This window comes from Stegodyphus dumicola, chromosome 6 (assembly GCF_044657685.1).
Source record: "Stegodyphus dumicola isolate Sdum_Otavi_A_Nest chromosome 6, ASM4465768v1".
Lineage (NCBI taxonomy): Eukaryota > Metazoa > Arthropoda > Arachnida > Araneae > Eresidae > Stegodyphus > Stegodyphus dumicola.
Genome location: NC_140773.1, coordinates 27,938,151 through 28,054,088, shown reverse-complemented (window position 1 = coordinate 28,054,088; position 115,938 = coordinate 27,938,151). Strand labels below are relative to the sequence as shown.

The 115,938-nt window shown below is 31.5% G+C and overlaps 4 protein-coding genes and 1 long non-coding RNA gene across 13 annotated transcripts; 3 read left to right on the top strand and 2 right to left on the bottom strand.

Annotated features, from left to right (window-relative positions):
- Positions 1-2,798: 2,798 nt before the first annotated feature.
- LOC146996687 (uncharacterized) lies at positions 2,799-3,659 on the bottom strand. The gene is made up of 2 exons (XR_015041454.1): positions 3,367-3,659; positions 2,799-3,135 (listed from the first exon to the last, which is right to left on the bottom strand). It is a non-coding gene; the product is annotated as an uncharacterized LOC146996687 (long non-coding RNA).
- Positions 3,660-13,468: 9,809 nt separating this feature from the next.
- On the top strand, positions 13,469-26,173 carry LOC118188097 (leucine repeat adapter protein 25-like). 3 transcript variants are annotated; one of them, XM_035358446.2, is made up of 4 exons: positions 13,475-13,628; positions 18,035-18,100; positions 23,253-23,540; positions 25,616-26,173. In XM_035358446.2, exons 2-4 carry the CDS (start codon positions 18,086-18,088, stop codon positions 25,934-25,936), a joined length of 624 nt encoding a protein of 207 aa, XP_035214337.1. In that variant the 5' UTR covers positions 13,475-13,628; positions 18,035-18,085; the 3' UTR covers positions 25,937-26,173. The 3 variants fall into 3 exon arrangements, with proteins under 3 accessions (XP_035214338.1, XP_035214337.1, XP_085674324.1); XM_085818198.1 differs by lacking the exon at positions 18,035-18,100 and adding an exon at positions 19,835-19,986 and having other exon boundaries at positions 13,480-13,628; XM_035358447.2 differs by lacking the exon at positions 18,035-18,100 and having other exon boundaries at positions 13,469-13,628.
- A 5,504-nt stretch (positions 26,174-31,677) lies between these two features.
- On the bottom strand, positions 31,678-45,058 carry LOC118188099 (uncharacterized). 7 transcript variants are annotated; one of them, XM_035358451.2, is made up of 4 exons: positions 45,040-45,058; positions 44,273-44,324; positions 39,675-39,803; positions 31,678-33,195 (listed from the first exon to the last, which is right to left on the bottom strand). In XM_035358451.2, exons 2-4 carry the CDS (start codon positions 44,312-44,314, stop codon positions 33,079-33,081), a joined length of 288 nt encoding a protein of 95 aa, XP_035214342.2. In that variant the 5' UTR covers positions 44,315-44,324; positions 45,040-45,058; the 3' UTR covers positions 31,678-33,078. The 7 variants fall into 7 exon arrangements, 6 of the variants coding, with proteins under 6 accessions (XP_035214342.2, XP_035214345.1, XP_035214346.1 ...); XM_035358454.2 differs by lacking the exon at positions 45,040-45,058 and adding an exon at positions 44,654-44,939; XM_035358455.2 differs by lacking the exon at positions 45,040-45,058 and adding an exon at positions 44,698-44,939.
- Positions 45,059-45,128: 70 nt separating this feature from the next.
- Positions 45,129-65,285, top strand: LOC118188098 (small ribosomal subunit protein uS11). Its single transcript, XM_035358449.2, has 5 exons — positions 45,129-45,280; positions 55,542-55,698; positions 58,562-58,723; positions 61,223-61,299; positions 65,179-65,285. Exons 2-5 carry the CDS (start codon positions 55,550-55,552, stop codon positions 65,244-65,246), a joined length of 456 nt encoding a protein of 151 aa, XP_035214340.1. The 5' UTR covers positions 45,129-45,280; positions 55,542-55,549; the 3' UTR covers positions 65,247-65,285.
- Positions 65,286-72,100: 6,815 nt separating this feature from the next.
- On the top strand, positions 72,101-114,235 carry LOC118188096 (pleckstrin homology domain-containing family J member 1-like). Its single transcript, XM_035358445.2, has 8 exons — positions 72,101-72,434; positions 87,605-87,690; positions 92,949-93,027; positions 97,084-97,174; positions 101,239-101,302; positions 105,418-105,523; positions 109,290-109,333; positions 113,905-114,235. The coding sequence occupies exons 1-7, from the start codon at positions 72,341-72,343 to the stop codon at positions 109,307-109,309; spliced, it is 540 nt and encodes a 179-aa protein (XP_035214336.1). The 5' UTR covers positions 72,101-72,340; the 3' UTR covers positions 109,310-109,333; positions 113,905-114,235.
- Positions 114,236-115,938: the final 1,703 nt, after the last annotated feature.

Here is a 115,938-nt window from a genome sequence, read left to right as displayed (position 1 = left end):
GCGTTTGTTTGTGGCTTTGAGGTCCGAATTATAGATCATTCCGGATAATGGACGTCCGGATTACAGTGTATATCTATTAGAAAAGTTTAAATGATTTGTTGAGGCATGTCAGCGAGCAACTCACAGAGACCAACACTCAATCAGAGCTGATCAAGTCCAAGAGTCAGTGGATCAAATGACTGCTCGTCTAGACGATTTATCTACGAAAGTCGATGCTTTGAGATGGAATAGGAGCTACAAGAAACCTAAACTGCTGAACACTTCAGAACACAGAAAATAATACCACTACTTGGCAAGGATGCAAGAAACAAATTAGTGACTATCTCAAGGAGATTGAAAGATAATGAGAAGCCCCATTTTAAAGCACTTCAGATTCCTGCATTGAATGGTGGCAGTAATGGACTCTTCATCTTGGGGTATATTAATAGAGATCCTTGCAATATGACCATCAACACAGGAGCCAATGTTACCATCATTCGAAGAGATTTGGATCAACAATTGAAATGTAAACTCATCTGGACACCTCCCTGCATTACCCTCCAGATAGTTTCCAGGGATAAGACCAACATCAATAAAAAGTGTAAACATCACATTTGGGATTGCTGCCTACCATCACATGGCATATGTAACAGATATTACCAAGCCTTGCATACTTAAATTAGACTATATAAGGAAATATAATTTTTCTGTGGACATTCGCATAAGCAACAACAAAATATGATATACTAATTAATACATAACTAATCAAACTTCAGATCAGACCCTAGATCAATTATGTCAAATTAAAGATGGTGAAAACAAATATGTGCTTAAATGGGACTAAGTAGACTACATAGCTCTGGCACTGAGAAAGACAGTAATTAACAATACTGGATGTATTATCACTTAATATGTAATTATCTGCAAATGTAACACAGTATGACCATAGAATTAGTAAGACTTTTTAATTACAACAAAACATTCAACAGTTAATTCCTAGTAATAGTTGTAATAATTATTACGCATTTTATATGTTCAGTGAGTCGGAAAAAATGGCACAATTATATGTCTCTTCTGATCTGTGTGGGCGATCGATAAAATTTAGCTTGTGTTTTTCATATTTCAAAAACGCTGCTTAGGATATGTATAAGATTTATATATAGTACTGATCCAATATACGCATTCTGATATAAAATTGTTTCTAATATTTTTCTGATGTGATATGGCAAAATTTTTAAGCCTCAAATTATGACCAAGTACCAGATCTTGTAAGCAGTTTAAGATTAGGATTCGCGATTTTAGCTCCAGAATATTGATCAAATCTTTTATGAATTTTTTGACAAAAATTTTCAATTTTAATCTATAAAAATTTGCACATTATCCTAAGCTAAAATATTTTTAGACATATTTTTTAAATAATTAGAATTTTTTATTTAAAACTGCTGGAGATGTGGAAGTTTAAATACCTAATAAGTTGAAATCAGTTTGAATGTAATATTTTAATTAAAAAGTGTGGTGGTGTTTTCTCATTATTCTCATCATTACAACAGAAAAATCGTGAACTTATTGGCGACTTTAAAGAGCATTCATGAACCCGTTAGTTCAAAAGACCACAGGTGGTTGTTTAGCAGCACACAGAAAAAGGCTACTACCTGTCCCAAAGTTTTATCTATGAGTAACAAATAGGTTGAATAGTAAAAACATAACGTAGTTTAAAGATCGAATCGAGAAACATCTGTAAATCATCTTTGGGGGGTACTAGAGAAGAAGCAAAGAGTCTTGGCACTCTCAGGCAGTGAACTTGCAGGATTTAGCAGCAAATGAACCATGCAGGAGAGATACGAGGATTTTTTCAAAGCTATATTTTTAGAAAGAAATAACCGAAATAGAAGGCAGTTCAAAGCGATGTAGCAGAGTAAAGCGCAAGTTAAAGATGTATCTAGTGGAACTGGAAACTATTGCAGGCCTCCTTAAATCTATTGAGAAAGCCCAGCTTTCCATCTTATTTCAATTTTGGAAATTGTAGCTCAATATTTTTTGTATAGCTGAATAAATTTTGAAATCGTGTGTACCAGAGTAAGTTAAAAATATCTTTATCAGGCTTTATAATGGTCCAGCCGAGAATCAAATTTTCTGATTTTGTTAAAATTTTAAAAACGGAAACTAAATTTGATTTTACAAGTCAGTGGTGAATTTCTTGAAGTGTTTTATAAAATTGACTGACAATTTCGCGTTATTTGAATGAATGTGTAATAGATTATTATGTCATTACATCTAAAGTAGAACAACCTATTAAAGTCGTATGTAAAGGGCTTCCTGACAATAATCCGTAGATGAAATTGAAGATTAATTCAAAGCATTGGGATTTAAGGTAAGGAAAGTGGCAAATATGGTTCGGCTAAAAACAAAGGCTCCCAATGCCCATACATCAAATTATGAATGAACTGGGTGTACAGAGGATATACAACATAGTAAATATGTGTTTTGACGTAGAAATTGTACCCTATAAAGTTAAAGGGGGAGTAGTACAGTGTCACAATTGTCAGCACTTTAACCATTCTTCCGAAGTCAGTAAGTTCAAACCTAGATGCGTTAAATTGACCGCATAAAACGGAAAATTGTACTACCAAGCGTCTGCATACGGTAAAGTGCTGCAATTGTGTCCAGATAGGACAAACAGCCAACTATCACGGGTGCCCAAAATTTCCTTCGGGAAATGTTCCTAGTAATGTTCAGATAACAAAACAAAGTAAATGTTAATGTAAATACTTCTAAAATTATCCCTGGAATATCTTATGATTAATGCTGTGAAAAATAAAGTTTCTACTAATGTTTCAAATAGAAATGTTCTGAATGAAAATAATCATATTGTAAAGCATAGTATTAGTGCTTAAAATAGTTCTAAGCACAATGAGTTTATGTTTGGCCATTATTAGAAATATTTAAATTATCAACACGAGTGAATTTCTTGAAACACATACTACATTGGAAAGGTGTTTTTTTAGTATGGACTCTCATATGTCTGTTCAAGACACTTTGTCTATAGAAAGACATTCCACATTCCACGCATTGAAAGGGACGTTCTCCTGTATGGATCTTTAGATGTTGTTTTAAATTTTGTTTTAAAGTGAACTTTTTGCCACAAGTAGGACACACCTAAGATAAAACACGAGAAAATCATAAGTATTAGAATAATATATGCATTTCTTAAGCTGTAATTATATCATTCATCATAGCCGTCATATATCTTAAACATTAACAACATACTATTTTCATATTAGATTATTCTACATTAAGAATGCATTCCTCTAATAACATAAACATTTAAGTATGTAATAAACTTTAAGCATGTTAAACATATATTCCATAAAACAAAGTGAAACCTACCTCCTTAGATACAAATTCATTCTCAATAGTATCGTTGGAGATTAAAGAAGAATTATCCATTCTTAATTCAAAAAGGACAGCAAGTATACACACAATGCACAAGCATAAAGCTAGGTTACAAGGCAATGTCGATTTGGAAGATATGAATTTATATATGATGTTCCACAGATTAAGAAATCAACTCAGTTCACCAATCAAATAAAAATGGATCAAGAAGCAACATCCCTCAACCACTTAGAAAACGAATACATTTCATTAGTGTACTGAGATATGATTATTTCCTAATATGTCAATCATCTGATATCATCTTAACTTTTCTAGCCAGAATGATGCGAATGACATAAAAAGTGATATGCAACTTTATCAGAATTAGATAAGTCAACAAGATTAAATACATGGGATAGTTACATTATCTTAAGATGCTACTCACGTGATTATGAAAGTAAAAGCCTGCAGCGGCAGCGCCAAACAGGCGATACGGACTTAAAAACTGTACAGAAAAGCGCCAATTGGCGAAACAGTAAACCCGTTTGGCAAACCTACAGGCTGACGGAGAGAGAAGATTTTTCCCCGGCAGTCAAGTGGAACTACTTCAACAAATGTGTGCGTCTCTGTTTTCGCCGAGATATGTAAACTGGTGTACTCGCATCTGTACTGTGCTCTGAATTTCTTAAGCCGTTATAATGTACCCGGCAACTGTTACTTTTTCTTATTAAATTTGATTATTAATTGTAACATGTCTATCTTAACTAAGATTTCGGCTTTCCTATTTAATGTTAGGGATATTTTCGTATGCACGTGTTACTCACACGTACATCATTGGTGACCCTGTCCCTCGCTCCTTCTGTTTCGATCCCTAATGACTATCTGTCTCAATCTTTGTTTAAAAACTAAAAATATGCCTTATTTTGATGCCAATGCTCTTCCTTATGACTGATAAAGGCTCAACCCTATTTATTTCCTCCTCATTTTATCGTACGGATTACACGTGGTTTATCACATTTAAGGAGGATTTACAGGTATGTGGTCAAATTTTTTTAATTATCTGTGATTGGTCTTAATTATGTTTTTGTGATATGTTTTGCTCTAAAATTATAGTTTTAATTTAATTATTGATTGTTTAAAATTGATCTTTGGGTAATATTTGTGCTCAAACTTTTATTGAGATATTGAATGTCTTCATTATTTTATTCTAAATTGATACTGTTTTGATAAGGTATAGTGCAAAACATTAAGTTTACGATTTACGATATATTTATAATTGGCAACCATGCCAGGATCGGAAGGCCAAACCAACGAGGAATCGAATATGGCGGTTCAGGAGCCACAAATCTCACACGTGGCAGTTAAAATTCCCCCTTTATGGAAAAAAAATGTTAAACTTTGGTTTATTCAAGTTGACAGTAACTTTGCTTTAGCGAAGATTAGTAGCGATAGTACAAAATACAACCACGTGGTTTCTTCGATAGACCCTGAAACTCTTTCCGCAGTATCAGATATTATATTTAATCCCCCAGCGACGGCTAAATATGATGCCCTTAAAGCTAGGTTAATAGTAGAATTCTCAGATTCGGAAAGCGAGCAAATACGCAGACCTATTTCTGAATTGCATTTAGGGGACGACAAATCATCTCACTTATTGAGAAAAATGAGAGAATTAGGTGGAAACTGTATAACTGACGAATTTTTAAAATCATTATGGCTGCAAAGGTTACCTTCCGAGGTGCATGCCATTTTATCAATAAGTTCGGAATCATTAGACAATTTAGCAAAAATGGCTGATAAGATAGCTGAAGTGCGCACGCCAACGAACAACAGCGTGTTCGCGGTCCAGGCAGCTTCGGCGAGTTCCCCCAGAAACCCTAACGATTCTGGTGCCCCCCTCGAGGAGCTTAAGGCTTTAAGGAGTGAAATCTCTGCCCTAAGTAAACAAGTCGAGCGACTCTCCCGCGGAAAAACGAGGAATAATTTCCCCCGGGATCAACATAACACAGCACGTAGTTTTTCGCGTGGGCATTCCCGAGAGCGTGTGAACAATTATTGTTATTTTCATTCGCGATTCGGTAATAATGCACGAAAATGTCGAGCACCTTGTTCCTTTTCTCAGAACACTACGGCCCAGGAAAACTAGTAGCAGCGGCTGTCGATCGAAATTCATCGGCAGTCGCGCTTTCATGTCGTTTACATGTTTACGATAACAGATTAAATTTAAACTTTTTGATTGATTCGGGCTCGGATGTTTCATGTGTGACACCGACTTCTAAGTTTAAGAAAATGCATCCTGATTCGCTTCAATTATTTGCCGCGAATAATTCCAGAATTTCTACGTATGGAACAAAATTGTTAACTGTGAATTTAGGACTTAGACGAAACTTTTCTTGGAAGTTTTTAATCGCCGATGTACCAGTGCCTATAATAGGAGCCGACTTTTTAAGGCATTTTGATCTTTTAATCGATTTAAAACGAGGTAGGCTTATCGATAATACTACGAAATTAACTCGTATTGGTTCTCTTTCCGATTCTAAAAATTATTTTTCGGTAAAGTTAATATCTGGTGATTCACCATATCACAGAATCTTGAAAGACTTTCCGGAAGTACTGAAATTAAAATCCGATTCGGGTAGAGTAAAGCATAGTACGGTTCATTACATCGAAACAAACGGTCCTCCTGTACACAGTAAACCGCGTAGGTTAAGCCCTAAGTTATACGAAGCAGTAAAAAAGAATTTCAATTTATGATAGATCAAGGTATTTGTAGCCCATCAAAATCAGCATGGTCATCACCTCTTCATGTAGTTTCTAAAAGTTCGGGCGACATACGGCCAGTAGGAGACTACCGAAAACTAAACGCGTGCACCGAACCCGACAGATACCCTATCCCGCATTTACAAGACTTTAATAATACGCTTAGCGGAAAGACAATTTTTTCAAAAATTGATATCGTTCGGGCATATCATCATATACCAGTCCATCCAGATCATATACCGAAAACTGCAGTTTGCACCCCATTTGGTCTTTTCGAATTTCCGTTTTTAAATTTCGGACTGTGCGGAGCAGCTCAAACCTTTCAAAGGTTTATGAACGAAATTCTTGGAGATCTAAAATTCGCCTACGTCTACTTAGATGATATTTTGATATTTAGTGATACGGAAGATGAGCATAAATCTCACCTACGTACTGTTTTTGAAAGATTAACTTCATATGGATTGACAATTAACGCTTCGAAATGTGTTTTCGGCGTTCCGGAAATATCTTTTTTAGGCCATATAATCAATAAAGATGGTACCAAGCCTCTGACGAACAAAGTGGAACCGATACTTAACTACCCACTTCCTAAAACGGTAAAAGATTTGCAGAGATTTTTGGGATTTTTAAATTTTTACCGTCGATTTTTACCCAACGTAGCCCAGAATCAAATACATTTAACTTCGTATTTAAAAGGGGCTAAGAAAAATGATAAGACAATACTGAATTTGTCTGAGGAAGCGCGGAGTGAATTTCAAAAGTGCAAACAGCTAATCGCTAATGCTGTTCTTTTGGCACACCCGAAGAAAGATGCCCAGTTGGTTTTACAGGTTGATGCGTCAGACTTCGCGATCGGTGGAACGCTATCACAAATAGTTGATAGAAATTTACAGCCTCTCGCATTTTTCTCACGAAAGCTTTCGCAGGCGGAAAGGAACTATAGTGCGTATGATCGAGAGCTATTGGCAGCTTATGCTGCTATTAGGCATTTTAAGCATATGTTGGAAGCACGGAACTTTTCTTTAATCACCGATCACAAACCGCTCACGTATGCATTCCGACAGCGTTTGGATAAGTGTTCACCTCGTCAGGCTAGGCAGTTAGACTTTATCTCACAATTCACCACTGAAATTCGCCATATAAAAGGTTCGGAGAATATCGCTGCCGACGTACTTTCGCGTATAGAAGCAATAACCATGCCTAACCCTATCGACTATGAGGAAATCGCTAAAATGCAAGAAATCGACCCAGAATTACAAACATTGCTTAAAGAGTCAAAAGTTCTACATCTCAAAAAACTTACCTTACCGAATTGTAGCTTACCGATATATTGCGATGTGTCAACAGGTAACGCCCGTCCTTACATTCCTCCGGCATTCCGTGAGAAAGTTTTTGCCACCTTGCACAATTTGTCTCACCCCGGCATTCGCGCATCAACAAAGTTAGTATGTTCACGGTTTGTTTGGTCTTCCATCCGCAAAGATTGCGCGAAATGGGCACGGCAGTGCATTCTGTGCCAGAAAGCAAAAGTAAGCAGGCATACTAGAACCCCGTTAATGAAGTTTCCAGACCAATCACAGAGGTTTGATCACGTCCACCTTGACCTTGTTGGTCCCCTACCTCCTTCTCAAAATAATTATTACTGTCTAACTATGATAGATAGATTTACTAGATGGCCCGAAGCAGTACCCTTACCAGACATAACAGCACGCACAGTAGTACAGGCTTTCTATGACCACTGGATTACTCGATTTGGTTGTCCGACTGTTATTACTACGGACCAAGGGCGACAGTTTGAAAGCGGCTTATTTCGAGCCCTTTCCCAATTATTGGGAATCAAGAGGATCAGGACGTCTCCGTACCACCCACAGGCGAATGGACTGATTCCACCGTCCTTTGAAAGCGGCCTTAAAAGCGCACGATACCAGTGACTGGGTGGCTGCCCTTCCAACGCTGCTGATGGGTTTCCGCGCCGCTCTCAAAGAGGACATAGGAGCAACCACTTCTGAACTGGTGTATGGAAAGACTATCCGTCTCCCAGGAGAATTTTTCAATCCGACACCTCCGGATGCGTCCCCCAAACTGTTTGTGGAGGATTTAAAATCTCACTTTGCCAGTGTCCGCCCGACCACGACTTCTAGCCACGGCCAGCGAACATGTTTCATTCATCCACGCCTTCACAAGTCCACATATGTGTTTGTTCGACACGACGGAGTTAGAAAACCACTTCAAACTCCTTATGATGGACCATTTAAGGTGCTAGAAAGACGAGATAAAACGTTTGATCTCGAAATAAAAGGGACTAAGCAAACAATCTCCATAGATAGACTGAAACCCGCTTTTGTAACCATGGACTCTTCTCAAGTTGCTTCCAAGAGTGTGAAAAAAACTTCGGACAATTGTATCACCCGTTCTGGACGATTAATCCGACCCCCGCATCGGTATGTCACATTTCGTTGACACTGCGGAGGGAGTATGCAGCGGCAGCGCCAAACAGGCGATACGGACTTAAAAACTGTACAGAAAAGCGCCAATTGGCGAAACAGTAAACCCGTTTGGCAAACCTACAGGCTGACGGAGAGAGAAGATTTTTCCCCGGCAGTCAAGTGGAACTACTTCAACAAATGTGTGCGTCTCTGTTTTCGCCGAGATATGTAAACTGGTGTACTCGCATCTGTACTGTGCTCTGAATTTCTTAAGCCGTTATAATGTACCCGGCAACTGTTACTTTTTCTTATTAAATTTGATTATTAATTGTAACATGTCTATCTTAACTAAGATTTCGGCTTTCCTATTTAATGTTAGGGATATTTTCGTATGCACGTGTTACTCACACGTACATCAAGCCCATAGATCACACACTATTATACACTAAATATTCAGAAAATAATAAAACATTATTAATAATACTATCAGACAGCACTATGTACGAATAATTATGATAGTTTATTTTGATTTAGTTGATTCTCCCAAATTTTGTCAATTAAATAGTTGATACTAATTTTAAATATTTTAATTTTCACATTATTGGGAAAACTATTGACTGATTTCAAAAACTTTCCTCTTAGATCCATACATTTATCTCTCTGAAGCATTTAATTGTAACACTTTATGTGATACTAACAACTAAATATTGCATTTCTTATTGAAACATGGAAGGGAATCTCAGTTCTCCTCCTACGAAAACCAACTTCTAATATAATTCTAATAGTAACATCTTTTTATCACATAAAAGTAGAAAGTGTAGCAAAGGCGAGAGACGGTTGCCAGGAAACACATCTGGTTTATTGGTTTATGGCCTTTTTACTAAGAATGGAGGCAGTAGGGTGTTGTATTGTCGCCTTTTACTAATGGCGTTTGTAACGAAAATCGTCTTCCTTTCGCTTTGGTATAGTTTCAATTTTGTTTATTTCAAGACAGTGGGAGTTGTTGTAAGCTTAGGTAATTGGATTCTCGTAAAGCTTAGTTTCCGCTTGTTAGTTGGGAGGTCCACTTTAGTTCTCACATTTTTCCTGAGTACAGATGTTGGCTCATTGTGAAATTTTTCGTGTTCTTGATTCGTCATGAGGGTGTCATTTCTCAGTTTAGATAAAGTAAAATTCTGGCATTGGTAAGATTTAATTTGATGCCTTTTTGTAGGCCTATGAACTTACAGAGTCGGAGAAACCGAGATTTTCTGGGAGATTTGCATTTTGTTAGATTCATTCGAATTCTAATTTTTGAAGAAGGTAAAAAAAGAAAAGAGTGGGGGCTTGACCCCTTGCGGGTCTTGCTCTCGCGAGCGGCGTGTACCGGCAGGTTCCGGTTATGGTTTTTCCTTTAGAGTCTGCTATGGAGTGATTTTGAGCAGCAGCGATGTGAAGTTAGATAAAGAGTTCGAGCGGCATTTGCCCTGCGGCCGGCTTGCCGTGCTGCGGGCTGCCTGATCAAGAGGGTTTGAGCTCCGCTTTCTTTTCTCCAGAAGAGGCATTTTTTCTGCGAGATGATTAAAAATTTTGTGCGCGATGTAAAGAACAATTTCCTGCGATATGTCTGAAGAAATGCGTACGAGCTGAAAAGAACATTTTATTGCGAGCTGATTACTAATTTAGTGCGAGATGTAAAGAGCAATTTACTACAGATTTTTCCTCTTCACCCGAATCTCCAGATATCCTTCCGAGACCGAAAATTTGACATTCCCGAAATGAATATGTCTGACACTTGGAAGTTTCAAACAGAAGCATGTGTCCTTAGTATCGGCACCTGAGATTCCAAACACATAAATATTCCCAGGTAGAGGAATTTGTTATTACTATCCGGCACCCGTGGTTCCTGACACATAGACGGTCCACACAGAAATATGTTCCTGAAGAACGAACTTTTCCCTGATTTGGCGGTTAGTTTTACAAAAAGGACTTCATCCCATTTCCAGATATTCTTGTACAGAATGGACTTCAGTGCGAGAGTGTTAGTTAAATTGTAATCAAAGTGTTGGCTCAAGGAAATAGACTTCCTCCGTAACTAGGAAAACTGGACACTCCCCACAAGGTTGTGTATTCCGAAAAATATGTGAGTGAAATTTTTAAGATTATTTTCTCTCTCTCTTAGTATTCCCAAATGCCATAGTGGAACAGTTAATAATGATTTATCTACATGTTTATATTGTTATTACTTATACAAATTGAGTATTACAGTTAATAAAATTGAAGAGTGATTATTATTTCAAGTGATGTTTGGAATGTTTTAAATTTGTTTCACCTACTGAGTGTGTGAGTCAGAAAATGTTTCTAATTAATGAGAACCATTTATTTGGAGAATTAAAATGTGTTACACCTTCTTAATTTGTAAAGAAATGTTGATTATTAATTAAATGTTTTAATTATTGTAAGCTAAAATTTTGTGTGACAGATCACAGATGCTATATTTTCATAGTAAAAAATATGTGGTAGGGGATACTGATCAGTTACCCAAGTATTTACTAATAATATTATTATATTCAAGAATTTAATAAATGTGTTTGATTTAGAATTTTAATTGCACTTATTTATTTTGTGTGTTAATTTACTGTGGTTTATCATGTCTCTCCATTTGTTTGAGCCGGGAGGCTTTTTAAGAAACATGGAGCTTTAATTGAATTTTGGGTTATTGTTTTTCACTTTCTTGGGTTTACTCACAACGCGAACGTAAAATTTAACTTGTATTACCACTATACGATTGTTCGATATGAGATATGAATGTTATGATGATATTATTAGTCCAAAGGGATTTCAGTCCCGAAGGACTATTGCTTTCGTTTTGGCATTTTGCGTCGGACTCATAAACGTCGGTTCACTTTTCAAACTGTTGCCACAAAATGTTAGAGTCCTGCATTATATTTGAAGAAATTAAATAATGAAAAATCTGCATAAATGATTGTCTATTTCTCGCATTGTGATAAAACAATGGTACATAGAGCCATCGAATTTTGAATGACGAAATCCTATTGCGAATATGGGCATCTGAAATCCCAAATTTGGAATTTCTTTTATTATAGATTTTATATTTTTTAAAACTTTAACGAATTTTTGATTTACAAACTCAATGCTTTAAAAGCGAGAAATGGCAACGTTATATAGAAAAAAAAAAATACTTTTATCTCCAGCTCGCGAGACTGTGTATATCGGAAATTCTAAAGATATGCTTAATTTAACATTATTTTGCGATATTGCTCTTGAACTGAATTTTATGGTTTAAGTGCAAAGAACATGATATTTAATAAATAAAGATAACACTCAAAACGTTAAAAAAAACGCCCCTTTGGACGTAATTTAAAATCTGAAAAATTTCAGATTTTTTTTAATTTTATTTTATTTTATTTATTTATTTAATTTTTTGAGCTTTTTGTCCAGTACCATGAGTGAGTCAAAGTTAAAAGTCAGTTTAAGAGTAAAAGTTATAAAAGCAATAAATAACCCCTAATTTTCAGATATTCAACAATTACACACTTATTATCATATAAGATCACATATGCAGACCATACAGGATATGAAATAAAGAAAATTCTTTTCGAATGTTTTTCATCTCAAGATAAAGTTGTTATTCATGTGAACATGTAAATATTCTTCAAGTTTGGAAAACTTCTCAAATGACAGAGCGTATAAATTAACAACTTCGAAAAATAATAAACGACAACTGAGGAGAAAATATTTGAAAGGAACTTTTCAAAAGTGATTACTTGGTTCTTCTCTACAAAATATATGCAATTTCCTGAAATTTTAAACGAGCTCATGTTATCATGAAAGGCTAAGTACTGCATCGGAAAAGTGAATGATTGCGTTATCATGATATGATAGGGGTAATGGAAAATTCATTCTGAAATCCAGATAATCACTCAAAACGTATTTGGAAGTATTGCTATTTTCAAGTTTGTCGTTACAAAAACCTAAGTGAAGGGTAAGCTTTGTCAAAGCTTACCCCTTAGGTTAGCCTCTTAATCTGGATTTCAGAATGAATTTTCCATTACCCCTATCATGTGATTCCGGAGATAATTACATTAGTGAAGGAGAAAAAAGTAGAAATAATGAAACGTGGGGACTTGAGTGAGTAGGAAGAGCAGGCAATGACAAGAGAAGGCTAAGTAATAAAATTATTTTAAAACAAAGAGCTAGTAAAGCTACGCTAAGGTGCTTACCTTTTCGAAGTTTTGCCTGACCTGAATGCAAGGGGTGAATGGTTTCTACGAGAGGGATGATTCCCAGTGCTAAGGCATTTGTCAAGCAGTTCTGTTTCTTCCTAACTATAAAAGTGGGCGTCTTTGTAAGGAAGAAAAAAGAGCAAGAGGAAAGTGAAAGGAAAGAAAGGAACGGTAGGTAAATTTTAAATGCTAGAAGAAGGACAAAGTGAGTTAGGCTGCATAAAGGAAGATAGAGAGGAAGAGAGACAGCAAATGGCGCTAATGTAGTTTATAGCGTGCTTATGAAATTGTAATCATAGTCTCCTAGACATCCCGTTCGTTACATTAAGTCCATTACAGTAACAGCAAATCGGATTTCGAGTGGGTTTAAAATCGCACTCACTTGAGGGGTGATAAATTGAACATTTTGGCATCTATTTTTTATGCCTGTTATTATCGGATGAATAGTCTAGGTATCACTGTACATTTGTTATCCTTGGGTTAGAATTTTTCAATTCGGACTGCAAAAGGTAGGAGAAGAATAATTTTTAGGATTTCTTCAAGGCAAATTATGAGCATTTAGAAATATTTAATTTCATCAGGAGCGTATTTAATAAGTAGAGTTCTTTTGGCATTTGGCAAGATTCTTACAGATAAAAACGTACATAAAAGAAACATCAGCCACTCATTACCTTTCATTTCGTTTATGAATTTCAATAAAGTATTGGCAACAATACCATTTTAGCTCCTGGAATGTTTGTTTACTGTAATGTACTTGGGCAATTTGGGAAATGTGTAGAAAAAGTGATGATACAGAAAGTTAAATGTTGTGCAAATAATTTGATTTCCTGCACATTATTTGTTTTTGTATATATGATCTGAAAAAGTATGTTTTGTTGAACTACGTGTTATCAAAAATTTATTATATGATTTGCTAGATTCTTTATTGTTGAATTTTAAAAATAAATGGTGAAAAAAGGCAGTGGCTTTTATACATATATATTTTTAAAGTATATTGCTTAATGTAAATATGAACTATTCCATTTGGATAGGTATTTCGTAAGTCATTATAGTAAACCAGCTGATTAAGACAGAGATAACTCAAATCCCAGGGAATAGGTTGTTTGTAAGGGCGATTTTATGGTTTCCCCATGTGTACTTCAAATACAAACCAGTTTATATTAAACAGACTTTGGTACAGCTTGTTCCGAGTCTTTTATTCACCCATTCCCTTAAGCAGATAATTCTGGTATTTACCTAAAACGAATATGGCAAAACAGTCCTGTAACCAATTAACGACACTGTAGTATGGCGTGTTATTTTAATAACAATGAAATCACTTTTTTGCATTTGATATTTCCATAAGAAACAGGTTTTGATTTTTTTAAATGTGTAGGGAAAGTGATGGATAGTAAAATTTAATATTAGTTAATAATACAAGTGTATATGAAAGTTAAACTGTAATAGATCATCAGAAGAAAAAATATTTTTATCTTCGTCAGAAGGAAAAATATTTGCGGTAAGGTGCAGAATCGCCCACTTACTTGTTTGGCGCTTTTTACAAGAGTAAGAAGAATTGGATTTTTGTCAATTTTCTTTGAGTTTTTAAGTGAAAATAGGTCGATGTGTACATAAATAAAGTCAAGGGAGTGCACAATGCCATTTGTGTGCAATTCTGGGATGTTTTTATAAGTAGGTCGATGTGTACATGGATAGCGAGTATATGCAATTCTTAAAAATGCGCCACGCAGTGGGCGATTCTGCACTTTCCCCAATATTTGAATACTGGGACAAATTGTGAGATTATACTTTCATAATGTCTTTTTCATTAATTCATATTGTTTTCTTAAAAATTGTTAAAGTTTTTAATGTACATTTCTGATACAAGCTTTAAAAAATTTCTCTTTTGGGTTTTCTTAAGATCCAGCCAGAGGGGGGAAAATCAGTTAAGATATTATTGAAAGTGTAAAGAGATTAACCAGTCAAATTGTTCTTATTCAAAAAATGTTAGTGTGCAGTATTACAAAATCATTAAGCTTGTGTCAGTAGTCAACTAATAAGTTAGAATTCAGATGGCTTCACATCAATAACAAAAGCAAATATAAAATACTGTTTATATTGAAATAAAATTGCTATCTCTTGGATGAAGAGTAATTAAAATTTTAAATTTTGTTTTTCTCACCCTGAATGTAATGTTACTTTTTTAATTGTAATGATTCTAATAAACTGTGTTGCTTTAGTAGCTACATAGTTAGTTTTCTAATCAAGTCATCAGTCTTTTTTTTTTTTTTTTTTTTTTTTTTTTTTTTATAAAGCATTTATGTATAGTTTTATGTCAGGGCTAGGACAAATTAACGGTAATGTAAGAAAATATTGTTTATGTTCTCTCTTTATTTAAATTGGTATCAGACAACAGTGAACATTTCATAAATATTTCTAAATGTAATATTTTGGTTTCTTTTTTCTTTTACACCCGTATCTCAGAAATTGGTAGTTTAAGGGTTGCATGATTTGCAACATATAATAATCTCGAAGCTGCATAACAGCTGTTCTAAAAGTTCAAAAATTGGCAACATGGTTGCATGATTTCTAATACAGTCAAAAGTCGTTAATTCGGACATTCATAATCCGGACCTCAAAGCTAAAAACTTTCTGTGCATGCGCTACGTTGACATAGGCGTTTACGCGTGCGCGTAAGACCTCTTACGACTGCGCATATGCGTGTGCATAAGCGCAGAATACGTTTTCGCGTGCGCATTTTATGTATAACGGACGGTATAAGCTAAAATTATCTAATTATCCAAGTTAATGTTGTTAAGTTTCAGTTAATGTTGATGATTGCGTTGTTCCTTAATTTTCGAATTGGATCAGGCTTATTATTTTTTGCAGACTGTAAGAGCAATACTATAAAAGTAAACTTGAACTTTCGATTATGTCAAATAGAATTTCTGATTCTGGAGCTCCCAAAGGATCGTACAAAACGGAAGTATGTTTCAATGTCCATCAAACAAAAAGTAGAATTGCTGCAAAAAATGGATAAAGACATGAAGAATGTGACAGAGAGGTTAGTGAAAACGAAAAAATTTCAATTGACAAGTTAGTCGGTATTCTCGGCACAGCAATTAACGGGACTTGAACAGCAGAAATTTGTAACTGAACAAGAAATTATGTCTGTTTGTAGAATTATAGAGAATGTATTATCACATAAAAAACGAAGCAACTTAAACAACTTACATTGAAAGAAATGTTTAATGAAGTAAGCAAATAAATATTAAGCTTTTTTTTTTTTTGTAAATTTTGATACCCTTTAGATCATAATTGTTCTTTATTTCTTAAATTACGGTTTCATATTTTTAATTTTAGAATTTCTGCATGCCATCGTACGAGATTTAAACTTGTGATCTATAATCCGGAATCGCCGAAGTCCCAACGAATCCGGATTAACGACTTTTGACTGTAATTAATTTAGACTCTTTCTACAAAGCTATCATGGATTTCTTTCTATTTAAAATCTCCTTCACTACTTCTATAATGATATGTAAATATGAACTTGTGGCTTTTAGAAAATCTAGATGTGGCTCTCGAAGATTCTTGAATTCAAATATGCGGCTCTTACTGACATGAAGTTTGGCCAACCCTGCTCTATGTGATGACTTTATTCTTCACTATCATTCTACACTGTAATTTCCAATTTTTCTGTAGAATCAGAAGCGGTATTTTTATCCCATTTCATTGAACACCTTTCCAAAGTCCAACGAGGGTTGCAAGTCGATGTTTGGACAGTCTGCTTTTTAACAGTTCAAAAGTGCAAAAATCCATCAGGAGATTTAGTGGGGATGTGAGTCTTGATACTCATTTCTTGTTCCATTTTATCCAGGAAATTAACAGTTGATTTTGATGTGTGAGTTCTTTCTCTATGTTGATGCAGTTGTACTGATTGATGGCTCTGTGGGTAAAGAGAAGATAATTCATATTTGAAAAATGAGTAAAATATATATTCTGATATATGGAATTGATCTTAACATTTTTTTCTACTCTCTTTATTTTTAATTTGCAGTTGCTCATTTTTCATATAAAAACTAGCAACAATCATAAATCTGTATAAAAAACTTTATTTTCTTTGACCCATGTTTTAAGAATTTTTTCTCCCCTTTAACGGCATTAAATGATCTCTTTTTCTTGCATTCATTCAAATACACCAAGATTCATCAATTGTGTCAACATTTTCCCATTTTTATCCGGATTAATGGGTCTTATAACGACTTCTGCATTCAGCGATATGTCATGCAAAAAGACGATACACATTATGTTTTTCCATCTTTTTAAGATTCAAATCAGCATTAATTATTAATATTAGAATTTCTGCATGCCATTTTACGAGATTTAAACTGATGATCTATAATCCGGAATCGCCGAAGCCCCGACGAGTCCGGATTAATGACTTTTGACTGTATATAATAATCTCGAAGCTACATAGCTGCTGTTCTGAAAGTTTGAAAAATGGCAACATTGCCAGTTGTGTGGGAGCAGTTTAATGATTGTCATCTATGAAGCTGTGTCATGCTTTGTTGATGTAAGTAAAGCTAGTTTGCAGTTATTATTTTTTGGCTTGCTATTAATATCATTCTGCAGTTTGTATTATAATAACAGATAAGATACATTGTTGGTAACCAAACAAAAGATAGCTTTTGCATTTTACATCAGATTTTGTAAATGAGTGCAGAAAATATTTAAGCTAAGCAAATTTGTATAAAGTGATCAAAGAATTGGCTGTGTCTCTGGGGCAGCAGAGAAAGACATTGTTGAAAGAAGATAGACATTTATCAATTCATGAATCTTCAGCTAAAATTAATGATGAAACAACAAAGTATCATGGTATTGTTAAGATCTGAAAATGTTTTGTGTTTGTTCAAGATGAAAGCCATTTTCAGTGAGTAAAGAATAGAAGCTGCATATTATTCAGACCTAGCTTGGCATTTCTTAAACAGAAAATCACCACTGAGGGTTTATAGGTCAGACAATATGATCCCAAATCAAAGGAAAATTTCAGCACATAGAAATACAGTTACTCACTGTCCCTCCCCCCCTAAAGTTTTCAAGTATCTGGCTTTTCAAAAGAGTTAATGATGACATTGGGTTTTGGTTTTTAATATACATCTATAGTACTGCAGTATTGTGTTCCAAAGAAACAAACTTTAATTTGGAATTATTATTTTTGAAATAAGTAAAAAAAAATCACTTTTCATTTGAATCTGTTGCCATTTGATAAAATGTGAAATATTTTTCTTTCAGATTTTATCTGTCTGTTACTGATTAACAAACTAAACTATTTAAAAGAAGTAGATGCACTTTTTAACAGTATGATTTTTTTTTTTTTTTTTGCTCTTTTAATCAAACTGATTTAAATAAATATATATTTAATGATATATCTAATTAAAATCATTACATATTTTTTATAATTGTGTTATATATATATATATTTCATTTTATGGTAACATTCCTAGTTTAAATGCATATTCATCAAGTATGCGTAGAAATGTTTTATTTTTCCACCTGGGCGTTCTCTATTATACTTTACTGATAAACCATATTAAACTTTAAAAAAAAGCCCTTTTGTATGACCATTAAAGTCTAAACTGTTTCATTTCCCCCCTTTTTTTCTTCTTTTTATATTGAATCATTGTTCATGAATTCCCTCTGTATGTATTATTAACTGATTCATAGGAATTAAATTTTCTTATTAGAATCAATGAAAGGATTAAGAGTAATCATTGAAGGACAAATTTGATAAGATGAAGTTTCTTGTTTTTTATTTAATATTTCCTTCCTTGGCATGTAACCTGTTTAATTATTTTTCACTTTCATAATTGGGGACTTTAATTTCATGTTCACGTTATTGATTCCATGCAAAATTCAGATGCTTTAAAACTCTGGGATGGTGCTAATATCTCAGAAGAAATATTCAGCAGATAATTTCAAAAGGCTATGAAAACAATTTTCATGAACAAATATGGTGTTAAGATTGTAAGAAAATAAATCTTGAATGTAAAATTCATTTTAAGAAATAAAGCTAGATGTAAAGTCCAGTTAGCTAAAAAATGCATTATTTAAATGATGTAAAGTAAGTCACAATTTTAGCGTAATTGCTGGCTGTGAGTTACAAAGAAAAAAAGCAGTAATTTTAACTCAGAATTAATGAAAAGAAATTTTATGTCAAAAGAATGGATTAAGAAATTTATAAAAAGCAAAATATCTCTCTTCATATTACAGTCAACAGTCTTTAATCCGGACGTCCATAATCAGGAATGATGTATAATCCGGACCTAAAAGCTGCATAATACGTTAACACATGCTGTTTAATGTATAACGGATGGTATAAGCTAAGCTAAATTTATCTATTTCAGTTAATGTTGCAGATTGTGTTGTTCCTTAATCTTCGAATTGGATCTGGCTTATTATTTTTTGCAGACTGTTAGAGCAATTTTGTAAAAGTAAGCTTGAACTTTCGATTATGTCAAAAAGAATTTCCAATTCTGGAGCTGCCAAAGGATCTACAAAGCGAAAGCATGTTTCGATGTCCATCAAACAAAAAGTGGAATTGCTGCAAAAAATGGATAAAGGCATATCCTTTGTTTCTCTGACCATTCCGAAATCTGTTTATCAATTTCACGCTGCTCTGCGGGGGGAGGGGGGAACGTCGCGGCACGCAATGATGTGGAAGTTGATCTGTCAGCACTATCCTTATCTTCAGGGCAGATGTTTTTATTTTATTCGGCTTATAATTCTTTACTAAATGTAGTATTTCATCTCAATGTACTCCGTCTTTGATATGATTTAAATCAAATTCCTTGTCATTATAAATATTACGAATACACATCAAATAGTTTTTTGGCTGCAATTTTCTAATTTCGACTATGCGTAATATATGCTTTACACATGCATGCGTTGAAAGAAATGTTTAATAAAGTAAACAAATAAATATTAAACTTTTTTTTGTAAATTTTGATACCTTTTAGATCATAATTGCTCTTTATTTCATGAATTATGGTTTCATATTTTTAATTTTATAATTTCTGCATGCCATCTTACCAGATTTAAATTGATGATCTATAATCCGGAAAAACCAATTATCCGGAATTACCGAAGTCCCGACGAGTCCGGATTAAAGACTTTTGACTATTTAAGAGGTGACAGAGTGAGATTTAACTAAGATGGTATGGTGCTGAACAGTTAACTGACTTGTTGTAAGTATAGAAAGATTACTACAGTTAAACTTGTAGAGTCATTAGGTTTTTTTGAAGCAGGAGACATGAAAAATGCAAGGCTGTGGAGTCGGTAGGGTAAATGACCGACTCCGACACTGACTCCTGGAATTTTAAAGATTCTGACTCCAACTCAACTCCCTCATATGTATATGTGTAAACATATACACATGGGTTACAGCTTATTTTTTTAATATAAAAGAAATTATAGATGCTACAGGAAAAAAATTGATGGCATAGCAAATTATTTATATTAATTAGCATTTATAATGAAATGGAAGAACTGGCATTAGTTATTTCTAAGAAACAGTGTAACTTCGGCAAGATCTTCTTTGTTGGAGGGCCATAGATCCAATTTCATAAACTTCAGAGCTGAGAAAAGTCTTTCCAGACTGACTTGAGTAGGAGGAAGAGCTGTTACTGTTAGGGCTACTTCTTTGAACTTTTCAGGATAGATTTTTATAAGTTCTAAAAGAGGTATCTTGAAAGCACAATCATATTTCTTTATTTCTTCAAAGGCCGTGTAGAAATTTTGTTTGTATTTTTTCATTTTTATATTGAAAGGCTTTTGGTTCTTTATTTTCATTCGCTTTGCCTTAGCCTTTTCAATATTATCCAAAAGTATTTCTCAAAATCTAATTCATTACTGGAAGAGGATGATAGAGACTTAATTGCAATGTCTGCAGTTTGACTGTCCTGATTTGAACTCTCCAATTGTTCTGAGAACAATTTCATTCTTAATGAAAGTTCATAGATTGCTTTCTTTGCCTTTTTAATTTGTTGTTTGATGGCTTTCTTTGCCAAGAAAATTCGGTGTTTCAGATCTACATATATTGAACACGGCAAGATCTCATTGTCTAGAAAACCAGTTTCTCTTTTCTTCGTTGAAGAAATGATTCCTTTTGAAATAAACTCTTCATTTCAGAAAGAACAAATTTCACATTCTTCCATTTTTGCCTCCTGTCAATTCTTCAGATTGCAGCTTTTTTTTGTGGCTAAATCCGATATAGAAAGAAGAGTTTCCAATTCTGCAAGATCATTCCATGGTCTTTCTGTTAGTGAAACATTAGGGTTATCTGCATCTTCTAAAAAAGTTCTTAATTCTAACAACCTTTTATCATCAAATATTTACTTCCTTATTGCATTGCTTGATCAATAATTGCTCCTTTTTCTGCTCACTTCCTAAGAATGGCATCATTTGTGGGAGTTCTTGCTGCTTACCTAAATTTACCAGTGAGATCTGTAACTAAATGAATCAGTTTAATCACTAATGGCAAATATCATATTCATCCTCCTCCCTTATATTTATTTATAAATATGTCAATAAAATAGAAAATAACTATTTATTAATGTATAATAATTCAGGTTAATAATAATAATAATAATAATAATAACAATTCAGGTTGTCATTATTTTTTTTTCAATTCATTTTAATTTCATTTCAAATTCAAACTGTCCAACAAAAACTGGAGTCGGAGTCGACCTGTTTTTAGTGACTCCAGCTTCGACTCCTTTAACCCCAAAATCTGCCCGATTCCGACTCTGACTCCACAGCCCTGGAAAAATGAGCAATGCTCTCAATGGAGCTCGAACCTGGATCTCTCGAATATGCTGACTGTTACACTATGAAGGCATACTGGAAGGAGGAAGAAAATACCTTTCATACTCTCTCTTTTAAAGGGCAACTGGGGATTAGGGAACCTGATCACCAAATCCTGGTAGTGAAGAATAATCATCTACCACCCTTTTAGTTCAAGTGCCACTGTGGAGCCATTAGTTTTTTTTTTTTTTTTTTTTTAAAGCAGGAGACATGAAAAATGAGCAATACCCTCTTCGGGACTTGCACCTGAACCTCTTGAGTATGCGGCCAAGTGTGCTAACCGTTACACCATAAAAGGCATGCTGGAAGGATGGAGATGGCCAGGTTTATTATTTTTATTTCAGAGTGATGCCTGAAAAAGAAGACATTATTTTAGGTGAAGAGGGATATTAAACATGTATTGGAAGGAAAAAATGAATAGACTTATTAGTAATATTTTGCTGCAGTGTGAGTGGCTGTAAAAAATATGACCATCAAACATTGATGAATTAGAAAGGTGTCATTATATTAAGATGTGAAATTTGGTAGGTGAATATGATGACAGCAAAGAAGCATGGGGAATTTCAAACATTTATAAATTCTATTCTATAACATTTTATTAATTCTGTTGGTAGTTAAAAGTTACTATAGGCAGCTAAAAAGAGAGAAACAGAAAGTGGTTTTATTCATATGTCTGTGCTCTATTCATTCTCTTGAACTTGCTGTACTCAACAGATAGAAAGGTGCTTTTTCTTGCTAATTGTATGATTAAGCTTCAGCTATTGGTTTTAGACATTATTTGTTGAATTCATTGCAGTGATTTCTCTTCTCTCTTTACTGATGAAACAATACTTATTTTTAAATGTCAGTATTTAATGAGAGAATATTTTACATTTTGCTCATCATAGAAAAATGTCATCAAAACTTATATTAAGAAATGGTTTAGAAAGGAAACCTTTTCTTGAAGCTTTTCGCTTTAAGAAGTAAAATTTAATCATATGGTAAAAATAATCAACATATTAAATGATAAAAATGAAGTGTCATTTTATATGAATTTCATTAGTTTTGAAAAATTTATAAGCTTTCTCTAGCATTAAGTATTTTATTTCGATGTTAAACTATGATTTTTTGCAAAATGAATGAAAAAATCTTTCATTGTTACTTTTGCACCTTATAAGCTATAACTAATGCACAGGCTGTTTCATCATTTTATTATTGATTTATGATTGTTAACAACTTTTCTTTAATTGAAAACACAATTTTTTTCCATTTAGATGTCATTAAGGATAATCAGCAGAAAGGCAGTTTAAGAGATTTTTATTTATTCTTTTTTTCTTGTCTAGACTGAAATTGAAGCAGACCATATGAAAGAAACATGTCTGGAATAAAAAGTGGAAGCAGGGTAGGCTATGTGAATGCCAGAGTAGCGATTGGGAAATAAATTAAAGATTAAGAGAAGAGTGACGGGAAAACTCTGCATAATTTCACTTAGTATTCCTATTAGCTGATTTCCAGGCTTTAACTGTAATATTTTTCTCATTGTTCCAGATGAGTTTTAGAATGTTGTTTCAAAATATTATGTATAATTCAGTTAACTTATGTGATAAGCATTAGTGTTTTAATTCTTAGGTTCATTGAGAATAATTTTCTTTTACATTCATAACTGTAGATGGCCTCACTTCAAGGATTGCCACCTTTACCTAAAAGCCTTAGTGGTCTTCTGAATTTTAGTAGTGCACAATGGAAAGAGTTAGAACGTCTTCACACTATGAGGACAATGATTCAACAAGACCTGAGTCGTGGGATGGCTGAAAGGACTAATTTGCAGAGAGTTCCTTCACAAAGTGGCAGCTCTGAAAATGTTCAAAGTGATCATGGTAGTCCTGCTTCCGATGTGCCAGGACAAAATCGGGCTGGCAGACTAGATGTGCAGCTAGCATTACTGAGAAAAGAAATGGTCTGTAGTAATTTTTGTAATTCTTTTTTAATTTTTATTTTTGTAACATGTACTATGAAGATATTTTTCTAGCATGCATCTGCCACACATTTTGGTAGTACTATTGTATTAATATGTAGGTTTGTGTTTAACTGTTCTTATTTATACATACATAAATATTCCCCAGATAGTGCTATCATTGAATTTCAGCACATATTTGTCTTGTCTTACACACGGGCCTAAAAACATGCCAAGTGCATAATGGAAAATTATCATACATAATTACTTATTTATTGTTACTAATAATATTAATTATATTACTATGTCATTAGAAGTAAATATATTTAAATTTGTATTTGTACAAAATTTTCAGAAAGCGGTGGTATACGAAATGCACTAACAAAAATCATAAACATGTTAACTAACTAAAATGCTGCTGCTTTTCATAAAAACAAACAGAATTATGCATTAATATGAGTGGTACTTTTTAATTATCTGCACTACCTCTGAAAAATTGTGAACACATTGTTGACATTGGAGAGAAACGATTGTTTTGGTATCTTGGGAACAGTGTATTGCCCACAAGGAGGACTTCTTTGAGAGGGACAGTGCTTAAAATGTTGTACAATAAGCAATAAAGATATTGCAACAAAAGTTTTGTTTCACTTTAAACACATGTCATATATATATCCAACCTCGTGCTGGGAGATAGAAACAGATCCTTCCATGCTCCTATATTCTTTCTCTCTCTACTGTTTAACTCTGCATTATCTAGTAGCATCTTTAAAGCAGTATTGGCAGATCACAAAGGTATTTAAGAAATCAAAAAGATAATTTGCAGAACCATGTCAAATAATGCATACAAATTTTAATAGAAGTCTTGACAAAGTATCTATTGCTGTGATTACTGTAGGCTCCATACTGCATGTGTATGCGACTGCTATGGTGTGTTGGATGCTGGACATGGACAAATGAAAGGTAGGATATAGTCTTTTTAGATGAATCTCAATTATAATAACATCATGGTCATATATAAGTCAGATGGTTACTAGAGTAACAGAATAATATTATCCTTATATTACACATTGCCACATCGGTCCTTCATCTGGAATTATGAATTATGATGCCATTGATTTTTCGCCTGGTTAGTACACACTCCTGATACAATCAAAATTTATCACTATATCTATGAAGTTTTGTAGCCTGTTATCCTGCCTTACTTTCAAGGCTTCCTGCGGCCAATTTTCAACAGAATAATGCATGACCACATGAGGTACCTAATTTTCAACAGTTCTTCAGTGCTTTCAGCAGTGCTGCCTTGGCTTGTGTTTTCCTGATATGTTGCCCATTGAAAATACATCTGGTTGATGATTGGCAAATAGCAAATTTTGACAACATGTGGTAACAGCATGGACTAACACACTCTAAGCATACATGTAAAATCTTTTCAGTGTCAAAGCATATTACTAGCTACACAAAATTTTGATTTCTTTGTGTTTTGTAAGTTAAATGAGGCATAATTTTAATCAATTAAACCCTTGCACTTTACATTATTTTCCCAGAAAATATGGCTTTGATATGTTTTGTTCTTAATGTAAGGTAAACGTAATGAACGTAAGAAATATTTTCATAAGAAAAGGTCATCAATTATCTTGTATTTCATTGTACTATTCACCAGTACACTTTATGTAGTAATTGAATGAAGCCAATCAAAAATTTCAAAAAGATAGTCAAAGTTAACAATAGGATAAAGGGCAGTAACATCAGTTTTTAGAGAAAGCTGGATAGAATTTTGAAACCTCTTTGCAATCAAGTTAGGTGACTAGGTTTAGGAAGCTCTCGTATAAGGTTTTGTAAACTGAGGAAAGATATTCTTAGTTTTCTCTGTCAGGGCTGAATCATTAATTTAATGAAATATATATAATAAATTACAGACATGTTATTTATCACCATATGGAATGAACAAATAAAGAAAGAGGTAAATGTTTTGTATATAGTTGCGATATTAACTTGACCAATTTTTAATATACATGTAGATATCTTACATTTGTGGTCTTTGCTTTCGAATTATTACTGAATATGTTAAAATATTTCAGGTTGGTTTGCGTCAATTGGATATGTCACTCTTGTGTCAGTTATGGTCTCTAAACGAATCTATTCATGAATACAAGCAATTATTACAAGATCGCATGTCTCTTAGCTTATCTCCATCTCATGCATCCTCACCAGGCTGGGACAATGGAATTGATTCTCCTAGTAGCGAAGAACATGGAGAAATAAATGGCAAGCTTTTTGACTCTGACAGCAAAAATTCTCAACAAAGAGAAAAAACTGAACAGGATCAAAATTCAACTCCAAAAAAACTATCATCTGTGGACAGTACATCTCACTCAAGTCTTGAATTTGGAGACATTTGAATAAGTGAAAATATTTTTAACATTTTTAATAAAAATACTCATCCACCACTACATTATATAAAATCTAAATATGTGTATATTAAAGTAGATATTTTTTAATATTATATACTAATATTGTGGCATTTTTAAGGGATCTGGATTCTTAGTAGTGGTCTATGTTTATATAATGTTTTGTTTAATTTAAAGATCTGATATGTTACTATTTTTCTTAAAATAAAATTTAAAAAAGATGTGTTATTTTTTATTGTATTAAATATGTGATAAAAGTCAGACATCATAAATCCCATGTATCAGTCATGCTAATTAAATGTATATCAAATACATGAAAAATACAGTTATGTCTTGATGTCTCAAAATTTATAGACTGAAAAAATATTAATCATAAATGTATACTACGTATTCAAAAATCAGAGACTTGTGTTTCCAGAGGCTATAGCAGAATAAGAGGTCAAATCTTCTCTAGGTATTATTATTGCTAGTATCCTTAGGAAACTTTCCATCGAATTTGATTCCTGCAACTGAGTTTGAGTAACTGATATTACATATAATATATAAAAGCATATACGAAAGATAAGTTGAGATCAAGCCTGGATCAACCTACTGGGTTCAATCATTTGCACATTTTAAACTCACTGAACTAATGATCTTGCTGTGTGAAACATGTATGTTAATGCTGAATGGGCAGTTTCAAATTATTGCTGTCGTATGGAAAATGCATTTTTGTTCATATTTTTTGACAAACATCTAAGATGTATGAATCGAAATCAGAGAACTAAATCCAAACCAGGAACTACAATATCAGATTATATAATTTAATTTTATAAAGCCAGCAAAACACATTTATTCAAATGTTGTTTTCTACTCCAAGTTCAGACTTAGAATGCCACATTACAGAAGTACTATGACTACATATTTTTTGCATTTATGAAGAAGATGTGAATAAATGCAAAATTTACTAGTATTAGTGAATAAATCTGAAATATGTATTTAAGAAAATTCATTTAATTCACGTGACATTTACCATCTAGTGACTTGCCACATATTGTTCAGAATCAGAATCTCTCTCTTATGTGCACCTACCTATTCACTGGCTTGCATGAGTTCTCACTCAGCCAGTTCAGTCGTGTTATAAACTGTGGAATAAGTATGCATTTCTTTTGTTTTCTAAATATATAGTTGAATTTAATATTTGTAGACTTTTATGGTTAAAATACAAACGACCCCCATTTTTTGCACATAACTAGTTCCTGAAAATGTGTACGAATGTTGAATGTTCGAAAGTAGAAGAAATGTTAAAAAAAATTAGTAATTAAAAATTGTATTTTAAAACATTATTTATCAATGTATATAATTAAATGGCAGTAAGCACTCCCAGGTGACTTTATAAACTTATCAACAGTTAGTTGAGTACCACCAATCAGCTTCTGCTTCCTCACTTTTGTTGCTCAATTAAGTATTCATTTGACAGATGTACTGAATGAGATTCAATCAACTATTCATTGCTGACGCCCAAGTTAAGTTCATTTATTATGCTAACTACTTTATCTGTGATAGTTTCCAGTTTCTTTAGAATTTATAAAATCAGTAACCATTTATGGGCATATTTGCTTCCAGAAAGCTTTCATTGTCAATTCTTTTATTTCAGCCTCCAAGTTTCCAATATTGTTAACTGTGTTACATATATTATAGTTTTTACAAAAAGTCTTAATGTAGGCCAACCTTTCCTGACAATTTGTTTTAAGGCCTAATTTATTATTGTCTTCATATAATGGCCATTTAAACATAGCAATCACTGTTTGATCCGTGGGCTGTATGAGGCAGGTACTGCTGGGAGGAAGAAAAACATTACTGATTTCCAGCTATAACTTCTGCACAGATTTCAGATGTTCTTGGTCATATCTAAGATTACTAATGTTTTATATTGTAAATTTTTATCTTTAAAATATTGCTTAACTGCTGGTACAAAATGAAAAGTGAACTAAACTTTAAATATTAAAGCAATAACCAACTCAACAGCTTGTTTTTCTACTTACTGGAGACTTAAAGAAAATGCTTATTCCACTGCATTTTAAATTTGATGCAATGTGCATCTTTGATATATTCATTAACATTGTATTGCTGATATACTCGCACGGATCTTTTCTCGATGGAGGTCGAGTCTTGAACCCAAGAACTCCGATGTTGCACCGCTCTTACCAGCGTAAGTGGAAATGAAAAATTGTAGTAGTATTGACAAACGCAAAATATTTACTTAAAAAACTTAAAACTTAATTAAAAAAAAATTGCTAAAGTCGGGGGCCGCATGTAATCAGTAAAATAAAGAGAGTTCACGCAAGAAGTTTTGTAAGTTACAAAAGAGTATGTGTTTTCTTATATGATTTTCATTCAGAAGGCTATAAAAGTTAATGCTAGTCAATTAAAGAAGAAATATGTACCACCCCAGGTCCAAATGGAATTAAAGCAGACTAAAATTATTGGTAGGTTTCAAGTGCCAAAACAGAAAGAGAAGAATTATTCAGAATGCAGTGAAGATGTGTTTGAAAGCTTCAGTATTCTACTGCGTAAAGTAGATTATGCAATTATGATCAATTATTTAATAAAATATCATCCTGGTTCAGATTATCTTCTTTCTGAAAATTTATCTGCCCTTTTTGAGAAAGAACAACTAAAGATAAGTCAGTAGATGCAGCGGCCAACGAACATCTAACAGACAGGTAGCATGTGTTTGCAGTCTTATCGAAAACTACTGATTTAGGGAACAAAGCAGTCATGTTTTTAGGGAAGTGAAAATTTTTTAGATGCAATTAATTCTTCTATTTGCTATTAAGCACTGACTGACATGTTCAAGAAATATGAAATAAAACAATCCCAAGTAAAACATCTAGTATCGGACTGTTTGCAACATGACTGCGATACTTCAACATACTGAAAACACTTCTCGGAGATCGTATTTTGCACTACCAACAGGGGCGTAGCTAGAGTTTCCAGCGCCCGTGGACAATTGAAGAATTTGCGCCCCTTTCTGTGTTCCAAGAATGGAAAACGCTTCATTAAAAAATTTTGTAGCATGAATTTGGCGCCCCTTGGATGCTGCGCCCAGGGACAGATGTCCCCCCTTGCTCCACCCTAGCTATATATATACCACTGACTACCAATGCTGGCATATAAAGTGCAATTCATTTGTGATGTATTTACAAAATGATGCAAAGAAATAAATACCACAGAAATCAAAACATTTTTTTTTTTCCACTTGGAAAAAAAATAAGTGCTTACTTGAGGAATTTAAAAGAAAAGCCACATAATTGACAAATAAAACTTCACTTTGCACATGTTATAATCTGATGGAATTCCTGGTTCAAAGCTTTCATTTATTTCAGTGAATATATAGAGCATACTATTGCTTTTCTTCTAACCAGTTTTATAATCCTGTTAAAAATTTATAAAACTGGTTAGAAGGATCAAACTATGCATTTGTTGACATTTAGAGAGCCAGTTGTATGATTTAATGTTTTGAGTGCCAAAGTAATAGTTGTTTTGGTATAAGGCACAATAAATTTTGATGAATTGTAAAAAGAAGCTGAATAGAAGCATTAAATGGTATTGTTGATAGAAGTGTTTAAATAATTCTACATATGCTAGCTAGCCCAACAAATGAATCTTGTAAGTATATTTGCAGATGTTTTTGCCTATCTATATTTGGGGCATTGCTACTTGAAGTCAGACTTGTTATTGGAAAGCTTCTCTAAAATACCACTTTTCAAAGACCTTCTTAAAGGTAGCTCAATAACTACAATAATCCTCATAAACAACTCCTTACGGTGATCAAACACCATATAGATATTTAAATAGCATTCGGTCATAGAAACTTTGCAGAGGTAGCTGTGTATAATCTTCATAGTCCCATTAATAGCAAGGATGGTATATTTTAATATCTATAATATCATAGTTATGAACAGAAGACAGAGTTTCAAAGAAAAGGGTACCGAGACAGCTAAAATGTTAAGTTTCAATTTTTTCCATATGCTTATAGCAATTTATGTGGTTACAATAGAAGAGAATAACTTGTATTTTTAGGAGGATGTTGAATAAGTATGAAATTTTCATTTTTATGAGATTGCCATTTTTTGTAGTGAAAAAATTGTGTATCCCTGACTAAGACTTATTATGCCAAAAGACCCAATTTATTTCAAATGATTTAACACATTTCCAGAGATTTGATCGGTCACTTCTGAGTAGTGGCATGATTATGAAATGAAAGTGCAGTTACCTCCAGTAGTTAAGTCTTTTCACTTGATTTTTTACTAGAAGTTATTTGAAATAGTTACTAAGGCAGTCTGATGATTTTCTTCAATAACATACTTCAGGTTTATATTTCTCCTATCTCAATTTATTGATTTTGGGGGCTGCTAGAACAATGACTAGTTTCTATGATGTTTCCATTTACTTATAACATTGCTTATAGTAGATCCAGTCTATTAACTCTTTCCATTTCTGTTGCACAACAGACAAATATCTGGACAACAATTAAAAAAATTACATTTCCTTTCTCCAAAATCCAAGAATAGGACCTCTCAAAGCATTAAAATGTAAAACTTTTATAAAGTGAACTGGTAAAGTAGATACTCTGTTATTGATTAAAAATTATGATATATTTAAATACTTTTAGACCAAGGGGTGAAGTCCCCCCCCCCAGTCTAAAAACATAAAAGTTCTAAAAAGGGGAGGAGGAAAAATGCAGTCATCCTTATATTTAGCTGTTCAGTATTTAAAAAAAAAAAAATGTTTTTATTCAAGTTTTGGTATTTATCAACATTTTCTATATTTTTATTGTTCAATTAAGTATACACACAAAAAATAATCTAAATCTAAATAAATGGATAGTATTTTTCAAGTTTTTGAATGAAAGGGATACATGGTGCAAAAATGGTTGAGAACCCTCTGCTTTTATATATTTTCCTTCCTATAATTCAGAACTTTTATTTTCCTAATTCCAATAGAAGGAAATTTTATTTTGAAATATTTGACTAAAGTCACAGAAGGTACTTGAACAATATAAAATCTTACTCTGCCAGTCTTAATAATATTTCTAGTTTAAATGGGATTATGAATAGTTAATTTGTTGATAATTTTATAAATTGCATCTTGGAAATGTAATTACTGAAAAGTAACATCATATAAAAAAATTAATTCTTATGTTGTAACAAATTTAGTTTGCATGAAAAACCTAACCACTGTACTAAAATTTATTAAAAAAAATAAACTCCTGAGATTTAAATGAAATAAATCATCAATAAATTTTGATTACTTCTAAATATTTCAAAACACTGAATTTCTGCTAAGGAATGAACACTGAATTTTTGCTAAGGAATTTCTGTCTCATACTAAAATTTCTTTCAAGATATTTGACTTAAGAGCGTTTAATACCCCTTTCTCATGTCGATTTAAGAACATGCATTAAATTTAATAATAAATTTTACACATGAAGTAGTCCTTTGATATTCGAAATTAATTTTTAGTTTATATTATTAAAGATTTCTTCAATTCTCATTTATTTAAAGTATGATACATTTTTCTTCAAGCTTATTCCAATCATCAGCCTTAGATATCCCACTACCTGAAAATGTTTTAAAAGCACAAATTGCGCACAGTAAGATTTATAAATTTCTTAAATTATTTTTTCAATATAAAATTTCAAGAAACAATATAAAATTCCAAGGAAGGGAGGGTAGACACATTAAGCATGAAGGTTTGAAGATTTTTTTATTTAATTTACAGTGACTTACAAAAGACTAGCACAATTTTGTTAATGAATAAAATGACACCTTTGTGAAGGACAGAAAAAATTGTATATTATTTTTAAAAAATATAATATTCAGATTTTGAGTGCATAATATTTAAATACATTAAAAAGAAAAAAAAGAGAGATTAGAAATTTGTTTAACTGATTATATGAAATGTCACAGCAGATAATTCAGATAACATAAATTTATGGAATGACCTTAATTCCTTATTTACTTAAGTAATAATCATGGTAAATTCATCATTTTTTAGCTCCATGTTATAAGAAATCTCTGAGCTTAAAGTACATTATTGCAAAATATATCAAAATATACACACGTATGAAAATCAGGAAATCACATAAGGAATTTTTTTCATAATCAGATATTCTAGCCTAATAAAACTGAACACAGACAGATAAAATAATTGCATATGTGACAATTTTAATTTACAATTATAAATTGTATCCAATGAACATGTTGTTGGAGACACGGGTTTTCAAAAGTATATTTTCCACAGTTGGGGGAAATTTTTTTTTTTTTTTTTTTTCATAAAACAGAACTAGAATGCTAATTTCAAAGAATTTCACTTATTAAATAATCAGGTTCTTTAGCATTAAACTAAGTGCTCTCAAAAAGTTTTCACAGTGAAAATGCTAAAATAAGGAAGAATTTTATTACTATCTTAGATCAGCTCTTAGTACAGCAGTATTTCCATAATGAAATTTTTTCACGCATTCATTTATCACTTTTGTCATTTCAGGAAATTCAGAGCTCTGGTTGGATAAGCATTCATTTGAAAAAGGTCAACATTTTAAATAGATGTTAATATGCATAAATGCTTTTTTTTTAAGTGTAATTTTAAATTACAGCATGATAAATTGCACAATTTTTTTAAAAAAACTATCTTAAATATTTTGAATTCAGTATTATGAAATAAAAAGCAAATTTTACATTTGAGAGAAAGAAACAAAATGGTACAACTTCTCCATCTCTAATTCAGAAGACTTAAATTGGGAAACTTCATTATTACTCATACTATCTTTAACTAATAAGTATGACTATAATTAATTTCTACTGGCCTTAGGCAAGAGGGAAAAAATTTAACAGGAATTCAAGATTATTAAATAAATTAACTAACAATTTTATTTCTAGATATTTCCCATTCAAAGAAGTTCTTGTAAAATACTGTAAGAAGATTTGGAGTATTTTTTTATTTATGGACAACAAATAAAAGTCTATAATAATATATACATTACAAATCAGATAAATTTATAGTTTGAAAAAATATAAAATGCTTTATATAAAAATCTATAGCCCATTATAAGTCAAATAAATAATAGTTTGGCAAAATATAGCAAACTTTTATCTTATTTTTTCTACAAATAAGGCTATCTGTCTTTCAATCTCTTTTTGTAGCTCTCTCTCAGAAGCTCTTGGATGATCTTTAACATACTGAGCAATGGCTAGAATTGTTTCTTCCTTTAAAAAAAAAAAATAAAAAAAATAAAAATTACACATTCTTTCATTTTATTAAATATGTTAAGTAAAAAAAAAACATATATCTGAGGCTCTACAGTTTAAAGAGTCGGTTAAAAAATACAAATTCATACAAAGAACTTTTCAAAGGTGTTAAAAAAAATCTTGCTTCAAGTATTTTACATTACTAATATTTTTTTTAATTAAAATGCAATAGAATTGTTAATTTTGCCTTTTGCTAATATTCAAAATAATAATAAGCAAACTCCTACCCAGTGCTGAATTTCAAAAAATTAAAAAAATAAGGCAAAATAAAATAAAAGCACAAAAAGTATTCTATAAAGATTTCTCACAAAGTCGTATTAATAATCAACTTTTGGAAATTTTGGCAATCAAAAAATTTTCAAAATCAAAAGGTATCTGTTTTTAGAATACTAAACCAAAGAAAAATTTTCTTAAATAAAACTGTCAGAGGGAAAAGCGAAAATAATCCTTTTCTTTGATCAAATTTTCATTATTATGTAAAACTTAAAATTTATTATGTAAAACGTAAAATTATAATTAATACATGAAATGAAAGAGCAACTCAAACAGTTATACTTACAAGTGGTCAATTTGAGCACCTTTTGTCACACGGCACACATCAAGTCGATAGCCCAGTTCTTCCCAAACGTTGATTAATGTTTGTAGTATTATTGTTGCAACATCTGCCTCAATCCTGTTTCTTAGGACAGCTGGTAAAGGAGGCACATACACATGATCCTTTATGAACTCAACACTTTCTTCATTAACCCTTGGTCGTCTTGTATTCTGCCCTTTGCAATGGCAGTCGGTATTTTGAAACTAATGATACCATCTACGGATGTTATTATCACTTGGGGGTCACATCTTTACTTAATCCGGAACCATACGCAGCACAGAAGCTACAGATTTGGTCTCTGCAAACTGCAGAACACAAGAAGGTTTCTATTCATTAGTTGCCATTTTTGCTACTATTTCCCATTTTCACTACTATTACATGTGCCAACAAATAGAACTGTTTGAGTTGCTCTTTCATTTCATGTATTAATTATGATTTTAAGTTTTATGTAATAAATACTACAAAGCATTAAAACCACAATATTCATATAGAAACACCCTGTATATATATGTATACATATAATATTTCAGATATTATTGTACTATTATGCTCCACTTAGTTTAAGAAAAACAGTCCATTATCACCCAAAAGGATTTGTTAAGGTTTTTTTAGCTCGCAGTCTACCAGTCTGCTGTCGCATTCAATCCGGCTAGCTTTATTATTAAACACTTTCTTCGCACTTATACCATTTACAATTCAACAGCAAAATTACAAAAATTTTAAAAGCAGCATATGTTTAGAATTCCCAATGTAGTGTTAAGTGTTAGCATATGCTTTTCTATTTTTTCAGTCTTTTCTCAGTTTATTACATCAATGTTCAGTTTCCTTAGTCAGATGGCTTGCAAAGCTTTTCTTTTGTCTTTTTATTATTAATGTTTTGTGTGTTAACTTTATTTATTAACTATCACATTTTTTGCACATATGCCACACAAAAATTAATTCAATAGCAAATTCACAAAATATTAAAAAAAAAAAAATACTTTATAATTTCTGTCATGCAGTCTCACAATAAATTTCGTACAGTGTTCCCACTGCTTGCTTTCAAATCGTTGAGTTTTTTAATCAAAAATTAATGAAAGTTTTAGAAAATATGAAATAAAAAATTAAAAATTGAAAATTTGGGCTGCCAGTTGCATATGTTCGGGTGGAGAAAAACGTTATTCAAAATTTAATGGTTCAGGGTATCCTTGCTTTTTCACAATGCGAGAAACATACCTACATACATATATGCAGATTCTTCATTAGTTAATTTCTTTAAAGTTAATACAGGGCAACAGTATTTCATGGCAATAATTTGAAAAAAGTGATTTGCTGTTTATGGTGACTGATGCAAAATTCTGTTTCAAGACTAAAAGCCCATTTGGGCTAACTAGTAAGCTCCACTATACAACTTAATATGTATGAACTGCATGAGAATGAGAATGGGAGAATTAAAAAGTAGAGAATAAATCTAACTTTAAAGCTGTACACAAATTTTTAGACTTGAGGAAAAAAAAATTACACACAGGTGGATCAATTATTTTATTGTTTTATTTTACAGCATGACGTAAACTTTATGCAATAATGAGTAATAAAGTTAACAAAATAAATCAACTCAAGAAATTAACCGAAAACTTCACTGTACACAATATTTCAGATAAAAACATTAATAACAATGCCTAAAATTTAATAATAAATTGTGCCAGATTTATTGCTAAAGAATGCACTTGCACTTAATGAGAAAAATCACTGCATGGAGATAGGGACAAATTTGGCCACTTTTTAACATTGCAGGAGGTAGGAGGGAAGAGGTCTCTCCTTTTGATCTTGTAAGATCAGATGCTTGTGGTCACTCTGCTCATTTTTTCCCCTTCATTTTCCCTATTATAAGATACTTTAAAGAGGAAAACACACAATAATTTGAAATGATTCATTTATTATTTTTTTTTTTTTTTATTTTTGAAGTTATAAATACAGAGGGATGTAAAAAACAAAATAAAAATTCTAAATATTGTATCTCATTTTATAAATGTTCTACGTGATTTCCCACAGTTAGCAAGTAACATCAATATAATATTTGAAATACCGCGCCTGCAAAATGTTTGTTAAAAGCATTCAATTATTACTAAATATGGGAAAACAAAACAATTCCGCGCTATCTGTTAGAAAATGTACTATCAAAATTAAAAATCTGATACCTGAAAACATTTAAAATTAAACCAACAATGCTGTAAAAGAGCTTTTCATGAAACTGGAAAGAAGCCTTAACAATGGCTACAATCATTTATGTCTTCTATACCAAAAACCAATCTATTGATAAATTCAAGCACATTAGAGATGAATAAGAATACAGCAACTAGACCAAAAGAGTTCCCAGAAATGCAAAACTCAAAAGTAGATCAGGAACAGAGAGGTTTAATCAAAAGCACTTTCTATAAAATAGATTTTCTTCTCATTCCATTTAAAATCAGATCAGAAACTGAAACTCAACTAAAAGAACTTCACTCTTGCATGAGAAAATTTCTTTTAAAATTACATTTTATATAAGAGGAGTAGGAGACCCACAGGTCCATGCCTCTGATATGTCCTTCAAAACTGGAATGCAGCTTCCTGTTTATTGCAGGTGTAACTCAGTCAGCATTTACATGTACCTAAGGCCAATGTGCTGAGACGGTTAAAATGATGTACAGTTTCTACCATTCTCTATAAATGTTTGACTAGCAAAATGTTCGATCATTGGAAAAAAAATTACATAATGACAGTTTTACCAATTTACAGCAAATTCATTAAATACCTTGAAACAAATTCTACTACACACATTCTAATTCCATTCAATATAAATAATCAGGTTAATATTTTAAAAGGTATAATAATAGCATTCATGAGGTTAAGTTCATTTTGAGGTACTTCTTAATAACACTCTGCTTATGAATCTCTTAATTACGTGAATTATATCTATAATGTTTACTCTCTATGATGATATACTGCAACTATGATAGCAATATTATTTGATTAGTAATTAATCAACATAATATGTCCTTAAAAGTATGCAATGTAACTGAATTGTGGTAACTGATTATGGTACTTCCTTACTAATATAACCCTAATAGCTTAAAATGGTGTCAAGATTATCAAGGAATTTTATACAGTCAAAAGTCTTTAATCCGGACTCGTCAGGACTTCGGCGATTCCGGATTATCGGTTTTTCCGGATTTTAGATCATCAGTTTAAGTCTGGTAAGATAGCATGCAGAAATTATAAAATTAAAAATATGAAACTGTAATTTATGAAATAAAGAGCAATTATGATCTAAAGGGTATTAAAATTTTAAAAAAGATGCTTAATATTTATTTGTTTACTTTATTAAACATTTCTTTCCATGTAAGTTGTTTAAGTTGCTTCGTTTTATGTGTTAATACTTTCTCTTTAATTCTATAAACAGACATAATTTCTTGTTCAGTTACAAAGTTCCGCTGTTCAAGTCCTATAATTGCTGTGTCAAGAATACTGACTAACTTGTCAATCAAAATTTTTTCGTTTTCAATAACTTCTGTGTCACTTTCTTCATTATTGGAAGCAGGTCCATCCAAACATGCTTTCTCTTTGTAGATGCTTTGGCAGCTCCAGAATCGGAAACTCTTTTTGACATAATCAAAGTTCAAGCTTGCTTTTTATAAAATTGCTCAAACAGTCTGCAAAAAATAATAAGCCGGATCCAGTTAGAATATTAAGGAACAACGCAATCTGCAACATTAACTGGAATACATAATTAGATAATTTTAGCCTTGCTTATACCATCCGTTATACATTAAATGTACATGCATTTACGTATTATGCATTTAGGCATGTGCAGAAAGTTTGTAGCTTTGAGATCCGGATTATAGATCATTTCGGATTATGGATGTCCGGATTAAAGACTTTTGACTGTATATGAAAAAGTGGCAAAACTGCAGACTGCAGGCCAGTTTCTTCTGTTTTAAAAAACACCACCTAGTTAGGATTCTGGTTATTGATGCTGACTGCTGTACCAAAGGGCCCAGGTTCAAATCCTGGAGAAGGCATGGATATTTGCAAGCATATGGTATCTGTGCAATAAGCAGGCACTCAAAATACATGGCAAGCCATGAGTTCTCTCAAGAAGTTGCTAAGAGAAGAGGGGTGGAAGACCTTTGGATTGCACCTCAGGATGTTCTCTCTTGGTATTCCAAGAAAGAACACCCTGGGCAGAAGTGCTGGTCTAGCTTCTGTACATACCTACATTTAAAACAAATTTGTCAACTTGCCAAATAATTGTATTTTGACAATAGCAATTTATAATAAAAACCTGTAAACATGTAAAAAAACTCACATCTTTTAAAAAAATAAATAAATAAAAAAAAAAAAAGGTAAAAGAGTGACAAAATACAATCCTATTTTAAAGTAAATTAATGTACATGTTATGGGATCAACCATATTAACTTGGAATGCTATGTATCTCACATTTTAAAAATGGTAGCAAAAAATAAAATAAAATAAAAATGGTTATATCTTGAGGTTAAGAAATTGTAACAATTAAAATGAGAAATAAATAACAGAAAAATATATCTGTTCATATCTAAGCTGAAACTTTGACAAAACAAAGAGCAAAAATGAAGATAAATTTCAAAATGAGCAAAAAAGCTGCACTGGAATTTTTTTTTTTTTTTAACCGCAGCTATATTTTTGAAAGTATAAATTATCTTCTGCTACTTGACAGTTTTCTTTTCATGTGAAATGGCACTTTTAAAGAAGCAACAGATGGAAGGCTATGTTTGTGCTCTTTCTGAAGAAAATTATTCATATCTAGTTATTAAGAAATGCTACGAAAGCCATGGTTTTTTTCATATCAAAATTTACGACAGGTAATATTATCAACAAGAAAGAAAAAAAGCGTCAAAGTTTGGCTTCAAGTGGAAAAATTGTTCTAAATACATATCCAAGGAAAAATGGAATGTTATAATGTTGCAAAAGTAAGATCTTTAATGTTAAAAGAAGCTGTTTAAGTCAAAGGACAGCTCAAAATCATTAAAATATTCAGTGTGAACTGTATACAAAGTGATTAATGTTGATTTGAATCTTCAAAAGATGGAAAAACATAATGTGTATCGTCTTTTTGCATGACATATCACTGAATGCAGAATTCTTTACAAAACCCATTTATCCAGATAAAAATGGGAAAATGTTGACACAATTGATGAATCTTGGATGTATTTAAATGAATGCAACAAAAAGAGATCATTTATTGCCATTAAAGGAGAGAAAAAATTCTTAAAACATGGGTCAAAGAACATAAAGTTTTTCATAGAGGTTTATGATTGCTCGTTTCTTGAAAAACGAGCAACTGCAAATTCAAAATAAATAGAGTAGAAAAAAATTTTAAGATCAATTTCATATTATCAGAATATATATTTTACTCATTTTTCAAATATGAATTATCTTCTAGAAAAGAAAAAAATATTTTCTATGTTCTAAAAGAAGATAGAAAATATGATTGATAGATTTATGATAACATATGATTTACTTAAGAGCTATTCTTATGGTAGGCAGACTGTAATTTGAATGGCTGGCTGTTTTGAATTGCTCTGCAATTTGTTGATAATCTTGACACAATTTAAATAACAGAAATCATCATAATAAGGAGATATATAAATTATACATATACTTTGCTATAAGATTTCCTGACCCAAAAAAAAAAAAAAAAAAAAAAACTAAATCTACATGATTATTGCAAATCTTATGCACTGCACAAAATCACCAGTTGCAGTACATTTCATGTTATGTATTTTGCCCAAATTTAGATTAAGACAATACTTATACAAATATAAATTTATAAAATTATGCTCACTCTTAATTTGCTTGTATCATCTTGTTGCACGCAGTCATCATAAAACTCTTTTAAAATTTTTCCAAGAATTACAGCTGAATAGACATCTTTTGACTCCTCTCCTCTGTGAACATATGCAAGCAGTGCAAGCTTTAAAAAAAAAAAAAAAAAACATGTTAAAAATTAATCAAAATTTATGCATCATCAAAAAAGGATATTTTTAATAACAGCATAATTATTTTAAAATAACAGAACTATAAATTATTACATAAAAAAATTACAAATTGTAACTAATTGAAATATTAAATGGATTAAAAGAAATATTAAGCATAAAAAATAATGTTTTTTCTAAATTCATTAAACAAACAGTAATTTAGAGTTTTTTTTTTTTTTTTTTTTTTTTTTTTTTAGAAATATAGTCAAAGTGACATTTTACTGCATACATATTTTAATTAAATTTAATTTCCTCACATTAAAATTTCAGAATCTATATACATAGCTGATACCTAAGTTTATTGCCTAAATTTTGCATGGTGTGTTATTAAAATGATACATACCCTGTTTTAACGAAAGTTTCCCACTACTGCAAATATTGTCCGTGCAAACAGTTCCTATTGCTGCGTTTAAAAATATTTTTTTCAAATCATTTTTGGCACTTGAAAGAAAGAGACTTGCTTTAGAACACTGTGTTGTGAAATCTGTAAAAAAATATTATTATCCTTAATTACATCATCTGAAAGGGAACTATCCCGCTACCAGATTAGAACCATCATTTACTTCCAATTCTGCTACAAAAAGTCAGCTACAGAATGTCACCAAATCATGTGTACTTTCTTTAGGTAAAATCTTTAGGTACTACTGCTATATCATATGACACTGTGAGAGTTTGGCACTGAAAGTTTATAAACAAGGACTATGCAAGAAGCAGAGCGCTCTGGCTGGACTACTGATGTTGATGAGGCCCGCCTGCAAGAGCTTGTGCAAGAAGATCAGTAAGCAACCACTGGACAGCTTGCTAAGGAGTTACTCCCATGTCCATTAGTCCTGTTATCTATCACATAAATTTGACGTACAAGTTCAATTGCTGGGTGCCACATGAGTAAACTTAGCAGATAAGGACAGACGTGTTCAGGCCTGCATTAATCTACTCGGACATCAATTCAAGGATAAAATTCTGGACAGGATCATCACTTTTGATGAAAAGTGGATTTACTTCTATAACACAGGCAGAAAAGGGGGTTGGTCTGAGCCACAGCATTGCAAAGAGCAATTTGACTAACAAAAAGATCATGCTTTGTATCTGGTGAGATTACCGTGGTATTATCTACAAATAGTATCTGGAAAAAGGTAAAACCCTCGACAGTAAGGTGTACGAGATGCTAGTATGTGTTGGTGCTGTTATTAAAGAAAGAGATAGAACTGAGTTCCGGCACAAAAAGGAAATGTTCCATCAAGATAAAGTAAGACCACACATGTCTGCATTCAACAGCTGGACTCTGTACGGACTCGAACGGGATCTTTTGCTACGCCCACCATATAGATCTGACATCACCCCTTTAGATTTCTACCTTTTTTCACACTTGCAGCTACATCTTGCTGGTGCTATCTTCTATTCTGCACAGGATGTCCAAAATGAGGTTGATTTGTTTTTGAACTCGTAGCCATCAAGTTTCGGGCCATAGGCTTTAGAAAACTACCAAAATGTTGGCAGAAAATCATAGATTTGTGTAGTGACTACTACCTGCACTAAAGGTACTGCTTTCATGGTTTTTTTTCTAACTTTTTTAGGAACGCATTTTGGAGGAAATCTTTCATTACAACCAGATATTAGCACAATAACTTTAGCATAGTTTTGGAGAGCTTTTGCTGAAGGAAAAGAATGATGATTTAAGACTAATACTTACCCCAAAAACTTACCAATAAACCTACTTATAAGTGGACTTTTATTTGTTTTGTTCAGGAGAAAATTTTGTGACAATGATTTTAAGAATATATTCAAAAAATTATTCTCTTAGGTGAATCTGCAGAAAAATACATTATTTCTGTTAAAATCAATACTGAAGTGCACTGTCATCAGCTGGACAACCTGAATGATTGATTCACTTAAACAGAAAAGGTCAGAATTGTTCAATAGCATTCCACCAAGATTGTGCGAGATTTCATATAAGTTTAGTAACTCGCCAAAAGATTGAATGGGATATATTGCCTCACTTAGCATATTCTCCAGATCTGGCACCTTCTGATTATACTTTGTTCTACTCTCTACAAAATGTTTTAGACAATAAAATTTTTACCCTTTGAACCTCAATTTCAAATAAGGAAATCAAAAATCACCTCGATCAGTTTTTGCCACCAAAGAAAAAATAGGTTAATCTTTGGATTATGGTAACTTGGCGATTTTTTGGCGACCAACCCTGCTACAGCATCCTGCTAGTTTTTGTTTGGACGCCATTTTTGTTTTCATGAGGTAAAAACATATTTTTTTTTTTTTCTTTTTTTTCTTTTTCTTTACTTAAAACTTTTTTTCCAACAATCTTCCATCCGAATTACGCTTATGCTAAAACTTTAATGGAACAAAAGTGCTTAATCATGACGAAGATTAGGTGCGAAATTGGGAGAAAGTGCAGAATCGCAAACAGCTTGCCGCGTTTTTAAGAATTGGACATACACAGTATCCATGTACACATCGACCTATTTTCACTTAAAAAAACATCCCAGAATTGCACAAAAATGGCATTGCGCACACTCTTGACTTTATCCATGTACACTGCTAAAGTCCTAGCTAGTAACCTTTATCACCTTACAAAATGTCGCCAAACTACCTGTTACCATATTCCAAAGATTAGCGAAAAAATACTTTATAAGCGTGGAATCATGCTACTGCCAGAAAGACAGCAAAATGTATTGGACTAGAATGGACAATATATAATTCAATAAAATACTTATTTACCACAAAAAAATCTTTCATTTTCATAAAAGAAGAAAAAAATACTTTCAGAAAAACCCAATAAAACGCATAAAAAATCATCTAAATTTGAATAAATGCAAATATCTTTTTCAAATTTTAGAGAGGAAGGGGAAGGTATGATCATCTAGAAACATTTAAGTGAGTGTATGAGCAAATAAAGCTCAGAACCACTATTATAAAGTTTTTTTTTTTTCTTTTCGTTCAGATAAAGAAAATCCCACCTCTTTAAAGCTCAGTGCAGACAAAGAACTCTGAAAACAGTGTCTCACAAGTTCAAAGGCTGGAAAATTCCAAATCAAACCCGTTTTATTGAAGTACTACGTACTTGAATTATAAAGCCACAGTTCACAGTACATTAAATGGATGAACTATGAAAAGCTGCACGAGGTACAAGTAGAATATTTTGGAAACGATGTATCAGTCTTTTATCAATCTTAGTTTTATAAGTGGCAGAGATAAGTTTAATACACACCAGTTTCTCTATTGATTAGTATGTATTTGTTTTGTTTTAAGAGGTTAAGTGCACTAATAGAGAAGTGGGCACTTTTTGTCAAAAGTTTATACAGTCAAAAGTCTTCAATCCGGAACTATCTATAATCCGGACCTCAAAGCTACAAACTTTCTGCATGTGCTTAAACGCACAATGCGTTTACGCATGCGCTCAATACCTACACGCATGCGCATTTAATGTATAACGGTCGGTATAAGCTAATCTAAAATTATCTAATTATCTATTTTAGTTAATGTTGCAGACTGCGTTGTTCCTTAATCTTCGAATTGGATCCGGCTTATTATTTTTTGCAGACTGTTAGAGCAATTTTATAAAAGTAAGCTTGAACTTTCGATTATGTGAAAAAGAATTTCCGATTCTGGAGCTGCCAAAGGATTTACAAAGCAAAAGAATGTTTCGATGTCCATCAAACAAAAAGTGGAATTGCTGCAAAAAATGGATAAAGGCATATCCTTTGTTTCTCTAACCATTCTGAAATCTGTTTATCAATTTCATGCTGCACTGCGGGGGGGGGGGACGTCGCGGAGGGCAATGAACTGGAAGTTGATCTGTCAGCACTATCCTTATCTTCAGAACAGATGTTTTTATTTTATTTGGCTTATAATTCCTTACTAAATGCAGTATTTCATCTCGATGTACTCCATTTTTTATATGATTTAAATCAAATTCCTCGTCATTATAAATATCATGAATACACATCAAATGGTGTTCTGGTTGCAATTTTCTAATTTCGACTGTGCGTAATGTATGCTTTACATATGCGCGCATTGAAAGAAATGTTTAATAAAGAAAACAAATAAATATTAAGCCTTTTTTTGATAAATTTTGATACCCTTTAGATCATAATTGCTCTTTGTTTCATAAATTACGGTTTCATATTTTTAATTTTATAATTTCTGCATGCCATCTTACCAGATTTAAAATAATGATCTATAATCCGGAAAAATCGATAATCCGGAATCGCCGAAGTCCCGACGAGTCCGGATTAACGACTTTTGACTGTATAGCAAAGCACTACATTACTTCTTGCAGTTTCTCGTACGCAAACAACACATGATACTGAATTCCAGGTAATGAATAAATAGAACTGAACGTGTTGTTTATAAGATATATTTATACATACGGATTGAATGTACTTACCCTCTGAATAAGTTTTGAGTGATCTTGTAATAAAGATGTCATTGTTAGGCAGCTGAAAATAGAGCAAACTTATTACAAGGTGTCGTTTTACAATTATATTTAAATGCTGTATTACTTTCATTTACAAAATAAAAAAACTTCGTTGCGCAAAGCAACTACACTATTAACTAATTGAAAGATAAATAACAAAATGCTAAAGACTATCGATTATATTTAATACTGAACAATGAAATCTTAGGCACTTTTCTGTTTCCGATAAAAACATAATATATTTCTGGGTTCGGTTCCAATAACAGTAAAGTACCAAATTTTGATTCTAAACTATTCTTTTCATATATTCGTAACAGTGAAGTAAAAAAAAAAAAAAAAAAAACTTCATACGCTTATTTCAACTAAAATCAAATTTTTGGTAGCTACACACATACACATTCACATATTCAAGCACAATACCTAAGAAATATACACTATAATGCAAATGATGAATTATTAATCTCGAAGAATGATTAATTTGCTTCAGAGGTAAGAAAACTTCACATAATTTCCGTATAAATTGATATATAAAGTGTATTATTGACTTTTTTACACTTTCATTAAATCTATTATTTGTTTACACAAGCTACAGCGCATTTCAACATCCTCCTCTACCTTCCGAATAATTTTTATTTATTTATTTAGTTCTGTTTTTTGAATGAAAGGAATAGTTTTACAGGTTCTGATTTGATAAATTAGCTTTTAATTGTTTCTGTACGCTAATAATGATATCATACCTAACTAAGCTATTGACAAAGGCTATTAATTTTTTTATCGTTGCTGTTATGGAGATTGTTAGGTATAAACATATATTTGAATTTTGCGTTATATGCATGAATGAAACAGGGCACAAGTATAGCCGCATTATTTAAACTCCATAGCTATCGAAAACAAGGATCTCAGCAACTCAACTCAACTCCTTCTTTGGGATCCATGAGAGTGCGTTTCATTATATGTTAATAATTATCTAAGTTAATCGTAAGTGCTTTTTAATTTTGTAACTTTTTAATATCTTAAATTAAAACTGCCTATATTCTTCATTCATAAATATTTGCTCATTTGTGTCTTGTAATTTTGCTTAAACAAGTACTTGTTAAACGATACAGTCTCAGTATATGATTATAAACAATAATATATCTCGGAGAATCTTGAGAAATCACTTGTTTTTAAAATATATTTGTGCATGCAATCGACTTCGAATGCTTTGTTTAGAATGTAAAATATATTCCTTGTGTTTACAATTTGCAAAAATCAGTACTGTTTATCAAGCATTTGAATTTCCGTAAATGATTTGGAAAATTGCATTTAGAAAATGTTATTCTCCAGAATTGCACAAAAATGGCATTGCGCACATTCTTGACTTTATCCGTTTACACATCGACCTATTTTCACTTAAAAAGTCAAAAAAAATTGACCAAAATCCAATTCTTACTCTTGTAAAAAGCCCAAACAAATACGTGGGCGATTCTGCACCTTACCGCAAATATTTTTCCTTCTGACGAATATCTATTACAATTTTACTTTCATATACACTTGTATTATTAACTAATATTAAATTTTACTATCCATCACTTTCCCTACACATTTAAAAAAATCAAAACCTGTTTTTTATGGAAGTATCAAATGCAAAAAAGTGATTTAATTGTTATTAAAATAACACGACACGTATAGCATTTTCGCAAATATAGATAATTCTATTTAGTTCACCTATATGTGTATACTTTAGAGAAGAAAAAAATTCTCCACATCATTTACAAAATCAATGGGTAAAAGTATATTTCGGGTATCCCTTGGTAACACATGGATACCGAGTTTGTGCAATTTTTTGACTTGTTATTTTGTCTTTGCGCTCCACAAATCCAAAATAACACAAACTCGGTATCCATGTATGCATCGACTTATTTTCACTTTAAAAAAATCAGAGAATTGCATAAACTTGGCATTGCGCACTCCCTTGACTTGGCGAGAAATGAAACAACTTCGCGATAATACAAAAGGTACCCTTCAGTCTACTCAAACCCAAATAATGTAATTACGGGTCGTTAATCGCTCCCTAAATTTAAAGTGGAAACTTAAGGTTCTATAAATATGTTTGCTGCTTGAGAGCTTCAGTTATTAAATAGAACTTGGTTCCCTAGGAAAAGTATTTTGAATTTTATGTGTTTAAAAAAACTTGCAGGATTTATTGCTAAACGACACAACTGTGGTTCTTTAAATAAATACAAGTATCAGCCTATTAATTACTTACATTAATTTTGGATTAGTATCAGCCTATTAATTACTTACATTAATTTTGGATTACTGCCCTTCTATTGTGCTCTAATTGATGTTGCAAGCTGCGATTCCCCTATTAACCTGGCGGAAGTCGTACCAAGAAAAGAGTGGGGTTTCACATATCCCAGTATTTAAAATACAATAAAGATAGTTTTGTTTTAAAGCTGTTTTTCTTGTTCTCATGTATTATAAATACGTGAATAATAATTGAGTTTCAAAAAATTAATTTCAGGGTTAAAATTAAGATAAATGAAAATAATAAAAAAATAAACGGTTGATCTTTACATTACGGTAACTGGTAGTTTGGCGACATTGTGGAGGCGATAAAGGTTACTACCTGGGACTTTGGTAATAATGTGAGCAGTACTGAGTTCCGATTACGCATTATTTTGTGTGGGGGAAATGAGAGATCGTGTGATACGTCATGTGATATTAATGGATGAATTACGGTTCTTTAATCGGAAGAGATCATGGGATATGTCATGTGATTTTAATGGACGAATTACTGTTCTTTAATGGGGAAAAATCTGGGAATTTTGTATTTGGCTTTATTCTGTGTTGTGTGAAATAGTGTTTGTGAATTTTTGGATCCCATGGCCGTAAGTAAAGTGAATTCGAAATGGGTATTTAGTGGTATTGAAAAGGATAGTAAGAAATGTTTTTTAAGGTTGTGTGAGAGAGAAATAAACATGTTTTATTATGTTATTTATTTTACGTGGTATCTTGCTTTGAAAGATAAGTATGATTTTAAAGATTCTGAAAGAGAATGAAGAAAAGTGTATCCGCCACGTAATGAAGATTCTGAAGGAGATTAGGTAAGTTAGTATTTTTAATGATTTTTATGCATTGTTGGAAATGTAAGGTGGAAAGGAATTTGGTATTATTGGGAAAATTGTTATTAGCAATGATTTAGTTTAAAGTAATTAGGATTGTAAGGTAAGTTTTATTAATTGAATGTATGTGCTCATGTATATTTTAAGTGGTGTTTTTGAATTTAATTATATTTTAATGAAATGATAGTTATTTTGTGAATTTTATACTTGTAGGAATTTGGTGTATGTTTAAGTTGAAATAAATGTGCATGGAAATAATTTAAATATTTGATAATAAATATTTGTAATGCTTCATGTATGAATTCGTTGGTGACGTGTATAATGTAATAGGTGATTTAGAGGTAAAAGTTTTTGGATATTTTATTTATTTTATATGTGGAAATGTTAATATTTGTAAAGGGTAAATACTTTTTCGCGATCATGTAATTTCATATATGTTCTTTTTACCGGGTTTAAAGATTCAGAAAATTGTCATGTATTTTCGTGAAATTTTTCTAATTTATGAGAAAAAAGCAGTGTACATGGATATAGTGAAGAGTGTGCGCAATGCCATTTTTGTGCAATTCTGGGATGTTTTTTTAAGTAAAAATAAGTCGGCGTGTACATGGTTTATGTGTATGTGTTATTTTGAAAAACGCGTAAGGTGTATGGTATTGTGCACTTTTTCCGAATTTTGCAGTGAATATTTGTCATGATTAAGCAGTTTTGTTTGATAAAATTTCTAGCATAAGTGTAATTCGGCTAGTAGATTGTTGGAAGAAGTGTTCAGTAGATAAGAAGAAAAGAAACATGTCTTTACTTCGTGAAGACAAAATGGCGGCGGGGAAAAAAAAAAATAGAGGGTTGCTGTAGGGGAGTTGGTCGCCAAATTTTCGCGAAAAAATCGCCAAGTTACCGTAATGTAAAGATCAACCAAATAAACATCATGCCTCTAAGTTTCATTGCATCTCTAATACACAATGCTTATTTTATTTCTTTACACTTTGAAATACGGTCATGTGTTCTTGGCACAGAATGTTTTCACATTTTAAACATTGCATTCACGTTCTTCTGTTCTTGGCACGAGAGCAATTTATCACATCTTTCATACTTAGTTGTTTCGAATTTCATGTATTCGTTTTAATTCTTCGTCGAAACTTTTGCTTTTGTTCAGCATGCAGTATGCCAGTTTCTTGGTAAAGTATTAACCCATTTATGCCTACTGTTCTTTGTTGAACACAAGTACCCACTGTTTTGATCTTTGTTCAATACTTTTTTTCATTAATTGTAATGCTAAGTCCTTCAAAAACAGGCTTCTGTTTCTGGTTGGTGGATTAACAGTTGAATGTAATTCAAGCATTTATTACAGCAATACTCAGTGCAGGAAAGAAAATTACCATTGGCCACCTCCTTGTTATACTGGAAATTAAATAACTGGCTGACATTTCATTCCCCATATCCACTGCTCCATTAGTCATATTATAAAAACATATAATTCCTGATGTTTTATTTTCTCCAATAGTATCATCTATAGTACGATCGTGATATAATGTTAAAAGCATAAGAACAGTTTTTCCTTTTTTAGAAACATTAGGAATTAATGTTTTATCTTATGCGAAACCAAAAACAGTGTAGAAAATATTCCTAGCTTCATCTTCAGTTTCCGAAATGCAATCTTCATCGCTTTCAAATGTTTCTAATAAATCTCACAGGCTTTGCATCTTCAATTCATAGGGAGGTTTCTTTGTACCATAATGCGGTTAGAAATTTTTAAGAATTTAATGTCAAGTACTTTAAAATCACTTGTGAGTAAAAATATTTACTGTTACACTCTAGAAATAAATTTCTGAACTAAATATTGAGTCAGAAAAACACTTATGCGAACAGGCGCGTGGGGTGTGTCATACCCCAGTTCCAACAAAATATCGATAAATCTTTTTCTGAAACACACAGGCAAAGAAAAAAACAGTTCTGAAAGTCAACCACAACTAGAAACTCAGCTACTGAATGCAGCACAGAATTTTAGTTTCACAAGTTAGGAATATTTCACTTTTATGTAGGGGTGGGGTATGATACACCCCACGCGCTTTACAAAAACATCCCAGAATTTCACAAACTAGGCATTGCGCACTGCTTTAAATTTGTCTATGTACACATCAATCTATTTTTATTTTTAAAAAAAAATCAGGAGGCTAAATCAAAGTTAAACTTTCATGGTAACCAAAAATGAGATTTCATCGCCAAAATTTTACAAAAAAAAATTGTTGCTAATCGAAGGGGCACCCAATTCTACACTAGAGCCAAATTTTTAATGATATCGGTTTTAATTCGATTCCATGATGATATCCACTCACATACTATTTGTAGACTGGCATGAAGAATTTGGCCTCCTTTCTTACATGTTTTTCTCCTCCTAGCGTCTACGTATTCTATTTTTAATATTCTATTGATACACACATCTGAAAGCTGAACTCGGGGTTCGTATCAGTCCTTATATTTGAAAATAAAATATAAAGGCCCTTATAGGTGCTTACTTTTTCTTTAAAACCCTTATTTTTTGTTTTTAGTGCTTATTTCTTGCTTTTAGTGCTTTTTTTTTAATCCATTGTTTTCAATGAACGCGCATTTTTTCGCCGTACCAAAGCCGAAACTAAATAAACAACTTTTCTGCCTTATATGCAATGTCAGATGGTGAGTCATACTCCCGAAAATTGCTTTTTCCCCTTTCCTCTGCATTAACGTAACCTATGGTGCGCGCGAGAGTACAGACAGGTGCACGTCGTTCTATTGGCCAAAGAATTGCGAAAACGTAGAAAATTCTGGTACATTCGGTATTCTTTTCCTCCCAACCAAATACTACACACGTTTGAATTTCTATCAAGATTTTAATAATTTGCATTCTCATTCCGCGTAGTCAGTTCATTTTCGTGTTTATTATTAAAACGTTATACTTATATCATGAGCATATGTATGAATATTTATAATAATATAGTTGCAGTAACTGCTGAAGTATAGATAAACTTCCAAAAATGGGTGTGTTTTTACACAGATTAGCTTTCTAAGGAATAATATTCGGAATGGCTTAAATAAAAGGAAAGTAATTGAATAGTCAAAGTAATTTCATTTTCTTTGCCAATACATTATACAGTACGGAGGTTGGGAGTTTCTCCTCAAAATCTCTAATATTGAAAGCAGCAGACTTTTTTTTTTGTCACTGTCCAATCTGGATTGAATAGGACTAAAAGTTTTTGCGGTCTACCCCAACTCAAGCAAAGATTGATTCTATTCCGGAAATTTAATACAGTGTGTTGAAAATTAGAATCGGAAAGACCCCAGATTAGTAAGTCTCTTTCCTTTCCTTTATTTAGTTCTTCTTTCTACAAATACCGGCAGGTGTTGGTTCCAATTGCGTAATATCGCATATGGAAGAATTATGCCGCACGTATTGCGTAATAACATTTGCGGTATTTTGCATTGATAATTAATTTTGATGTTCAGTCTGAGATTTGTTTATGAACACTTAAAAGAGTTTTTCTGTGCTTTCTAAGCAGAATATTTCTCAGTTCCGTTGGTTTTTATATGATGCACATATCAACGTCAAAATCATTTATTTAGCTTAAATTTAAATCTAAAGAACGGCTACAATCTCCCCCACTCCTCTTTTTCCAGTAACTATCCGGAAAATTCGGGAATTTCCGAGTATGCTGGTTAGTTAAGCTTTTACTGTTACTGAATGAAGCAATTTCCCGTCTTCTGATTTCAGAAATGTGCCTCTTTTTTTACTTAAATTACTTAGCTTTGGATATATGTTAAGGGAAAACTGTTATGCAATAAAAATATAGAAAATGTTCAGAATTTTGATTTAAGTTAAATTATTTAAATATTAATATGAGTGGAAAAATAAATTGTATTTATTATTAGGTGCAAAACAAATACAATTAATATGGCTTATTATTATTTATTTTCTATATTTTCAACTGAAATATCATAATTAAATTTTGTAATAAAGTTTAGTTCTGCATAGTTTTTTTTTCTCTCATTGTAAACTAATTCTGTAAATTGAACTGTCGTTTAAAATAAAAAAAAAAGTTAATTTTTTTTCCATTGTTGAGGTAATGCTCATTCTCTTAATAAATATTATATTGCTCATATTTTAAATTACAAGTCTAATTTTTCTTTTAAGGTTATGCAGTTGTGTATAATGTAATTAGACAGGTGCTTATATTTTCCTTAAAATGTGCTTGAAAAGTGCTTATAAGTGCTTATTTTTTTAACTAAAATGTGGCTATGAACCCTGTAGAACTACTGGTGTTAATTCGCCTAAAATAATTGCCACCTTTAAGTGTGTTTTTTTTTTTTTTTTTGTGTGGTTGTTATCTTTTATGTTACGTTTGAACACATTCCAAACTAAGAGACTTTTAGTATTCTTTAACCACTTGTGCTAAAAAGACTTGCCACGCACATCAAGATGCTTTTATCTCAAACCGCAAGCGACGCGAACACCACATCAGTAGGCATTTATCGCACAAATGAAAATAACATGGTGCACATGCCACCTAACAACGAGATTGTTTGGAACAGCCTGAGTATAGGACCCCATTGGTGATTTTTTTGTTTGGCGACCAGAAATGTCGCCAAGCCATGGAAAAGCCGTTAAAATTGAAAACACAGGTTAGAAAGCACGTTTTAACCAGAAACAATTTTAGAATATATGTTTAAACAGCAAATTTGAAGGTACCTAAGTAAGTAGGGCATATTGTAAAAGCAGTTAAAATTTAAAAAAGATGTTAGAATGTACATTTTAACAAGAAAAATTTTAAATACAAATTTAGAATATATATTTAAACAGTGAAACTGAAAATAAATAAATAAATGGAGGCATATTTTTAGCAGTCGTACTAAAAATACAAATTAAAAGCTGTAAAATTGAAAATAGGAGCTCAAAATACGTGTTTAAATTAAAAATATAAAAATAGGAGTTAAGAATGCATTTTTAAATTAAAAGCAAAGAAAGTTTGAAAATACACAAGTACATGGAGGCATATTTTAAGCAGCAATATTGAAAATGCAAGTTTTAAGCTATAAAACTGAAAACAGGAGTTCAGAATAAATGTTTAAATTAAAAATAAAAGAAATGCTGGAAATTTAGTAAAGTTTACAAAATCATGGTAAATTTATAAAGAAATCATATACTCTGCTGAATTTATGTCCCTTATAATTTCTAGAAATTTGTTGAATACATCAATATTTTGCTCCTTCAAAGAAAATGACAGGGTTGCCGAAGTGGAGTATTCGAGAATTTACTGGGTTGCCAGAAAAACAACCGTCCAAAAAGTGCGGCAAGCCAAAAATCGCCAATGGGGTCCTATACTCAAGCTGTATCGATTGTTTATTTCTCAAGTTGCAGCTCTGGATTGCACTCGCAGACGCGGAACGGCGTAAATGAGACACTTTACCGCTTGTTATATTGTAGCGCATGGCTCCACAACCATGAAGTTTAGTTGTAGTGCAAGTGGTTAACCCCTTAATCTACAATGATGGGCATAGCCCGCATACAATGGTCTGGCCAAACCTAACTTTCATGGGCATAGCCTGCGTGCGGTGATCGGGACAGAAGTGAATAATACATAGAATATTTGATGCGCAATTACAGTCTGATGCAATAATTGTGGTAGACGCAAGTATTACAAAATGTTTATTTATATAAAACTCAAAAATACAAAATTAGTAATCTGTAACGGTATGATATATTTCAAAGTATTCTGGTACATGTAACGAAATTTTATGCTAGTGTTCTATGTGGATTTTCTCGTACTTGATCTGCATACTCATTCATTTCGGTTACAATATTGTTCCAAAATATGTCATTATATTAGATTAAATATATCAAATTCTCTATTTCCTCCTAATTGACATAAGGCTTCCTCTCTTATGCCAGGAGTCATCGTATAGTCTCAGATTTTTAGACTGTTTCATATTTCTTTCCAAAGCCAGAACTCTGGTAGTTGATCGTCATCGAATGTATCATCAATAATTATTCGCCTATATTTTCTTTGAAAATTGCATAATTCGTCATGTTTTACGATTGCCCATATTAACCTGTTACGCAATTCGTGCAAATGTCCTGAACGCTGCGCGAGCTTGTATACAATTTCGGCCCAACATCTTCGAATCTAAATTATAGGTTAAAGAAACACGCCACATTTACTAAACATTTATCCGCAATTTCAATGCGTTTTGTCCATCCATCGTTTCTCGTGAACATAAATGAAAACACCATTTGGGAAATTGTGTTTTGCCATCAACATTCTTTTTAAAATAATCATAGATTTTAATTTTCTACCATTCCACTAAGTAGGAAAGCACTGTGTTGAGATTTTTCATGGTCTGTTGTTTTTATGTTAACCTTTTTTGTTCCTTTCACATCATGTATTGTATTGGAAGCAATTCAGCCAAGAACCCGTTAAATGTAAACACTGCTAACAGTGGCGATAAGAGTTCACACATGTTAACCCAATGGATTTGCATGTTCGGAGGTAGCAACCATTCCTCTTATGTTATTTTTGGTTCCTTATATTGGCTGTTCATTTTACATGTACCATCATACTGATTTTCACCTTTGTACATGCAATTTATTCTTCACTTATACACTGTAATTTTTTTTCTGATCTCCGCACTAACTTTCCTAAATTTTTAACAAGGAATAGATGAAATTATTTTCTTTCAATTAAGGTAGGTATAGGAAACAAATGCTTATCTGCAGTGGTGCGTCTTGGAAAGATTTTATTGCCTTCATCAAAAACATGTTCAGGGTGAAAACAATAGCAGATCTGTGGAGATTCTGATGCTGCTGATTGAAGCACATGGCAAAGGGAACTCCTGTTATGACTCATCACAGGCAGGCATGGGTATTATGTACACCAGACTGTTAATCACCCCATAAATTTCATTAGGCTGGTAATTGGTGCACATACCCAGTGCAAAGAATCAAACAGGCTGTCTGTGAAAATAAAATGACAGGAAAAAAAATTGTCTTCATAAGGAAAATCTAGCTGTTCACATAGTTGAATACCTATTTCGCTGTGAAGTTAAAAAATAATGGCAAGATCCATCCAAGGAAATTTTAAATGCAATTAAAGATTATATCCTTTTTAGGTTAGTATGTCTGGCAATAAACTTAGTTGCATGGGTTTTTGAGAAAAGGGATGGTTACTTTTTCAGGGCAGTAAAAAAATGAAATATTTATAGATACAAGTATGCAAGTTTTCTTTAATTCCTGTAATAGAATTAATTTAGAATCTGTTTTGACACTAATAAAATTAACTTTCTTATACTATTAACCAGCTAATTTTTAATTAAAAAAAAACTAAACTATGGTGCAACCAGCCTTAGAGCCAAGGCCTGCAGTGCCCCGAAATCTGCTTTCTTGACCGTGGGTCCCGAGGTGCATAAGCATATGCCCTGAACAAGTGGTCAGCTTGTCGCAGGACCCCGTGTTTGGTCCCCAAACAAACATGGTACTCATGTTATCAACCCAAGGGATGAAAGGCTGAGTCGACGTTGCTCAGTCTGAATTGCTTATACTTAATATCTTGCTTTTCTGCTAACTAATCTAACAAATTTGATTCACATATGCTTAGTTTAATATTATGCTATGCACTAAATATCAGGTTTAAAATGCTAAATTTGATTTTTTATTTATACTTTATATCATGTTTTATTTCTAAACTTAACTGTACATTGCTAAAACCATTAGTAAGCTTGGTGACAAAAGGCATTGTCGGCAACGAGTTCTTTTTTCCACATAGAGCTAAATCATTCAAAGCTATAACTGCACTACACCAACTCAAAATTCCTTAAAAGTTTTCAATTTAGATTGCTCTAAACTGAACTTCTGTGGCCGAGCAGTAAGTGATTGAACACTGGTAATTCAGGCTCTGGGTTCGAATCCCAGCAAACAGGCTGACTGCACAAGTGTTTTCTTGTGTGAAGAAAGTCCTGCACGGAGATATCTGTAGCATGCTTGCCATAATCAAATAAACTTATACTAAAAAGCATTAAATTTTAGCTTTTGTTGCTTTATTTTCAGAAGTAGAATGTTTTTGTGTAAAATTTTTTTTAATGATTGTGTGATCATATCTGATATGTTATAGGTATTAAGATGGCACCTCGTAAAGGAAAGGTAAAGGAAGAACAGCCTGTTGTTGCTCTTGGACCTCAAGCTTTAGAAGGAGAAAATGTGTTTGGTGTAGCACACATTTATGCAAGTTTTAATGACACATTTGTTCATGTGACAGATTTATCTGGAAGGTAAAATATGTTATTCACTTTCATTTTTGTGATGAAATGTCTTTTCTAGTTTATGTAGAAGGTGAAAATTTTGGTTTGTTTTTTTATTTTCAAATATTTGTCTTGTCTTTAAGAAATTGCTAAATTAATATTTATGTAATGGCAAGAACTGATTCATCATCTATTTTAACTCATATTAAAGATAACAAAAGAATTAATATGTAAAAATTTTTACTTCGCTGAATTTGAGAATTGTGATTATATCTGGATATTTATAGCAAAAAGCAGCGTTCACTTATTCATTACTATGCTGGAGAAAAAGTTAATTTCATTTGCTTGTCAAACTTACTAAAATGAAAACTAGTAGTTAAGTCAGATAATTAATATTTAATCACAAGTATTGAGTAATGTTTATAAATATGCCATGGTGTTTTCAATTCGTTTTTCTTTTTGTATCACTGAATTGAACAGATAAAAGTATGTAAAAATGATAAACTGTTACACACTGTTCAATACCACAGCCTTTCATTTTTTGTGCAGCTAACTCTAGCAATACGTTAAGAAAAAATTCATTCTTCTGCTTGAGTGGCAACTCTGGCTACAGTAATTTGTTCAAATCAGCTCAGCTGTCTGCTTACAGCAGCCGAAATCGTGATTCATCAGACAAGATGAGACGTTATTCGCCTTCAACCATCCATTCTAATCCTTTTAGTATTTAAAAAATTGCAACCACAGCAATCAGTGACCTCATTAGCAGAGAAATCAGAGTTAGCAGCCCGACTGTTATAATATAGTTGCAAATAAACTGTCCTTGTGCACAGACTTTGCAAAGCATTTGCATTAACCGTTTGACTGACACAGGCTCTCGCCGTAACATACCAAATTTTTCCAAAACTGCCATGAGAGAGGAAATTTTCTTTTTTTTAATACCGAAATGTCCCTGGTATTTTTTACTTGAATTTATGTGCTTCGAGTGCCATAATTTCTTAAACATATTTCAATGATGCAGTTGCTAATATTGAACATCTGACATTGTGAGCAGTGGTGTAGTAAGAGGAGATAGCTGTCCCTGGCCATAGCATCTAGGGTGGTGCGAATTAGATGTTCATCGGTGCATTTTGGCCATTAGGAAGAAACACGAAATCTTCTATTGTCCCCAGGAGCTGAAAATCGTTGGTACACTTCTGCATGCAATTGCCGACAATTTGTCCATGTTGAAACTCGTCTTAAGTCACTGCCTTCAGTCATGTTAACAGTGTGTTCGTTGTTGCTCTGATGCATAAACTTTGTGATACTAGTGATAGCCATATTATCTTGTAAGTCATTGGTTTCCGTTATGCTAATTTGCATGGTGTACAGTAATAATGTTTTTTCTGTGTATTAGACTTACTGAAAAAGATACGAATCCTTAAAAGTAGCATTTGAAAGTGTCTGATGTGTGTTCAGCACAGGTAACCTATAAGTTTTTGTGTCAGAAAACCCACTACCACCTTAAAAATCACTAACTTAATAGAAATAAAGAGTACTTTTCCGTTTCGTCGACGTAAATCTCACCAAGCAGACTTTATTGGCGACAACACACAGTGTACACATAAAAAATGTAGACAAATGTTAGTTCTAAGAAATTTTTATTTTAAAGGTGTAAACATTTTATTGTCGTTTAAAATTTTGTAAAAAAAAGCCAAAAAGACGATAAATTTGTAAAAACACCTTAATTTAAGAATTTACTGTGCTTTCATGGTAAAACATTCTGATTCGCCGGTTCATATTACGTGTCCGCTAGTGATTTCATATCACGTAAACTACATTACAAAAATCTAATTCTCTCGGTAATTATCTACATTAATTTCAAGTTAAATCTGAATTTGGAATACAAATTTAAATGCAAGAATTATTTCTACTCGGATTCTTACAATTCTTACTCAGAAATTATGTGAAACCGTAGTGCTTTACTTCGCTAGTGCATTCTCATTAGAATTGAACCCTTTACTTTGCTTTTTCTATATTTTTGGGTGAGCGGTGTGATTGCATCATAATTGACTAATTATCGCGAATGGCCTTAGAGCATAAAATTTAACTCCCTAGTAAAAATTCTGTGTAATTGTATGCCAGTGTTGAAAGAAACAATGAATCTGATAAGAAATAGCTGCGACTTGTTTTGAAAATGAGGTGTGAAATGTTATCAGCGAGGATATTCCTATTGGTGTCTTTGTCACCTGCGCCGGCTAAACGGAAAAGTACCGAAATAAATTTTTGGATCTTTATTAAGTTTTTATTAATAGAATATAAATGATGAGTAGACCTTATTGTTATAATCCATATGTAAAATTTCTATTGTAAATAGGATGTTGCTGTCTGACAGACTGAAAATAATAATGTGTGTGGGAATTCGTAATTGTTTCAGACATAACCATTTTTCACAAATGATAACTAGTGAAAGAAGTAATAAATTAGAGTTGATTCTTTGCATTGGTCGTATTGTGATTCTTAGAATCAAGGTGATTATGTTTTCACCCAATCATTTTTTGTAACCATATTGAAAGTAACAGTAAAAGCATTTTAAAATAAAACCACAGATCCCAACATTTAAAAATATGGTGTAGCAAAGGAAAGAAAAATTTAACACTAATTCTGCTAACTTTTGAACTTTCTTTAAATGACATCAAAATGAGGGAAATACATTGTAATTTGTTTATTAACCAGATACAAAGGAACTTTTGAAAAAGAGAATTTTTTACTGCAGTTATTAAAAATTTTAAGTGGTGCATCGGCTTAACAATTTATCTGATTTTTTTCAGTGATTTGGGTTCATATTTGAATAAGCTAGATTTTGTAATTGACTCAGGTATGTAAAACTTTCTATAGTTTCTATTTCCTTTTTTAGGGAAACAATAGCACGTGTAACTGGTGGTATGAAAGTGAAAGCTGACAGGGATGAAGCATCTCCATATGCAGCTATGTTAGCTGCCCAAGATGTTGCAGAAAAATGTAAACTTGTCGGAATAACTGCATTACATATTAAAATCAGAGCTACTGGTGGAACAAGGTAAATAAAGTGATGCACTTAAGTTGTTCCTATTTATACACTTTTCTTTTTTGTATTCCATTTCTTTTATTGGAAGTTTAAAATTCCTTATTTAATCATGAGTTTATAAGAATTTACAGTAATATGATTTAAAAAATCAGAATGAATGTTGGATTTCTAAATCACTGAGTGTTAATAATTGTCATTGTAGAATTAAGCTGATAATGGGTTGTTGTTTGGTACATATAACTTATAAAACAGTTTTAAGTATGACTAATCTTGCCATGAAATATTTTGGAAGATTTTGATGCTTTTTCTCAACTTTTGCCTCTTGATGATAAATAATTAGTTATTGTGGACTACAGCAGGATTAAAGATATGCTTTTTTTTTTCCTTGTAAAATATAAGAAGCTACTTCTATATTATCCTGTAGATCATGAAACTGTGACCGAGCAGCATGATTTAGCTCCAATTATGGATAAACATGACATCACAACATCAGTTCTTTCCTGAGTTGTATCTAGATAAACAACCTTACATGAATAAGGATATAAATTAACTGTTGTTGCTTATTTTTTCTTTTCATTTTTTAATGTGTTCTATCTCTGCAGAATGATATTTGTGTGTACCTGAAATTGCAGCTGATCAAGAGAATTAACATCTTTTGAACAGGGTGCGTCATTTGATTTTGGTCAACAAGTCACTAACAGATTTTAACAATCACGTGCAAGAAGTCTGTGCTCTTGACATATTAAATAGAGCTTCCAATAAACTAATAGGCCTAACAAAATAGTAGGGTAAAAGTATATTTTAGTGTGCCTCTTGGCGATTTTTAGCGGTACGCAGATACCGAGTTTGTGCAATTCTTTGACTTGTTATTTTGGCCTGCGTAACAACAATTTTTGCGCCAAAAATCGCCGCTACGCGAGCCAAAATAAAAAGTCAAAGAATTGCACAAACTCAATATTTTCATTTTAAAAAAAATCCCACAATTTTACAAAAATGGCATTGCGCACTCCCTTGACTTTATGCATGTACACATCGACCTATTTTCACTTAAAAAAACATCAAAGAATTGCACAAACTATCCTTTACGTGTTCGAGTTTGTCCATGTACACATCGATATATTTTCACTTAAAAAGTTAAAGGAGCACCCAATTCTACAGTAGAGGCAAACAAAAAAATAAATAATCGCAATAAACTGCATTTTAAACAAAACGATAAAATAACACAAAAAAGGGAAAACCTGTTATGTATTTTAGCAATGTACTACACAAAGCAAATATCTCCTTATTTAGAAATTCATTTGTCTTCAGTCTGTAGCACACAAAATTCCTTAACAGCATTATAAAATTATCTGAACTACAATTCGTATATCGGTGTCGCCACAGAAATTCACAAAAATATACTACATAGTTCTGGACTATGGATACTAAGTAAACTTCCCCCTTTCGTTCCAAATCGTACAGAAACTTCAAATTAATCCTACTACATTCAGCCATTGTATGGTCTAAACAATGAAGCAATGTACTTCCTAAGCAGCACACACCACAAAAGCCCTTGCAAAACATCCCATGATTCAAAATTTCCCAGAATAATGCAAACGATTATGTCATAATAGGGTTTCTGTAACATTCAACTACTCAGGTTACCATAAATGATATAACAACCTTGGCGATAAATGAAACACAACTTTGCTGTAATACAAAAAATGAATTGAAAGTTTTTATGAAGAGCAAAAACAAAGTGGGCTGGAGGAACAGTTGGTGCAACTTTTCATAGTCAACAAGATAATGTATATGTATCGAGAAAAATTAAATAGTAGTTATTCATTTACATTGTAAATGATTACTTGGTTAAAATAATCTATATTGGCACACTTTCAAAATCAGATAGTTCTTATATTTTAAGTACAGTGATTAAGCTATTTGGGAAATGTAAGCAATTTGTGAGAAAACGTTCTGTAGTTAATGTTTATCAACAGTCATACAGTTCAGTGAAAAGTGAGGTACATTTTTATCTAATTTAAATTTTTTGTAATTTGTTTCATAATTATTAAATGTATGTTAAATGCGTATTTTATGGGACATAAATTCTCTGACTAGAATTGCACATTAAATATAAAACAAATATTTTTGTATAAGAAATATATATAATTCATATCCTTATTGCTATACACAAGTCATTCAGCATGTTAGTTCTGTATGTGACATTAATTTTTGTTTCGCAAAATACATTTTATGAATTAATTATTTTGCAATAAGCTGTACTAAATTATGATTTGAAGATGGCAGTTTATTTTTTAAGTACTTTTTGTTATGTAAGTGCACAATTACCTCTCTCACAGAAATTTTTAAAAAGCCTGTATGATTTGCATTTTCTCTCCAAAATATTTTACATAATTATTTTGATGCAGAGAATGTATTTTTGATCTTTCGAGAAAGGGGGAAGTAATGTTTTTCTCATTTGATTTCATATATGTTTTGAAGATTTTAAAGTGAATTTTTCAATCTTTTCAGAACTAAAACACCTGGACCAGGTGCACAAGCAGCCCTAAGAGCTTTAGCCCGTAGCGGAATGAAAATTGGGCGAATAGGTATGAATTCTCTTCTGGTCTGTTCATTTAGAAAAGTGTGACTGATATCCAGAAATAGTTTCTTTCTATTCCTGCTTTATATATTTAATGAGGAATATGTTGTATATCATATAAATATTTAGATGCTGTGTAATATTTGCATCTTGCTTTTCAAGAAGGAATATTTGGAGACTTCAGTTGTAATCTCCTCACAAGCATATTTACTTTACAAGTTTATGTGTAAGATACCTGAAAAATGCATTTTGCTCATGTGATTAGTCTGTACTTTGATGTTTTAACACCTGTCTTGGGTTCAGCTGAACTTAACCAGCGTGATTATGATTGACTAAAGGTATCACATGTATTTGTATGTGAATTTGCACCTCAGGAATTTCAAAATGTCATTTCGATCTACATTAAACTTTGTAAATTCAAACAGTCTGATCTGTTTCTTCTAGAGCTTTACCTAGACTGGGAACTAACCAATGCTTACTGTTGTACAATTCAAGACTAGTGTGGTAGTCTCCAAGAGAAAGTGGAAACACAGCAATGTAGTGAAGACGGTCAGGTCAAAACTTCCACGTGTAGTTAGGGCAATTGTTCTAATTTTTTAGTAAAACTGCTTGTCATTCAGATGTGCACAAATTGTAATGAATGAACCTTGTGACAAAATGAGGCAAATAGTGGAAATGTTTAATAAATAGCTTTTGGTTAGTAAAACATAAGTTCCACAGGTAATGAAGGTAAACTGTAAAATCATGCTAGAAATAAATATAAATAAATATAAGTAATAAAATATGAATGGAAATGAGAAGTTCGGAAATGCTTTTGGTGGTATGTGCTTTGTAGAAAAAAAGCACTGTTAATATGTGAAATTTTGAATTTGTTATCTATATTGCATAAAATATCTCATCATATGTACTTTCATTTTGCTGTTTGTTAAACATGTTTTAAGAGTTTTATGATACACTTGTGTAAAAATTTCCATTACAAGCATATGCTTGAGTAACATACAATATATGCTGTAAAAGAAAACCAAAAAAGTAGAATTATTAAGAAATCGGTAATAAACAATAAGAATCGATGTAAAAAATAAGTTTACTCATATTATTTTTCTCAACTCCCAAAAGACATCATCAGTTCCTTTCAAAATGTCTTAAATTCTGCTAACACAGTTTTGCAATTTCTTTTTATGTGGCAATGAATTTTATAAATTTTTTAAACCAATTATTCTGACTTGAAGCATTTCATTAACCCATTAACCGCCAAAACTACAAGGAATGTCTCTTTTCTCATGAAAATAATAAAAATATTAAATTAAGCATTTATAACATAAATTTACATTGAAAATTTAAAAAATGCTCTTACCTGTGGAAAAAGCGAGCGTTGCGTTCGCGCAACGTCAGCGAAATAAGACTACGGATGTTTATTGAGTAGGATTGTACTTGTGTGATGTTTCTTTCGAGTGGAGCGCAGGATTACTTTTTAGCTGTATAACGTTTTATACATCTACAAATCACTTTACTTGTAATTAATTTAATATTAAAATATACATTGTATTTCTTTTGCAAATACAGATTATTTCAATTGAAAGATTCAAGCATGAAAAGCTTGATTACAATCATGATGTAAAGCTACATTACATACTTTGCATCTATAAACAGTCTGGCTATGGTACTCTTTACAACAAAGTCTTGTTATCAACGGACTTTACAATAAAATGGCTACCATCTCCATGCAGTGGTTTTTGAATGCTGAATTTACTAGGTCTTCCTGTTGCTGATCTATTTCTGGTTAATTCTACACTCTCAATAGGAGTTTGCAAAAGGAGGAATATTTCCAGTAGTAAAAAAAAAAAAAAGTGGTGATATTTAGTAAGTTTAGATACCGTCTCACCTCATATAATTTATCAGTATTGTCAAATGCAAATTATGCTTCATATTCCTGTACTGCAAACGTGATATCGATTCTCGTACAACAGGAACAGAAATGTCCTTATCAAAAGACCAATACATTTTTTCTTGAGGTAAAGAATGATATCCTGTAAGCAATAATATTCCAATAAATCTTCTCATATAGGCTTCAGATGCAATATCCCCCCCCCTCGAGCATATATATTTGTCTGTTCAACGAGAAAAGAGTAAATGTCTAAACCAAAAAGAAAATCGAAAATCTGTGCACTAGTTTTACCTTGTGTTTTGTCTTTTAAAATTTGTCTTCTATCTCTTTCCTCATGTTCTTCCTGAGACATGACTAACAGTTCCTTTTTTATCCACTTCAAGATTTCAGTCTTCTGCTTTTTAAACTTTTTAGTATGACTATAACTGCTTTTAGAAAACTGAGACTTACTTCTTAAGTGAATTTCAACTTCCCCAGCAGTATCATTTGGTAAAATATCATTATCATTATTTAAAACATTGCCATTCCTTTCTTCTCTGTCACTAGCTTCTGCAATTTCTGGGGGAACAACAACAATATCAGTTTCATTCTGGTCATTATTAACATTATCATCATCTGTTTCTTCATCAAAAAGTCTTTGAAGGGCTTCTTCTAATGTAAGATACCCCGTTCTAGGCATTTTTAAGTAACCAGAACATCGAAAGAAATGAATGAAAAAGTAGATTGACTACCTGTTTCCTGCTGAGCGCAACACCTGTTTTCCCTTCCTTCCCAACACAAATGTAAACATCTGACTGATGTAATGTTCTGATAAACGGTGACCTTGACTAAAAATAGATCACTCATAAAGAGGGCGATTCTTTCGTTAAATATTTTCAGCAAAAATACCAGGTCGAAAATTTTGCTTAAAGTACGAGATTAATTATTATAAACAAAATGATTGTTGAAGGCAAATATTTTTTTACAGAAATAGTCTTCATAATATTGCCTACACAAAATCATCTGCTGGTATAAAATGTCTTAGGTAGTTATATTTATATAGCCATTTATTTTCACCGTTCCGTTAACGCAACACCTGCGGCTAATGGGTTAATTGCAGAATTTTTCGGTATAGATATCTCTATAATTTAATAAATTTTTATACTGCTGTGTTTTCATAAAAACTAGTTACCTTATTGTTCATGATTTGTTTGAAGTATGAAGGAAACTATAACTTGCCAAATGCTTAGTATTTGTAATCTTAAATTGTTATTTGGACTCATTTTCATTTGCTCAACATTACTTTCTTCCCTGACACATACAGAAAAAAAAAAATTGAGATTGGTGATATTGAAAATGTGCATATTCTGTATACCTTTAATGGTGTTTTTTTAAAATGAGGCCAAAAAACGTAACAAATTTGGAGGAGATTTTGAATAAAACTTTATTTCAAATGTAGTCGCATGCCAAAAAATAAATATTTTTGCCAGTTATATTATTGATTATTGGAAGATATCGTGCGTATGAAAGGCAGTAAAACATTTTAGCCATTGTGAAGTGACAAAGATTTTTTGAGACAGTGACTGTCTGTGTGATGCAAAGCTACCAATATTTTATACAGGTGTTTTGTAGCATCAAATAAAAGATATGTGTATGGACACTTGGTGATTATATTATATGGTTTCTAGTTTCTTACCACTGATATATATATATATATATATCAGTGGTAAGAAATATTACCAGTGGTATTAAATATTACCAGTGGTAAGAAATATTACCAGTGCAATTAATATTATCAGTGGTAAGAAAACTTTACTATATATATATATATAGTAAAGTTAAAGGTTGGAATATAAATTAAATATAAATTTAGTTATATATTGTAGCTGTCATGTATAACATGATTTGATAATTAAGTTTATCTTAATTTCTTTTATGTGTATTCCAAGAAATGTAATATGTAAATCAGTTCTGCATTTGATATTTATAGCTACTCATAACTTTTCTCTGTCTCTTTTGCAGAGGATGTGACACCTATTCCATCTGATTCAACTCGTCGGAAAGGTGGAAGACGTGGTAGACGTTTGTAAACACCTGCAAAAATCTGTTAAATAAACGTTAAAAAATTACTTTTTTAGTTTCTTTCATCCTTTTAAAAAAATTTCGTTTTGCATTTTGAGATATTCATATGTAGAAATAAACATTTTCAACATAAAAGAAAACAAGAATATATTTTTACACTTCCTTCACTTCTTTTCATAATTAAAAGTGTACATAAACTTTTTTAAGATTACATGCATATACAATATTTACATGGAGGGGGAATTACTGGTGTAGAATCGTGGATCATGAAATGATATATTTGTCAGTGGCAGAATTGAAGTTTTTTTCCCCCGCCCTATCTAATTATATACTATCTGCACATCCAATGATACCGACTCAGAGTCCTGAGGCATATATTGATATGATGTTGGTCTCTGTTTTGCATCGATGACAGTCTGGAGAGGGACTTTCCACCAGATTTTGATAGGTGGCCATAGGAATTGACTTTTAGGCATCATGTAATCTGTGTTCTAATTCATTGCAAAGGTGATCTATAGAATTTAGTTTGGGGCTCATTGCAAAGGTGATCTATAGAATTTAGTTTGGGGCTCTGAGAAGGTTAGTCCAGTTTTTGAATGCCTATTTTGTGAGACAATATAATTGCCATGGAATTGGGAGAGCAGAATGTCCACATCACATAATTCATGTTTTCAACCACAAGAACTAAGGGGCCCAGGCCATGATGCTGCACCACCAAACTTGACAGTCGGCACAATGCAGTCATTTAAGAAGCGCTTGCCTGGCATCTGCCAAATCCAGGCTTGTCCATCAGACTGCCATATTGTAAAGTGAGAGTCATCACTCCAAAGACCCATGACTGTGAGCTTTGCACCATTGCAGTTGATGGTTGTCATTCTGGAAAGTGATGTGCAGCTGCATGAATATGGAATCTCAGTTTTTTTAACTCTTAGTGAACTGTCCTGCTGCTAGCACTAGTGCCTGATGAACTTTGGAACTCCTAAGGGAAGTCAACCAACAAGGACTTGCAATTGTTTTTTGGTTACGTATCACCTGCCAGATCTACGTCAGGAGTATGCTTTGAGCCAGATCGTAATTGTATAGATCAATTTGTACAAAAAGGAAAATGAACTGCAGAATTTCATATGTAGACTTTCATTCATACAAATTAGTACAGCTCATTTGGAATTATTTGTTGTTGTTGGCTGGATTTGCTGCAGTACAGGCAGGTTAGTTTGTTTCCTTGTGTTTTTATATCAAAAGGATTGTGCAGTTGAAAATCGCTTTATACTTACATGGAACTAATTTAACCTCGTAAATAATAAGCTGCATGCAAGAAAAGGTGTATTCATGTGCGATAAAAAATATGTTAATCAAAATTATAACTTAAATTAGCAGTAGCTTCATAATTTCTCATTTTAATTTCAGTATTTCCCCTCTTCATTTTAAAAATTGTAAAAACTATTTCTGTACTATTAATTCCAGATTAATCCTTTCATGTGACTTATGTAAGGATAATTAGATGATGACAGCTAATTCGGAACTTAAATGGAAACCTTTCTCTATAAGATGCTGTATTGGATCACTGGGTAGTTTAGATTCCGAGAAAGGGACATAACCAAATTAAAAAGACTACTGTTGAATTAAAATTAGTAATTTTATTTTATATCTTACATGCATAGCTGTCAACTTCCCCTCTTTAATTCTTTGTTTCTAAGGGGGGGAATTAAATTTATATCTCCTAACTCTTGCTAAACTGAGAGACTCAAAATTTTTCTTACATTTCCCAGTAGTCCACTAAATCTCTTAATTCTTCAGTTTTTAGTCTTCACTAAGGAACGTATTAGTCAGCAACAATGGAATTTATTGCATTATTCCATCCTCATCTGAAGTGACTTTTGAGATAATTTTTCTTATAAATTTTATTTGATGGCAATTCTCTCAATCCGGTTTTGACAGTTTCAAATTTTATATGAAGATGCAAACCAGTTAATATTTATATTTAATTTTTGTACAAGATGCATTAAGTTTTTCTTTACAGTAATATACGTGTTTATTATCAATATTGTTTTCATGTTTAAAAGTGCTTTGTTCAGCTTTCCTTCACTACTCCATATATATTTTACCATGGTTTCACCTAACAGCTGTTTTTCCTGCTTTTATACATCAAGGTTGGTAGCTATGTATATGCCAATGATCTGACAAAGCAACTTACTGCAGTCACTGGGTCGTCGAGTGCACCGAAAGAGTGTCGTAGTATATCGCGATTAGTGCAATGTCGGAAGAGCGTTTTGAGCTCCAGGAACGACTGAACCGAACAGTCGGGAGCTGTGCTCGTGTGTTGTCGAGTGCATCGTGAGTTGTAGCGTGGAGTGTCTCGAGTGTACGTGGAGTTCCGAGAACGACCAAGCAGAGTCGGGAGCTGTACTCCGGAAAGCGGAGGCGTGTTCTTTGCAGGAAGCTGTCTGCACCGTGATAGCCTGATAACCTGAAGGCTGTGTCGCTGATCGTGACAGCGTGTTAATAGTAATTCATCATCGACTGTAAAACGTGTTTTGGAACTGTCCTGACAATACTGGTAAATAAAGTGTATTTCGATACTTCATCAAGCGTCGTTATTCACTCCAAATCTACGAACCCCGTACGAACGTGAAGGAAGGATATAACGTAACACCTGGCGTCAGAAAAGAAAAATGCAACAATAGCTTACCTTTATTAATATAAACAACTTTAAATTTCAAAAGTTATTCGTCGCACATCATGATTTCTATCGTGAACAATAAAAAATTGCAATAATTAAACTGCACATATAAAAAAGGTCTATATTTATGGCATTTGCTTTGTGGTTTCAGGGCGGCGCGACCACTGCTCCACTAGAGGATTTTAACACAATCCTTTGTCTTTGAAACCACAGAATTATTTTATTACTAAACAATACATGCACCTGCCCAGTGAAAAGTCTTTCTTTTCCAGAGATCTTTATGTGATCTCACCACACTTGCTTCCCAAGCTAGTATGGTGATTTTATAAATTATTTGGTATGGTTTAAATTTTAGGTAAATATACTTTGCCATAATTAAAAATAGAAATCGTGTAAAAGTTTTATTCAAATTAAAAATATTTTGGAACGAAATGCGAATAAAATAAATATTAATGGGAAACGAATGATCCGTACCAAAGCCAAAAAGACCACGCCCCCTTCCATTAACATAAAACCCACAAATTTCATGTGCCAGATGAAAAGAAACGCTGGACATATACCAGTGAAATTTAGAAGATCCAGGCAGTGTACATTTTGTAGCACAAGGAAAAAACCTCGTAGAACAAGATTCATATGCGAAATGTGCAATGTGGGTCTATGCAAAAAGAGAAAACAGGCTTTAAACAGTGTCACAAAATATTTGTTCTTTGAAATTAAAAACAAACAAAAAACCACTGAGTTTTTTTATCCTTAATTTACCGAGCTTTTCATCCATTTATCCGAACGTCCTTATTATGTATGTTTTTATATTTTCATTGCTATAGAAAAATTACATAAATGTTTATTTTAAATTTTTAGACGATTTACTTTGTAAAATAATGTAAAAAATTTACATATAATGCACCTCATACATACATTATTTTAAAATTCGCAAATTTTGTCATTTATTGGAAACGTTTTTCCTACTACCTCAGTAAGTTTCAAAGTCCTAGACTCGCGCTGGTTTCACAGTGCGACCACCACCCACAGAACAATGGGCAAGAGTAGATTTTTTTAAATTCATATATTACTTGTCTCTAGGATCATAATATTCAATTTCTAGAGTTTTTAGTTAGAAAAATTATAAAAATAATATAGCGCGCGTGAAAGGGATATACCCTCCTCTCTCAAGCAATTTAAGATTAAACGTACAATGCTTTCAATAACCATCTGTAGATTCTGAAAACCAGAGTGAACATTTACTTTCAAGATCTTTCAGCTAATGAATTACTGTACTCAACGAAAAATTTCTCAAGCCCAATGTTTCGCTCTCCGCTGAATATAATTCAAATAATAAATTATTTGACTAATATTATTAATAAATATTCAATTAAGAGTTATGCGAGAACATGGAAAGATCATTCCATGTTTTTTCAGAGAGCGTTAAGGCTATCTTTCAAATTTTCCCTCAGTTACCAGTTTTGAACCATTCTACTCGTACATTAAATCTTTACTGAGCTGATACTCCTTTGAGATAATTTATAGAACTTAACCATAGAAAAAGAATGTGTTCAAATTATATTTTTTGAATAATCTCATTGTATATTAGGTGAGCATTTCATTTAATAAGTTGAAATTCAGCACAACTAATTTTAAACAATCTTTAAATATTATGAATAATGTGTTGTTTTCTACAACAGATTCGTTAAAATAAATTTTGTTTCTTCTCTTTCTTTAATTCTTACATTATGACGGTTCTTTTTGAATATTTCAATATTATTTCGTGCATCACATAGGATTAGTTATTTCATTGAGAGGAGGATGGCATAACTGAAAGTTAAAGAAAATCTCGAGGGATAAATCGCAAAATTCGGGGAATATTTCCAGCCAAGAATTTTCACTTACTCAAATTTATAGTGAAAACTGTAGAGAAGACTACATTTCTTTTATCATTTAATATTCTGATGGTAGATCAGTTCCCTCGCCATGTAATCGAAAGTATCAATTAGCAAAGTTGGAAATTCGGAGATTTAATGGAGATTATGAGACTGACGCGCTGCCTACTGCGCTACCAAGGCCTGATATTAAATCCTTTTAGAAGTCAGTTTTTCAGGATTCATGAGGATGAAGAGCTACCAGCTGAAGATAAGTTCCAGTATTTGATTCAGGCGATTACTCCTGGGTCTCATGCTGCCAGTTTAATACTTTCGTCCTATGCCTAATTACTGAAAGTACGATTTGTTAGTACAAGTGTATGTTCGTGAATTATTTAACAATGATAATGAAAATACTCTAAACTGTAGGAAATGTATAGAATTGGTTACTTTATGCGATCAACTGAATCACATGTAAGAGGTTCAGCTACGATAAGGAGATCTATAGAACGAAAGATCTTTTTTGTCTTCCTGAAGATGTTTTGAGAGCTTGGGAAGTATATCGAAATAACAGCTACGATGTTCTTGAAAACAAGGATTCCTTGAGATACTCATGAAAGTTTTAGTTGATGCTGAGGACGTGTTAAATTTGGCTCGATCAGGTTTCGGAATTCAAGGTTAAAAAGGAAGTTGATACTTCAAGAAATAGCACCCCTTCTCCTTCAGATCTTATTTCGTCCACTAAACGTATTTTTTGTGATAGTCCACATTTTAGTAAAGACTGTAGAAAGGCTTCAGTGATGACTCTCGAGAGAAAATCTCAAGTTATACGCAAAAGATGCTGCTTACCTTGGCTTAAAGTAGGACACATTGAAACATTGTAGAAGTACCGTTCGGTGCGCAATATGAGAACAATAACATTAAGCTCTGCTTTGTCTAGATTGGAAGAAAGGTTCCAACGAATTCAGTTTTCAAGCAAATTCTGCAGAAAGCAAGTGTACTACGTTATTTACAGGAGAATCCTCTTTACGGAAAATTTGTTTAAAACAGTTTGCTGTAAAGGAAGCCCATCTGCAGAGCGCGCTGTGATCACTCACACAACGCCGACAATACATAAAAAAGTATTTAATAATAAACTTCTAATTTTAGAACTTAAAATTTGTGAAATAACATTTACAGACGTTGGGCAATGAAACACTACCACCAATGCGAGTTCTCCTTAGCGCGTATATTTTAACTAGTAGTATTCAGGTATTATCATCGAGAGTTTCAGCTTAGTGTCCTTGTTTGGCTGGATCATGCTTCATGCAATTGCTGATACTAAAAAGCGGAATGTAGCGTTCTCACAGATACTTTCACTTAACAATTCGAGAGATGGCTCCACCTGTCAAATTAGGTTCTCGTAGTGAAGGGACGTCAGTGATCACTCGGACCTTTGCTCGGACTTCTCATTAGGAAACTGCACGCGACGATGGTATGAACTGTGTTCCGAGCTCTACTTTGATCTTTGTAATGTATTTTTGATTGTAATTTTAGTACTTAATATATTTTTTGTTATAGTTGAAATGTTTACTCTTATTTACCTTAATTATATTATGCAATAAGCACACAACCACCAAAGGAATTTTCAATAATTGGGAATATATATAACTTTTTATTTTCGTGGTCAGTTACTGATTAAAGATATCTCCACGTATTTTAGCTTCAGAATTTTCTGTTTTTTGTCCCATACAACAGAATGAATCACTTAACAATTAGAAACCGGATCTTCCTCCATGTTGCTAATATACAGTGTCAACAAAACACGTGCTGAAAATTTCAGGTCTCTTGTTAGCCAAAGCTTTGAATTTGCTCGGTTGGTTGAAATCTTTCATCTTTTGGGTTTACGTCAAACATGTCAAATTTCTCTATTGACAAGTTCTCATTCTATTTGTGTTAGCGGAGCCATCAAGTTCGCATACATTTCTTGGGCTCAAATATCAGCTAGTGCAAACAATTTTAAAGCGCTGAAATGATTTATAGCATTAGTCTCTGCTTAGTCGATCTAGCCACTTAATAGGTAAGCCAAGGGGTTTCAGCCTAAGGTTAAAGATGCCTTTTCAGGGGAGTTTTTAACACCCGTTCACTCTTGGGAAGAAGCCAAAAAACCGTGAACCCAACCTGTTCGCATGGTCTCGAAACCATATTGACCTATCAGTATTCAGCGGTGTTAATTCCTCGGTGGCTGTTGAATCCAATCAGTTGGATTATTCTGATACTTAAATAGTGAATGAAAGCATTTCAAAGCGAGCAAAATTGTTTGAATCCTTCGTGCCAAAAGACTTATTTTAAAGTGCACTGCTAGATGAATTGAAATGTGCACTGCTATTGAAAGCCTTGTTGAAAGTAAATTAGTACACATTTTCAGCTATATTTTGAACACAATCAAATCACCATGGTAACATCATAGTGTTATCAGGAAAGATTTCCATATGATCCTTTGTGTCTAATGTTACTCCAGTAATTTTGCATTTAGAATTTGTGTAGCAGTGCATTTATATGTATTTAAAATTATCAAAAAATACAAATCATGAGATTTAATGAGAAGGAAATAGCCTCAGTTGCAAACAGACCGGGTGATAAAGAAGGCAGATTATTTTATAAAGGGCCGGGTTTCAGAGAAGGTAACTGCTGCATTTTAAAATTTTTGTTTCGTTTATAGATGTTGCTAGAATGTTATCAAGATACAGTCGCTCAAACAATTGAGGATACACCTTACTTTCACTTGATAAATCCAAGTTTCAATGGAAATAACACATTAACTAGAAGAGAAAACGTATTTATATTTTCATATGTAACAAAAGGATTAATTTACAGTAAAAATAACGAAAATCAACAAAAAAATATCTAAAATTAAAAATTTCACTAGTATTTGAAATAAACATAGGCAGATCTTTACCTCAAAAAATTAAGGATACAACAATGAAATTTTTGTGATATATCACATATAAAGACTGTGTCAATGTTTGGTTGCATGTCCTTTGGCTTTTATAATGTCCTCCAAACGTCTTGGTACTGATTCGACCAATTTTTTGGTGATATCTGAAGATATTTTATCCCATTCTTCTTGTAACACTTGCTTTAAATGGGCTTAGTTCCTAATTTGGTGTTTTTGGACCACTGTTTTGAGTGTGGCCCACAAATTTTCTATGACATTGATATCAGGAGACTGTGGTGGTGTTTTCAATTGCTGTTTACAATGAAAAAGACACCACATTTTGACATTATGTGCCATGTGTTTGGGGTCGTTGTCATGCTGGAATATAAACTTTCCATCTAAAACCAATTTTTGTTGCACTTTCTTTAAGATTGTTGTGGAATATATCTATATAAAGCTTATGATCTATTATGCCATCTATAAAAACTAAATTTCTTACCTCATTTGAAGCCATACAACCCCAAACCATGACGGAGCCACCACCATGTTTAACTGTAGGACGTAAATTTTTTGGATCCAAAGCGGAGTTCTGCTTTCTCCAAACGGTGTGACGACCATCACTTCCAAAAATGTTGAATTTACTTTCATCACTAAATATAACTTTCTTCCAAAAGTTATCCGTCTTCAATTGATGAGTTTTTGCAAAGTCCAAACGCTTTTTCTGATTTTGTAAGCTTATAAATGGTTTCTTTCTAGCTGCTTGACTGCTATATCCAGCATGTCTAATCACATTTCTTACAGTTTGAGCACTTCTGCACATTATTCGAGAAGTTTCTGCAGCTAGTTTGACTGCACTTAGTTTAGGATCAGTCTTGATATCTTTCAAAATTTTTCTTTAGGCTACATCACTCAGAATATCTTACTCTTCCACTTTTATTTTCAATGAATCCATCGCTTTTAAATCTTCCAATGATTTTCTGTACACATGAGTGGCTTCTACCGACTATTTCACAATAAGATTTTCCTTTCTTAAATAACCTTAATATAAATTTTCGGTACTTTTCCATTTCGCCGCCGCAAATCTTCCCAAGCAGACTTTATTGGCGACAACATACGGTGTACACATAAAAAATGCTAATAAATGTTCGTTCTAAGAATTTTGTATTTTGAAGGCATAAACATTTTAATATTGTTTAAAATTTTGTAAAAAGCCAATAAATAAAGACAATAAATTTGTAAAAAGTCATTAATTGAAGAATTTACTATGCTTTCATGGTTCAACATCCTGATTCGCCGGTTCATATCACGTGATTCCAAGTGATCTCATCTCACGTAAACTACGCTACAAAAATCTAATTTTCTCAGTAATTATTTACATTAATTTTAAGTTAAATCTTAATTTGGAATACAAGTTTAAATGCAAGAATTATTTCAATTCGTACGAATAGCTTACTCAGAAATTATGTAGAACCGAGGTGCTTTACTTCGCTAGTGCATTCTCATTAGAACTGATGACCCTTGACTTTGCCTTTTCTATATTTTTGCCTTTGGGTGAGTGGTGTGATTGCATTCTAGTTGATTTAATTACCGCGAATGGCTTAGGGTATAAAATTGAACTGTCTGGTAAAAATTCTATGTAATTATATGCCAGTATTGAAAGAAACAATCAATCTGATAAGAAATGGCTGCGACTTATTTAGAAACTGAGGCATAAATGGTTACCAGTGAGGTTATTCCGTTTGGTATCTGTTGTAGCACTATTGGCGACTTTATCGCCTGCGCCGGCAAAACGGAAAAGTTCCAAATTTTCTTACATCAATACTGGTCTCTCTCCTAGGAGCCATTTTCCATTTAAAATTGCGACTTTAAATTCACAAAACCAACTTCAAAAGACAAAAATAACAGTAAAAAATGTTTAAGATAAAATTGCCCAAACTTAGATTATGATAGTAGCAAGCAGAAAAAAAATCTAGTGGTAGTTAAACAAAAATTTCATTGGTGTATCCTCAATTTTTTGAGGTAAAAATCTGCTTATGTTTATTTGAAATGCCTCTGAAAATTTTTATTTTAAAATTTTGTTGTTGATTTTTCTTTATTTTTACTGTTAATTAAACCTTTTGTTATGTCTAAGAATAAAAGTACGTTTGCACTTCTAGTTAATGTGTTATTTCGATTGAAAGTTGGATTTATCAAGTAAGGTGTATCCTTAATTGTTTGTGCCACTGTAAATCAAATTGAACGCCATGAAATTTAGTGACTGTTTTGTTGTTGCACATAATATGAATTCTTGATATAGTTTGCAGTTGCTATTTTTAACTTGTTGTTTTGTTGGTCGTATTGTGATAGATATTAAGTAAATAAGTTGGTAAAATTGTAGTATATGGTATGACTTTGGAACAATTTTAAAAATTGTTGTGAACACGAAATGACGCGTTTACGTTTGTCACCAAATTTTTGGTAACGTCAAAATGAAACATCACGATAAGTTTGCGTGAGCAAAAATGTAAACAAAATGATAAATCCCTAAGCATGCAGTGAGAAACAAGAACAAAAGCAGGCATTTAGAAATTGAAAATATTTTTTAGGATACTTTACAACAAATACAAAACAAAACTTACTTCAGTAGTAAGCTTGCATCTATTGTCCATTGAAGCATGGCATGTTTTCCTTCTAGCTCTCCAACTTCCAAAAAAATTTCGTGTTTAAATATTGATCAACATAAACAAAAAAAGCTCATCATAAGCAAAAAAATATGGTATTGAGCTAAAAAAATCCTTATAAATCAATAGAACTAAAATCATTCACGCTCACTATTTTGCTAAATCTCGTGTGAACCATATAAAAATCCCTATAAATTGATAAAACTAAAATCATTCACACTCACAAATGCGATATAGCTATACAATTGACAACTCAACAAAAAATACCAGTTGCCCATTATTTTTACAGTTATGGTATAAAAAAAAAGGGGTAGAAATCCATCAAAATCCTGCCAGAAACACTGAGGTTAGAGTTGACTTTAAGGTGCCCATTGTATTATCGCAACGTTGTTGTTTCATTTATCGCCAAGTTGTTGTTTCGTTTTTCGCCAAATTGTTGTATCATTTATGGTAACCTGAGTAGTTGAATGTTATGGAAACCCTATTATGACGTAATCGTTTGCATTATTCTGGGAAATTTTAAATCATGGGATGTTTTGCAAAGGCTTTTGTGGTGTGTGTTAGGAAATAATTGCTTGTTTCATTGTTTAGACGATACAATGGCTGAATGTAGTAGAATTAATTTGAAGCTTCTGTATGATTTGGAACAAAAGGGGAAAAGTGCATTAACTGAGTGAATTAATCGTGTAAATGAAGGTTTACTTAGTAGCCATAATCTGGAACTTCGTAGTATATTTTTGACTCTTATTTTTGTGAATTTCTGTGGCGACACGGATATACGGATTGTAGTTCAGATAATTTTAGGAAGATTTTGGGTGCTGTTAAGGAATTTTGTGCGCCACAAACTGAAGACAAATGAATTTCTAAATAAGGTAAGGGGATTTTTGCTTTGTGTAGTGCTAAAATACATAACAGGTTTTTCCCTTTTTTTTTTTTTAATCTTGTTTTATTGTTTGGTTTAAAATGTAGTTTATTGAGATTATGTATTTTTTGTTTGCCTCTACTGTAGACTTGGGTGCTCCTTTGATTTTTTAAGTGAAAATATATCGATGTGTACATGAACAAACTCAAGGGAGTGCATAAAGCACAGTTTGTGCAATTCGGGGATTTTTTTTAAGTGAAAATAGGTCAATGTGTACATGGATAAAGTCAAGGGAGTGCACAATGTCATTTTTGTGCAATTTGAGGATTTTTTTTTAAAGTGAAAATAGGTCGATGTGTACATGGATACCGAGTTTGTGCAATTCTTTGACTTGTTATTTTGGCTTGCATAGCGTCAATTTTTTCGCCAAAAATCACCGCTACACAGGCCAAAACAACAAGTCAAAGCATTGCACAAACTCGGTTATCCATGTACCTACAAAAATCACCAATGGGTACCCTAAAATATACTTTTACCAACACTGATACAGAAAAAACTTTATTGCCTGAATTTTGAAAAATCTTGTGTATGTAATATATTAGGATTAAACAAGTTAATGCAGTTTTAATAAGAATACATTTTAGAGAATATATGTCTGGTGCCAAATTGGTTTTCTTTCATTTCCAAAATTTATTTTGAAATTTATTTTATAATCCACTGCTTGCTGTTCTGATGAAAGAATGCCCCAAATTTTAGTCATTTTTTACTCCCAAAATGCTGGGAAAAATACAGCAGTAACAGAAATATAAAATAATCCCTGTTTATAAAATATAAAATGTGGCTTATCGAGGATCAGTTGGTGTTACATCATAATAAAGCAGATCTTTGAAGTGTGTTGTGATGTTACATTTATCCATAATTGGCAGTAAATCATGCTGTTTAGTAAAAATTTCATGTTTGACGACATAATGCTTAAGTACCAGGCAACTAATAAAAGTGACACATTGGGAGTTTAGTTTCAATACTTTACCGTAATCAGATATTAGATTGTTATACCCTGTGCTCATAAAAGTCATGATGAATAAATGTGATCTTTAGTCATAGATATATACAATGCAAAGTCTGAGATTCAGACATCCAGTATGTGGAATGATCTAAAATCTGAATATCCAGACCACCAGCTTTACTCTTGCACTTTGATATTTTTCATAATAAAACATGTGGAGAGTCCTGAATATTAATTTTTATTCAGCACTAACGCAAACCTGGCAAATCATTATTTATTACTTTTTGCTTTCATTACCACATGACTGTCAACACATTGCAGCTAGAGAAATGGCTAAACATTTTTGAATGATTTTTACTATTAGTAATTGAAAACCGAAGAGCATGGTCATCATGAATTAATTTTTTTAAAATTTAGATTTCTTAAGTTTATGAAAATTTTTTTTAAAAAAATGAAATGAGTTATTCATTTTACGAAAATGAGTTGTATATTTTCAAAATTACCATATTTGACGGCATATAAGATGCACTTTGTTTCCTAAATTTGGTCTCAAAAAAGTTACCAGTGTCTTATACGTGAAGGACACAGGTTAACTTTCAATACTGAATGCTATTTTTAGCCCGGATAAAGGTCTAGACACACATAACTTTTTCTACATCTGCCATAATTATTTTGCACATGCATGAAATATCTGTTGCTGAAAAGCGTCAAAGCTCAAAGCTGATGTCGAAGTTCGAACAGGTTCGATGGTCACATTACGTCTATGGAGCCTTTCCTTCTTTACATAGACTTTCTTTGACTCAGCCAACACACGTGTTGGTATCGGTATGATATGTAATAAAAATATGTTTGGTAATTGCATTCAATGATTGTTTATTTGGCTTTTACGAAACATGAGAACTAAAAGAAACCACATTTTAAGTTATTGTGGTACCGCACTCTCGCACGGACTATTGAAACTTTTTTTCCTTCTGTGTGACCTTCTAAATAAGGGTGCGTCTTATATGCCGTCAAATACAGTACTTACAATGCTGGTTTATTGCACCATTGCCAAAATAAAAGATCTGATGTTTGCAAAATTTGCCCCAACTTTCTTCACTCCTGAACATGTATTTCATTTATGGATGCCAAACAACTGTACTTATGTTTGCTGCATAAATGTTTTAGTGACATACTACTTTGCCTCATGAATACTTTTTCATGGCTTTTCAGTGGGGCTTGTGATAATCAGAAAATACCAAAAAATATTATCTTTTGCGATCAAAAAGCATGATTCATCCATTAATTTTCCATAAAAATGAAACAGGCAATCACAAAGACCTTTACAACAATTCTAAATTATTAACATTAAAGCCAGGAACTGATTTACAAAACTGGGTGCCTTGGAAAAAACTTTACAAAGAGACTATATATATAATTTTTTAATGTTGTAACTATCATAGCTGCAAATTATATAAAATATAATACAGTCAAAAGTCTTTAATCCGGACTCGTCGGAACTTCGGTGATTCTGGATTATAGATCATCAATTTAAATCTGGTAAGAGGGCATGCAGAAATTATAAAATTAAAAATATGAAACCGTAATTTATGAAATAAAGAGGAATTATGATCTAAAGGGTATCAAAATTTACAAAAAAAAAAAGCTTAATATTTATTTGTTTACTCTATGAACCCTTTCAGGATGGGCATCCCATATACGCATTCCCTAAGAACATCTCTTCTTAGGCGTCCCATCCATGCATCAGGGCGTCCCATCCATGCATCAGTAAAGATCGCATTCAGAGGATGGGTGATGCATATACGCATTTTAAGGTGGAACGTTTTTCTGAAGGCCACTAGATGGCATCCTGTGTCCGTTACTTTTGAAATGAACACAGTTTTAAGTTCCTAACCTTGAGTTTGATATATTCTGCTTGCTTTGGTATTTTACTCATCAGCTGTTCAAGGGTGGGGGGCGGAGGGAAAGCGTAAACAGAGGTGGGCTCTCTAAATCGCTGCGTGCTAATGAAAACATTCTCGTATCTGATTTATATCCAATTCCTTTTTTTATTCTATTTTTTCCTGTACTATTTACAGTCTTTTAGGGTTACTGTGCAGAGTTTTTTTACGTTTTGCATTGCCTTCAGATATATTTCCGTTCCTTCTTTTTTTTATTTAGAAAAGCCTCACCTCCAGTCTATTATGGCTGTAAGGCTCTATTTATCAGAGGAAGAATACGCTCGTATGGTTGGTGAACCATTTACTAACACAAATGAGAATACTGATTCATTTTCTAAAGAGTTAAAAAGTGGTACTTTTTCTAAGAGTTACAAAGTGATACTTCTCTGTGCTTCGAGATTTACCACACTTGTTTTTATTTTAAATTTTGTTAATTCTTACTGTAAATAGTCTTAATTGTGTTCTTTTTATTAATTTTAAAATTTATTGATGGATTTTATCAATTAAAACTTTGGAATAATTTGAATATCGCTTCTGAATATTGTTTTAGAAGATAAGCAATTTTTTAAGCATATTTTCATGTAAAAGAAAGAAAAAAATGTTTTAAGGGGTTATTTTAACATATATAAGAGCTCAAGTAATAATCTAAAATGATACCAAAAATTATGATGCTAGAAGCGAAACTTTTGTTTTTCTGATTTTTGTTATAAAATTAGGCTTAGTGATGCAAAACCTCCGTCCTGTACGGTGACTGCCTTCGATTCTCTTCCGTCCTGCACGAACGTCTTAAACAAAGGTGCGCCGTCGCGAAAAGGTTAAACATTTCTTTCAACGCGCGCATGCGTAAAGCATACATTACGCATAGTCGAAATTAGAAATTTGCAACAAGAAAACTATTTGATGTGTATTTGTGATATTTATAATGACGAGGAATTTGATTTAAATCATAGAAATACTACATTTAGTAAGGAATTATGAGCCGAATAAAATAAAAACATCTGCTCTGAAGATAAGGATAGTGCTGACAGATAAACTTCCGGTTCATTGCGCGCCGCAACGTCCCCCCCCCCCCCCGCAGAGCAGTGTGAAATTGATAAACAGATTTTGGAATGATTAGAGAAACAAATCACCTCTCTGTCACTTTCTTCATGCCTTTATTCATTTTTTGCAGCAATTCCATTTTTTGTTTAAGGGACATCTAAACATGCTTTCGCTTTGTAGATCCTTTGGCAGCTCCAGAATCAGAAACTCTTTGGCAGCTCCAAAATCAGAAATCATTTGACATAATCGAAAGTTCAAGCTTACCTTTTATAAAATTGCTCTAACAGTCTGCAGAAAAATAATAAGCCGGATCCAATTCGAAGATTAAGGAACAGTGCAATCTGCAACATTAACTGAAATAGAAAATTAGATAATTTTAGCTTAGCTTATACCGTCCGTTATACATTAAATGTGCATGCATAAACATATTATGCACATGCATAAATGCATTATGTGTTTACGCATGCGCAGAAAGTTTGTATATTTGAGGTCCAGTTTATAGAACATTTTGGATTATGGACATCCGGATTAAAGACTTTTGACTGTATAATGTTGAAACAACTTAATGTAATAATTTGATGTTTTTTGGTACTTACAAATTATCCCATCAACCATGAAACTGCCACCAAACAGTGAGATTTAGCACCAATTATGGATGAGCGGGGCTTACCATAATCATAATGTCTGCACTTCCGTTTGACGTAACCCTGATTTATTCTCAATAAGCTACATTGTTTTTATGAGCAGGGATATAAATTAACTGTTATTCTACATTATAACTGTAAATTAACTGATGACTATGTTTTTTCTTGCATTATGAAAAAATGATTAAAATTTGGGACCTGCCTTCTACAGAACAGGACTAGTAGATTATTTTCGGAACTACTCTTATATATGCCCTTGCTTGGCGACAAATTTCTCGCCAAATATTTTTGGCAAGAAACTCCATGGTGCCATATTACTATGTAAATATTTTGTCTACATTTCGAATTTGAAGCCTAAAATGTCTCCAAAAACGCGGTTTTCGCACGTGCAAAAAGGACGTTTTGAACACACAATTGAAGCTAAAATTGCGAAACAAAAACAAAAAATTTAGATAGCAAAAACGTAAAGTTTCTAACCAAAAATATTTGACAAGAATCCATGTACACAGTGATATGTTTTAACTTAAAAAAAATCACAGAATTGCATAATCTATGCAGCGAAGGAATCTACGAACTATGCATACCTAGCTTAAATAAATTAACATAGCAACAATAAATTTCAAAGAATACTATGTACACAGTGTTCTGTTTAAACTTAAAAAAATCTATGAATTGCACAATCTAGGCAGCGAAGGAATCCACGAACTACGCACACCTCGCTTTAATAAATTAACAACAATAAATTTCAAGAATACCTTGTACACAGCGTTTTGTTTAAACTTTAAAAAACATCTACGAATTGCACAATCTAGGCATTGCGTACTAATCAACAAAATAAGCAGTTAGAGTTGACTTTAGGGTACCTCTTGTATTATTGCGAAATTGTTTCATTTATTGCCAAGTTGCTGTATAATATAATATGTTGTATAATATAATATGGTAACCTAAGTAATTGAATGTTATGGAAACCCTATTATGATGTAATCAGTTGCATTATTCCGGGAAATTTTGAATCATGGGATGTTTTGCAAGGAGTTTTGTGGTGTGTGTTGCTTAGGAAGTACATTGCTTGTTTCATTGCTTAGACAGTACAATGGCTGAATGTAGTAATATTAATTTGAAGTTTCTGTACGATTTGGAATGAAAGGGGAAAAGTGCATCACTTGACTAATGTGTAGATGAAGGTTTTCTTAGTAGCCATTTTCAAGACAGTCCCGGAAATCAACAGTCCGGAACTACGGAGGATATTTTTGACTCTTATTTTTGTGAATTTATGTGGCGATGCTGATATACGGATTCGAGTTCAGATAATTTTAGGAAGTTTTTGGATGCTGTTAAGGAATTTTATGTGCCACAGACTGAAGATGAACGAATTTCTAAATAAAGTAAGTGGATGTTTGCTTTGTGTAGTGCTTAAATGCGTAACAAGTTTTTCCTTTTTTATCTTGTTTTATTGTTTGGTTTAAAATGTAGTTTATTGAGATTATGTATTTTTTGTTTGCCTCTACTGTAGACTTGGGTGCTCCTTTGATTTTTTAAGTGAAAATATATCGATGTGTACATGGACAAACTCAAGGGAGTGCATAAGGCATAGTTTGTGCAATTCTCTCATGTTCTTTTAAGTGAAAATAGGTCGATGTGTACATGGATAAAGTCAAGGGAGTGCGTAATGCCATTTTTGTGCAATTCTGGGATTTTTAAGTGAAAATAGGTTGATGTGGACATGGATACCAAGTTTGTGCAATTCTTTGTCTTGTTATTTTATCTTTGTGTAGTGGCAATTTAGCCTAGTTTGTGCAATTCTCTGATGTTCTTTTAAGTGAAAATAGGTCGATGTGTACATGTATAAAGTCAAGGGAGTGCACAATTTTTGTGCATTTTTGTGCAATTCTGGGATATTTTTGTAAGTGAAAACACGTCGATGTGTACATGGATACCGAGTTTGTGCAATTCTTTGTGTTGTTATTTTGACTTATCGCCACTACCCAAGCCAAAATAACAAGTTAAGGAATTGCACAAACTCGGTATCCATGTACCGCTGAAAATCGCCAAGTTTCGCCAAGGGGTACCCTAAAATATACTTTTACCAAATAAACTAAGATAACTAAAATAAATTTCAAACAATTAAAAAAAACAGCAATAATGACATAAATTCATACTAAAAAAAAAAAACAATGAACGTAACATTCTACAAAATAAGAAAAAGAATAAAATAAAATGCACTTACCATGAATGAATGCTTCTTCGAACAGCAGAATACCAATATCAAACATCACCAAAACAATTTCACCACAAATTTGTTAAAAGAATTCTCTCCCATTTCAGAACAATGATGGAAAAATGTATAAACCACCAAATAAAACACAAAATCACATTTGCGATTATAAGTAGGCAATGTAGCTTTAACATGCCGCCACGTAATCTCTGTCGTATTTATATGACAGCCAGACTCACTATCCACAAAATTGATACTATCTTTCACAAATAAACATTCAAAACCTTCTCCTAAATACTTGTAGAATTTCCAGCCACCCGAAAAAATAGTTGTACCAGGCATGCGACTAAAATTTTGCCATTGCATCATAAATCACTTAAATACCACACACCACACAAACCAACCAGCAACTAAAACCACTACAGTTCCACTTAAAAAGGGTTGCCATAGAAACCAACATTGCTCCCCAAACCATTGCAGAACATGCAATCGTGCTAAAAAACCAGTGCACAACACATATCGCCGCATTTATTTGGCAACCTGAGGGCACATATAAGAATAGTACCTTATTTTCAAAATTATGAGATCCTACTGAAGAAAAGTGAATATTGATGGACAGGATATGGTCAGCTAAATGTAACTGACAAAATGATAATAGATTGGAAGATTTGCTTACGAAAAGTTTGTGTTCAGAGTGTTCTAAGCAAATGGAAAGTTTGTGTTCAGAGTGTTCTAAGCAGAGTTTTCATTAAAACAGGAGAGCCTAACAAAATAGTTGAAATCAATAGAATTTATTTGGTATTTATATATTTTTGCAACTATCTTAGTGGGAATTTCCAAAGTTTCAAAATGCACCGAGCTGTGATAGCCATGAACGAAATAATTTTTTAAACAACTAACTGTTTGCATGGCTGTTCTTCCATTTTTAACAGTTGGCCTCGCCATTTTCATAAGCTTTCTTTTATATTGCATTCCAAGTTCTAGCAGTTTTTATAGACAAATCATGATTACTTTTTGTCTTGGACACAATTTTAATGGGTAAAAATTGTGCTAAAATTTCTGCTGGAATATAGTATTTTGCTGCAAAATTACTAAAGGAATGATTGCTTAAATCTCTTCTTGAAGCAATGGGGGTTAAATAGCTGGTTAAATATTAATATAAATAGTAGTAAATAAATTTTACAATGCTAAATCATTCTTTTCTTCTGCAAAATTCGTCAAAATGTGCTAAAGTGGTTGTGCTAATACAGTAAATCCTTGCCAAATGCAGGGATTAATTACATCATCAACACATTGCCTGTACAGCAAAAATCATGTTCCACAAAGCTAACTTTCTATTAAAAAAAAAAAGGGGGTTTAGGTGTAGTTCAGATTATGAAAGTATTTATACAAATTATTAAATTATTTATTATAATTAAAAGAACAAAATGAAACAAATGTTAATTGAAAGGATTTCTATTACTGCTTAATAAGAAAGTGATGATATGATTATTTTTTAAATAGCTGGTGATTTTTGCTTGGGACAGTATCTGCTGCATTTCATTAAACATTTCACTGTAAGATGTGCACAGGTTTTCAATATCTCTCATAAAGTTTTATTTTCTTTATTCATTTGGATCAATCTCTATTACAAAACTAGACAGCCTCTTCTTAACAATTCATTTAACTCCATGTACATTAAAGGCTGTTTATCTTCTTCATTGTCAGATGGTGCTACAAGATCATCTAGTTCTTCATTTGTTATTAATAGCCATTTCTGACTAATTGAATTTCTCTTTCTTCCATATCTGAAAATCCTTTTATCACATATTTTATATAACAGTTTTGCAATTTGTATGATTTCCTTAGCTTCCTTTTCAATTCATGAAAATTTCTGTCCAATGTTGATGCTAGCAAGCATTAATTACTGATGAATTCACTTGTTCCTATGCAAATTTAGTCATTTCTATGCAGTGTTTAATGCTAAATTGCTCCCAAAATGCCTTTAGTATGTCATGTTTTCCTTCATCTAATGCTTTATTTGCAGAGATGTAAATATGCCTAACATAATTGGCTTTGAATGTTTTATGATTCTTTGATCTATTGGTTGGATTCAGCAAGGGGTATTTGGTGGAAGGAATGAAAACTCTACATTTAGATGCAATGTTATGAGAGATTCTGTACCAAATTTTTTGAGAGATTTAGTACTGCATCCTGGAGCTTTTTTGAGAATTAGGAGAACCTCAAAAGCTCTGGTTTGGCGGTTCTCAATAATATTTGATTTCTTTAATGAATGAATTTTCAAACCAGTCATTAAACAGAATTATTGCAGGGCAACTGACACTTTGCAGCTTCCTGTAAATCACTGAAATTCTCATGTTGAACAAATTAAATGGAGACAGTTTAGGTAATGTGTCTTTGCAAAGTTTGAAATGCAATTTTGCAAGTCCAAGTACTATCTATTTTTTTTTAAAAATAAAATATAGCTCATATATGTTTAATCTTTTTTTTTTTTTTTTTTTTTTTCTGAAATAAAATAGAAAAAAAGAGAAGAACCTAAAGAATTCTTATTTATCATAAAACATAATTACTTAAATTACAAATATAAGATGGAATTAATGCAGTTAAATTAGTTATTTAATGATCAGTATAACAGTGAAACATAGAATTAAAAAATTCAGTTTCATCTTAGTTACTTCAGCTTTAAAAATGAAGTTCTGTAATTGCATAATTTTTATTAATTTTGATTTAGAATGAATATGAAGTATTTTATTTACATAGCATAGTGTTAAGACACAATAACACGCCGAATAAATACTGATTCAGAAGTCAAACAACAAATTAATTTGTGAAAACAACAAATTAAATTTTGTGAATTAACACTGATTTTTGTTGTTTGACTTCTGAATCATAGCATAGTGTTTTATTTATATCTTTTTATAGGGATATTATTTTCTCAATAATAATATCATAAGAATTATTTATAGGTGATTAAATAATGTAAGAGAGTAAATTATTTTAAAGGACATAATATACATGAAAAAAAATCTCAAGACTATAAATAAGGTCAAGTTGGAGCGTTCAGTGGTCCTCTATGTAGGTTTTCTACGTCACTAAAAAATTTTGATATTGCACAATATATTTTAATATTGCACAAAGTTTCAAGGTCACTTTTTAAAATTCTTTATTATTTCAGCTTGTCAAAGTAACAACTTTATGTAATTGAACGAAGTTATGTGATAAAAGTAGATCCTGGGATTGAATGAGTTCGTGTGATTGAAAGAATACAAAGTTAGAGCTCATTATCACCACAATCATGAAATCATGAAAACTGTAGAGAAGTCCAAGAAAATATTGTTTCTGCTACTTTTAACTTTTGCTGCTTCCATGTAGTTGCTGTCCTTTGTAGCTTTTAAGAAGAAGGAATTCTGAAATGTAATTTATGGTGAAAGAAAATATATAAATATTATATGAATAATTGCCATTTGAAAGATTATTAAAAAACTATTATTTAATATATATTAATATTGTTGCTGTAAGGATATGACAAGAAGTTATTTTTATTCAGTTTGCTGTTTCTTCAACCCCTTAAAAATATTATGTATAACCAACACAAATTACAACCAGCAATCCATGTAAAACTTCTCTTCCCCCCCCCCCCATTATAAATATTACTAGCTATGAGTGTGCAAATGCTGTACTCTTGCAGCTAGTAATGTTTAAATCTGAAATGTAGTCTGAAATTTTGTTCCCAGTCATGCAGATACTTATTGAGGGATCAACTTGAATCTTTTTCGTAGTAAGCAATGTATTTATTTAAGACTTAGGCTGTCAAATATTTTGAGTTTTAGCCATGTTTTTGAAAGAAAACTGAAAAATTACACAAGCTTTGTTGCTAGAAACATCCATGAATTCTTAATGATGATACCAAAAGGCCTGCCATTTTTCACATTTATTGAAGAGTGAGGCAAATTGTAAAACGTGAACAACAGAAATAGTATTATAATAACATCCCCATTCAGGCAGCAGATATTATGCTTATAAAACACATGTTTCAAATTATCCTGTAGTTTATCTTTGCAGCACTTTGAAGAAATCTGAATAATTAGAAGCCAGATGGTATACAATCAAAGAGATTAATGAATGACAGTTGCAAAAAATATAAACAATTCCAAGTATAATTTTATTTTCTTTCTGCTTCTTTACTTTCATTGATACTATGATATCTTATAAACCAGAGAAGAGTTGGGGAATGTCTTCAGAATCTAGTTGATCAATATAAATAAGGAAATTTCCATAATTGTCATTATCATGTCTATGCACAATTTTTATGCTATTTATTTAGCGTGCATTGAATTGTTTATACTGATTAAAAATACTTTTACTATCAGAAATTTTGATATTTATTTTATCATTTAGATTGAACAACATAGATTATAACTATTCTTGTTTAATTATGGTCAATTTTTGTTCTTATTAAATTTTTTCATTCAGGATACTGTTTATTAATCTGAGATTGCAGCAATATTAAGTTCTATTTCCTTATATATTTTACAATTTTTTTTCCAGTTTTTAAAGAAAGGTGGTTCAAACTGAAAGGAAATCTGTTGTTCTACTTTCGATTAAATGAACATGGAGCTGTCTTTGAAAATGAAGTATGATCTTTTAAATTTTTTTTTTTTTAAACATACATTCTCTAGCATTCCATATGAATGCAGTAGTTAGAAGCAGCTAATATTGTAGCTAGAATAATTGTTATTTTTAAGATGCCTTTGTATTTGTTAATTATTAATTATGCAGTAGGAGCAGAAAAATACAAGTGTTATTTTATGCATTTTTTCCCACAGAAAGGTAAATTCACTAGGAACATTTCCATGCTAATTAAAACATAAATAACTTATAGAGAAATTAAATCAAAGGCTTAGCCTTATTTGAGTTACAGTTCAAAAGTACTGCTGGTCATGAGGAAATGTAGTTTCTGACTTCAGCTTGAACTTAGATTGGGAAGTATTAAAAATAAAAGTGAGACGACCAAATATTTCAGTTTTCTTGAAATAAATACCCTTATACCTTAAATCATACCTAGAAATGGGGGCATGACAAAGAGAAACATGACATCTGTTTGCTAAATATAAGAATATTTTTACTTGATATTATAGTTGCAAAGTCTACCTGAAATGACAGGTATGGCCTTATGTGAGTGTACTTGTACATTGGATTGGCTTTAACAGTTTTAGCAAGATACTTTCCGTGTTAATAATGAATATTTTTAAGAATCATAAATAAATTCTTCCAATGTATTTATAAAGCATAATTTTGAATTTAAACACTTGTACCTCCTTATCTACAACAATGCTAACATAATATTTAGCAGTTCCAATTTTTTTTTTTTTTTTTTGCTCTGAATTCACTCAGCATCTTTCAACCTCTTTGTATTCTCTTGTGGTGTCAAAATATCTTGGTCAATGTTCTCTCATTAATTTCCTTCATCAACTAAACTAAAGTATAAATCCATATAATCAATATTTTAATCACTGGATTGTATTACTCGAGAACAAAGGTCGGCAATCTTTTCCACTAGGATGGGATATTTTAGAAATGCGACTGCAGTGAGTAACATGAGGTGGATATAGTAATAGTAAAATTAAATATAAAGCGATAATAAAAATAAATATTATACTAATAATAGTAATAATAAATATATAATTATATCAAAACAGAATTAATTCATGTGGATTGTAAAGGTTGGAATGTTCCAACAATTTAAAAACATTTATGAATAAATGTATGTGAAAAAATGTCATTAACTAAGTAAGAAAATTGCAAATGGTTGTTGTACAACTAAAATAATTTGTTTATGCACAAAAATGAGTAGAACTGAAATTATCTTCTTAGTACCGACCATTGTAAAAATAATGTTGTTTGTATTTTTTCATTATCTTTAAATTTAAAGGAAGAATATGTACTCTGCTTACAGCGCAAAATGTAAATTCATGAATGTCTATATACAAAAATAGAGGTTATGGATGTAAAGCATACCATGCTGTGTTTGGAAAGAGTATCCCAGGATACTGGGGGCAGAAAATAGTTCGCTGTATGTGAAATAATATATTTCTAGCAGTCAAAAATTGGTTCATCTAATCATGTAGTGTCGTCTAGATATTGCTAAAATTTTTTCAAAAATTGTACAGTTCATACAGTCAAAATGGTGAAGATAAAATAAGATTTTTACTAAAACTATTCATTGCAATTATGAGTGGTTGTTGTGCAGATATAAAGAATTTTAAATTTAGCTATTTGAATGGTGGAGACTTTTTAAATTGCTTCATTTCTGACTCCTGCTCTGCAAGCTTAATTTAAATTCATAGTTTGGCTCAAATAAAATTTTTGATACTGTGCATTACCCCCTTTATTTCTTCAAATTGTGTTACATTTGAGTGAGTCTATTATGATCCTAGTTCTACTGATTTTCTGCAAATTTTGTTATTAATTTGGATTTTCTTTTGGAAGCCTTAACTTTATTACAGTAGATCTAATAGAAGTTGGAATTTTTAATATTGTATGCATTGCAACATCTAATATTTCATTTAAAAGTAATTTTAATTTAGATAAAAATATTTCTTCTTTAAATTAATAATTCCATAAAAATGTTACCATAATAGTTCCAGTATTAAAAAAAGTAATTCATAATTTAAATAAAAATAAATTTTGATTAAGTATTTAGTTAATAAACAAAATTTAATTTATTTTGTACATTAAAATTAATAATTTTCATATAGTGTATAAACTTCCAATATAAATATATAATAATGTAGTTAATTTATATTTCTGTATGAGCACACTGAATCACTGTTTTACTCCAAAAATTTTCCAGTTTTGATATTTCTTTAACTTATTATAATAATTTTACAATTACCAAATATTTTTTGACAATGTATCTGAAAAATAGATTAAAATAAGACAATACAGACAAAGGAAAAAATGAAAACTTTTGAACGCATTTCTTTAAATAATATAACTTTCATTTTACTTGCTTTGCACATGACTCTATCATTTCATCTGTTACTTATTTAAAATTTTCACATTGTTCTATGTCTTAAAATTAGAAATTTAAGTTAATGAACTAAAATTGCAATAGTATATTACAGTAGAAGCAAAAAAATCGACAGTTTCACTCACGTGTGTGTCGGATTTGCGCAATACTTATGCAGTCCCACAAAATTTTTAAAAATATTATGGGGTCCTGGGAGTCACAAAAAAACTCAGCGATAAAAAGGGGTCGCGACTGAAAAAAGTTTAAGAAAACCTGTGTTAGGATATATGAGAGCTCATGCTTAAATATTGGTGGTTCTATTGTGATAATAATTAGTTTCAAACAAAAAACAATACTCTTTCAAGAATTCAAAATTATGCTAAAGTGAAATCATCTTTACAAAATAGATAATTACTGCTTAACCATACAAGCAGAGGGGGCATAAAAGCATAGCTACTGTTAATACACAAAAATAAATTTTTAACAGTAAATTATACTTACCATTGGGATTCTATGCTCATAATTAATTCTGTATTTTGTCTTTAAAAAGCTAGTACTGCTAAGCTGCTGCTATTAAGATAAATTAAAAATGACATAAGTGAATAGAATATGGTCTTAGTATATAACAGTCTATGCGATATATTTTGAAAAGGGAATAAAAAAAGTAAAATTTGTTGGGTCTAAACTACAGCTTTTCATACCTATTAGGAAATCTATAAATTTTCATTGTGTATAATTCTTAGCATTTCAAAAAGTATATCTTTGTTAATGTATTCATAAAAAAAATAATTTAAAGATGCAGTTCTGCCATATGTCTTTTTAGAGTACAAAATGAGGTCATTTTCCATTAAAGCCGTGCCATTTTTGGGAGGTAGGGCCGTTTTTCCTGGATGCCAAGCATCACTAGTTTATGCTTCTTTTCTAGTGATAGTTGTCTTTATACATTACTTGCACAACTACATTTTTCATCTAATCATAATTTCTCCCCCCCCCCCACCGCGATGCATTTTGCTTTTTGGAATGTGGGATATTTCACTCATTCCAAAAAGTAAATTACTGTTCTCATATTTTATTGATCTGGACACTAAGTGTCATTCCTAATTTATTAAATGCTTTTGAGGCCATAAAAATTGTATAATGGACATTAAAGAGGCATTTCTCATTAATATTTAGACTTTTATTTGATGTAGTTCATGTGACTTGTATGCATACTAAACAAAAAACTTCCATTCTGTGCTATATATCTTTTTTAACTCTTTAGTAGATCAATGGCTAGACTTTGAAATCCCAAATTTTCCAAAAGTGGCATGAAAAAGAGATATTTTCCTTTTGGATTCTTTATATTTTAATATACTGCCTTAATTACTTAGACACCTTTCAGAATGTGTGTAGTATATGTATGTGTGTATACATAAAAAGGTAAGAAAAATATTCTTGTACTTATATACATATATACTATATATATATATATGACCTGCCCAGCTAGAGGGTTAATTTTATGCCAGCTATCTAGTCTTATATGATCCCTTTTTTAATGCAATGTGTATTAATCATTTTTCATTTTGGATGTTTTGTTCAGTCATTTAAGAAACAGTAAATATAACTATTTTTTACTATAAGTAAGTATTTAAAAAAGATAAAATATAATTACTATTATGCAAATTATTAGCTTAATTCTCAGTTAAGGGTTTTAATAATATATATATTATTTGTGCTCTTTCAGTTCACACGTAATGTCTAAAGCAATCTAGACACTGTAAATAACAAAATAACTTACTATAATTGAGTTAGGACAATATGTTTAAGTAGATAAAAACTATTGACTATCGTGTAAATTATTTTAGATGTGCATATTGTTGTATATATAGTATATGTATATTTTACTTTCATCATGAACTTTGTAATTATATTAAAAGTCATTTGAATATAGTTGCACACATTTTAAGTATTTCATGAATATCATAATTCTCCATAGTTAATACTGTTACTTAACTGATTGTACTTTCCAATTTCGCCATTTTGAAAATCAGCAATATATTAATATAATAAGTACTATTAGGATCTATTCTGTAAGGAACTGTAACACTCTGATAAGCATCTCTTGTTTAAGTGATTATCACATATAGGTGGCAATTGGAAAATGTATGGTTTGAATCATAGCAAAGGTACTGTTAATTTTTTATGTTTCTTGATTCTGGAAACCTAGTAGTCTCTTTAGTGATGTCCAAACTAAAAAATGAAGTGGGCAGTAACTTGTTAAAACTTGTATTTGAATGACTGGGCCTTATGCCTTTCCTTGGTTGCTCTTTAGGTGGGGGAGAATGTAAGAACTATCAAATCCCTCATGCATTGTTTTTTAGTGTAACTGCCAGCACATCCTGCTGTTAATTGAGAAATCCTTAGTTGAATCTCAGTGATGGCACAGGGTGTAGTTTCTACATACTTATGCTGTGCATTTACTATAACAATAATGGAAAGGAATTGTAGTATATGGAAATTATGAATTTTGTTTATAGTACTAAATTATAATAGTTCTTCCAACAAATTACTATTATCACGAGTCTGGAGTCTTGAGAAGAGTTTTATCTATAAACTCATAGCTTAAAATTATGCAGTGTGAGATTGGAAAGCTGTAGAATGGTTATGTATTTTCTTCTAAATCTTTATTTACTCATATACAAGAAGAATATAAGGTTTAAAAATATTGTTAAATGCAATCTAATTCATGTTTGTTTTTGTTATTATATAGTATGCAAAGTTTTTGCATATTACATACCAAGAAAGATATATTAAAGCTAATATATAGAAAAAATAATGTTTTTATATTATAATTATTAAATTTTTGCTGTAGTATGAAATATTATGCTTGCTTTTTAACAGCCCATAGGAGTGCTAGTTGTTGAGCAATGCAGAATCCAACCAGAGTTATATGCTGAATTGCCTAATGCTTTTTCTATAAGTATGTATTTTGTAGTAATATAAACTGTGGCTAATATTTATTATACAAATTATGAGCTTAATTTTCAGGCAAGGGATTTTAGTGAAATTTCATTTGATGCTTTCTGATTATCTGCGCCATCCTCCCCAGAATTTGCTAACTTATTAGTGACTAATTGCTGCAGCCACTTTCTAAATGGTAATGTATTAAGAACTTGATAAAAGAGAAATAAACTGACAAAACTTAAAAAGCAAGAAGGCCAAAACACCAAAAAACACCAAACAGCTGCTCAAAATTGGCAGATTTTTTTTAATACATAAAATTTGGTTTTTAAGAAGTACTACTTCATGAAATGCGAATTTTTGCATTCTGTATTACTGGGTAAAATGCCATAATTCTGAAGAAAAAAAAAGCAGCGTTTTTTTTATATCAGCTGACAAACTCCACAGCCTCATTACAATTCCTTACAAGAAAATACTCAGAGTAAAAGCAAACACTAATCAGAAAAATGACCATTAAATTTGAAGATGGAAATCCAAGGCACACCTACCTGGGTTGCCTCATAAATACATTTTGGCAATATGACAGTTTGGTGACATGGTTTGTTGACTCTTAAATGCTTTTCAGAGAGTGGCAGATAATCAGGACCCTTCATTTTAAGAGTTTTGTAAATTTGTAGAAATACTACAGGCATGTTTCATTAAACATTTTGCTTAATACAAGAATAACTATAGTTCTGATCTTATTTTCATTTGCTGCTTGCTGTTATTTTGATTTAAATTACATTCATCATATTTTCAGTATTTCTGTATCATATTTATAGTTAGTAACCTAACATCGAGCCATAGATTGTTCTGTGAAAAAATTACATTCGATTTGTTGTGTATCTAAAAGCCTTTCTTAAAAACAGTAGTTTGTAGGTCAGAGCAAGCAATTAAGAAAATGTGCCTAACTTCTTTTGAATGCTTCAATTTTTAAAAAATTTTAAATAATGTGTAATTGTTTTATTTTACTTTAATGTGTGTGTGTTTTATTTTAATTAATGCATTTAATTTAATTAATATTTTTTTTATTTGAGTAATTTAATTTACTTTTATTTGCTTAGACAGTTGTACTGTAATTTTAGAATATTTATTGGCAGAATGAAATAGAATTATATATATTTTGTTTCATGTATTTATACAGTGGTGTATCACATAGCAAATGCTTTATTTTCTAATTATGGGCATCTATTTTCATATTTGAAAATTATATTTTTGTGGCACCATCTAAGAAATGGCTCACCAAAAGTGGTAGATCACACACTACATCAGTACCAAATATTTTAATCCAAGCAATGGCAACACATTTCTTTTAAATTGCTGAGTTTTTTGTTAAATTCAAAAGGCAAATTATATGTCCTTTTGCTGAGTAACAACATATTTTTTCTTTATATCGCTGAATTTTCTGATAACATTGTAAATGTAAATAACTTAATGCCAAGTGGCAGTACAATGCTTTTATATCACTGAGTTTTTTAATTAGAAAAGTCCCTAAATTCACACAAAATGTGAAATAAAAGCAAATCCAAGGTTCAAGCTTCAAAGTGCACATATTCGAGTGGATGACTATGTATGTTAAAAATTTAGTGGCGGCTCTGTATGCCACAGTTTCTCCACAGCTTATGTATATACGCATAATGAGTATCCCACAGTGAGGAGCTTATGTATATACGCATATACGCACATACAGAATTTTCCATTATTTAATGATAGATACTTATTGCTTTCATTAATATATTTAGTAGCTTATAAATTAAAATATATATGTAAGCTATAAAATATAAATGCAAACTACTAACTTTAATTGGGCAGCAGTCCCTTTTACTTCCTCGCTTTAATTTGGATAATTCTCCTTTCTGTCCTAAAAGTAGTAATTATTCATAACATATCAGTTTAAATTGTGACATTTTAAAGTTAATCCTCATCATACAACCTTATATAATGCACAATGCAGATATCTTTTATTTAATCACTAGTGATTCAGTAACTGTCGTGCTTGATGAACTTTTACACAGGCCAAAAATGCACATAACAAATTTGATTCCACATTACAAACCATTATTAATATCTTTGTATATTATTAACCTATTAAACATGGAGCTAATGTTTTATTATATTCTATTGAAAATATCGAAAATGCATAATCTGGGCATAAACCAAGTTAATGAGCAATCGAGTGGGCAAGTAAGCATATATTTAATATTAATGAAGACCAGTGAACTTGAGGATGTCCAATAAGAATTTTTGTAAGAAGAGGGAGGGAGCACAAAGGGTTCGTACTTGTGGCAGTTATCTTCTGCAGAACTTACAGCCAATTAGCAGCATCAAGCTGAGGTAACAAAGTGGTAGATCTATTCAGCCACTATGCCAGCTACTATTTTAGCACCAACTTGTCAACTTTGAACCACTTTTAAATCTTGTTGCCCCCTACCTCCTCCAAAAAAGAGGCAGTATCCATGAAAGTTTGATTTTGTTTGGTTTATTTAATTATGGGGAAACACTTGAGGGTAATCTGCCTAAGGGGGGGATGCTTCGTGGAGAACTTTCTAAGGGAAACTGGCTCATATATACATTACACATGAGGAAAATCATGAAAATGCTCATGCAGTGAGCTCGTTCACCGGGAATTGAACCTTGGTCGAACTACCAGTGTTCAGTGACTTTACCGCTTGGTCGCTGGTAGGCCATATCCAAGAATGTCAAGGATAATTGAGTTTTCCATCTCCATTGTAATAAAAGACAAACTAAATTTAACTGAAACTCTGAGACAATATGCATATGTGATGTTTATAAATATTTGTATCACTAATAAAGTAGTAATTTCTTACAATTTCCAATACTGGTAGAATTTTGGCATTTTTGACATTCTGTAAACTATTTTACAGCATTCCAAATTTTTTCAGTAGTTCCAAGAACAGGTTAAAGTTATTTTGATAATAACATCCAGTAATTAGCTTCCTGTGAAATGAGCAATTTTCATACAGAATTTCTTTTGGTTATGCATGACACCACTATGTATATATGTAATATAATTATAATTTTAATGGTCAGAACTCCTTAGTCCTTTTTATTCTTTTGGATTTTTCCTTTTTTCCATAATGTATTTTAATATTTTAATTGTCTGAAGCATGATCATTTTAGTTATAACCGATTTTGGATTTGCACCGGTTTTGGATTTAAAAAGCTGCTAACATAGAAGAGATGGCTTTTTAACGATGCTTTTGAATATTCAGTCATACATTTCCTTGCAAAAGTTTTAATCTTTTATTCAATCACGTATAACAAATCTCTCTTTAGAAATCAAAACATCAAGGTGATGTTAAACTTTTTGTGGGACAAAGAACAGAACTATTTATACAAGAAACTATTTATAAAAGAAAACTAAACTGAAATCTTTTGTTCTATGTTTTTATTTTGAATGAATAGTACTTAGTTCTTTTGGCTTTTGATGCAGTTGCCCTTCAGTAAAGAGTCTTTATGTTTCTATATATTGTATTCCTGTGTGCTTTGCAAAAAATGCATAATTTTTCAAGCCCACCAGCGGCCGAGCGGTAAAGTCGCTGAACACTGGTTGTTCGGTCCGAGGTTCGAATCCCATGAACGGGCTAGCTGCATAGGTGTTTTCGTGGTTTTCCCCATGTGTAATGTGTATACAAGCCAGTTTCCCTTAGAAAATCCTCCACGAAGGCATCCCTCCCCTTAGGCAGATAGCCCTAGTGTGCTTTACCATAATTAAATACACCAACACCAGCATAATTTTTCAACCATGAATTTATTGTTGTTATTTACTGTTTTGTTTGTATTAAAAAATAAAGGTCAACTTCAATGAATGACAGCTTTATGTTATTATATCCATCTGTCTTTATAGCTGTCTAAATATTTAAAAAATGCTGTTGTAAATATGTATCTGTTGCTTTTTAATATATTTTAATACTTTGTTTGACATATCTTGATTGAAAGATTATATACTATGTAGAAGAATAATATTAACAAACTACTATAAATCATTTCATTTTAAATTAATTTTACTTTTAAGCATTTGCAAATGAGTTAGAGAGAAGACACTATTTTGGTTCTCATTCGCCAAGACAAAAGGAAGATTGGATTAATGCTTTAAAAGAGTGCAGGTTAGTAAGTCACTTTTCGTAGTTTTGAAATGTTTTTTTTTTTTTTATTTTCTGTTTCTCATTTATTGTAGTGTAATATTACATAGTAAAATATTTTTAGAATAGTGAAGGAAATAGTACATGTTTGCTATGAACATTGATAAAATACATTTGTATAATGCAGTACACAAATGTATTTTATCAGTCCGTTTTCTTCAGGAGAGTGTGAGGTCCGTTTTCTTCAGGACTTTGACTATTCTAGATTTTAAATCATCAGTTTAAATCTAGTAAGACGATATGAAGAAATTATAAAATTTAAGTAAGTAATATTTTTTTATGAAACAGTGAAGCATTTATGATTTTAAACGGTATTAAAATTTACAAAAATAAATCTCTTAATTTATTTAGACATTTCTTTTTCAGTTACAATGTTTCATTGTTCAAATTCTGTAGTTGCTGAGTTGAGAATTCCCACAAAATTTTCAATGCTTTCAAAGTTTTTCTTTCTCGACAACCTCTGTGTAACTTTCTTCATTATTGATAGTAATACTTTTTCATTTAGAGTAGATTGCTATAGATTTTTGCCTTTTGTAGCAACCTCTTTGTCACTTTCTTCATTATTGGTAGTAATATTTTTATATTTAGAATAGATAGCCACTGATTTTGAGTAGTGTCTCATTTTAGCATATCTTAATGCTTAGCTACCCATCCACTATGTCTATTCACGATGTATCATGAGATTGGAAACTAAGACATGTTTTTCCACTAAATTTTGTCTTATAAGAATTCTGCACTGAGGAAGTTAAGCCTGAATTAAATTAGCTTAGTTATTTATTATGATTATGTCTATTCCCCACATAAGCTTAAGGCTTGTACGAGTCCCAAATAAATAAACTCCATATATACTTAAGGCTTATCTAAATAATAAATTAGTAATTCTTAATTCAAATGACACTTAATGTAATCTTTTGGCCTATGAATATATCATTTACTAAATCTATACTTTGAATATGAAAATAAATTTCTCCTCATAAGCTCCTTATCAATTAAAAAAAAAGGTGTTTTAGACATTGCTGCTGGAGTCATTTCTCAAGCTGCCATGAATTGATGGTCACATGTTGATGAAATAAAAAAAATCACAAAATGAAGGCTAGGTTGTCATCAGTTGTATGTTATTCAGTAGGTGTAAAATAAGTATATTATATAACTTGAAGGTAAATATTTTGATTTGAGATTCACACAAAGCAAAATGATGGCTTTGGAGCCAATAAATTATTGATAGTATTGATTTAAGGTAGTTAATGATTGTGTTTTTTAATATGGAGGCATTTTATTTAGTGCCAAACTGAAATTAAGAATAAGGACCTTTTGCATACTTTATTATGAAAATAATGTCTACTGCAGATACATAAAGAACAACACTACTTTCGGAATCTAATTCTTTCTCCCCCTTTTTTTTGGTGGCGGGGGGGGATGCTGATTGTCCAGAAGTTTAGATATTACATAATTTTGGATATTAGACATCAGGATTTTAGGCTTTGTACCATATTAGATTAATTGATAAGGTAGCACTTACTTGGCATGCAAAATTCATAGATACTGAAAGCATTTTGTAGTTTTAGAGGGCATATCATTGGTAAATTTAGTTGTATTGAAATCACAACCTGTCTAAATATTTAACATTTATTACTTTCATTAAGAATACACCATATTAAAATTTTATGGCATAATTGTTCTTTTATTTAAAATGTGACTTGGCAAGATTTGAAATATTTTCCTCATCCACTTGGTTTTAATTTTAGGTATAGAAAAATATTTTAACTTTATATCAAGCTTCAAAATGGTTAGTAAAGCTTGGCACCATTTCTTATTAATTTTTATTTTCATCTTCTTTCTCCACATTTCCTGTGGTCTCAGTTTGTTATTGTGTAGACAAGAGTATTCAAAAGATGTTGGCTCTTTTAAATACATTTTGAGTCACAAGTTCAGGGCTGAAGAAAAGACCTGAACCTGAAGAAAAGACCTACAGCCTGAGAAGATGATGTCTATGGTAAATCATACATGCAGGAAGATAATTGTTGTAGAAATCATAGTTTGAGATTCTACATTATTTGTAGGTACGGATTCTTAGAAGCTTAGGATGTCTTAAATTAAAATATTTTAATATTCATTTGAAATAGTTACAATATTAGTGTTTTTGTCTGATATTCAAATTTAATATATAAATTTTAGTTGCATGTTTTATTTGCAGCTGTTTGCAAGAAATGCAGGTTTAATAATTCTCATTCAGTTATTATGTCATAAATGTAATAATCTTTATAAATTTTGAAACCTAAGGCCATTGGTCTGTCAAGAGTATAATTTTATCCTAAGTTTTCAATAGAATTTTTGGAATAACTAATGGATTTTTAATACAGTACAAAGTCTTTAATCCGGACTCGTCGGGACTTCGGCGATTCCGGATTAGGGGTTTTCCGGATTATAGATTATCAATTTAAATCTGGTAAGATGGCATGCAGAAATTATAAAATTAAAAATATGAAACCATAATTTATGAAATAAAGAGCAATTATAATCTAAAGGGTATCAAATTTTACAAAAAAAAAAAGTTTAATATTTATTTGTTTACTTTATTAAACATTTCTTTCAATGTAAGTTAAGATGCTTCGTTTTTTGTGCTAATACTTTCTCTTTAATTCTATAAACAGACATAATTTCTTGTTCAGTTACAAAGTTCCGCTGTTCAAGTCCTGTAATTGCTGTGCCGAGAATACCGACTAACTTGTCAATCGAAATTTTTTCGTGTTCCCTAACCTCTCTGTCACTTTCTTCATACCTTTATCCATTCTTTGCAGCAATTCCACGTTTTGTTTGACGGACATCGAAACATGCTTTCGCTCTGTAGATCCTTTGGCAGCTCCAGAATCGGAAACTCTTTTTGACATAATCGAAAGTCCAAGCTTAATTTTTATAAAATTGCTCTAACAGTCTGCAAAAAATAATAAGCTGGATCCAATTAGAAGATTAAGGAACAATGCAGTCTGCAACATTAACTGAAATAGATAATTAGATAATTTTAGCCTAACTTATACCGTCCGTTATACATTAAATGCACATGCGTAAACGTATTATACACATGCGTAAACACATACGCATGCGCAGAAAGTTTCTAGCTTTGAGGTCCGGATTATAGATCATTCCGGATTATGGACGTCCGGATTAAAAACTTTGTACTGTATTATCAATTTCTTGAAATGTGTGGGATGTAAATAATCATATTAGAGGTATTTTTAAATATTGTTCTTGTAATAGTTCTTTTATTTATGTGATGAGATTTTAAATATTTTTTTTTTCTCTTGTAATAGTTTCCTTACTTTGCTAACTGACATGCTGCATGTGTGCCATATTTATTCAGATTGACCTCTGTATAGGCCCGAGGTCAATTTAATGGACTCTTTTTAGCATAACTTTAACAGTGATTTCTGGTTTGCATGATACTATATAGGACTTCTGTATTTGAGATTATCCCTTCTTTAGAAGAACAGTGAAATGAAAGTGTGTTTAGAAACGTGAAAAATAGTGCTTTGAGACCTTTTCCCTACAAATATCTTCCAAAGTTTGCTATTTGTTTGTGGCATAAATATTTTCTGATTCTGGTGGCTACTTGCTTTTCAACTTGAAATGAGTTAATTTTTATGAAATTAGTTCTCTATTCTGATATATAACTAGCAAAACTTAGTAAAGGCCAAAATTTTACTCATCTGATAGTAGAGAAGGATATGCAAGAACAGATTGCAATTTTATAATGTTATTAAAATTAAATAATGACAGAGCATATTATTTTTGTCTGGTGCATGTGGGATAATTTTGAAAAAGACGAGAAACATATGGAATGTATATATTACTGTGTGTAAAATATGTAATATGAATATTGCAGTTATGATTTTGTTTTCATTTTTCATGATAAAATTATGTGTTTATTAAATTGGTGCTCCTAAAATTATGCAGTTATGATTGTATTGCCATTTTTCATGATAAAATTATGTATTTTTAAATTGATGCTCTTGATGATATTTATTTTTCAGTTATGAACACCAACGATCAATGTTAAAACAGTTGCAAACTACTCTTCTAGAGCGAACAGGATCAGTAAGTTTATGTTATTATATACAGAACTATGATTTGGTCATGAAAAAACTACTCCATAGAATAAAACAAATTTTTCCTCTTAGAAATAAGTTAATGTAAGTTATTTAAAATAAGTTAAAATTGTTTTGTATTTTGCATTCCCTGTATTTTGCATTATAGTGCTAAGATTTCATTTGGGGTTATTTGACTATTTCAAATATTGCTTAGTTGCTTGTATTTTAACCCTGGGTTGAAATTTTGGTACTTGGTGTATAGTATCACAACCACCTTAATTAGAAGTAGACAAATTTTCAATATATGCTAAACACTGGCAACACATGCATAACCATTCTTCAGGCAACCTTACTTATAATAATCATTTAATCAAGCAACTTTGCCATTCTGGTAAGCTCTTTTTTTTTTTTTTTTTTTTTTTTTTTGGGGGGGGTGTGTGTTTGTTTTATTTAAAGTTCACTGGTTTTTATATGCAAATAGCGATGATATTTTTTTACCTTAAATTCAATTTTAAACATGCACAAGTGGAATTTTCCAGCAGTGGAAAAAACTGCAGTGAAATTTCTGCAGGAATGTAATAATTTGCCACAAAATTGCTAAAGTAACAGTGTTCAGACTTATATATAATCCTGTCTGATGTCTTTGCTCCATGCATCGTAATGTTATTTGCTTAAACATAGAAATAAAATAATCCAGGGAATGAGACTCTGCAGCAAAAAACATAACATTTATGTAAATTTAACAATAAAGTAATGTACAACAAAAGGAATGGTGGTCCACAACTATAGAGTAAATCCAGTACTGGGTTTTCTGGAACAGTAGAAATACAGCCATAACAGCTTGGCTATTTGTAATAACAGCAAGCACCTCAAATGTGCAACCCAGAACTTGCTACAATGAGAAATCCAAACACTGTACGCTCTTAGCACTCCAGTCAGTGATGTAGCTGGGGGGGGGGGCATCTGTCCCTAAGTGCAGCATTTATGGAGCATAAAACTGATGTTACAAAATTTTAGAATTATGTTTTCCATTCTTGGCAAACAGGAGGGGGTGCAAAATCTTTATTTGCCCCAGGTACTAAAAACCCTACCTATGACTCTGATTTATCTATCAGGTACAATTCCCATGCAGTGCTCCACCAGATAACATACCTGTTTTTACATTCACTGCTTTAATTGGACTAGAAGATATATTAGTTTAGCTCATATATATCAGTTACAAAAATAAATATCAGATGTGAATCCCTCGACATATCAAAGTGTAATCACAGGCTGGTATCCATGTTATTAATACACATGCTAATTTGCAGGGAAATCAGTTGATACTGTGCACCGAAGTTCAATGCTTCACCTATGACTCCAAGAGATGGACTGTCGTGGTTTAGTCTCAGATTATGCCTCCTATTAAATGAGAGAGGGAAAGTTATTAGCTCCATCTCTTGGATCTGGCTGCTAATTAACAGTTTTCCACACCATCATCTTCATCATTCACTCTGTCTTCCCACATACAATGATATTTAGAACTGTTATGAGCATTAAATATCCCCATTTTCTTGAAGATCTTCAATATTATTGCTTCATCAACTACAGACCATGCCCCCCAAAATCATGAACAGATCAATTACTAATATGAAACCTAATATGATCAATTTAATATTTTATGTTTTTAAATTTATAATATATGTAACCAATAATTTTATAAACATTCACAGCCTTAATGTGATTAATACATGTTTCTAACATCATCTGTTAAATATCTGTAATATAAAAATTTATTTTATCACTTACATTTTATTTATATATTTATTGTTTTTGTGCTATGAGTTTTAATAATTATGCCATTTAACAGAGAAAACTTAATACTTTACTGAAATTGGTGGTAGCTCGGAGAAGAATATTCAAGATCACCAAAATTATTCTCAGCATGAAATGTAAATCAATAATAACTGAACAGGAGCTCCATATAGCTTCCAATCACTGAATAGGCTCATAACAAAAATAACTGAATTGACAAAGTCAAGGTTCCAGTGTGGCCAGTATTTATATGGCTCCCAAACACTTTTGAAAGCTTAAAGAGAAAGCTTTCCTAGGTCTTCAAAAATTTTTTCTTGCAAATGTATCCATTTACAGATCCATTTTAAAAGCTTTTAAGCTAAAAAGGGAAGCTTGCTTTCTGAATGCCTTGGGATAAGGGAAGATTTTCTGAACCATGTGCTAAAAGTAAATAAGGAAATAGATGCAAGTAAAATGGTATTTCTTTGTTAGTAGCTTATCTCACCCCTGAGGAACAAATTGCGTAAGAAAAGTTTGAACATTCAAAGTGCAACTGCAAAATTAGGAATAGAGTGAGCAAAATTGTGAGTGGCTGTAGTCAGTCATTGTATGTATGTGGCACCTCATGGACAGCAACTGAAATTACTCAACATATATGATTTGCATTTTATGGAGGGTGCCTGTGGTTGGTTGGCTGAAGTAAAATAAGGAGATAATATTAGAGAGGATTACATATATACATAATGTTTCAGTTTTTGCATTCTTGAAAGATATATTTTCTTGAAATTTGAATTTTTACCACTTTTAAGTGTATGTATATAATACAGTCAAATCCTGCTACAGCGAGCCTTCAAGAGACTAAAGTTTTTGTTCTCTTTACAGTACTAAAAACAAGTATTCTTCATAAAAAATCATAAAAACTGACTGAGAAATAAAATTCTGATTAAGCCAGCACATGACTTCCCACCAATTTCATATTTTAAACAACAATGAGCTTTAAGTAAAGGTCAAGTGATACTTCTTTTATAGCTTGTTGCTATTTAAAATATGGAATTGGTTGATCATTTATTTGTAAATAAAATCTAATATGTTTACAAACTTTGTAGCTAAATGCTACTTATAAGCATTACTCATTTATTATTTTGTTCTCCCATGAACAAATAGAAAATGATAACTATACATGCTTATGTATATATCCATTGTCGTGCTTTCATCTGAAAATACTGAATTGATCATAGGCTTTTAGTCTAAATCTGCTTTTGGAATCGCAAATCAATGATTTAACAATCACAAAATTTTCAAAAGCAGCATATCTTTAGAACTCCCGATAGAATGTTAAGTGTTGCCATGGGTTTTTTTCCAGTCTTTTCTCAGTTCATGATATCAGTGATTATTAATAAACATTAATTGAAATGATTTCCAGTTCAGACTAAAAATGGTGAATTTTAAATTTGTATCATGAGCATTTTATTTCACGTTTATGATAATAATTATATATGATAAATTATAAAGCATAAAGGCCATGGTTTGGACCTTTCCCTTTATTACTTTCTTTTAAAATATGCAATACGATTCATCTAAAATATGCTTATAATTACAAATTGTAATTTTATCCATCATATGTACTACTGCCCATCCAAAAAGCAACATCATTTAGGAAGCATCAGATAGGCTTGAGTTTTGCACTATATTGTGTATGATTAGCATTGCAGCATACATGTAACACTGTCTAGTAAACTATATAAAAAGGGAGAAGAGTAGGTTGTTTCAAATATTGGAATTGTGTGTCTTCGTGAGAAGTTTAGTAAAAAACAACAGTTATTCCAACAAATTTCAGATTTTGATAGAGGAAAATTGGGGTTTATGGAGACCAAGGATTAGTCTTCCAAGAAATTGTATTGGACTAAATAAAGCCCCAGCAATACAAATATTGAATTAATGGGTGCAGAAGGGATGGACTGACCACTAAGAATGATTGTACTTGCTTCTTTACATGACTGTCTAAGAGGAATGGCCTAATGTGCTCATTCTTTGTATTGGTGTTAAACAGCTGGGCACTGTGCCCTACCCTATATCGAATAAAACTTTAAAGTTTTGAAATCATGTAAAAAAGATAACATAAGAGTTTTTTAAATTAAATTGAAAATTGTAATCAATTTTAAAAGCAAAATTTTGGTGCTGATGGGAATGGTAGATTGCACACCACCATCAAGAACCCTAGGGCAAAAATCAGAATACCATTCAACATATAAGCAGGATATGACTAAATTTTGGATACCTGAACAAATATACTGAAGTGTGTTTTCACCATTCTTTTCATTTCCTTTTTTTTCTTTCTTTTTATTATAGGATCCTCTTGCTTCTTTTTCTGCTAACTTAAATGAGAAAAGTATAGAAGAAACAGATTCTGACAGTTATTTTAATCGTGTTCATTATTTCTCAAAGTCTAACACAGGTATGCTCAGTATATCCTAAATTTTTATTATATTTAAGATATTTTCTGATAATTATATTACTAAATGCTCACTTTTTGTAATTTTTTTCAAATTTTCTTTTTTATGAATAATTTATTTATCATAAAAAATTATATTCTGAGGTAGAATATTTTGTAGAAAAGAGTTGTCCAAAGAAGCCTATTGGAATTACCTTCGCTACTTTGATTAAATAATTTAGTCCCTAGAAAGAAACCCTCTGTGAGTGTGATAAATAAGGAATGCTGTTTGGAATTTGCTTTGAGATGCATAAAAGAAAGCTATGGCTTCTGGAGAAATGGTAATGTGGAGTACTGAAAATCAATTTAGTATGTTTGGCTTTAGGGAAGGGCAAATGATTTGTAAAAGGCAAATAAATAGCTATAAAAACAAAATTTAATTCCAACAGACAAAGAATCTTTTTTAGACAAAGGATTTTCAAATTTTATATCTAGAAACTTTTTTTCATATGTATCACATTGGAAAAGCCATAGAAGATGCATGCATGCTGAAGGTATTTATTCTTGAATTAAGTGAAAAATGCTTTTAAAATATCTTTGAGAAAGAACTTCTTTTATTAATGAAATAATGTAATAGTATTTAATTTTTGGATTTTCAAACTGAAGTCTCACAGCAGTATCGTCCAAATTATTTAGTAGAACAACTCTTATATATTTTTTCCTGGTCATATTTTTCTGGAACTCCTATTCTTATTTGTTTGAAAATAAGACCAGGTATTACATTAATTTATGCTTTACAAGATGTATTAGTGCTTATATTCTAGCGATGTCTTATTTTTTCATGCACAAAGTTTTATGATTATGTACTTAAAGCAATCTATATTTCTTCCTATAATCATGAATATAACAATAAAGCTCCAAACCCTGAATTTGGCTTGAATTTCTTGTAACCTCATTTCCTGTAGAAACAGTTTACATTACTGAAGGAAGCCATTCATCTAATGTTATGATGCTTTAAATTCTTCTAGGGATATGTCTAACTTTGGTGTCATTACAAGGGCAATTGCATGAATATTAGCCCTCTATACAACCAAGTTCTGTCCTCTTTTGTTACCAATCCATTTGCAGATATCTCCCAACTAAAAAAATACTGGTTGCTGACCTGATCCACTATTGTGCTTTTTAGCATTTTCTTCACCTGCATATTGACTGGATTTATTATACTCTGATCACCATTTCCAGACCATTTGCAAATCCAACTTCTGTTTGTAGAAAGCTGTAAGATTCTTGCTGTGAAATTACTTCATGATTCCTTTCTTGTACTTGATGGAATAACTTTTTTTTCACTTAATCTTAGTTTGAGTTCAAAATATTGTTTTCCTTTAACTATATTATTAAATCAAATGTTAATTGAAGATGTAGGAGAGAGGAGTGACAACTAACACTGTTATGAATGCTAGATTATATAAAAGGCATGAAAAACTGCATGCAGAAAATTCAGAATATGTTTATTTGACATAAATTCATTAAGTACAGCAAGTAAAAAAGAAATTACTTGGCCGATTGGCATTGACTTCGTGTTTACTTGGCCGATTGACAAAATTCAGCTTGCGTTGTTCATGTCTCGGAAGTGCAAGTTAGGATATATAGCACTGTTTCTCTAACATTTATATTTTGACCCAAAATATGATTTATTTTGAAATAAAATGCTTTTTTATTTGAATAAATGTTGTCAGCAATCAACTAGAGCATAAAATGCGAACATTACACCATTAAACTTGTTCTGTAATTTACTGAATGGTTAAAAACTATTTATTGAAATATAGAATAATAAATTCAAACTACAGGAGTATGTTTGAGGGAAAATCATATAACAATGAAGATAAAGAATCAAAATTTAATAGTGCCATTAAAATATAACCAAAGCAAATGATATGTCGGTTTCTTAACAAACATTATGACGAATCATCATAAATAAATTTAGAATTAACATATTTTATATGCTTTTAGATAATGCATAAACTTTGTTTACGTAGACGGTTTAGAAGTCTAAAAATAGACAGTGAAAATTTTTCTTTCTTACATATTTTGTTTGAAACAAGTTATAAAAACTTATTACTGTTTCAAAAATCTGTTGAATGACTGTAATAGAAAAGATGTGCATTGAAGTTTGTGATGAAGTATGTGATTGAAGAATTAACTACTGTAATTATAAATTACATGGTTAGGGTAAAACTGATTCAGTTTTTTAGTTGATGTCTTAGGCGTAAAACTTACAACATTAACCAGTTCAGTATTTAATATTTTGTAATTTCTGTTTAAGGTATTTCTGATTTTAACTATTGATGTTGCAAGCAATGAATAATCATTTTGGAAAACAAAATTTATAATCAAAAGTTAACTTATACATATGATCATTCACAAATTAGCCTGTAATTCTTGCATGATTTGCAGATTAAAATTTGTTATGTGATTTATTAAACATTAAAAAAATAAAATTTGCACAAAAATTTAAGCAAAAGGTTTGTTTTAAATGTAATTTTAATGCTTAGATACATCCACAAAATGTTTTGTAACATTGAAAGAAAGTAAAAACTATGAATTTCTGAAAGGCTTCTTAAAGGAAATTGTAAGCAGGTGCTAAAAACTTAAGCACTTGTATTTTTATACCATGAGTATGAGAAATGAAATATGTTTTAATGCTTTATGTAATTATTTAATATCCTATGCAAAAATCTTTATTTTAAAATTGTAATTATTTTGTATACTAATGTTTACATTCAAAATTAAATCCAAGGGTAATATAAAATTTTGTAGCTACATATGTATTGCAAATCTGTTTCAACGTACTTATTTTAATTTTGTTCAAACTGTAATACGTATTTTCCTAATAGTCTTCTGTTCATACTGTTCTACACTCAGAAAAGAAATGTAGAAACAAATGCAGGAACTTTTAAATTGAAATTCTGTTCAAATTAACTTTTAATTTTATTCAACAGTTGTAAATTTGATATTTATGCACAAGTTAAGGCATAGAATCAAACTATGAAAAAAAAATGGTATGTCATTTCAGAAATGTTCAATTTTATGTGAAAATTCATATGTTCAAACTATATATGAATCTAATAATATTATAATATAAGCTTTTGGGATAAATGCAGTAAATTTTGTGACCAACTAAAATGGAAGATCTAGAACTAACACCCTTTTTTTTAACTCACTGTACATCTGTTACTCACAGTGTAATTATAAATCACCATACTGAACTATGAAAATCCTATATCACAATTTTGTCTGACCATTATCAAGTATGCACATATGTTGTGTCTGCACTTGCCAATAAGTCCAGCATCTGTCTGATTGAAAATCTTAATTGGTGCCTATTTATACTAAGTTTTCAGGGAAAATCATAAATGCTGAATTTTTGGTTTTTCAGAGCAGTTCTGATTAGGCCTTAATGATTCATTAAAAATTTATCTATTGTATGCTGAAATTATTTTTGAAACCAAAATCCATGGTACTATTTCTTGCCAAGTACTGAATCTAACATCAGCATGGGTAGGCAAAAGTAAAATAAAGACTTTTTATGAAGTTACGTACTGTAACATGAAATGTGTCTAATTTTTATTGTAAATGTTGGTTTTCAAAATTTTTCAATAATATTAGTTTTGATGAATACATAAAACTTCTGAAGTTCTCCATGTTTGTACTGTGTAAATAATGGTATTGTTTATAAATGTTGTCTGCATAATAGATGATCTTAATTTAAGTTCTGTATTCTTCATTATAGAGTATGCAAATCTTCTGTAGACTGAAGGAGGTAAAGTGCAGTATGTATGTATTTGCAAAAATTTTTCAAAATATAATATCATTAGTAAAGTTGATGAAAAACTAAATTTTTACTGTATTGTTGATATCTTAATAAAAATGACAAATATATATGTATTTTTCTGTTTTTTTCCCTATTCTAGGTTATTTTTCAGTGCTTTAGACTATATGGGGGGAGGGGGAGAGATATTACAACTAAGTTCTTCCTTTTATATGCATTTTTTCTCTCAAAACAACATTTTTGTACTTTTGTGGTTTTGGTATGGTACTGATGATATGTGTTATGTTAATTTATGAAAATTGAAGTATGTTATTTTATTATAATTCTAATCTTAAGAAAGTGCTTTTTCTGGGTATACCCTCTGGTAGATCAAGAAATATCTCAGAATAACTAATAATTAAAAAAAATTCAGAGTTTTCCATACTATCTCCTGAAGTATTACTTCATTTTATAATAAATTATATTTATTTTATAATAAATTATAATAAACGTAAAAATAAAGAAAAATTAACATATTTAAGAATGTAAAGGGAAAATACACTAAATACACTTGTATATTTACAGTTGGTATTTCATAATAAACAATATAGGACACATGGTGATATATTTATTGTGTCTTTTAAGTCATTTAAAAATACTCCTGCATCGGATTTGAATTAGTGCCTGCCAAGATACTGAAATGTGCTCATTACTGATATCTTGATAGAATATTAGCCATCTTATTTGATTCATAGCAGATATTTCTAAATATTTTGAGTATTCAAAATTTGAAAAATTAAAAAATACAGAAAAATTCTGCTTGTTATATCTAGTTTAGACAAGGACATTATGTGGCAAGTGGTTGTACCTTACAAAACCAAAGTACCTTATTAAATTTTTAGTATAATGATATATGCAAATTTTAGCATAATGATATATGTTAAGTTTTCAATTCATTTTTTAATATATTATTTGAATATCATATCTGTGTATGTATAAATTATGGGTACTCATAAATATACATATATGTGTGTGTTAAACACATATGTATGCACATATATATATATATATATATATGCATACATGAACACACATATACATAACCATCATACATACACTGCATACATAACACACATATACATAACCATCATACATTCACTCATCAAGAATTATCATCAAGAATAATTTCTTAGAATACATTAACTTTACATAATTTTTATTGATATTTAATAATTTGATAAAATTTCACTTTTTAATTCATTCTTTGCCTGTTTAGTAGCAATTAAATATATAAACTATAATATACAAATTGCTTTTAAAGATGTTACTAGTAATCTGGCATTCAAACTGCAATTCAGTTTTTGATATTTGAGGTGGAAACATGGTCTAGTGGTAGCTGTCTCCATGTCTGATTTTATTTAAGAAGTTAAATTTGTATATAGAATTTGTGTGTTTAACATTGAAATGTTAAAAATTGAATTTTAAAAGCTATTTATTAAGTCGTGTTGTGTAGAATGATTGATATTTCTTTATTAATTCTGGATTAAAGTTGCATTTATTTGTTATTTAATTATTGAATATGCCTTAGCTGGTGACAGAAGTTGTTTAAAGAGCAATATTTGAGCAGAAAGAGAGAATTTACATATATATAACCATCATACATACATAACCATATACATAACCATCATATATACATTGCATACATAACACACATACATATGTATGTACATATATACATGCATATATGAATACATTCATCCATACATACATTTCTGAATTTGGCGCCAATAACTGAAGAGTACCAAATTGTATATAATTATTTTATAAAGATTTCTGAAAATTTTCTGATTAGGATGTAATTTTTGATTTTTTGACATGTGAAATTTTCTTAAATAAGAAAGTGCTTCCAAATCATATTAAACCATAGAATTTCTGCTGAAATTAATGACATATCTCTAAATATGAACTTCTTTGATGGTACACTTGCGAGGAACTTCATTAATAAACATTGGCAACCACAGTTAACCATTTCTGGAATAATTATCAAGAAATGGCGAGAAAAATAAGAATATCACCAGAACAAAAACAATAAGCTTTGTATGGAACATTATCTGGACTATGAATGATTAAGAATTTGTGGAAATGTTGAAAGCTTTCCAGTGAGATATTAATTGGTTTTGTCTGAATGTTACAGTGAATAAAAGCAAGTAACTTTTATAATATAAAATTATAAAGAAATTGCTAGTTAAAATTTTTTTTTGTAGTAACTTGCTCTTCTGTTTTTGCAGAATAAACAGTTTTCTGGAATAAGTGTGATAAAAAAAAAAGACATTAAAAAAGTGCATATGAATGAAAGAAGATGAGTCCTTATGGGGGAAAAGGGAAGAAAAATTGTTTTGAAATATATCATATCAAAATCCCCCTTTTTCAGTTATAATCATATGAACATATTTTTTGTTTACTGAAGCCTATGAAAATTATCCTCTTGAGAAAGGTGAGAGCTTGACAGTGATAAAACAGCTTTGAGAGCTTGACAGAGATAAAACAGCTTTTTCCAAATCACATTTATAATTCGTGTTGTTTTTTTATTTATATTTACTTAATTACTTTTCCAACTCATCAAGAATAATTTCTTAGAATACATTAACTTTACATAATTTTTATTGATATGTAATAATTTGATAAAATTTCACTTTTTAATTCATTCTGTGCCTGTTTAGTAGCAATTAAATATATAAACTATAATATACAAATTGCTTTTAAAGATGTTACTAGTAATCTGTAGATATAAGGCATTCAAACTGCAATTCAGTTTTTGATATTTGAGGTGGAAACATGGTCTAGTGGTAGCTGTCTCCACGTCTGATTTTATTTAAGAAGTTAAATTTGTATATAGAATTTGTGTGTTTAACATTGTTAAAAATTGAATTTTAAAAGCTATTTATTAAGTCATGTTGTGTAGAATGATTGATATTTCTTTATTAATTCTGGATTAAAGTAGCATTTATTTGTTATTTAATTATTGAATATGCCTTAGCTGGTGACAGAAGTTGTTGAAAGAGCAATATTTGAGCAGAAAGAGAGAATTTTGACATAGCATCTGCAATGGAACTGTGAACACTTTTGTTGACTAAAGCAGAAATACTAATATAAGCACTAAACATTCAAGCTTCTTTGTAATTCACATCTAATGAAGGAAATTGTTTGATTTTGATTAAATTCTATTTTTCAAGCATAATAATAACACTAGACTGTTTCGTGATAAATAAAAATTCATCTTCGAATGTAAAATATAATGCAGTATCTGTGCATAAAATTACAACTAAGAATAATGTGATAAAGTAGTTTTTTTATTAAATTCATAATTATTGTTCATTTAGCTATTCAAACAGATGCTTAAAAATTGTCTACAGTCAAAAGTCTTTAATCCAAACTCGTCGGGACTTCGGCGATTCCGGATTATCGAATTTTCCAGATTATAGATCATCAGTTTAAATCTTGTAAGATGGCATGCAGAAATTATAAAGTTGAAAATATGAAACTGTAATTTATAAAATAATGAGCAATTATGATCTAAAGGGTATCAAAATTTACAAAAAAAGAAGCTTAATATTTATTTGTTTACTTTATTAAACATTTCTTTCAACGCGCGCATGCGTACCTTACGCATAGCCGAAATTAGAAAATTGCAACAAGAAAACTGTTTGATTTGTATTCGTGATATTTATAATGACGAGGAATTTGATTTAAATCATATCAAAGACAGAGTACATTGAGATTAAATACTACATTTAGTAAGGAATTATAAGCCGAATAAAAAAAAAACATCTGCCCTGAAGATAACGATAGTGCCGACAGATCAACTTCCAGTTCATTGCGCGCCGCGACATCCCCCCCCCATCCCCGCGCAGAGCAGCGTGAAATTGATAAACAGATTTCGGAACGGTTAGATAAACAAAGGATATACCTTTATCCATTTTTTGTAGCAATTCGTTTTTTGTTTGATGGACATCGAAACATACTTTCGTTTTCTAGATCCTTTGGGAGGTCCAGCATCGGAAATTCTATTTGACATAATCGAAAGTTCAAGCTTACTTTTATAAAACTGCTCTTACAGTCTGCAAAAAATAATAAGCCGGATCCAATTAAAACATTAAGAAACAACGCAATCATCAACATTAACTGAAATAGATAATTAGATAATTTTAGCTTATACCGTCCATTATACATTAAACGCGCACGCGAAAACGTATTCTGCGCTTGCGCAGACGCATATGCACAGTCATAAATGTCTTGCGCGCACGCGTAAAACGCCTATGAGCATGTGTCAACGCGGCGCATGCGCAGAAAGATTTTAGCTTTGAGGTCCAGATTATAGATCATTCCGGATTATGGGTGTCCGAATTAACGACTTTTGACTGTATTAGTAAAATCTGTAGATGAAGATTTTTTGATAGTATAAAATTTGGATAAGTAATTAAAAAATGTGAATTGTGTGTATTTAATCATTTTTATATATAATAGTATTTTGGTTTCTATAAAAGATGTCATTAATTTCATTTTTAATTCATTTAATAACTTATATATTTCTTTTCAGTATTGGACCATGTTTAGAGTGCCTTTTTCTGATGAAAATTTGGATTGATTATATTTGACAAATGATAAAGCATCAGTGATGTTAATGATTATAAAGAATTCTGGATATTTTCCTGCCAGTATTTTATATGTATTTTCATGTTATTGAATTATATTTTTCATTGTTATTGTAATTAAATACTGATACAATAGTTTGTGATCATATTTACAAATGTAAATTTTATGTATAAATATAAACTTTTTGTCCTTTTTAAAAAAAATTCAATGCATAAAGTCACATTTAAGAATTGTTGTTGATGATTGATGCTTGATTAAATCCAAATTCACAAGTATTTGAAAACATCAAATTATTCTATGAATTAAAATCAATAGTACAATGCATTTTAACTCTAAAACTGAAGAAATGTGCTTTATACAGATGAAAAGAAATCTAGTTTATTTTGAATGGTAAAAAATGGTATATTAGGAAATTTTTTCATTCATGCTGTTTTTTTAAAAATATTTTTTAGTATGCTATGCATTAGAAATAGCATGCTGATTTCTGCATAAACACGTCAGAGAAACACAGCAGAATATTTATAAATTTTCAAATGCATATTTTTATTAACACATTTACAAAATATTAAAATATTTTTATAAAGTTTTATTGAAGAAGTAAGTATACAAGTTGCTGTATGTCTATTTGAAAGATGCCTTTTTTACTTCCTTGTACGAAGTAAAAAGTAAGTACAGTCAAAAGTCTTTAATCCGAACTCGTCGGGACTTCGGCGATTCCGGATTATAGATCATCAGTTTAAATCTGGTAAGATGGCATGCAGAAATTATAAAATTAAAAATATGAAACCGTAATTTATAAAATAATGAGCAATTTTGATCTAAAGGGTATCAAAATTTACAAAAAAAGAAGCTTAATATTTATTTGTTTACTTTATTAAACATTTCTTTCAACGCGCGCATGCGTAAAGCATACCTTACGCATAGCCGAAATTAGAGAATTGCAACCAGAAAACTATTTGATTTGTATTCGTGATATTTATAATGACGAGGAATTTGATTTAAATCATATCAAAGACGGAGTACATCGAGATTAAATACTACATTTAGTAAGGAATTATAAGCCGAATAAAATAAAAACATCTGCCCTGAAGATAACGATAGTGCCTACAGATCAACTTCCAGTTCATTGCGCGCCGCAACGTCCCCCCCCCCCCACGCAGAGCAGTGTGAAATTGATAAACAGATTTCGGAATGGTTAGATAAACAAAGGATATACCTTTATCCATTTTTGGAGCAATTCGTTTTTTGTTTGATGGACATCGAAACATACTTTCGTTTTCTAGATCCTTTGGGAGCTCCAGCATCGGAAATTCTATTTGACATAATCGAAAGTTCAAGCTTACTTTTATAAAATTGCTTTTACAGTCTGCAAAAAATAATACGCCGGATCCAATTCGAAGATTAAGGAACAACGCAATCATCAACATTAACTGAAATAGATAATTAGATAATTTTAGCTTATACCGTCCGTTATACATTAAATGCACACGCGAAAACGTGTTCTGCACTTGAGCAGACGCATATGCGCAGTCGTAAATGTCTTGCACGCACGTGTAAAACGCGTATGCGCATGCGTTAACGTGGCACATGCGCAGAAAGATTTTAGCTTTGAGGTTCTGGATTATGGGTGTCCGAATTAACGACTTTTGACTGTATTGTAATCGTGAAAAGTTTCAGGCAGCATATTTCAATGAAAATATCCATTTTGACCACTATCGAATGCAATTTAATGATGTTTTTGCGCGATATCTGTACGTAAGGACAGAATAAAAGACTTGTTTCTTCCAAAAAAATTATAAAACTGCTTTAAAATTAATTCTGAAGAGAATTTTTCGTGGCGTCTGTACGAACGTATCTCGCATAACTCAAAAACGAGTAGCCTCAGAACGTTGAAATTTGGTATATAGGACTGCTATAACATGTAGATGTGCACCTCGTATTTTGGTTGCAATCAGCTGCACCAAACATATATAAATAT

Bases quoted from the DNA above. Each gene is read 5' to 3' on its own strand.
- LOC118188097 (XM_035358446.2), top strand. The intron at 23,541-25,615 runs GTCTGTAGTAAT...AAAATATTTCAG, and splicing joins CATTACTGAGAAAAGAAATG to GTTGGTTTGCGTCAATTGGA.
- LOC118188099 (XM_085818199.1), bottom strand. From the start codon at position 44,701: ATGTGTATGTGTGTAGCTACCAAAAATTTGATTTTAGTTGAAATAAGC. The intron at 44,325-44,653 runs GTATGAAGTTTT...CTCTATTTTCAG, and splicing joins TGATTTTAGTTGAAATAAGC to CTGCCTAACAATGACATCTT. The intron at 39,804-40,210 runs GTATGTATCATT...TTTTTTTTAAAG, and splicing joins GAAACTTTCGTTAAAACAGG to CTTGCACTGCTTGCATATGT.
- LOC118188098 (XM_035358449.2), top strand. From the start codon at position 55,550: ATGGCACCTCGTAAAGGAAAGGTAAAGGAAGAACAGCCTGTTGTTGCT. The intron at 55,699-58,561 runs GTAAAATATGTT...TTCCTTTTTTAG, and splicing joins GTGACAGATTTATCTGGAAG to GGAAACAATAGCACGTGTAA. The intron at 61,300-65,178 runs GTATGAATTCTC...TCTCTTTTGCAG, and splicing joins AATGAAAATTGGGCGAATAG to AGGATGTGACACCTATTCCA.
- LOC118188096 (XM_035358445.2), top strand. From the start codon at position 72,341: ATGAGATTTAATGAGAAGGAAATAGCCTCAGTTGCAAACAGACCGGGT. The intron at 72,435-87,604 runs GTAACTGCTGCA...TTTTTTTTCCAG, and splicing joins AGGGCCGGGTTTCAGAGAAG to TTTTTAAAGAAAGGTGGTTC. The intron at 87,691-92,948 runs GTATGATCTTTT...GCTTTTTAACAG, and splicing joins GAGCTGTCTTTGAAAATGAA to CCCATAGGAGTGCTAGTTGT.